The sequence below is a fragment of the Peromyscus leucopus genome, chromosome 6 (assembly GCF_004664715.2).
Source record: "Peromyscus leucopus breed LL Stock chromosome 6, UCI_PerLeu_2.1, whole genome shotgun sequence".
Lineage (NCBI taxonomy): Eukaryota > Metazoa > Chordata > Mammalia > Rodentia > Cricetidae > Peromyscus > Peromyscus leucopus.
This window is the reverse complement of record NC_051068.1, coordinates 64,080,975-64,196,151: the sequence shown is the minus strand read 5'-3', so window position 1 is coordinate 64,196,151 and position 115,177 is coordinate 64,080,975. Positions and strand designations below refer to the sequence as shown.

Here is a 115,177-nt window from a genome sequence, read left to right as displayed (position 1 = left end):
GGTAGAATTTCTAACACACACACACACACACGCGCGCACGCGCGCGTGTATGTGTGTGTGTGTGTGTTTCCAGACATATATATATATATGTATGTTTCCATATATATATATATATATATATATATATATATATATGGAAAGGTATAATTTTGTTCATTGTTTTGTTATACTTGACTTAAACTCAAGTCCTTTACATTGTTGAGCCAAGACAAGAAGATCAATGTTTATCAGATTCCAAATGTACTGACAATTTAAAATCCAGATGCAAATCAAGTTGATGGAAAGACCTCTATTGGACATCATATCCAGCAAAAATCTTGACCATGTGGGCTCAAGCAGGTGAGCTCTGCTCCTGAGTAGCCTCATTCCAGTGAGGGAGACATCAATATGCTGTTCGTTCCCTTGTATTATTTTTGTAACAACCTAAGGAGGAAAAGAGTGACAGCCAGATAGCACTGAGACAGATCTTTTTGGAGTAATGTGTTCAGTTACACGTTTCTGCCAGCTGGGGGCATTATGCTGGTAGCCTAAGCAATGTGGAAAAGAAATCCTAACTCCACAATGCTATAGGAAAGTAGATTATCCATATGTCAGTAAAGTCTGCATGCTCCTACAGACTGACAAAGTATAATGTTATGGTGATGATATCTTTTAGTATGAAAATATTTGCATGGAACAGTTTGATCAGTTAGTTAAACTATCTTTTTTAATACTCTTTGAAAATTCACGAAAAGAAGATCATTCAAATCTGTATTTTGTAGTTGAAAAACCCAAGTGAGAAAAGTTAAGGAATCTGCACTAACTTAGATACGCCGTACTAGAGCTAGAACGGTATCTGAGGATGTCTGGCTCCAAAGCTACAGACCTAGCATCTAGAAACATTTTCTCAAGCTATCCTAAAAGGAAGACTTTGAGAATGCATGCTCCCATAATTTATATCTAATGAATATGTCACACTGAAACAAACACACAAATAATAAATAAATAAATAAATAAATAAATAAATAAATAAATAAATAAATAAATTACTCCCTCTGAGAACAAGATGGAACACACATAAAACCCCTAAAGGCATATATGCATCTTTGTTCAAACCTAGAAGCCTAGTGGTGCTAATGAAGCAACATTGAGGAGGGAGATGAGAAACTGTGTCATCTTGGGTTCAGTTTTTCCTGTTACAGAATCCTGGTCCACAGGATGGCATTGCCCACATTCAGGGTAAGTCTTCTCTCCTCAGTTAAACCTTTAGGGAAACACCCTCATATACACACCCAGAGGTGTGTCTCGTCTCATAATGCAAAAACAAAAGACATATATGTGGAGAAGAGATTTGTAGGGAGGAGGGGGAGGTTGGCAGGAGTAAGAAGGAAATAAGAGAGACTGGGAAAGTAATCTGAATCCGTGTGTGCGCGTGTGCGTGCATGCGCGCATGCATGCTCGAGTGTGTGTGTGTGTGTGTGTTTATGTGATGACTTTCAGGTTTCTTCAGTAAACAGAGACAGTTAATGCAAGGCGTTAAACTCATTCTCCTTAAATACATATCTCATCACTATTGAGCCAAAATGTCCTTGCTATCCCTGGATGGTTCATCTATCCAGTAAGTTTTTTCTATAGTAAGTTTTTCAATGGCTGTTGTCATTGAGAATAATGTGCATGTTATATGTGGATCCTTTTAACACTCATTTATTATGTCGTATGTATGTGTGTGAAGGAGAGCACATACCACTGCATACATGTGGAGGTCAGAAAACTTTTAGGAGTTTCTTCTTTCCTTCTAGCCTGGGTTCTGGGGACCAACTCAGGTTTTCAGGCTTGCACAACAAATGATCTTACTCACTAAGCTGTCTTCTGGGCCCCACATGTTTACATTCATTTTATGATCTTGCTGAGCTCTCATTTTATCTATGAATATTCTGTAAAAATATTCTTATGTATTTATATCTCTATATCAAAACTTTGTCTTATTTAAATGCCTAGAAGCTCGACTATCACATAAAAGGAAATGTGCATGCTTTATATACGTTTACTACATATCACTTGGCACATGGTGCTTTCTAGAACAATTATACCATTTTGTACTGCCACCCCCAATACCAACATATATTATTACTAATTCTCACACATCTCAAGTGAGCAGGGTGTTATTCTAAATCAATGTTATTTTGAAATACATAAAGGAATCTGACAGCATGCTTCTAAAAACAGGATATTTTATTATTCTCCTTGTACTTATTTGACTATTAGTAAAGTTGAACATCTGCCTTTGTGTGGGAGTATGCATGCTCTTGAATGTGTGTGAGATAGAGCAGTTTGTGTCTTTATAAACCAGGTGATATTTTTTTCCTACTGGTCTTTATTTTTTAATTTTTGCTATTTCTTTGTATACTAATACTGTTTGTTATTTATGTTTAGTTTGAGAATACTGATTATAGATTAGACTTCTAAGAAAGACTTGGGATGGGGGATCTAAATTCATGACTTCGTTGGTTAGTGTCTCACAGAGGAGGCAATTGGAAGGTTTATGTGAAACAATCGATTTAGAGTGAGTTTGCTCCCTTGGTTATTTCAGCAGTATTTCCTACAATTTGAGAAGATGAAACAATAACAATGAAGAAGATAGACAGTTAGGATGAATATATGACCTAGGACAGCCTTGACAAAACAATGTATTTATGAAATGCTCTCAGCTCCATTAATAGCTAATATTCAGAACATGGGGTCAGCCATTTTTCTTACCCACCCTATCAAGTGGGTCAGGTATTTCCCTTTCTCAAGAACGAGGCCTGAACCAGATGACTTCTCCTCCACCTCATTCTGGGAACCAGGAACTGGTCCCTCCTGGACCAAGATAATGACATCCAGGCTACTTCCCCATAACTAAGCCCCATTGGAATAATCCGACCAAAGGTCATACTCAGAGGAGTTTGATGCCAATATATGTCCACATGCATGTCTTGTAATGTGTATTCTGTGAGGATTACCTAAGAAATATGAATTAACTATTTGTAAACTGTAAAGTCATGATAATATTTAATCATGTGCATAACCATATTTGCTAGTGGAAACAGGAGACAAAAGGTTCAAGTTGTGTTTTGAGATGTTTGATTAAAATCTCATTTATAAACTATATTACTTTGATTAATACAGAAACTCACACTGTCAAAGTGCAGAGACAGTCAGTGGCATACACAGCCATAAATGGGATATCTATATCATACCTCTTTCCAAGACTTAGGCTTTATGCTAGGATCCTATAATACTGGGAACCTCATTAATCTCTCATGTGACATAGTAAGTTATGAAGTATAAGATATACTTTTCCTCCACATCCCATTCCCATCACAAGATTTAACTAAACATAAATGGGAAACAGTTACACCTCCAAGGACTTGACTGTACAGCTATGTCCACCTGTCCTCTGATCTGCCTGTTCACAGATCCTAGTTTTGACCTTAGTCCACACAGAAGCTGGTCTCCTAAAGCACTTCCTTCCCCTTCGGTACTGACAGATGTCTCCTTACCATGAGCACAGCATGGTACCTGACTTTCTGTAGGTGAGGTTGGACCACACACTTCATGGTTCCACTAAAGAGTTCTTTCCCTGTCTACTGTGCAGCCTAGTTTTTGTGCTAATCTGGGTTTTTATCTAATATTCCTTATAACTCCACTATGATACCTAGTGTATTATTTCAGTGTCACTGTGCCCAAAATGCCTGACACACAATTTAAAGAATTTTTGCTTATGATTTCATAGTTTCACTCCATTATATCTGGAAATACATAGTAGAGAGTCCAGTCTGAGGTGGTGGGGACATGAAGAAGGAACTGTCACATGGTAGTGGCCTGGGGAGCAGAGAGCACAGCCTGGAGCAAGGGGTAGGCATAACATTCAAAGCCCAGCCCCTAGTGAGTGTTTCCCCTCTATTTGGTGGCCTTAACCTGGGAGAGTGGAGCTTAAAAATTAAGTGGTCTAAAGTCTCTTGTAATCGCCAACTTTATTCAGGGCATTGAACAATTTATATTCTGAGGGTCAAGCAAGGTCATGTGAGGCAAGTTCACTTGAGCTCATGTTGTATACAATCATAAGGGCAAGGTCACATGAGTTTAGGCTTATACAATCATGAGGGCAAGGTTGCATTAGTTTCAGCCAAATACAGTCACAAGGACAACATGTGCTTGCATACATCATCTAAATAATAATAGTAGATGATGGGTAATCCAAAGCAAAACCCATTCCTATTTACTACACGTAGGAGGGACATGAAATCACATTCCAAGAACAAACCCATATTGTGAAGGAACAGAGGTTACAAGACTCTTGTCTTGCTTACTTGAAATTTTCTTACAAGTATTCAGAAATCTCCTCATACAGCTTCATTCATGGACCATGTTCCAACATCAAGCTTCATCCAGCAGCCAACCCCCACCTCTCAATGGCTCCACAGACTATCAAAACATTGCCAACAGCTGGGGGACAAGTGGCCCAAGTGGATCTGTGGGCAGATCTGTGATTCTGAATCTTAATCAACTCAAACATGATGCTAAGTACCTTTCACCACTTTGTTTCTTCATCCCTTCTTTATTAAGAAAATACCCACTAGAGATTTTTTAATTTAAAATTCTAAGGCACTGGTCATTTAACACCTTTGCATAGTATTATTAAAAATGGAAGTTTCTAGGGGAGAATTCCACCTGCCACTGAGCCTCCTGCAAGGCCAGCTAGCTGATGAGGCCAATGACTGTGGAGAGGTTGGAATGGTGTAAATCCAGGGCCTGATTATAATTTACACTGGGCCATCTTTAATTCTCTTAATAACCATTCCTTTCCCACCTCTGTGCTTGACCTAATATCCTATGACTAACCGGTGAAACCTTCTGGAATGTATTAACAGACCACTAGCTTCAACCGCCCAATGTTTCCTGGCAGCATCTGAGGCCACAGCACAGTTTTCCTTGCTTTGCTGTAGCCTACCTGTGTGATATTTCCACAAGCCTTGATTGATGATGCTCCTTTGTTGTTGCCATACAAATTTCACGAAACTGTTTCCTCACTGGGACATGAATTTGAGGTGACCTGAATCTGTGTTCCTAGGCTGTTAAACTCTTGGTCACTAATATTTGACTGCACAATAAATTACATCTTATCCTCTTTGGAGTGAGTGTTGTGTCTTTGAATTGAAAGTTTCATAGCTTTTTAGATTTTTCTAAAATCGTTGTGACTATACATATGCTCTTATTATTTGTCGATGTCCATGCCTGCTTTATGTTCTAAGGACTAGGACAAGGTCTGTTCAGTTTGTATGTGCAGGTTCATTCCTGTACCATAAATGTATGGTATGTGGGCGATTTACCTGAGTGCTGCATGATTACAAACATCACTTGTTTGAAGCACTGTTCTCTCCCTCTCCCTCCATCTCTCCCTCCCTATCGCCCTCTCCTTTGCTTCCTGTACTATCAGCTTCTTGCCCTCTGATATTGAATAACCCATTGGTATGCTCTTTCCTGGGGAAGACTATTTGTTCTACTTACTCTCCACACTCCTTAGTTGCCTGTAATTCGTTGTTTAGGATTAAGGCCTGATGGGCTTTACTTCATCCATGTGAACTTGTCCACTGCTGCCATCCTTGTTCAACTCATGCTTAGGAGGTCCCATTGGTGAGACTTTTTAGATATAGCTTCTGACCCTCCTAGAAAACACAGCCTCACAGCAAACTCCCTGTTCCTCTCTAGTTCTCACATTCTTTCCTTCCCCTTCTTCAACAATGATCCCTGAGCCTTGGAGTACAGGAACTGTATTGTACATGTATTCATTGGGAATAGGCTTCACAACTCTGAACTTGGACTGTTTGAGGTTGCAAGGAGAAGCTCCCTTGGCGAGCGGTGAAGACTATGCTTATCTGTGGGTGTAAGAATACATATTTAGAGAGTAGTTTAGTAAAGTAGTAATTTTTGGTTCTCCTTTAAGATCAATGACATTACTAGACTTGGGTGGTTGCATAGGTTTCTATCAGGCACAATTTCCTTCTTGTTGAGCAGATATTAAATGAAATTAGAGAGCGGTTGGTTACTGTTAATCCCACCGATAGAGAATAAGACCACTACCACAATCTGAAACCAAATTTGAAGCAAGCTTTAATTAAATACCAGCCAGGTAGATGGACTCTGGCCAGGTGCATACCCAGGTTCCTGGGAAATGGCCCAGAATCAAGTTTTGCAAGGTCTTAAGAAGGGAAACCCATAATTAATTGCATTTCCCATCAGGTCCAATCAGGGACAAGCATACATCCTGACATACGTCCTGCCTGCATACTTCCTGCCTACATGTGATCAAGTACATCCAGTGCAGTTGGGTCAAACAAACTTGTTTAGGGGAGTAAAAATGTGTGGCTTGTTATCTCCCATAAAAAATAGCCTCTAGCATTTCAGAAACTATCAGTCCTTGGACAAGGGGCTTGCAGATCAGAGGCATTTGTGTTTCATGGATCTCGAGGGCATAGTAATTAAAACTTAAAGTGTAACTTTGGCTCTCATGTGACCACCAGGGTACACACGCCACTACTGCATCCTTAGGTTTCCTGTGCCATGCTGCTTGTTTTTGTGTTTCTTCAGCATCATAGCTGTGTAGAACTATTGGTTACTTCCATACTTTGGAGACTTGCAGAGAGCTTTTGAGTACCATGAAAGCTAGTCCTCAAGGAGGAAATACAGGTCAGGTCCATCTCAGGGACCTCTGGGCTCTGTTTCTGAATGATGTCTTGAACAGTAGGGACTCACCTTCTACCTCTGGTGGGCTGCCAAGGCAATAGCAGTAAGCTGTATGTTTGAGGGGTGTCTTAGACAAGCCTGACCAACAACTCAAACGAGGACTTCTCATGCCTGGCATTTAGGGTTTTTATTAGGTGGTCTTTGGCTCTTGGGGGAAATAATGTGAGCCTAGGTGAGAAAATTTATTTAAACTATATATGTGCCTGTCTGTATACTCAGATTTACATGCTATAGATTTTTTGGTAAATAGTTTAATAGTATGATTTTTTATGACTGTTTCAGACATTCTTACTGTTATTTTACCATCATACCCCCATCTCTCTTCTTCTGTTTTTATCTCCCTCCCCCATCCCTAGCCTCTCTCACATTTTCACATTTTCCCCCATCACATCACTTGTATACTACCATTCACTTCTCTATTGCTCTCCCATGCCACACCCTAGCAATAGTTCCTTTTTAAGTTTCCTGGTTTCTGCATTTACTCCAGGATATGTACTCACATCTGAGGATTTGGAGCTAGGAGTCTCAGATGAGAGAACATAGGATGTATCCGTGTCTAGGTTACCTTATTCAATATGAACTTTCCTGGTTCCATCATTTACCTGCAAAGTTCATGATTTCATTTTACTTTATATCTGAATAGCATTCCATAATAGATATGAACCACATTTTCGTTATCCATTCATCTTTTGCAGGGTATTTAGGTTGTTTCCATTTCCTTGCTATTGTGAATAGAGTGTCAGTGGACATGGTTGAGCAAATATCTGTAGAGTCAGATGTGAAGTCCTCTGGGCATATGCTCAGGAGTAGCATAACTGGGTAATATGGTAGATTATTTTTGTCCTCTTGAGAATTCTCCACATTGATTTCCATAGTAGCTACATCAGTTTGCAATGTCACCAACAGTAAGTAAGGGTTTCCTTCCCCTGACACTCCTTCCAGCATCTGTTGTCAGTTCTTTTGTTCATCTTTACCATGCTGTGGTAAGATGAAATAACTGATGTTTTTATTGCATTTCCATAATTGCTAAGGATGGTGAACATTTTTAAAGATTTCTCTTAGCTCTTTTTTCCCAGGCCCATTTTTCTAATAAATCATTAGGGTTTTATTATTGTTGTTGTTTTCTTTTCTTTTCTTTTTTCTTTTTGACTGTTTTTTTCTTTTGAGTTCCCTTTTTATTAATCTTCTGTCAGTTGTATAGATGGAAAGAATTATCTCCCCTTCTGTGGGCTTCCTCTTCACCTGATTGCTCCTTTAGCTGTGCAGAAGCTTCTTAGTTTTATGAAGTCCCACTTGTCAGTTGTTGACCTTATTCATAGGCAAATGGAATCCTATTCTAAAAGTCATTTTTTACATCTATACCACATCCCTAGATTCCTCAGGACTTTTCTTATGAAAAGATTTTAGATTTTGTCAAAAGTGTTTTCTGTATCTAATTAGATGATCACATAGTTTCTGCCTTTGAGATCATGGATTCTTTTTATCAGTTTATGTAGTGTGAACCATAGCTGCATCTTTAAGATGAAGCTTACTTGCTCAGAGTATATAGTCTTTTTATGCATTTGTGAATTCAGTTTGTAAGTCTTTTACAATTTTTTGAAAATCTATGTGTGTGAATGTTTTACCTACATGTATACATGTATACCAAGTACATGACTGGTACCTGCCAAAATCAGAAGACGGCACTGGATCTATTGGAACTGTAGTTACAGATGGTTGTGATTTCACCAGATCTGCCTGAACTGTAGTTATAGATAGTTGAGATTACACTGGATCTGCAGGAGCTGTAGTCACAGACGGTTGTGATTATACCAGATCTGCTGGAACTATAGTTACAGATGATTGAGAGTCACCATGTGGGTGCTGGGAAATGTCTTCTTCTGCAAAAGCAGTAAGAGGCCACATTAGGTAGTTGTCTTGGGGACAAACTAAAAGTCACAAAAGACTAACAAGAATAACCAGTGATAGTGTTGCCTGCTGGTCAGGCATGTCCACTCCCATCATACCTATGACCTTGAAGAACAAGGACAAGGTGATGAAAGCTTATTTAATTTAGAAGATTTAAAATTAAAGAAAAAAAACATAACTGATAAGATAGGCCTTCTAATGATTTGAGTTGAAGACCATATATAAAAGTGCATCCTTCTTAGTACCATGACATCAGAATCAAAGTCACATGTTCCTTGTGTTAACAAACAAACAAATAAATAAATGGCAGGACCTGACTAAGATGTTTAATTTACTGCTATGTCTAGGAGGTTTAAATGGTTCAAGAAACCATTCATCACATGATGTAGCAGGGGAACAAATGAGAATGAAGTATATTGACCATTCATATGAAGATGTCATAATGAAATATATTACTTTTAATATTAAAATGTTTTAAAACACAAAAACGTTGTTGATGCTGGACAGAGAATGCACCATATACTAACTTATGAAAAAAATGAATGAATACATGAAGAAAAGAATTATCTTCATCTATAGTTCAGCAATTTAAAGGCATTTAGTAGTTCTAACAATGACCTTATAATTTTGTTGGCTTTGGCTGTTAAGAAATTTTCATGAAGTAGCCGGGTGGTAGTGGCACATGCCTTTAATCCCAGCACTCAGGAGGCAGAGCCAGGTGGATCTCTGTGAGTTTGAGGCCAACCTGGGCTACAGAGTGAGTTCCAGGAAAGGGGCAAAGCTACACAGAGAAACCCTGTCTCGAAAAACCAAAAAAAAAAAAAAAAAAAATTCACGAAGTGTTTATCATATACACATATTTTTTAAATTTTTGAAAAAGGCAATGGTTGCTAAGTATTTTCTAAATCTGTTTAAATGATCAACTCATTAGTTTGGTAAAACAAATTGAAAGTGTAATTTTTACCAAACCATGAAAGATGTCTGTAAATGGTGATGTTAAGGCAGATGAGAAATCTTGCTTGCTTCCTGTCAGCACAACTTTTCAACATGAGTGAAACTGATCTAATTCTGAACTTTCACCTGTAAACAGCGCAAGTTAATGCCAGGCTTCTAAGGAAAGGATCACAGTCCAGCTTCAGGGAGGTGCTGTAGGGTACAAGAAATCCTTTGTGATCTAGCACAGTGAAAGCTACAGCCCCTTCAAACATGTCACTGAGCACATACTCAGTACACCTCAGAAACAAGACATCAGGAATGGCCCAATCCCTCTTCCAAGGTACACTACTGAGTAACTAGCCAATGCAATGGCAAAGTATCATCTGGAGAACAGCGAAACTTTAAAAATTTTTCTTATTATTGATAATGCTGTCACAGGAGCTCTTTCCACAGGCAATCTTCATCATAATATTAAAGTTGTATTTCTACCTCCAAACACAAGTTCTTCAATTCCATTAATAGATGAAGGAAATACACTAGGGTGTTGCACTCACAACCCTGTAAGGACGCTGTTTCTGCAAAGGACTGGGAAGACACTGGCACAGTTATGGAAGGATTACACCATCATATCTGCATATAGGAACTTGTTAGGGTTGAGGTGATGTCAGCAAGGAGTGTATGAGTGGCATCTGGAAGAAGAGGTTCATCCATGACTTCAAAGGATTTGCCAAGAATAAGAAGGTTGCAAAAATCAACTAAGCTGTGATTGAGACAGAAAACAACTTTGTGCTGGGTGTGAATGCAGATGACAGGGAAGAGTGTTGAAAACTGGACAGATAAGGGGTTGCTACAACTAGATCAGAAGGATGTGTAGCTAAGGAAAACAAAAGAGAAAAGAAGAAAAAGAGTAACTCCAAAGAAAAATCCACACTGAGGGCTTTGAAGGTCCTTAAAACATTTGAAAATGTTCAACTAAAGGCAGAAAGATTTTCATCAGCAGAGAGAAATGTTCTTGGGGTCTTTTATGCTTACAAAGGAATCTATGATGAAAATAGGAATAAACCATTCTGAAAAGGGACTGCTCCTCAAGATGAACCTCAGCAGATTCAGGGGGATCCAGAAGAGGGTGCTGTAGCCATGGGAAGTGACAGCTCCACACATGCTGATGTCGTCAATGACTCCCAGTGGGACAGGATGTGGAGGTGGATGACAGGGGTATTCATGATTTTGGTGCTGTTGTTTTTGTGTCTTGGTTTTTTGCAGCTTTTTGTTTGCTTGTTTCTATGGTTGGTTTTCTGTAACAGTAGTATAGCAAAGCCCAGGCTAGATGGAAACTATGTAATGCAGGTTAGCCCCAAACTCACAATCCTCCCCCCATGTACTGGGCTTATAGCATGTTCTACCAGGCCGGGCTTCCGTCACATTATTACTTTTCTTTTCTTTTCTTTTTCTTTTTTTTACTTTTTTGAGACAGGTTTTCTCTGTGTATCCTTATGTCACAACTTTTAACAAAAGAATTATAAAACTAAAGTAATTTTTAAGTTACATGGAAAATGCTCACAGAGTAAGTGTACAAAAAAGAAAATAATATAGTTGTATTTGGTCCATTTTCAGTTAAATGTCATGATAAAACAAGAAGTTAAAATGATTTAAATGTTTATAATTTAATGAAGTTACAGTAAGCAGTTAATTTATTACTAAACAAAGTTTTGTTTTGTTTTTCAGTTTAGAATGGCCAAGTGAAGGTCGTAATTGAGTCTACGGTGCTCTCAAAGTACCTGCAGTCTTCACACTCACTCGCCATTCACTGCCTCATCAAGAGTTCCTTCCAGTTCTGCATGCCCCACTCATTCTTAATTTATGATTTATATTTAGGCACATGAATATTCAACATGCTAAAAGTGCCTACAGTATTCAGAACAGTAAAGTGTTGCACAGGCTTGTAGTCTAGAAGTAAAATGTTACACCATCTAAGCTAGGTATGAAGTGTTAAATACTGCTCTATAATACTGACACAATGACCAAAATAACCTGATGACAGTTCTCAGAACATATTCCTGTCACTAATCAATGTATGGCTACAAATAGCTTTAAATTATATTTGATGATTGTTCTATTATGTGTATTCTAGATAAGACAGACTCATAAATATATAAAAGCTTCATTCAAATTTATCTTTCATTAATATTATTATAAAATATTTTTCTGTTATAATGTGATTTCAGTGATTTAGGTTACACAGATGAACATAGTCAAAACCATTTGTAAAAAAAAAAAATGATTAGTTATTCCTAAAACTTTACAATATGGGACACACACCTCACTTCTAATTTGGCTCATGATTCTAGATCTCACTCATGTCAGTGCCCAGATTTTGATAACAAGACACTCAGGAAGCCAATGTTTAAGATGACACAAATTGCATTATGAATTGAAACCATTGACATTATGCAAACAAAGCAAGCAAACCAAACATTTTGAGGTTCCAAACTTGCTGATCATTTATCATCTACATCTCAGTCAACCTGATGGATAAACTCGTCCTGGGTATCACATCAACACCATGCACATACATACACATACTCACTCCTGATGACAAGGTGATGGGACAGATGTAAAAAGCTTGAAAACCTCTGTAATGATTTCAGAACTATAGGCAGATATATTTGTGTCTTTCCACGATGTCAGAACTTGCTGAAAAAAACAATAAATTCACAATCTATGTTAGTTTCTTTAGCTGCAACTTACCACTAATGATTAACGATAATTTCATTTAATGGCTAGTCATGGTAATTACAGTTCTTTGATTCCATTCTTCATCACTACTATTAACTGATACTACCTCTCACATCAGACATTACCCTTCACACCGTGTGTGTGTGTGTGTGTGTGTGTGTGTGTGTGTGTGTGTGTGCTTTTATGGATATGTACATTACAGAGCAGTTAAAAATTGGTTGAAGAGGACTCAGAGTAAGGAGAAATAATCCTGAAGTCTGAGGTGGATAGCTGAAACCAGCACGGAGAAGTCTATAGAAGATCAGATGAGAAGACCGATGACAAACACTACATGTTTTCTCTTATTGGAGGAACCTAGCTCCAAATCTGCAGATGTGAGTGCATAGCCTGTAGTAACTAAAGAAACCAGGGAAGTAAAACAGAACCACTTCTAAGATAGAGGGACCAGGGAGAAATAGAGATGACAGAGAGAGGAATAGCAGGATATAAGTGATCTGATGGGAATAAATGGGAAAAGGGGGCTCTTTAGGGAAGGGAGAGGGAGCTAAAGACAGGAGGGAGGTGGGTAAAAGAACAATAAGGAGTCTGAGAAAGCCACGGGAATCATACCATTAACTATTTACTAAAAAAAAAACTTCATATAAATATATATATATAGTTTTTGTAAACTTTCCTAATTTGGGCTGATAGTATTCCCCCAAAAGCCAAAGACCATCTAACACAAACCCCAATACCAGACAGGAGAAGTGCTCTTTTCAGTTGTCCAGGATTGTTCAAGAGACTTCCAAAACATACAACCTATTGCTGTTGACCTTGGCTATGCCCCAGAGGTATAATGTTAAGTCCCTATTGCTGAAAACCCCATGCACTTTGGACACAGGGCCCAAATACCCCTGAGCTAGAGCTAACCTGAACACTTCCTTTGCAAGGACTACCTTACATGGTCCCAGGAAGCATCTTGCAAGCTTCCAAGAGAGAGAGGTAACCAAAAGTGCCACGTACGTATGACACCTATGAACCACATCAACAACCAGCATGGCACAATCACCCTAAGAGTACAGTAGTGTCATGCATGCTTTGGTGGTAACCAACAGCTCTCTAATTGTACTTAAGATCTTCTCAACAAGAGAGAGCCTATGTCTGGTCCTGGAAACCTACTAACTACTCGGTGCTAGTGAAGTCATGGTTATTGGAGGAGAATCTACAATTACCAATTTACTAAACAAGCATAATCACTAACAACAATCTATAAACATTTGTCCTCTACCCACAGATAAGTGTAATCTTTACCCCTCATCAAGAAAACTTCTCTTTGCAACAGAGACTACTATAGACAACCACCAATCAAAATGGAAAGGTGTGGATACCAGTACCAATAGATACATCTACAAAACACCTAAGGCTCAGAGGACATTGTGTAAAAGGGAAACAGACAATCGTAAGAGCCAAAGGATCAGGAAGTTTGCTGTATAATTGTGTCTCCTAATAATATCAGAAGCCACTCCCATAAATTCTCAACAACATGATTGTCCAAACATGAGCTGAACAAGGATGACACCAATGAACATGCCAAACTAAACAGAAAAAACCACGAGGCCTCAGCCCCACACAAAGAACTATAGAAAACTAAGCAAAGCTAGGATTGGGAGAAATGGTCTTCTCTAGGGGAGAGCACACCAATTGGATGTCCAGTACCAAATAGTCAGTCCAGAAAACATATCTACAGGTAGCATTATAGGGAGCTAACACGGCATATTTAGGAAACACACACATACACGCACACACACACACACACACACAGAGAGAGAGAGAGAGAGAGACAGAGACAGAGACAGAGACAGAGACAGAGACAGAGAGTTTGTTATAGGGAAGTCGTGAATTTGAAAGAGAGCTGGGAGGGTTATATGAGAGGGCTTGTAAAGAGGAAAGGGGAGGGAGAAATATTGTTAAATTATAATCTAAAAAAGGGAAAAGTCCTATAAACTGCAGGCACTGAGCTGTATAGGCAGAGATGTCAAAGGTATGTCCCAGAGGCAAGTCATTTCCAGGGTCAATTTTAAGTTAGCTGAATTTCATGGGCAGAACATGTATCTGAGCTGGAAACTGGAGACCTGGACAAAGCTCATAGTGAGGACCCACAAGTGACTTGTTAGTGTGTCTGCCATACTTAGGGATGCCTTCTTCTTTTGCACTCCTAGGTGAAGGGGTTACAACTGGTGTGTCTGGCATGCCAATTTGTTGATATTTCTGACAGAATTTGGTATTTGCATGTTTCACAAATAAATTATCAGTCAGCTTGTATCTCCCATATTCTAGCAGATAGTGATTTTTTTTAATTCAGGTAAAAATGCAGTCATTCATTTTTAACATTTAACTCATGATGGAGTAATCCAGGTCAATAATGTTGATTTATAAATAGATTGATTCAAGGGTAGGCACCTGAAAGCTGCTATTGCATATATCATAGAGTAGCCTGACCCGCCTCTTCCCCTTGTCCATCATCCTTTTTCACATTCTGTGTTTGGAGTTGCTGCCTGGACTTTATAGAATAGGAAAGTTGAGAAGCACTCAGTCATCACCCATCACATGACCATGTGGCAGCAGGACATGTGTCTCACATGCTGACAGCAGAACCCACTCTGGAATAAAGGGGTTTTGGTCTGGGATAATGCAGGCCTATCCAGACTTTTAACGTTTCAATAACCTCTTACAATGGAGGGTACCCAAGAGCAATGGCAGCATCCTGCCATTTGTGGGGAAGGGTGTGGTCTGTGGGCTACATTGATCAACAACTTAAAAAGAGATAACCCATTCCTGGCACTGGGATTTTTTTATTTGACAGCTTATAGTGTCTGGAAGAGGCAGTGTTCCCTGTTATTGGGTATTCATTTAAACTCCTTTTATGTATGTACATGAGTATATTTTAGGAAGGTTTTTCAATTTACATTTCCATATTTTTTTTCAAATGACTCTAACATTAGTTTTAAGCCCTCATCCCACCATGTTTCCTCCTCTACCTGGTCCTCTCATTCCCCACCCCATTTAAACCTTTAATGATACATTATTAGCCATTCTCCCTTTAGATCACCTAAATTCTATCCCTTTTCCCTTGAAATCACCTCCCACTTCAGTTAGTTGTTTCCTGCCTTCTATGGATTTTCCAGGCTAGGTACACATACAGAAATATTCAAAGTTAGCACCTACATATAAGAAGAAACATGCCTGGTTTTGATCCTAACCATTCTGACAAGTGTAAGATGGAATCTCAGAGTTTTGATTGACATTTCCCTGATGGCTAAGGATGTTGAACATTTCCTTAAGTGTTTCTCTACTATTTGAGAATCTTTTGCTGAGAATTCTTTGTTTAGATCTGTACCCCATTTTTAATGGATTGTTTGTTTTTTTATGCCTAGTTTCTTGAGTTCTTTACATATTTTGGATATCAGCCTTCTGTCAGATGTGGGATTGATGATCTTTTCCCATTCTGTAAGCTGTAGTTTTGTCCAACTGAAAGTCTCCGTTGCCTTACAGAAGCTTTTCAGTTTCATGAGGTCCCATTTATTAATTGTCAATCTTAGTATCTGTGCTATTGGTGTTCTATTCAGGAAATTGTCTCTTGTTCCAATGCAGTCAAGGCTATTCCCCACTTTCTTTTCTATCAGGTTCAGTGTAACTGGATTTGATCTTTGATCCACTTGTACTTGAGTTTTGTGCAGGGTAATAGAATGGATCTATTTGCATTCTTATACATGCCAAAATCAAGTTATGCCAGCACCATTTGTTGAAGATGCTTTATTTTCTCCATTGTAAAATTTTTGGCTTCGTTGTCAAAATTCATGTGTCCATAGGTGTGTGGATTTATAACCGGATCTTCAATTTGCCTCCATTGATCAGTATGTCTGTTTTTATGCCAATACAATGCTGTTTTTATTATTATGGGTCTGTAGCAGAGCTTGAGATCAAGGATAGTGATACCTCCAGAAGTTCTTTTATTGTACAGGATTGTTGTATGTGTCCTGGGTTTTTTGTTTGTTTTGTTTTGTTTTTTCTAAATGAAGTTGGTTGTTGTTCGTTCAAGATCTATAAAGAATTGTATTGGAATTTTGATGGAGATTGTGTTGAATCTGTAGATTGCTTTTGGTAAAATGACCATTTTTACTATGTTAATCCTACTGATTTATGAGTATGGGAGATCTTTAGATCAAAAACACAAATGAACCGGGCAGTGGTGGCACACGCATTTAATCCCAGCACTCAGGAGGCAGAGCCAGTCAGATCTCTGTGAGTTCAAGGCCAGCCTGGTCACAGAGCAAGATCTAGCACAGGCACCAAAACAACACAAAGAAACCCTGTCTTGAAAAAACCAAACACACACACACACACACACACACACACACACACACACACACACAAATTACAGCCCATGCTAGAGAGGATGTGGAAGAAGGGGAACACTCCTCCATTGCTGGTACAGCCACTTTGGAAATCAATATGGCTGTTTCTCAGAAAATTGGGAATGAGTCTACCTCAAGACCCAGTGATATCACTCTTGGGCATATATCCAAAGGATGCTCAATCATACCACAAGGATACTTGCTCAAATATGTTAATAGCAGCTTTATTTGTAATAGCTAGAACCTGGAAATAATCTAGATGACCCTCAACTGAAGAATGGTAAAGAAAATGTGGTACATTAACACAATTGAGTATTACTCAACTGTTAAAAACTATGACATTATGAAATTTGCAGGCAAATGGATGGAACTAGAAAAAAAATCAGCCTGAGTAAGGTAACCCAAACCCAGAAAGACAAACATGGTATGCACTCAATCATAAGTGGATATTAACTATAAAGTAAAGGATAATCATGCTATAACACACAGACCCAGAAAAGCTATGTAACAAGGAGGGCCCAAGTAGGGAGACACATGGATCACCCTGGGAAGGGGAAATACAAGAAATCCCCTGGGTAGACTGGGGTCAGGTGAGGATAGGAACTTGAAGGAATTAGGTGGAGGTGGGTGGAGGGGAAAAGTACTGAAGGAGATGACTGGAAAAGGGTGGGGGGTTAGGGGGTCACGTAGAAATTTGATGCAAGGGAAACTCCCATGAATCTACAAAGATGACCCCAACTAAGACTCCTAGTAATAGTGGATATGTAGCCTGAACTGACTATCTCTTGTGATGTGATTGGTGACTACCCCAACTGTTATCAGAGAGCCTTCATCCAGTAACTGATGGAAACAGATTCAGAAACCCACAGCCAAACATTAGGCCATGTTTGGGGAATCCTGCCAAAGAGAGGGAGGAAGGCTTGTAGGAGCCAGGGGGTCAAGGACATCACAAGAGAAACCACAGAAACAACTAACCTGACTCATAGGAACGCACAGAGTCTGAACCAACAACCAGAGAGCCTGCATGGGACCAACCTCAGTCCTCTACATACATGTGACAGTTGCGTAGCTTGGTCTATTTGTGGAACTCCTAACAATGGGGGCAGGGGCTGTCCCTAATGCTTTGGCTGACTCTTAGGAACCTATTCCTGATACTGGATTGCCTTGCCCAGTCTAAATACAAAGGGGGGTGCTTAGTCTTACTGAAACTTGATATTCCACGCTTTGTTGATACCCACAGGAGACCTGTCCCTTTCTGAACTGAGGAGGACTGGATTAAGGGGGTGTGGATAGGAGGGGAGGGGATGTGAAGAGAGGAGGGAGGAGAAACTGTGGTCAGGATACTAAATAAATGAATTAATAAAAAATAAATAAATAAATAAATAAATAAATAAATAAATAAATAAATAAATGAGTCATGTAACATTTGCCTCTCTGGCTCTGAGTTATCTCGATTTGGATGAATATTTGCTGTTCCATCTATTTACCTGCAACTTTTATAATTTAATTTTTCATTACATATGAATGATAATAGTATGTATAATTACAACTGGCACTTCCTCGGTGGTTTGTGTCCTAGAACCCTGGCTGGGTTGGCGGGGGAATGAAGAATGAACAGACATACAGACTCATATAGTGAACCTTGAATCAGGTAGGTTCTCTAACTTATGTAACTCAGAACCTCAGTGTGTTTATTAGGTATAGCACAATAGGAGGGTGATCACTCACCTCTGTAGGAGATCTCTGTAGCAGAGTAACCTCAGGCAGTAAGCCTCTGGGAGAATGAAGCTGCAGTTGCTGCACACACACTGATCAATCTTTCATGAACACTCATACTTGGGCTTTGCCACTCCTCTGGAGCCTGTTCCATATGGGTAATGGCTTTGCCAATTTACCATGGGCCAGTTGGCCTTGGAGTCTTTAAAAGACTATGTTCATGCCAAACTGTACATTCACTGAGGACTTCACTCATTTAGGGCTTCCTCTGCTCCCTAGACACCATATGTTCACTATCCATTCACTTATTAGTTGACAGACATCTAAGATGTTTCTATTTCCTGGTTTTTGTTAATAGAGCAGAAATGAAGATGGATTAGTAGGTATCTCTGTAGTCAGATGTGATCTCCTTTAGATATATGCTCAAGGGCGGAGTAGTTGGACTGTGTGGTAGATCTATTTCTAGCTTTTTGAAGAACCTCCACACTGATTCCCATAGTGACTGTTCCAGTTTGTACTCTGACCAATGGTGGGTAACTGTTTTAGTTTTATCCACAGCTATGCCTGCATTTGTTGTCCTTTTTAATATGTATATTAAATAAACACATTTATTTATATTTAATTTTTTTAATTTTTCAAATCAATTTATTTTATTTAATATATTTAATTTGGTATATATTTAATATATTTTAAAATTAAATGTTATATATATATATATTTTTTAATCATTCTGACTGGGTAAGATAAAATCTTAAGGTAGTTTTATTTTTCATTTCCTTGATTGCTAAAGATATTGAACTTAAAAAAAGAATTCTCAGCCATTTGTATTCCTTCTTTTGACAGCTATCTAGTCCCACACCCCAATTTTAAGTTGTTTGTTTTCATGGTGTGCTGGCTAGATTTTTGGCAACTTCACACAAGTTAGAGTCATCTGGGAAGAGGATATCTCAATTGAAAAAAATGCCTCCCACAGAATGGCCTGCAGGCAAGTCTGTGGGACATTTTTTTGATTATGATTGATGTGGAAAGACCCAACCTACTGTGGGCAGTGTCACCCCTGGGCAGGCAGTCTTGAATGGTATAACATAGCTGAACATGAACCTGGAGAGCAAGCCAGCAAGCAATATTCCTCTCTGATATCTGTGCCAGTTCCTGCATATAGCTTCCTGTTCCAGTTCCAGCTTTGGCTTCCTCCAAGGATTGACTGTAACCTGCAAAGTGAAATAAACCTTTTCCACTCCAAGTTTGTTTTGGTCAGTTTTATCACACCAATGGAAAGCAAACGTGAACATTTGGAGTTTAGTTTTTTGAGTTATTTACATATTCTAGATACCAACCCCTGTCAGATGTGTAGCTAGTAGACTGTTTCTTGTTCTATAATTCTTCACACAAATGACAGTGTCCTTTACTGTTCGTAAGTTCTTTAGTTTCATGAGGCCCCCTTTCTCAGTTGCTAGCCTTAATTCCTTCACTAATGTACTATTCAGAAAGACCTTGACTATGTCTGTAAGTTGAAGCATATTCCCTACATTGTCCTCTAACAGATTCATAGTAATTGGTCTTAATGTTGAGATCCTTGATCAATTTGGACTTCAGTCCTGGGCAGGGTGAAATACAAGGATCTAGTTTTATTCTTCTGCATGTAACTGTTCAGTTTGACCTGCACCATTTGTTCAAGAGGCCACTTTTACTCTAATAAGTGTTTTTGCTCTCTCTATCAAAAATCAGGAGTCTGTAATAGCATAGTAGGATTAATATTGTGAAAATGGATATTCTACCAAAAGCAGTTTGTAGATTTAATACAAACACTATCAATTAAAATTACAGCCTACTTCTTCATAGAAATTGCAAAAAAAAATCTCAAAAATTCATATGGAAGCACAAAATACCTAGGATTACCCAAACAATCCTGGACAAGAAGTCGTAACTTTCACTATTTTTTTAAGTTGTAGAATTAACATGTGATTTAATATTGCTAATTTTATTTTGTCCCCATTTTTCAATAATCATTTTATGAAATATATAAATGGCCAGAAGCTTACTTATTAATTCTTGAAAAGCAAGCATTTGGCTGATTGAGCAGTGGAAACACAGCAAAGGAATATATTGAATCATATTTCACAGTTAATATGATTTATATGAATTTCAGATACCCCTGTGCTTTTTCTTAGTCACTTGTTTCAAAAAGGGAACATCAGGATGCTGGTCCTTGACAATGTGCCTGCCCTTTTACAATTCTAAGGCTAGAAGAGAGCCATATTCACCTTAGTTCTGTAACAAGAGGGAGCTCTAACATAAACCTCCAAGGTCAATAATCTTTTACCTGCCAAAATAATCCAACTAGCATAGTAACAAGGGTGAAGTTGAGTGTTCAGCCAATTTTAATTCTCAAGCCAAACAAAACAAAGATGATTTACATTTCCTAAAAAGGAAGTAATGTCCAGTTGAGACCAGATACTCTTACAAAGAGATTTTGTTCGCTCCCTTAGACCAGGAACTCCATAAAGAGCAGTGGTGTGTATCTATTTAGCAATAAAGTTCCAGGAGAACCAAGATCATATGGTGCAACAAAGTCACGAAGATTTTTTTTCCTTTGAGGTTTATTGTTTAAATTTCTCAGATTCTTAATCCATTTTGAGCTAATTTCTCAAGGAAATCATTTTTATTCTTTTATATTCATCCTATGGTATTTTTTAAAAGATTACTGTTCCTTGATAAATTAACAATTCCTTTTTAGATCTAACTTTATTTTTAATTGTGTGTGTGTGCATGTGTGTGTGTGTGTGTGTGTATGTGGGTATGTAAAAGTGTGTATAGATGCCCTAGGAAGTCAGTGGTATCAAATTCCCTGTAGCTAGAGTTACAGGTGGTAGTGAGACGCCAGGGTGGGTGCTAGGAATCAAAGTTAGAGCTTCTGAAATAGCAGTGTATGCAAATTTTCTAGCTCATAGACAAATTTTTGTCACCTATTTTAACAAGTCACTGACCATAAATCTATAGTTTTATTTCCTGAATTTCAATGTTCTTCTATCAATCTTTATGTGTAAAGATATTTGGAGGGAAAAGTTCCAGTTTTGCTTGTTTTAGTGTGTGTGGTAGTGCTTTTCAAATTTTTTTGGATGCTCTTGTTTACTTGGGTTTCAACATTTTAAAATTATCTTGCCTGACTTCGTCAGTGTTCCATTGCTGTTCATTGAGACACCAGGACTGTGGCAACTCTTATAAAGGAAAACATTTAATTGGGGCTGGCTTATAGTTTCAGGATATTAGTCCATTATCATCATGGCAGGAAGCATGGTGCTAGAGAAGAATCTAAGAGCTCTACATCCCAGTCTGTAGGCAGCAGGAAGAGAGATCAGCTGGGCCTGGCTTGGGCTTCTGAAACCCCAAAGCCCACCCCCAGTGACTCACTTCCTCCTACAAGACTTCACTTTCTAATCCTTTCAAAAAGCATCACTCTCTAAGCATTTAGATATATGAACCAATGGGCGGAGCATTGTTATTCAAAACACCACAGTGCCTCTAGAGTCTATATGTTTTGATGGGAAAGGAGCTTTAAATATTATTGGAACACACTTTAAGTTGCTGCCCTCACATTTTTCTCTTCAAAAGTTCCTTTTCTCATTTTTCTTTAATGTTTTACTGAGATGGATGTGAATGTGAATATTTCTGTGTTCATTTCAACTTGAATTTCTCAATTTTTAGAAATTTTATTTTTTTTAATTGAAATAGAATTACATTATTTCCCCACTCCCTTTCTCCCCTCAGGACCCTCCCAGCTGTTTCCCTTGAACCCTTCTTACACTTTCCCCAATCTCAAACTGATAATCTCTTTGTCTTTGGTTATATGCTATATGCGTGAATATGTGCGCACACAAATCTAAATAAATAAAGCCTGCTGAGTTCATGTTTGCTGTTTTCGTGTATGTGATTTCAAGGCTGGTGACTTCTTAGGAGAGGCTGTTTCTTTCTCTCGGCAGTCCATAGTTGTCCGAAGTTCTTTGTGGGTGAGATCCCGCAAAAGTTTCCCCCTTCCACTTTAACATGTCCATTGATTCTGCTACTCTTCCTGTCTTGATTATTTCGCCATCATTGCAGGCTCTCTGGCACTCGGGCTCTGCTAACCTTTCGGCACCATCTTCTGTGATGCTCCCTGAGTCACCTGTGCAGGTGCTGTGATGCAGATCTATCTGCTGGGGCTACACACACCCCCCAGCACCACCTCATGATTCACTGCCCTCTGATTTTTGTCCAGTAGTGAGTGGATTAAATTTTATAATAAAATTTGGGAGAATTTTTAGTCTTTTTGATCCTTTTTTTTTTTTCCTGTTTCTTAATCCCCTTGTTCTGTATTCATACGTATTTGTGGACTTAGATCCCACGTTTCTGCCAAGACTTTTGTCACTGTTCTTCACCTTGCTTCTCTTTTCTGGACTTTGCAGTCTCTATTGTTTTATCCTGTTTGCAATTGTTTCTGTTAGAAGTTCAAATGTATGTTGAGCCCTCATAAAATTCATTTCAGATATTTTACTTATGAACTTTAGAATATCTGGTTATTATTTGAAAAATAATTCCTACCTTTTGATATTTTTGATGAGACATTGTTATATCCTCATTTGCCCCTTCAGCACTGTTTTCAGCAGTCATTTAAATATAATTTTGGTGGTCAGCTACACAGACCTTGTTTACCAAGCCCAGTCTTTGAATCTTCTCAAAGGAAATTACTTTTGACTGCTATTTCTGCATACCATGCATCTCAAATATCTTTGTTGGAAAGTGCCAATTTGTTTCTCTTCTTAAAAGAAGAAACACAAATGACCATTAAGTGTTTTTTAAACTGCCCTAACATCTCAGGCTGTCTTAGTTATTGTTCTATTGCTGTGAAGAGACTTCATGACCAAAGCATCTCTCTCTCTCTCTCTCTCTCTCTCTCTCTCTCTCTCTCTCTCTCTCTCTCTCTCTTAGTTTTCATTTAATTGTAATTTTTATTTTTTATTAATTTTTAAATTTATTTTACATACCAACCACAGTTTCCCATCTCTCCTTTCCTCCAATTTCCTCTTCCACCTCCTTTGTAATCACCCCGCCACGGCCCCATTTACTCCTCAGAAAAGACAAGGCCTTCTATGGGAGTCAACAAAGCATAGCATATCAAACTGAGACAGAACCAAGCTTCTCCCCACTACATCAAGGCTGAGATAGGCATCCTACCTTAAGGAATAGGTTCCAAAAAGCCAGCTCATGTGCCAGGGACTGCTAGGGACCCCACAAACAGACCAAGCTACACAATTGCCATCCACATGCAGAGGGTCTAAGTAAATTCCATGAAGGCTCCCCAGCTGTCAGTCTAGAATCCGTGAGCTCCAAAGAGCTCGGGTCTGCTGTCTTTGCGGATTTCCCTGCCATGATCTTGACCCACCCCCCTTGTTCATATAATCCATCCCTCCTCTCTTCAACTGTACTTTCCAAGCAAGGCCCAATGTTTAGCTGTGGATCTCTGCATCTGCTCCCATCAGTTACTGGATAAAAGTTCTGTGATGACAATTAGGACAGTCACTAATCTGATTATAGGAGAAGACCAGTTCAGGCACCCTCTCTATTTGCTAGGAGTCTTAGCTGTAGTCATCCTTGCGAATTCCTGGGAGTTTCCATGGCACCAGGTTTCTCCCTAACCTCATAATGGCCCCCTCTATCAAGATATCTCTTTCATTGTTCTCCCTCTGTGTCTCTTCCCTAACTGAACCATTTTGATCCCTCATGTTCCCATCCACCATACCCTCCCCACATCTGTCCCCAGTTTCCCAGGAAATCTCATCTATTTCCCCTTCCCAGGGCAATCCATATATCCCTCTTAGGGTCCTCCTTGTTACCTAGTTTATCTGGGGGCTGTGTACTATAGCCTGGTTATCTTTTGCTTTATATCTAATATCCACTTATGAATGAGTACATACCATGTTTATCATTCTGGGTTTGGGTTACCTTACTCAGGATGATTTTTTTTCTAGTTCTATCCATTTTTCTGCAAATTTCTTGATGTCATGTTTTACTGATGAGCAATACTCCATTGTGTAAATGTACCATATTTTCTTTATCCATTCTCTAGTTGAGGGGCATCTAGGTTATTTCCAGGTTCTTGCTATTATGAATAACACTGCTATGAACATAGTTGATCAATTGTCCTTGTGGTATGATTGAGCATCCTTTGGGTATATGCCCAAGAGTAGTATTGCTGGTCTTGAGGTAGATTGATTGCCAATTTTCTGAGAAACTGACATATTGATTTCCAAAGTGGCTGTACAAGTTTGCACTCCCACCAACAGTGGAGGAGTATTCCCCTCACTCCACATCCTTTTCAAAGTAAACTGTCATCAGAGTTTTTGATCTTAGCCAGTCTGACAGGTTTAAGATAGTATCTCAGAGTCATTATGATTTGCATTTCCCTGGTGGCTAAGAATGTTGAGCAATTCCTTAGATGTCTTTTGACCATTTGAGATTCTTCTGTTGAGAATTCTCTCTTTAGATCTGTCCTCCAGTTTTGATTGGATTATTTGGTATTTTGGTGTCTAGTTTCTTGTGTTCTTTATATATTTTGGAGATCAGCCTTCTGTCAGATGTGGGGTTGGTGAAGATCTTTTCTCATTCTGTAGGCTGCTATTTTGTCTTATTGATCATGTCCTTTGCCTTATAGAAGCTTTTCATTTTCAGGAGGTCCCATTTATTAATAAGTGATCTTAGTGTCTGTGCTACTGGTGTCATATTCAGGAAGCTCCTGTGCAAGGCAACTTTCACAAAATAAATTAATTGAGGACTGGCTTACAGTTTTAGAGGGTACTCCATGGTCATCATGGTAGGAAGTATTCAAGTATGGATGCTGGAGCAGTAGCTGAGAGCTTTACAACCTGATTCAGAGGCATCGGGCAGAGACTGAGAGACTGGGCCTGGCATGGGCTTTTGAAATCTAAAAGCCCACTCCTGGTGACATACCTTCTCCTACAAGGACACACTTACTCCAACAAGGGCACATCTCCTAACCCTTGTCAAACAGTCCCACCAAATGGGAACTAGGCCTTCAAATATATAAGCCTTGAGCATTCTCATGTAAACCACCACATTCCACTTGCTGGTCCCATAGACTTGCATCCATATGATAAAGCAAAATGCATTTAAAAGTCCCCATAGTCTCTGAGTCTTAAAACTGTTTCAAAGTCCAAAGATTTTTCTGAGATTCATAGCAATCTCTTAACTGTAACCCCTGTAAAAGCAAAAGCAAAAGGCAAATCACATACTTCCAACATACAAAGGCACAGAATATACATTACCATTCCAAAAGAGAGAAAAGGGAGTATAGTGAGGAAACACTGGACTAAGGTAGGAATGAAATCTAGCAGGGAAAACTCCAAATGCTGCATCTTCATGTCTGATGTCAGAGCATTCTTCAGGTCTCCCACTCCTTCCAGCTGTGTTGACCGCAACACACTCCTCTCTCTTGCTCTGGCTCCACACCCTGTTTGCAGCTGGCCTTGGCAGATATCTCATGATTCTGGCATCTCCAACATCTTGGAGTCTGCAGTGCAATCTAGGATTCACTTTTATTTACAGCTTGAAAAAAAAATGGCTTCTCTGAACCTCTATGAAGGGACTCCCCTACCACATGCCTCACCTTGATGATTTTCCTTAACCATGGAGGACAATTTGATAGCTCTTCACACTAGTATCCTTAAATCCTGGACCACATGGTCAAAGCTGCCCAAATTCTGCTGCTTTCTGGGGCTGGAACCAGGTTCCTTCCTTAAGTTACCTCTGCATAAGCTTTCTGTTTTTGTTGGTTTCCTTTGCTGTTTGAACTTTCCTTTGATTCCTTTTTACAAGTTGGGAGCTTACTTGGGTGAGATCTTGCCCTGAGAGCAGCACCACTCCCTTTATTCCATTTTTGAATCAGGCCTTTCTTTAAACTTTTTATCTTCTGGAGCACAGGACTTGGATCCAACCTCCTATTTCCTGGTGCCCATTTTCTTCTCAAACTGTATAGTTTATATTTCTCTTCACCTGATTGCTCCTTTTCATTGTAGATCTGCATAAAAATGATCACTAAGTACCACATGATACAGTCACTGCTAGGCTGTCTTTAATTTAGTCTTAGGTAGATGCTTAGGACAAGTGTGAAAAGCAGCCACATTCTTTGCCGAAGTGTCACAAGAATATTCTCTAGTCACTTCCTAATATTCTTTCCCTGTGAAACCTCTTGAGCCAGACTTCTGTAGTCCAAATTGCCCTCAGCCTTACTTTCTTCCATGCTCCTACTAATATGGCCCATTAAGCACTACTTAAAGCATTCAAATGATATTCTACTCTAAATCCCCAAATCTTCCACATGCCTCCAAAAAGCAGCATAATCAGGTCTGTCACAGCAAAACCCCACTCATGACACTAATTTTTTTTAATTGTTATTCTATTGCTGTGAAAAGACACCATGACCAAGGAAACTTTTATAAAAGAAAACATCTAATTGGGAGCTTGTTTATAGTTTTACATCATGACAGAAAGCAGACACACATGGGAGTTGAAACAATAGTTGAGATCTTTGCATCCTGATTCTAGGCAGTAGGGAGGGAGGAGAGAGAGAGAGAGAGAGAGAGAGAGAGAGAGAGAGAGAGAGAGAGAGAGAGAGAGAGAGACTGGGCTGACATGGGCTTTGGAAACCTCAAAGTCCACTTCAAGGGACACACCTTCTCTTACAAGACCATACCCACTCTAAAAAGGCCACACCTCTTAATCCTTTCCAAACAGTTCCAGTTACTGGGGACCAATCACTGAAATATATGAGCCTATGGGGCCATTTTCATTCAGACCACCACACTAGCCATCAGGGAAATGTAAATTAAAATTACTTTGCAAATTTATCTCATTCCAGTAAGAGTAGCTAGCTATCATGAAGAAAACAGACAACAAATGTTAGCAAGGATTCAGAAAAAGAGGAATCTATATTTATTAGTGGTGATATAGTAAATCAACAGAGCTACTATGGAAACTAGTATGAATGTTTCTCAAAAAATTAAAAACAGAGCTACTGCATCATCTAGCTATACCATTCCTAGGCACCTACCCCAAAGGCTCCATCTGCTGTCATAGAGATGTTTATGCATCTGTTTGTTACTGCTATATTCATAATACCAAGGAGCTGGAACAGCTTAGCTGTCCATCAACAGATGAATAGAAAATAGAAATCCAGTACATACAAACAGTACAATTTTACTCAGTGTAAGAAATGAAATCATGAAAATTGTAGGCATATAGATGAATCCAGAAAGTATTATATTAAACAAGGTAACCAAAACAATGAAAGGTAAAACTTGCATTTTGTCTTCTCCTATGTCTGTAATATATATATGTATGACTATAAATGGGTATAAATGTGCCTGAAGCACCAAAACCTGGTAGACCAAATGAGAGTGAAAAAAAGGTGGTTGGTAGAAGGAGTTAAAGGGCACATGTGATATGAAAGTGAAAGGGAGACTCTGAAGTACACCAGGTAGGAAGGGAGGGTGGAAGAGATGAGACTGAAGGAAAATCAACTAAGCAAAATTTTTCTTGAAAATGGCATATTGAAATAGTGTTTTTTTCATGTTAATTAATAATGAAAAGTAGGTACTAGAGAGGTGGCTCAGTGGCTGAGAGCACTGGCTGCTCCTCTGAAGGGACTAGGTTTGATTCTCACATGTATTTATAACTCTAGTTCCAGGGCTTCCAAGGACTGCTTCTGGTTTCTGCAGGAACCAGGTGTGCAAGTGCTGTACAGACATACATGCAAGCACCCATACACATAAAATAAATATAAATTTTAAAATTAAAGTCAGAAAATATAAAAATGACCATATTATATTATATTATATTATATTATATTATATTATATTATATTATATTATATTATATTATAGTCTCTGTATATACTGGTTCTTTTGGCTCCTCAGACTTTGTTGATTGCTTTTCGTGTGGGGGGGGTTGTCGTTGTTGTTGTTTTGAGACAGGGTTTCTCTGTGTAGCTTTGGAGCCTGACCTGGAACTCATTCTGTAGACCAGGTTGACCTCAAACTCACAGAGATCCACCGCCTGTCTCTGCTTCCTGAATGCTGGGATTAAAGGCGTGGGACACCAACACCCATCACTTTTTTTAACTTGGTAGGTTATGAGAGAGAGAGAGAGAGAGAGAGACAGAGAGAGAGAGAGAGAGAGAGAGAGAGAGAGAGAGAGAGAGAGAGAGAGAGATCATGAATTTGGAGGGTAGGGAAGGTGAATGTTGAGGATGGATCGGGGAGGATTTAGAAGAAGGGATGAGGAGTCAATATTATCATTGTATGAATGTATGAAATTCTCAAGAATCAATAAAAACATTGTATTAAAAACAATCCTCATGATGTTGTAGGATTATTAAAAACTTGCTTTTTCCCACAAAAAGGGTAACCATGATCATTGGTGGTTTGAAAATAAAGGTCCAGAAAATCACGTGGCCCTTCTTCCTAAGAAAACATGAGCAGGATTTATTCTGAAATAAATGGTTGACTGTGTGGACTTGCTTAAATCCACTTACTCAGCATATGAGATATAATGAAATAAAGCACCAGGGACAGGACTTGAAGCTACAGTATGGGGATTACAATGGATGGAAAATAAAGCAAGATTTTTTTAAAAAGACATTTAAAATACACCTGGGATGTTACTTCTGGAATATGTAAAAGATTTGGGGAACCAGAAAAAAAGAAGAAAAGAAAAGAGAAAAATACAGCAGTAAGATTCAGAGAAACTTCATTTGAGGCTCAGAATCTGTAGGTGTTTATTGCTCAGGAAAATTTGATGGTCTCGAGGAATGGGTAGGAATGAGAAGAGACTTTTTGGGGTGGTATCCTGTCTGCAGACTGGGCTCTGTGATGAGAGCCACCTCTCTAGACACCACCTTCCTAACTAGGTACACTTGTGATAATTAATCACACTCTCAAATCCAAGCAGCACTTGCCGGCTGCTTTGCTTCCCCTCTCCCCTTTCAGTACCATCTGGTGTCACTTCCTAATACATCCCTTCTCTGCTGTGGATATTGCTCTGTATAAATAAAACACTGATTGGCCAGTAGCCAGGCAGGAAGTATAGGCGGGACAAGCAAAGAAGAGAATTCTGGGAACAGGAAGGCTGAGGCAGAGAGACACTGCCAGCTGCCGCCATGACAAGCAACATGTAAAAGATACCAGTAAGCCATGCGGCAACTTATAGATTAATAGAAATGGGTTAATTTAAGATGTAAGAATTAGATAACAAGAAGCCTGCTATGGCCATATAGTTTGTAAGCAATATAAGTCTCTGTGCGTTTACTCGGTTGGGTCTGAACGGCTGTGGGACTGGTGGGTGAAAGAGATTTGTCCTGACCGTGGGCCAGGCAGGACTGGAAAACTCTAGCTATATTTCTCTTTCTAGGAGAACTCTTTAAAGCATGAGGTGGGGGTCTGTGCTTTCTTGCATCATGTTTATAGTAGGTATTTTATTACTATCAAATTATAAAATTCTACTCTTAAATACCTGAACCAGAATGAGAGGAGAAGTTGAAATTTAAGAACAAATTTTTGGGTCCTGATGTACAAGTAGCTAGATGTGTAAGTTCATTTGAAGAGAGAACAACTTGAGGAGGCTCCCTAGTGACAAGGCAAACCTAGATTAACATCCTCTACTGCAAGTGCAAGCCCTTCTAGAATCAATTCCCACAGTACCCTACATGTTGATAAGACTCACTGTGATAAAACTGACTGCACTTAGAGATTCCTTTGGGTGGTTTCTACTATAATGCACAGGATGGAAAATACATGAAACAGGCAGGTATACTTAATTCATCCTGGGCAGAATACTCTTGGCAGAAACCCCAGAGAAAAAAATCCATAGTCCTTATATAAGGACCATAAAAAATGAATTATTGGTGAAGCTCAAATAAATGCTTTTGTGGCGTGTGAGGTCTCCATAGTGGGGAATTACATGCTGCAGGTCTGGGTTGGGAAACAGGAAAAGCAATACGTTGGGATCAGACTCATGCTGCCTTCCCACTATGGTTCAGTGCACAGGAAGCATGCCAAGGAGCAGCCAGAGGCTTGTCTGGTGCCTAAGAGGGTGAGAGGGAAGAGAGGCAGACAAGTGAAGGAAGATGTTCTTTAATCACTGAGATCATGCCAATTAGATGCACTCTTTCTAGGGCCCTCTCTTTATGGGATGACATAGATCAGACCATTCTCCTACCTGCTGTGTTTTCACACGTATTTTAAATTCCCTTCATCCATTCTACATCCTCAAACCTTCTCAGAGGTAAAGGATGAGTTTATCCCTGGGTTTAGCCCTTCATAAGCAATTCTTTTTTATTTTGTTCTGTTTTCTACCCTGGTTAGGACCCTTATTCCTTATCCCGTATCCCAATCATGCCCACCTTTGTCTCCAGTCTGATTTGGGGTCTTTGAGGACTGCTCCTACAATCAAATTTCATCTTTTCTCACTTAGTCAGTTGTTTCTACATTATAGTATGTTTTTAGGGATGGGTAGAAGCAGCAAGGCCTGGCCCATACTGCCAAGATCATCATCACTTTTTAATGAAATATGCACATCAACAGTGATTCCCAGGTGGAAACACTTGGAAGTGAGAAACAATATTTAGATGAAAAGATTTTCACTCTAACAAGGAAAGTATGGGATAATATCAATTTTCATAAAAAAATGAAGAAAAACTTTTGCTTGATCAACACACAGATCCTCAATTGTATTTAAAGATGGGCATTTATGAATGTTTTCTCTCCTCCCTACTCTCAGTCTGTTGTGCCAGGCAAAGTCTACCCACAGATTTGGAAAGAGTGCTCACAAAAAAGGAATAAAAATAAAAATCTAACTACAAAGAGAAATGAGCTGGGTCTTATTTCCCTGCTTTTTTCCCCTGGACACAAGCTCTGCTCTAAAATAGAGTAGATTGAGCTCTTTATCAAACATTAATGAGCATTTTTGGCATGTGTTGGAAATAGCATCAGGCTCTAGGAATGCAGAAGTGATAATGACAAGGCTCTGTCATTCAGTTTACTAGAAGAGATAAGATATGTATCTAGGTCACTATGACCTGGGACAGCTGTAGATCTGAGTTCAGAGGACCTGGGACTCTGATGTGACTATAAAACTAGGTAAGTCCCATGGAGAGCATGGTGCTGAGCTGGATGTTCAGTCATAGGTACCAGGATACAAGCAGGGTCTTCCTCAGACTCTGGTCACAGATTGAAGGTGATCATCCCTCTCCATCCTAAACTAAATGCAGAAGAAGTCCTTGTCTAGTCTCCCATCCTGTCTCATCTCATAGGATTTGTGTGGTGTACTCACTTCTATACAAGCCAGCCTAAGCCCTCAGCCTTTTCATCCCTTGCTTACACAGAATTCCTTTTGAAATTCATCCCAGGTGTAGACAGATGAGAAATCCTGCCCTGGGAATTATGAAACACCTGGATAGATCATCCACTCCATGACTGCCCTCCAATAACAAGTAGCCCGGAGGCTTCAACTGGAGGATGTATAAAAAAGCACCTTCGGTCCCGGTCCCACAAAACCTCAGGCTCCTCCTGGGGTGACTTGTCTACTCATCTTCCTTGAAGGTAAGGCTGCTTTTGGGTGAACAGACACTTGGATGTCACTCACTCACACTTTGCTAAGGAAGTCTTGGCATTCTCTAGTGTCTCCCCAGGCAAATTAATAAACCAAGTAGGAAAGATTAGTAGCAGGGAAAAGGGAAAAGCTGGAAATCTATGCCAAGAACTCTGAAATGATCTAACATGGAACAAACCAATGGAGGCCAGAGAGCAGAAAAACAGTAGAGACTCCGTATAGGCTTAGAAAACTGAGGTCAGGAACCAAGTAGCGAAAGGACAGACATGTGGTTGTTCTTTACCCTTGATGATGGCAGACATCAGCCTTGGAAAAAGTGTCCTGTTAGTTCAGCAAGTTAAATTTTACTTCCCTTTTATAGGAGGGGGATGAGATATTAACTTGATTATTGACAAATTCTTAGAAATTCTCACCAGAGTTTACTCCCAATGAGTCCAACCCTTTAGAATCCACTGTTCTTCCTCTTGGGATAGGCTTCTCTGAGTTGTTAATGCTGGCTCCAATGATCGTAGTCTCAGCACCTGAGAAAACTGGCCTGTGCTTCCTAGTCTCTGATAACAGTATGTTCTCTTTCTTGCAGATTTGAAGCATTAGCTGAGCAATGTCACAGCAGAAGCAACAGCCTCAGGAGCTCCCAAATGCTCCCAAATATTCACCTCCCCAATGCCCAGACCCCTGTCTGACGACCTGCTCAACTTCTTGTGGGATTTCTTGTTCAGCAAGAAGCTGTTCTTCCCACTCTCGAAGGCCAGAGCTTCCGAACACTGCTGGACGCAAGAAAATCCACCACCCACAGCCCCGCTGCCTCAGAGGTGGTACCACTTATCCCTGCAAAGAGGAAGAGTGCTAAGTGACCGGGTACAGGGCTGTAGCAACCTTCTCCCCACCCAAACTATGAATTCTATCAGGAAGTCCAGGCCTTCCCCTACTTCCCCATCTCTTCCTACTTCTCCTGCCCACCCTTTCAGTTCAACAATAATAAAATTGCTCATGGTGCATGGTTGTGACTTCTGTGTCATTGAGACCCTGGTCAGAGGCACAGAGGCCCCTCAAGTGGGTTCTTCTCTCAGGGACAGGTTTCTGGGAATCTGTGTTTCAGCTCTCCGTAGCTTCATAACAATACATCCATGTTGAACATTGAGTGCTGGCCTCTGTGTTTAAAGATGGAAGTGGGAGATTTTACCTTCTGCTAGGAAATGCTATGATCCAGTAGAAGAAGTAAGTATATTACAGTTTCAATTACATGAACTAACGAAATTAATGCTTATTAAATTACTCATTTCTATGTCTCAAATGTGTTCAAAAGAATGTAAAAACAACAGGTTATATTTAGAAACACACACACACACACACACACAATGAAAAGTGAGGCCATGAATTTGAAAGAGAGTGTGGAAGGGAGGGATCTATGAAAGGGTTTAGATTTTATACTTTAGAGGGAGGAAAAAGAAGGGAGAAACATTGTAATTAAATTGTGATCTCAAAAATAAAAATAAATAAATAACAACAGAATTGAATTTAAAGAAAGAATTTAAAGAAAGAAAATGTAGAAAACATCAAGGGGAGCAGTGAGTGCCAGTGAGCACCATGTTCTAAAATTCTGATGGTGTGAATTAACTGTTGTTTGTAGTTCTTAGAGTGAAAGACAAGAAAAGGGAAGAGCCTTTTGGGGCTTGAAGAGAACAGGCTTCCTGGGGTAGGAAGTTTTCAAATGTCCTTTAAAAGTAGGCTGACTTTGGTCCTGGGGTGTGGATGGAAGCACCTTCCACAGGAAGGATCCAGCAGAAGCCATCATAAGGCAAAGGGGACCCTTGTCAACAGTGTGAGCTTCAATGTGGCTGGAGCTCCATTAAAATTAAAGACTATGTTAAACCCACCAGCTGAGTTTACTGAATTTAAGGAATAAAATTCCAACTATTAAAGTGTTGTTCTTCTGGAGAAAGTCTGGGCCCAAGCCTAGGACCTACTAGCCTGGGTTTTAAGGAAGCCTGATATACATGATAAGGTCTGGAGGCAGCCTCAGCTTCAGCTACATCTCATTTCAATACAAACTCCATGTGAAGAGTTTTCATAGATGGGCATTTCTTGAGTATCTAGCCCAATATATTTTGCTGACAATTTTAAAAAAATTAGCACATCATTTCCAATCTATAGGATGTTCATTTCTACAGTCATCCCCATGACGGTGGGACCTGATTTTACCTTTGTTGTGACCTATAGCCAAATGCACATATGTGTCATAATTACACATAATTATGCATGTGTAATTGTTACTACATACGTAATAGGAGACAATGCAAATCTTTTCTAACAAAAGATTTGTTAATATGGGAGAATAGGAGAATCGGTAGAGCATTAGACAGGCATGGGTGAAGAGCTGTGCTAAACCCATAATACTGAAAAAAAAAAGAATAAGAAGAAAGAAAGAAGAATTTCTAATGCTGATAAGCATAAAGAAGATGATTAAGACAAACTTAGAATCATTCTCAAAACAATCATGACTAGTAACTTCTTATCTATATATAAAAATAACACAATGGGATCATTTTATAATATTCTAAAGTGTACATTGTCAAACTGAGTAGCCAGGAGCTCTTGCCGCTCTTTCAAAGGACTAAGTTCTGTTCCTGGCACCCACATCAGTAACTCCAGCCCTGGGGATGTGACACCTTGTTCAGGTTCCTCCAGCATCTGCACATGCATGGCAAACACATACAACACACATGTCTACACATACATTAAAATAAAAAATAAAATTTTAAAAATAAGGAAATATGGGCTGGAGAAATGGTTCAGTGATTCAGAGCACTGGCTGTTCTGGTAGAGAACCAGATTTGATTCCGGGCATACACAGGGTGACTCATAACCAATTGGAACTGCAGTTCCAGTGAATCTGATCCCCTCTTCCAACCTCTTCCAGAATCAGGTATGCATGTAGTATATATTTAGTCACATTAAGCACCCACATACATAAAATGAATCTTTAAAATAAATAAATAAACAAAACTAATTAAAAATCAACAGTAAAAGAGTAATTGTCAGCACCCTCCATATGGACAAGTACTGGCCAGCACATGACACATGGCACTAACACACCATAACTACTTTCCTAATTTTGGACATTTACACTGTTTCCACCATTTTGATGTCGAGACAAAGAATAATGAACATTCTCATTGGTGATTATTCAATTTTATTAGAATACACATTTAGAGTTGAAATTGTAGAATTATAGAAATTTCTGACTGATTTTTGAGAGACTTTTAGGAAAATCCTATTTTAGGAAGAGGGATTTCTTCTGTTCAGTAGCAAGACCAGGTCTTTTGTTAAAGAACTGTTGTAGCCATAGTAGGAAAAAGTCATAAAAAGGAGCAATTCCTGGAAGACTTGACAAGTATCTAAATAATTGGATTGTCATAAATCTATATTTTTAAAAGCTAGATACTTCCTCATTTTGACTGAAGAAAAATAACTTCATCTGTGAACAGTAGTTTCCTATGAGTGATGATGTGTCGGTGTCTGAATGTCTTGGTTAGTAGATTTCTAAATATTGATTTTAAATAGTCAACACAATTGTAAATGGTTCTGGAAAGAATCCCCCATATTAAAAGTATCAATGCTTGGTTGATTGTGTTTATCACATGTATGAAAATTTGTTTTCCTAAAATTTATTTCTGATCCTCATTGAAGACAGACATTTACCAAATAACAATGAAACAAAGTGTGGCAGAAGCTAATTTTTTTTTTTTTTTTTTTTTTTTTTTTTTTTTTTTTTTTTTGGTTTTTTGAGACAGGGTTTCTCTGTGTAGCTTTGCGCCTTTCCTGGGACTCACTTGGTAACCCAGGCTGGCCTCGAACTCACAGAGATCCGCCTGCCTCTGCCTCCCGAGTGCTGGGATTAAAGGCGTGCGCCACCACCGCCCGGCGGCAGAAGCTAATTTTAACAAGAATGGTTTCTAAACGTTCAGCCTATTCATGTTTCCTAGACAATCCTGAGATTCCTTGCTCTGGTCACATTGTTTACACACCATCATACACACACTGTTTTGACTGCATCAAATTCATTTCAAAATACTGACATGGAAGTGAGCCAGTGGCTGGATGATCATTTTTCCTCATAAAGATTTATGCCAGCTTCATAGTTTTTTTTTAAAAAATGTGTGCATTCATAAGAAATGTCTAAATTATAAGTGTCTTTTCAGTGTGGCCATAATATGGCTTCATTTTAATGTTGAAAGTACAGGGTACTTGCTGCTGGGCAGTGGTGGCAAATGCCTTTAATTCCAGGGAGGCGGAGGCAGGTGGATTCTGTGAGTTCAAGGCCAGCCTGGTCTACAGAGTGAGTTTCAGGACAGTCAGAACTATTACACAGAGAAACCCTGTCTCATGATAGGCAGAGAGATGGATAGATGGACAGACGGACAGGCAGACAGACAGATTGATAGAAGACAGACAGATGACTTGAATAGCTCACACCATAACACAATGTTAACTATGTGAGGCAATGCATGTTAGTTAGTTTCACTTAGGCATACAATTGTATAGATGTTTTAAAAACAGGTAGTAAATAATAAAGACATATAATGGGTATTTGATGATTAGAATAAATGAATACTCAAATGCCCCATATACAAAATTTTAACAGTTCATAAGAACAACATATTGTTCTAGCATGGAAATACTTGCTCTTTTCCCGCTCTTTTCATATAACACCATTAGTTCATTTCTGAGCATATCCCAACTTTCTGACTCTGCCTTAGATTTTGATTCAGTAATTTCTTTAGAGAGCCCTGGATTTATTTTTAATTGGAAAAAAATACATTGTGTACTTGTAAATCTTTGGAGAAATTAAAAATGATAGGTCCTTAAACTAGCCAGATGATGGTAGTAATAAATAAGCTAAGTGTGGTAGTGTGTATCTATAATCCCAGTACTCAGAGGTTTGAGGCAAGAGGATTACAAGTTCAAAGCCAGTTGGTCGTGATGATGATGATGATGATAGCAAGAACATCAATATAGCAAGAACATTTCCAAGCGCTGTGCTCATGCTGCTGAAAATTCCCATAGCAGCTCTATAGAACAGAAATAATTGCTATCATTGCTTTGTGAATCAGTAACCAAAGCAAGAGGTCATGTGAAATCTTATGTTCCACAGTTAACAGGAGATGGAGCTGGGATCTGAGGCAAAATGATCTGATTGCAGACATTAGACAGCTGGTGTGTTGTGAGCAGGAACTCAACTCTGTGCTCACTCTGCCTCTTTATCCAGTCTCAAGCGTGAATGCTGGGTTGATAATCAGTTGATCTTGAGTTTAGTATTGATCCTGCTTATATTTGAACTCTTTGCATTAATATTACCTCTTTGGGTGGATGACTTCAGCTCTCATTTGTAAACATAGAAACACATAACCAAACCAAGTAAGATACTTTATTTATGACTAGCTCAGTTCATAAATCTTGGTAAGAATGAACTACATTTAAAAACTGCATTTTAAAGACATTGTTAGAATTCTTTAGTATCTAATCTTAGACATTTACTAGGGGAAAAAATCCCAAATGAAGAAAACCTTAAAAGAAATGGGCTTCCTTAATGGCATAATGAGTTCTCTAAGTGAGAACATTTCCACCAAGGTAGCAAAGCTCATTGCTAGGCATAAGAACTTAATAAGACAATGACACTTAACGTTGGCTAAAGCCTCTCCAGGGGTGAGTGGTTTTTGGAAGAGGCCTGAACTTTGTACATAGTTCAGCTACCTATGAAATTTTCTGAAGGAGTTCAGAGGAAGGTAATAGGTGGCAGCAGAAATGTCATCAGAATGTTCTAAGGGCTGGCTGGCTACATCTCTGTTCAAGGGAACACTCTGAGACTTTTCAAATATGGCAGAATTACCCAGAAAGTATTTTAAGAATTCATATACTTAAGTATGACTCCTTGGAGGTTATAATCTAGTAGGTCTTAGTTGGGGATGAGAGATCTCCATTTTGAAATGACTTCCTCCTGTGGCTCATGAGCAATCAGATGTGGAATTCCTGATCTGTTCCTGAATCAGAATGGATTCTGAAAGCACAGCTTCCCTACTCTGTGCTGTTCCTTGCTGGATTGGCCATACTGCCCTGGATCCTAGAAGCTGATACATATTCAGTTTTAAACTTTGCAATATTCTGTTTTTCCACAAGCAACAAACCCAACTCAGCAGTGTTAGGAGAGGAAAATAAATATGTTGAATACAGGTACATATATAAATAGGTGAGGATGTGGGAGGCTCTCCTTGCTTGAACCACCATGTCCTAGAATATAAATACAAGCTTGGAATGACAGGACAGAGACTACTAATGCCACAGGGAAGGAAATGGTCCTCTCAAGACCCAAGCAACATGCCTGTGGCTTTGTAATACCTTCCTTGCTCTCTTTGTTTTTGTTTGTTTGTTTGTGTTTGTTTGTTGGTTGGTTGTTTTGGTTTTTTTTTATTTTTCCTTGCTCTCTTCAGAGTATAGAGTCTGGCTCTGCTAGTTCAAGGTAACATTGCTTTTCTAACTGGAAATAAATTTTGAGGAGGGGGAAATGGGCAAATGAATTGTCTCCCTTATCTTCCTCTTAAGACCTGCTCACTGTAGGATATCTTTTGTGAGACTGGGTCTTTTGGTCCAGTATATAAGATAACAATGGTGAGCTCATGACTGAAGGGTTATAATGAGCCAGGGACTTTATCAGAATGGCAATCTTCAAAAAAGAGAGGGATGGAGGCAGTGATCTGCTCACCCAAGTGGGAGAGACTCACCTTTTTATTCCAGCAGAAGGATGAGGTTGCATGGGAATAAGAATGTAGAAATGTTTCTTGGGATCTGTGCCTGGAAGAAAAACATAAGCAGAATGAAGTCTCCTCATCCCTTCCTGTCTTAGGACTAACAAGCACCATTTGGTAGTGACATCTATTTTCTAATAGTACATTTCAGCTATTGCTTCCTCACTAAGGTCGACTCTAGGTCAGTGTAGAAGTCAGGGTCTAGAGAGTGGATCATCACATTTGTCACAAAGAAGGGACAGCACAGCTGTTCCTACGGAGATGACAGACCAGAAGCCACATAGATCCTTTTTGACCTAGGGCAGCTCCAAGCACAGAACTCTCATAATTATCTCAGTGATCAAGAGACAAACAGCAACACTCATTTGGCACTAAGGACCCAAGGAGGCAAGTGGCATCTAGTCTCTAGTCTAGGCTCATGTTTGCATTTAGATGGTCAGTGTCTGGACTAGGCTTGAGTTCCAGAGACAACCTACTATTCCTAGTGGGAATGGCAGGGGGATGTGACACCGGTGTGGAAGCCCAAATCCTGTGGAACTCAGCAGCTAGAGATGATTTAAGCCTATATTAAACACAAATTCTATAACTGTAACTATGCCTTACAGATCACCCACAGAATGTTGTACACTGTATAGTTGTGGGTGTTTTGTTTCATTGTATTGTGTTGTGTTTTTCTCACACTTTTTAAAATTCTTCTCTCATAAATAATATCCCAACTGCACTTTCCCCCCTCCCTCCACTTCTGTCACCTCCCCACCTCCCTTCTCCCCAAAATTCACTCTTCCTCCGTTTCCCTTAAAAACAAATCAGGCCTCCCAGGGATATCAATGGAATATGGCTTAACAAGTGACAATAAGACTAGGCACATACCCTCTTATCAAGGTCAAATGAGGCTGCCCACTAGGAAGAAAAGGGTCCCAAGAATAGGCAAAAGAGTCAGAGACACAGACCCCACTTCCACTGTTAGGAGTCCCACAAGATCAACAAAATACACAACTATAATGTATATTCAGAGGGCCTAGCTCAGACCCATACAGGGCCCATGATTGTCACTTCAGTCTCTGTCAGCCCCTATGAGCCCTGTTAAGTTGATTCAATAGTATAATTAATTGATTAATTATAATTATAATTGATTCAAATAGTATAATTAATTGCTATGAATAGAGCAGAGGGTGGGTACAAGGCCCAGATTGCTCTCATGGTGTCCTTGACCCCTCTGACTCCTATAATCTCTCCTCCTTCTCTTCTGTGGGTTTTCCCTGGCTCCACCTAGTGTTTGGCTGTCTCACAGTAATTTTTTAACTACCATTATATATAATTATACATAGCTACCATTATATACACACACATTATAAATATATGGACCTATGTCTTTAACCCAAGTAATAAGAGTAGAGTAATGTGACTGGATTTTAAGGCCACTTCATAAAAGCAATGATCATTAATTATGCTGAATAAATGTTGTCCCTTCTTCTACTTACGATGAGACCCATGGGCCCTGGGCTTTGAATACAGTTTATTACTATTGTGCCAAAGGGAAGCACAGTGAACCCCCCACATGTGGTTCCTGTTCTTCTAGCCTGTAGGAGGCTAGAAATTTCAAAGGCTGACCCGACCACTCAGGCTAAAGGATGATCCTTGGTTTCTGCTCTTTCATCACTTAGGGATTAGGTTGATAAGAATCTCATGCACGCAGATGCTGGCCAGGCTGGTACCCCACCCATCCATTAGAGTGAACACCCAAGCCAGATAGGAATCCATAACATTCCTGAATCCTTAGGCAGGCAAGGTGGTGAGGAAGTACATAGGCAGATAAGAGTAGAGCTGGGGATAGACCAGCTGTGGCCAGGCAGGCCTTGACCAAGCAGAGACTCTCCATTCATCCTACAACTAATCCCTTTCTCCCACAAGCTCATTAGTAAAGAGTTCTTCTCAAGCCTAGCTCTGTCTCACATCAAACCTGCAGACTGCCTGTTTACTATATACCCCAGCTTTAAGCATCCAAATGGAGACCCTGGTAATCATTCTAAAATGTAAATCTGGTAATACCCCTCCCCCCACCCTCTTGCTTGGATAGTGAGAGATGGCCAGTTATCTCTGGTCTCATTTCTAAGCATCATGATCCTATTAAATCACATGTGTAAATCAGATAAAGGTATAACAATTGCTCTGAATAGAGCAGAGGGTGGGTACAAGGCCCAGATTGTTACCTTCTATGACTCTTCCTTCCAGACAACCCAAATAGTTATGGGTTAAGAATTAATGACATGTTAGAATAGAACTCATATTTCTGAGACCTTCCCTCAGCAAATGTATTCATATTGCCACAGTACAGTAGCTTTTACATTTTCTATTTCTAAGCTCATTTTACAGATTGGCTTTTGTAAAAAGATTCAAAGCATGTGAATGACATATCAAGGACTTGGATACCAGTGTTCTGATTCCAAGGTGCGTGTTTTTCCAGCTTCTCTCCACATATAAAACTGAAGCTAACAAAACAGGCAGTGCAGGGGTGTGGCGAGAGTCGAAAGGACGGGCTGCCAGAGGAGACAGTGGTGAGACAACTTTGAGAACAGACTTCCAAAGAATACAAAGTGGAAGCCAGGAATCTACAGGGTAAAATCACAAAGCACAGCACATGAGGCGTTTCCTCCTGTCTGCACAGCCACGGTCTCGTGTCTTCTCCTTTTGCTCCTAGTATTATTAGGATCACTCTGTTTCCAGAACAGATCAAGCTCATTCCCATCTCTGTGCTATGCCCGGTTCTTCTCATCTCAATCCATAATAGCAAGTTCTCAGTCACCCCATGATGAATCCCAAGCCATTTTTTTAGAGATCATTTCTTGTGGAGGTACCACGGGTAGGAGTTTCTGTCTTTGAACACACCCAGCCCTCCCAATGCTGCAAGTCTATGTACTGCATCAGCTGCAAGACTTCACACAGCATAGAAGCTAGGGGAACACCACTCTTGGAATCAGAGCACCAGGATTTGAATCATAAGTGTGTTAGATCATACTTTTAAAATTCAGATATGTTTCATCTATATAAAGTGATTGACAATAAGAAACTCATAGTAATTATGAATTACTGAGTGAGGATGCAGGATGGATAGGAGATTGAGAATAAGCTTCATTTTTCTATATTTCCCTCACATCATCTCATTTGTACCTCTGTTGAAGAAAATCTTAATCTTTGTGTTTACAATACACTGGCCATATCGGGCCTTGATAAACGAATCACTATGCTCAAAGTGATACTTGAAAAGCTGTTATAAGACATTTTTTGCTGGGCACACACACTAAATAAATAAACATAAAGGAAAAAATTCTGTTGCCTTTTTTATTGTTGAATCAGTAAATTCAATGATAGCTTAGATCAATGTATTAGAATATTGTTTTCCAATTGTTTAAAATAACTTGCAATATTTTAGCAGGGTAGAGAAGGAGAATAATTTATTTGTCTATATCTATAAATATGGGTTATAGTAACTCACTACTCTCCTAACTGGGAGGCTTACATCCCATCAGGAATCATATAGATACACAATACTGTTCTTCAATACCACAAGGCAAGGTGCTAATAATCTTCTCTAATAAATGAGAGGAACTGAATATGAAGTTCCTCCCTCACATGGTGACTGCCCTTCAGATATTCTATACCCAAACATGCTTACACACCAGCCATTATCTCTCCCCTAACAACAAATGCATAACCATTCATCTTTCAGATAAATGTTCAGAAAGAAAATCAAATCAGAAAAAAAGTAATTATATGAGGCCACAGTGTTAGTTCTCTGGAAATTCTGATACTCATAAATGAAAACACAGACAAGAAGATTGGTCCAGTCATCTCTGAATCCCAGGGGAAGCAACACAAGAGGAACCAAACTCCTTTAGTGCTTTTGCTACTGACCAATGTCAGTGACTTCACCCTGAGAGCAGCTTCCCACACGTGCCCCAAATGCTTGCTTCTGATCTGGCCTCCAAGACACTCTCTCTTAGAAAGAGTGAGAGAAGCTGGGCAGTGGTGGCGCGTGCCTTTAATCCCAGCACTCGGGAGGCAGAGGCAGGCGGATCTCTGTGAGTTCGAGGCCAGCCTGGTCTACCAAGTGAGTTCCAGGAAAGGCGCAAAGCTACACAAAGAAACCCTGTCTCGAAAAACCAAAAAAAAAAAAAAAAAAAAAAAAAAAAAAAAAAAAAAAAAAAAAAAAAAGAAAAGAAAGAAAGAGTGAAAAAAGGGAAATCCTTGGCCTGAGCCACAACTAACTCCTCAGTTCCTTGAACATCAGGCATTGTCTGAGCACTGGGGATAAAGTCATCAACACTGAGATTTCATTCTAGTCAGCATGACAAATGATGAAAAATAAACATAAGCATGGGGATACAGAACTCTGAATATGCTATAGGGGCGTCATACCAGAGAAACAGACAACGCAAGTTCAAGATACAAAGACAAGACTAGGGACAGGCGTCACAAAAGACAAGTGGCTGTTTCTCCTGTGTGGCACAGGAAGTTATCGAGGAAGGTGATAGACAGGTTTAAGTGAGCTTGGAGACAGAGCTGGAGGCTGCAGTCCTTTACATCTCATAGCAACACTACACAGAAGAGGCAGCCTTGTCCATCTCGGGGGAGAAAGGGGCATAGTATTTTAGATCAGCCAATTTCATGATCATGTCGACCTGACAAAATGCTTCTTAAATTTTTGTTTTTACTTTGACAGCGATTAAGCCTAGTAGGGTGAATTCACTGAAGGTTGCGGGGCTGTCAGCTGGGTACTGACTGACAAGCTAGAGAAGTAACAAAGATAAGGGGAGTTTTGAAAGAGTGGGCTAAGAGAAGCAACCAGGGCTGGGGATGGCATATGGAGAGAAGGAGTCTCCTGGGCAGGGAGGAAGTCAAGCACAGTGGATACAGACACGCAAATGGAAAGAAGGGCTATGAATACGGAAAAGATGCCCCAGTCTGCGGTCGGGATTTGGGAGGCACAAACTTTGAGCTTCTCCTTCATTCAGTCTGGCTGTCGGTGTGGTGGCCTGCGCGAAGGGGAAGCAGTAACTCACGCCCTTTCCGGGAGGGTCTGACACTCTTGCTCAGTGTTCCAGGTGCTTTTGCTATCCGAATCAAATCCACTGAGTCCTCCTCACTAGTGGTCAGCAGCGCTTTTGTGATGGCTTCCAAACTTGGTGAAACCTTCCAAGTTCTCTCTTAGCTCCCTGAGCTGGCCGGGCCTCTGTGGCTTTGGATGTGCTGCCCCATTGGCTCTGCATTCTTCCAGAAAGTACAACTTCAGCCTAGTCCCCACACTTCATTCTTGTACACAACCTTGTAAACGGTGATCTTGCTTTTATGGAAATATTACCAAGGCGCGTGGAGAGAAGAGATGCCCTGGGAAGATACTCATGAGGAACTGATGGTGACCCAGAGTGACACAGGACAAAATGACAGCCACTAGCATGTGCATTGTTGTCATCACAGCCACCTGAGCAGGAAACGGCTTTCACATCATCCATGGCTCATTCTGACTTTGGAGCAGTAGATGTATAAAAGACTTCTACTCACAGGGTCTCCTCAGTTTCATTGCCTGCCTGACATTAAGAGAACAAGGTGAGTCCTCTTACTGATCTAATGGCTGTTAGAGGGATGGCTGGCTTGGCTATGGCCAAGCTGAATGGGACAATCCGGTCCAGGGTGGAGAATGAGCGAGAGCTAATGGGTAATTTCAGGGACATGAAATCATGGAGACGATTGAAAACTGCCCTTCCAGGAAGGTCAAATGTTAACTAGAGATGGGAGTGATGGGAAGTCATGGAGGAGAGGAGGCTATTTGTAGTACCAGAGAGCCACACAGGACAGAATAGAACTTAGCCAGAACCCATGACCCAGGAAAGCAAAGCAAAGGGAGATTGTAGAGCAAGGTGATGTAACAATGCACTTGGGTAGAAAGTATGGTAAATGCATAACGTAGATCATATGAGAAAAACTAACTTAAGATTTGGAAGACCAGCAGGTGCTTCAAGCATTTGAAGTGAGAGTCTTAGGAGAAGCAGAGCAATGAGAAGGCTTACCTAACTCTGGTTTACCCACTGCTGGGCTTCTTCCATGCTGGGAAACCAGGGCTTCTCTACTGTCATGACGCCGTAGCCTATGGACTCACAGGTTTAGTTGCAGAGTTTCAAGCTGTGCAGAAATGTGAATGCAAAACAGTTTGCATTCATTAGTTTATCAAAATGTCTGCATTGTTTTTTTCTCTTCAGGATAACTGAAGTTTGTCCAAGATGTCCTCCCAGCAAAAAAAGCAGAAGTGCCAGTTCTCTGCTAAGTGTCCACCCAAGTGTCCCCTTCAAGGTCCCCAGGCTCCTGCCTCATGCCTCCCTCCCAGTGCCCCTCCAGCCCCCGCCTGCTGTGTTTCCACCTGCTGTATTTCCGGCTTTGGAGGCAGGTGCTCCTTGGTGTCTCACCGGTTTCCTCGATTCTACCTTCGCCAGCCTCAGCGTCCTGACTGCCCTGAGACTGAGTCCTCGGGATGTTCCAGCTGTGGTCATAGCTCTGGAAACTGCAGCTGAACTGATGCTCTTCCTCACTCAGCCTTCCTCCCTCTCCTCCTGAGCAAGATGCATGGGTAATGGGATCCTTTAGGCCTCCCAGCGTTGGCTCTGGGTACTAGGCCAAGAAGAACTGAAGATGAAAGAAAACTGTTTTCCAACGCTTTGTCAGTGTGCAGAAATAAAGCTTGTCTCTTATGGTACCTTTAGCTTCTTGGTGTTTATTGATTTTCCTAGTGGAGCCTGCATTAGTCTGCATTAATTCCTTAACCAGACTCCACAATGAACTAGCCAAGCAGGAAAATTCCTTCCAGATAGACCCAGAGTCTGAGCTGTTGGGAGGGCTGTGCGCAGGAAAGATCTTGAGAGAAGATGGGGGGGGGGGGTTTCCAGAGCACAAACGGCCCAATATTCCTAATGCGCATGACACTGCAGCTGCAGTTCACCGCATCACTGAGCAGTCCTCCTGCACATGCTGCTCAGACTCTCAGTGGGGGAGTGTGGTGCCCAAGAAGGAGGTGGCACAGTTAAAAATTAAAAATAAAAATTCTGAGTGTAACCATGTAACTGAGTCCCATTGCAAGATCCTCCACACAGGAACCAGGATCAGTGAGGATCTGTACAGAGCCCAGTTAGAAAGACACCTGTGAGTGTCTTTCACGTGGCTGCCCACACATTGTAATCTCTTTTCCTTTTCTATTCGAGGAGATAGATGTTGTGGGGTTAGGAAAATGTTCTCAAAGCACTGTCCTTTCCAACCCAACAGTGGTTCACAGGCAACAGCGGTGCTCCACCCATTCTCTGGGACTGTTTCTGAGCCTTAACATTGAGACAAGCTGGTGTTCATAAGGTTGGTGAGAGGGATATATGTGTATATGAGAGATCCTATACATATCAACCATTATCCATATAAATTTAAGTGATAATTTTAATCATAAATGCACAAATGTAGAGAATATAAGTGTCATTGTGACCAGTAAATTATACATGTCAATTTTTCATTAACATATAATACACAATTGAGAAGATATAACTAATATGAGGAACCTAGAAAGTCACTAACATTGTCTGAGCCTAGAGCACATGACCTTTAACTTGGGCACTAATTTACAAGCAAATTTTCTGGATAATAGTCAGTTTGATGTATATTATCTAATGGATAGGGAAACTTCATTAATGTTATTTCTCTTATTTTTAATATTACCATAAGCTTGAGATACTCAATATTTTTAAATATTCAATTGTTCCTAAACAAATTTATTCACCTCTGGTGTGTCAGAGAAAAATTCTTCTTTATCAACTTTAACGTTAAAATATGTTGTTTGTATTTCTTTTAAAAACAAAAGTATTCTATTAAAAATAAAAACTTAAAATATAATTGTAAATGACTTTAGAAACCATTTTTTTCCAGAAAAATAAAATCAAACTTCTCTCAGCAAGAAAGGACATGCACTTTTAGTTCTTAATTAATTTTACCCAGGTTTTATTCTAATAATTTTAAGTACAGTATAATAGAAAACAAAAAAAATTGAAAGATGGGAAAACTAAAAATATTTTTTCTGGGTCATTTTTGTCAACTTTCAGTGTTAAATAAATGTCTGAGGATGAAAGTTGCTGTAATGAGCTAAACCTTCAACAGGCCCTAGGGACCAACAATGTTATTTAGAAAATATGAAGCAGAGCTCTGATAGGCACCAGACCACAAGAGGGCAGTAGTGAGATTACGTGATCAACAGGTGGATGAAGCTCGCCCACTTCCAAGGAAAGCAGGGTGGCATCCTGCATCTCACTTTGATTTTTGAGACTAAAAACAACACCCACAATGAATATGCAAACTAAATTGGTTTCACTTCAAGATTAAATGAGATAATGCAACCGAAAAATGTTTCTAAATTGTAAAATGTTGCATGATATAAAATATTTTAAGTAAATTTAATTTTTACTAAATGTTGTAAGCTAATGAGATAATTTAAATTTACATAGAGGACCCAATGGAATCTTCAGAGGTATGGGTCTAAGCTGTCTGTGTAGTGGGTTCAACTGAAATATAGATTCATAGATGCAGTTAAACAGGAATTTTAATGTATAAATCCTAACAATAGAGAAAACAAGAATAACTGTAAGACACGAGAAAAGGGCTAAGAGAGAATAGCCAGAAGACAGACATGGGAAGACTCATACACTATTGGAAGATGTGTCTCAGCCAGCACCAAGCAGAAATACTCTCTGGTTCAGCAAGGTCTCAGGCAGGTCTAGAGTTCTAGGCAAATAGTAAGTAAGCTTCCCAAGATCAGGGCAGGGAGAAGACACTGCATCAGTAATATTTGGGTGTAAATTCCAGGTAACAGTGGAAACACAAGAAGAGCAAGGAGGCTCAGAGAGCTCCCATGGTCAGATAGATACTTCTTCCATAGAAGTGGCCAGCAGGCTACGTTCAGGACCAGTGCAGGTAGTAGGACTGTGAAAAGGCCATCCCCGCTTGGGGGATGAAAGGAAACAGACCAATCTCATATTGACTCTGTGTCTTGGAGACTGGCCATCAGATGCTGCCTGCTTCCAATCTCTTTTTTGTACAATGTTCTTCCAGAACCCTCTATCCAGAATGCTTAACATCACTCTTATTTAAGGAAGAAATGTTTATCAGAATTCTGCTATTTATCATAGAGTATATATGTACAAATGCATTCAACACTGAGACAACATTCATTCACAACACACTATTGACACTGAGATAACATTCATCCACAACACACTATATATACTCATGCATACAATGCCACAGAGACTTTTTGAAATCTATTTGTCAGATACATCTATTAAAGGTGGACTGTTGTTTACCCTTCAGGACTCACAAGAATCACATTTTCCACCAGGAGGCAGCACAGCTAAGCATTAAACTGCAACATCAGTGACTAGTCAATAGTCACTCGAAAATTCTTTCTTGGTATCATTACCCTGAAGGGGTTCCTGACTTCCTGAAATGGAAGAGGTTCACTGGACCCAGGGAAAAACAGAACAGCTATGGTTACCCTCGAGAATCAATGTTTCCATAGCTTAGACTCTTCAGAGTGTTAGTCAGTGTTGAATTGGGAAAAGTCTATGAGGGATGACATTAGGATGGAGAGGATACATCCTAACACCAGCAGAGGGCATGGAGGATTTGAGTCAAGGCCTGAAACTCTGGCTTTGGTTCTAGTTCCCCTGGATAGATGCAGGAAATCTGCCACGCTGTACCAGGCCTCTCACAGAGCACGGGCTGATGCAAATTCACACAGTGTACACAGACTGTGCACAGCATGGAGAACTAGACACAGCCTTAAACTTGTTCTGATGCTTTTGATAACTTAACCAAGAAGTAAGAACTTGACTGGTCCAGAATAAACTCATATCTGTACCCAGGAAGAAAGGAAGAATGACCAGGACACTTGCTAAAAAGGTATTCTGCATCGTAAGTGCATTTGTCTTTCCTTTGATTGTTAAACGAAAGCTATATAAAAGCACAGTTGCCTACCCAAGCCAATCTTTCTATAATATTTATAACTAGCAACATGTAGAATACCCAGGTACCTTGGAAGAGATACAATCTCTGAGTTTAAATCCTCACCTGAAGTGTCTTCCCCAGGAAACCACACATCCCCCAAATTAAAGGCCTATGGGAAGGGTCCACGACAGACATAAGGCCAACAATGCTTCTGGACTTCCCAGATGGATAAAATTATCTCTGTGGACAAGGAAAGCCAGATTGAATTATTGGAAAGAGCCTCTGGGTCTGACAAGGAGTCAGATTCCCTCTTCACAGACATTCCCTAAGAAGGCCTTGCACTTTCAGCCACTGGAGACAGTCCACCCTTGCAGATTTATCCTTGGTTCCTCAGAAGCCATCAGACATAATATTCTATCTCAGCTGGGATGGCAGCCACGCAGATATGTTTAGTTCACTGAGCTGTATTCTCAATGTTCAGTTATTAGTGTTCAATAAAACCACAATAAACACATAACTGAACTTTTAAAATGTTGAGGAAAATTCTTAAATATAAAAACCATGGGGTAGGAGTTAGCGCTATCAGACATGTCAATATATTATAAAGTTATTATAGTTAAATAATGGGATACTGTGGCATGAACATAACAGACAGGTCAGTACAAAACATTAGGAATTTTAGGACCTAGCCCTAGCCCTACACAACACACACACACACACACACACACACACACACACACTCACACACAGGCATGCATGTACACACACCATCAAATCTGTGAAGAAAAGCTGTTATTCCATCAGTAATGTTGTCACAGTAGGTAACAATAATGAGTTTAGAACCATACTGCTAAAAAGAGACACAGAGAACCCTCCTGAACTAAGGTAAGTTTGTACAAGGTTAAAATATTAAAAATATTATTCCTTAAGAAATTCTTAGAATAATTTTCTAGTTTTAAAATAGGGATCTATTTTATGATTATGACACAAAAATTAAAAGCTATACATTTAAATGTGTTTGTATGGAAATTAGCATGCTCTATCTGACTGAAAACTAGCAGAATAAAAATTTATAGCACATACCAGAAGACATTTTATCTATGAACATAATATGAACACCATAAATTATGGTAATATTTAAAATTAGGTAAAATGTATAACAAAATATTTGCCCAAAAAGAAATAGTGTGGCTCCTCTAAAGATAAAAAAAATGGAACAGAGAGAAGCTGTGGTGGACCCAGCCTTCCTCTCTCACCCCAAAGCTGTGTGTCAACTGTTAATACCCAGAGGCACTTTCCACCTGGAAACACTGTGTTACTCTGGCCTGGGAGTAAGGAGGGTAATCTTCACACTCCTTGCACTGCAGATTCCCCATTCTCATCCCCAGCCCTGTAGCAGACCACTTGCAGGGGGCTGTCTCTTCTCACTGACTCCACTACCTAGGGGACCCCAGAGCATCAGCTTTCCCCAAGCCTGCAGACCCTTTCAGCCCCCCACCCCACTTTGAGCCATTCACTATTCTTTCATGTAGGCTGCTAATACCTAAGAAATACACTCTACATGGAACACCCCATGGCCACACCTAGCAGGGGTTCAGAAACACTCCTTAACGGGCAACCCACAGCCACCACATATTCTGAAGATCAAGAAAGGACAACAGAAACCAAAGAATGCAATACCCACCCAACAAAAACACACCCAGATATCAATACCTGCAATCACAATCATCCCAATGCTGGATGCCTAGGGACAAGCACAAAAACATCATCATTAACACCCATAACAATATGTCTGCAACAGAACCCAGCAACCTGACCACAGTAGGCCCTGAGAAATGAAAAGGAACTGGAGTACAAGACAAGGACTTCACAATAGGTATGAGCATGTTGAAGGACCTCAGAGACGACGTGAATAAATCCATCAATGATGTCTGTGAAAACACAAGCAGTGGAATTAATTGATGCAAACAGTTCAAGACATGAAGGTAGAAACAGAATCACTGAAAGAAACCCAAACTAAGGTAAAACTGGAAATGTAGATTTAGGAAGTCAAACAAAAACCTTAGCTCTATGCTTTACCAACAGAGGACAAGAGAAGGAAGAGAGAATCTCAAGTACTGAAGACACAATAGAAGAAATGGATATCTCACTCAAAAAAATATCAAATTTAAAAAATATCCAGGTACAAAAGATCCAGGAAAATAGGGACACTATGAAAAATGAAAATCTACAAATAATAGTAATAGAGGAAGGAGAAGAAGCCCAGGTCCAAGGTAAAAAAATAATTTCCCACAAAGCCATAGAAGAAAATTTTACTAACCTAAATAAGGAGGTGCCTACCAGGGTTTGAGAACCATACAAAACACCAAATAGACTATAATAGAAAAGAATTCCCCACAACATGTAATAAAGCACTAAATGAAATAATATTAAAAGCTGTGAGGGAAAAGACCAAGTAACATATAAAGACAAACCCATTAAAACAACACCTGCATTCTCAATGGAGAGTCTAAAAGCCAAAAGAGTCTGAATGGATGTTCTACAAATCTAAGAGAAGACATTTGCCAGCTCAGACTACTAAACCAGAAAAACTTTCAACCACAATAGGTGGAGAAAGAAAAACATAACATGATGCAACCATGTTAAGCAGTATCTAACCACAAATCCAGCTCTACAGAAGGTACTAAAAGAAAACTTCAACCTAGAGAGGTTAATCACACCCAAGGAAACACAAGGAACAAATAATCCCAGGCCAGCAAATCCAGAGACAAACAAACTCATATCATAACAACAAGATAAAAGGAGTCAACCATCATCATTCATTGATTTCTATCAGCATCACTGGTTTCAATTCCCCAGTAAGGAGAAAAAGACTAACATATTAGATTTGAAAACAGGATCTATCCTTCTGCTGAATCCAAGAAACATAACTTACCATTATAGATAGACATCACCTCAGACTAAAAAGATGAAAAAAGATATTCCATGCAACTATATCCAAGAATCAAGCTGGTGGGGCCATTTAAGTATCTAATAAAATAGACTTCAAATTCAAACTATTTTTTTCCTTTTTTTTAAATTTTACAATACTATTCAGTTCTACATAACAGCCATGGATTCCCTTGTTCTCCCCCTTCCTGCCCCCTCCCCTTCTCCCCAGCCCACCCCCATTCCCACCTCCTCCAGAGCAAGGCCTCCCCTGAGGACTGAGATCGACCTGATAGACTCAGTCCAGGTAGGTCCAGTCCCCTTCTCCCAGATTGAGCCAAGCATCCCTGCATAAGTCCCAGGTTTGAAACAGCCAGCTCGTGCACTGAGCCCAGGAGCTGGTACCACTACCTAGAATCAGGAGAGAGAGGACACTGCATACTCATCAAAGAAAAAAAAATCCACTAAGGATATTTCAATATTTCTAAACATCTATGCACCAAATGCAAAGGCACCCAACTTCATAAAAGAAACTACTACAGCTAAAATTGCATGTTGCCCTTCACACCATGATAGTAGGTGACTTCAGAACTCTACTTTAACCAATAGACAGACCATCTAGACAAAAACTAAACAGAGAAATGCTGGAGCTAAGTGACATCATAAATCAAATGAACCTAGCAGATATATCTAGAGCATTTCACACCCCCCACACACACACACACACCATCTTCTCAGCAGCTCACGGAACTTTCTCCAAAGTTGACCACACACTTAGACACAAAGCAAGTCTCAATATAGATACATAAAATTGAAATAATGCCCTTCATCCTACCTGACCACCATGGATTAAAGCTGGATATCAACAACAACAGAAACAACAAAAAGTTTACAACTCAGGGAAACTGAACGACTCACTACTGAATGAAAAAGGGGTCATTACAGAAATTAAGAAAGAAAGGAAAAAATTGAATTTAATGAAGATCAGAGCAAAATAGTCAAACCTATGGAATACAATAAAGGTAATTCTAATAATTGTAAGTTCATGGCATAAAATACCTATAAAAAGTGAAGATATCTCACATTAGTAACTTAGTATCATACCTGAAAGTTCTCGAACAAAAAGAAAAAATAATAACTAGATGACATATATAGTTAAAAAAATAAACTCAGGGCTAAAATCAATAAAATGTAAACATAAATAAACAATACAAAGAATTAATGAAACAAACAATTTGTTCTTGAGAAAATCAATACGATTGATAAACCCTTAACCAAATTAACTTAATTAATTAATTAGGTAATTGACAGATGAAGAATATCTAAATTAATAAAATTAGAAATGAAAAAGGAGACATAACAACAGAAACTGAGGGAATCCAGAGAATCCTAAGTACATACTTAAAAATCTGTACTCCACCAATTGGAAAACGTAAAAGAAATGGAAAGTTTTCTTGATATATACCACCTAACAAATTAAATTGAAATCAGATAAGCAGTTTAAACACATCTGTAAGCTAACCCCTAGCAAAATAAAAACAATAATAAAGGTCTTCCACCATGAGCAAAAGCCCAGGGTCAGATGGTGTCAGCACAGAATTCTCCCAGACTGTCAAAGAATTAACACCACTGCTCCTCAAATTATTTCACAAAATAGAAACAGATGGAACTTTGACCAATTCTTTTTACAATGCCACAATTATCCTGATACCTAAGTCACATAAAGACCCAACAAAGAAAGAAAATCACAATTTCCTTTTTGAAAACAGATGCAAAATTTCTCAATAAAATACTTACAAACCAAATAAAAGAACACATCTAAAAGATTGTCCACCATGATCAAATAGGCTTCATCCCAGAGATGTAGGGATGACTCAATATACTCAGATCAATTAATATAATCCACCATATAAACAGACTGAAAGACAAATGTAGCCATAAGTTTCTCAGGTCCCGCCCTGTCCCTTGGTCTGGATGAATCTCTCCCACCCGAATCTTGCAGCCACTGGTCCCAAGTAAACACACAGAGGCCTATATTTTCAGCATATGGCTATGCTTCTTGCTGGCTAACTCTTATAACTTAACTCAACCCACTTCTATTAATCTATGTATCGCCACATGTTCCATGGCTTTACCTGTGTCCCATTACATGTTGCTCCTTGGACGGCAGCTTGGCGTCTCCCCCCAACTCTCCTTTCTCCTCTCACTATCTTTCTTGGATTTTCCTGCCTGGCTCCATCCTGCCCTGCCATAGGTCAATGCAGCTTTATTTATTAGTCAATAGGAGCAACACGTATTCAAAGCATACAGGAAGATATCCCACAGCAGACAAAGCCACATGGTCATTTCATTAGATGCACAAAAGGCCTTCAATGAAATATAACACCGCTTCATGATAAAAAATCGTGAAGAGACAGCTGGGTGGTGGTGGTGGCACACACTTTAATTCCAGCACTCAGGAGGCAGAGGCAGGTGGATCTCTAAGTTCCAGGCCAGCCTAGTCTACAGAGTGAGATCTAGGACAGCCAAGGCTACACAGAAAAATCCTGTCTCAAACAATCCCCCCCAAAAAAACAAGAAAAGATAGGGGCTTGGGCTCCCATGGGAGGCCTTGCCTTCTTGTGGGGAGGAGTGGGGGTGGGTTGGGCTGGGGAGGCTAGGGGACAGGAGGAGGGAAGAGGGGGATCCTTGATTGCTGTGTAAAATGAATGGAAAATTTTTCTTCATAAAAAAAAGAAAGAAAAAATCCTGAAGATGCTAGGAATACAAGAGACATACCTCAAATAATAAATGCTATTTATAGCAAGCCTTAGCCAACATCAACCTAAATGGAGACAAACTCAAAATATTTCCACTAAAATCAGGAATGAAACATGGTTACTCAGTCTCTCTATACTTATTCAACATATATTCAATATAATACTTTAAGTCTTAGCTAGAGCAATAAGACACCTGCAGGATTATATATATATATATGTAATATATGTAATACATATGTATATATATGTATATAAAGTGTCTTTCTCTGCAGACAAAAGAAATCAGGGAAACCATACCTTTCACAATAGCCTAAAAAAATACCTTGGGATAATTCTAACCAAGCAAGTGAAAGACTTGTGTGATAAAAACTTTAAGATATTGAAGAAAGAAATTGAAGAAGATATCATAGGATGGAAAGATATCCCTTGACCATGGATCAGTAGGACTAATACAGTGAAAATTGTCATCCTACCAAAAGAATATACAGATTCAATGCAATCCCCACCAAAATTTCAACACAATTCTTCACAGAAGTTGAAAAGGACAATTTTAAACAAAAAAGCAGGGTAGCTATAACAATGCTGAATAGTGAAAAAACTGCTAGAAGTATCACCATTCCTGATCTCATATTGTACTACAGAGCTATAGCAGTAACAACAGCATGGAGCATGGTTTGGGCATAAAAACAGACATAAATCAATGGAATTGAGTTGAAAATCCAGATATAAACCCACATACCTATGGATACCCATTTGTTTGTTTGTTTGTTTTTTATAAAGAAGCCAGAAATACACAATACAGGGGAAAAAAACAGCATCTTAAAAAATGGTGCTGGTCAAGCTAGATGTCCACATTTGGAAGAAGCAAATAGATTCATATTTATCACCCTTCACAAAACTCAATTCAGAATGGATCACGGACCTCAACATAAGGCCAGATACACTGAATCTGATAGAGGAGTAAGTGGGGAATAGTCTCAAACTCATTGACACAGGAAATGACTTTCTGAACAGAACACTGATAGCAAAGGCACTTAGAAAAACAATTAATAAATGGGACCTCATGAAATTGAAAAGCTTCTGTAAGACAAAGGACATTGTCACTCTGATAAAGCAGCAGGCTATAGTACAGAATGAGAAAACATTTTTAACAATTACACACGAGCGCGCACACACACATATAAAAGAACTAAAAAATGGGCATCAAGAAAATAAATAAACCAATTAAAAATATGATATAGATCAACGTTCTGAAAAGAGGAAATATATGTGACTGAGAAACATTTAAAGAACATTCAACATTCTTAGTCTTTAGGGAAATGCAATCAAAACTACTTTGAGATTTCATCTTACGTCAAAAAGAATGGCCATGATCAATAAAACAAGGCAGGTCATGCCAGTGAGACTGTGGAGTCAGGGGACACTCATGTATTGGTGGTGGGAGTGAAAACTTGTGCAGCTACTATGGAAATCTGTGGACTTGTTCCTCACAAAGTGAGAATAGATCTATCTCAGAATTCAGCTATATCACTCTTAGGGCATATACCCGAAGGATTTTACATTCTACTGCAAAGACAATTTGCTCAACTATGTTCTTTGCTGCTCTATTTACAACAATAGCGAGAAATTGGAAACAGTCTAGACGTTTGTCAATGGATGAATAGAGAAAACATTGAAAGTCAGTAGCTCAGCACCCTCAAAACCAAGTTTTTAGCACAAAGATTTACTTGCTCCAGAGGGACAGAGGGCAGAGAACAGGAGACAAAGACTAGAGGATGAGGGAGAAGGGGAAGGAATATGGGAAGGGAGGAAGGGTATTTGTCCTGGGGGGAAGAACAAAGGACGGCCTCTGGAGAGAAAGGAGACAGGCGTGGCACACAGAGAAATGGCAGTTTATAAAGGTAAAAGGGGAAACTCTGTGTTAGGATGAGGTGTTTAATTTTAACTGGGCATGTTAATTAGATGAGCCAAAGGGGACTTTCGATTGCTGACTTCAATACTTTGATAACTGGACCATGGTAGTCAGCCTCAGGAAGAGGAAGTGGCCAAATAAGGAAACAGATATTGGTGGCTAGCTTTAGGAATGTAATCTAATGGTTTTTAGAAGGCAAAGGGAATGAGGGAGAAGGGCAAGGCGTGCCAGAGCCATGCTCACCACACTCAAATTGTCCAGAGTCCCTTCAAATGTGGGACATTTATATATAGAATATTACTCAGTTGTTAAATGAAATTATAAATTTTACAGGTAAATGATAGAGCTGGAAAAAAATCATCTCTAGTGAGGGAACCCAGCCACAAAAGACAAATATTTATTTATTTTTGTTTTATGTGCATGGGTATTTTGCCTGTATGCATGCCTGTGTGAGGCTGTCATATCCGCTGGAAATAGAGTTACAGGCAGTTGTAAGCTGCCATGTGGGTGCTGAGACTTGAACCCAGGTCCTTTGGAAGAACATCCAGTGGTGTTAACCACTGAGCCATCTCTCTGGCCGTGACAAATAATACATGTATTCACTTATATGTAGATATTAATTTTTAAGTATTTGATAAGCAAGCCATAATCCATATAAGCACAAAGGTTAGGTTTAGAGTAAGAGATTAGGGCATGGGGAAGGGAAGGATATTCTGAGGAATAGGAAATGGAGTATATAGTTATGGGTGAGTGGGAGGGAGAGAGACTAGAACAGGAGGATTAAACAGAGAAGGGGGGAAGTATAGGTAAGGAAGGGAATACAGAGAGGCACAGATTCACTCAGCCATCCTCAGAGAAGCTTTCTCCTGCAGTAGATATAGAACTCGCAACCAGACAATGTGCAGTTGTGAGAGACCTAATGGGATGTCTAAATCAAATCCCTCCCCTAAGGGCTCAGAGAACTCTGTGGAAGAGGAGGGAAAGATTTTGAAGAGCCAGTAAGAATGGAAGATACCAAGGAAACAAGCCTTCCTAAACACAACAGTACTGAACTCATAGAGTGTGGCAGTGTCTTAGTCGAGGTTTCTATTGCTGTGACAAAACATCATGACCAGAAAACAAGTTGGGGAGGAAAGGGTTTATTTGGTTTACACTTCCATATTGCTGTTCATTATAAAAGGAAGTAAGGACAGGAACTCAAGGAGGGCAGAACCCTGGAGGCGGGAGCTTAAGCAGAGGCCATGGGCAGGGCCAGGGTGGGGAGGTGCCGCTTATTGGCTTGCTTCTCATGGTTTACTTCTCATGGCTTGCTCAGGCTGCTTTCTTATAGAACCCAGGACCACCAGTCTAAGGATGGCACCACCCACCATGGGCTGGGCCATCCCTCATTTGTCAATAATTGAGAAAATGCCCTACAGGTGGATCTCATGAAGGCATTTCCTCAACTGAGGCTCTTTCCTCTCTGATCTCTAGCTTGTGTCAAGTTGATACACAAAACCAGCCAGTACAGGCAGCATGCTTGGATCTAAGCCAGAAGGGGTCCTAGTACTGAGAAGGGAAGTGGACACAAGCCCCCATCCCTAACCCAGAAGCTCTCTAAATTGATAACTGGTCACAAATGAAAAGCTAGTTTTCTCCAGTGGAGTCTCACTAAGTATACAAACCACACTTAAGGATAGGCCCCATACCCAGCAGTAAACAGTCAAAAGAAAAGGAACTCAGTGTTACTTTTGGAGGTTTTTGTGTTTCATAGTGTTTTGTCTGAGCTTTTTTAATTATGTCATTTTCTTATATATTATGGTTTCCAATTTTGTATTATTATGGGATGTGTGAGTGTGTGTGTGTCTCTGAATCTGTATGTTTCTTGTGCCTTTTCTTTGGCTCTTTTTCTTCTGTTTGTTTGTTTTGACCTATTCTTATTTTTTTTTTTTTTACTTTTAAATGCCTGTTTTTTTCTAATAAGAGAGAAAAAGAAAGGGTGTGGATTTTGGTTGGGTAGGGAGGTGAGGAGGAACTGGGAGAGGAGATACTGTGATCAGAACATAGTGTATGAAAAACTCTTTTCAATTAATAAATCTTTAAAAATTAAAATTAAAAATAAAAATAAAAACAGAATTTACTAATGGGAACTCAAATTAAACTACTTAAGAGACTGGGGTAACAGAACAAACAGAGTGAATGTAACCCAATTGTCTCCTACATTAGGTAATAAAACAGCACTTAGCTTCAAAATCTGCTACTCAAAGGATTGGGCTGAACTCTAGGAATATCAAAGTGAGTGAGAAGAGGCCCATGTCCCCAGTGTAAATTCCTCCGGTGGTTCCCATTGTCCCCAGGATACGATCTGAGCTTACTCATCCAAATCCTCAACACAACTTCTGTCTCCTGTACTTCCGTCTACCTTTCCTCCTTCCTCCTCTGACCCTGTCACACTGAGCTTTGTTGCCAAGTGCTCCTCTTCCATTTCTTATTCCAAATGCTTTTACATTTTCCAGATCTGAAATGTCTCTTGTCACACACTCCCATGTCCCATTTCCTATGACCAAGTCCCAGTAAACATGGCCTTTCCCAAGAAGTGCTTCTGACCTCCAGCCTGGTCTGCTGTATTCTATTTGGCTTTTTAAGATACAGTGTGTCTGACTAGACAACAAAATTTGTGCTTCAAACTTTTGTTTTGGGTGATTGGATGCTGTGAATCAGCTAAAGAACTGTTCTTTGGCAAAAACAGCTGAGAAGAGGCAGATACTTTGACCAGCAGTGGGCAAAGGTGAGCCAGCCCACTAGTCATAGAGTCTTGGGGACAGAATTATGATGTCATAGAGGAGCTCAGAGATTTGAGGAGAGGCAAGGGGGCCACTTGGCTCAGAAGACTTTGGCTTCTGATAGTCATGGACTCACTAGGCTGCTGAGGAAGATCCAGCATTTGTCCATCTGCTGAACCCATCCAGAAAACAACAGTTAACAGCAGAAGTCAAGAATGGAAATGGTGAACTAAGAGGAGCCTAAAGAAGAAGTGTGTGACCAGATCAGGTAATACACACAAGCCTTATCTTGTGGGTCTTCTCTCTTTCTGGCTTGTGTCTTCATTCATCACTTAATTAACGAGGTCCACATAATGTCATACACAATTTCAGTTGTTAGGATAGTAGTGAGCAAGATGAGGATATCTGTACTAATGAAACAGACAAGCAGAAAAGTCAGTGACTTATTAAATGCTAACATTAGCATTTGGTGCAGGAAGCTGTAAGAAAACTGAACCAATGAATCAAGCAAGTTCATTTAAGTGAGTGGTACTTTAAAGAACCTCGAGTTTGAATAGTATTTAGTGAGACACAAGGATAGAGACTAGAGAAGGATTCTTAAGACTGGGAAGGCATACAAAGATCCTAAAAACAGGTGAGTGAAATCTAGCAGCCCTCTGCTCTGAGCCAGCCTATGAAGCTTGACAGAACAGTGGCTGGAAGTGAGACAGGCTGGTGAGCAGAGGCCAGAAAGGGCAGCCCTACCAGGGTCTTAACAAATTTGGGTTCAGTTCAATCCTCAATGAAACAGAATAACAGAAAGATTTCAGAAAGTAGCTCTGGACAAGTGCCTTGGGTTTAAGACATTAGGCAGACTCCGGGGAGCCTGTGAGCAGCTGGCTTACGAAGAAGAGGTATGGAGTAGGGGAGAAGTTTATTCTGAGGGGAAGGCAGTGTGTGGTAGCCAAGGTTTTAGAGATAGGAGGCTTCAAAAATGGTAATACTCCTGGATAAAAGGAGGATCACCCCTCAGGAGGGGATGAAGGCAGCCAGAGACCCAGTTAGAGGATAACACACTACCAGTTGGCAAGAAGACATTGGCAACAGAGCTGGCTTGGGATAGAATCTTGTATCTAGGGTGACAAGACTGCTATGACTCCCTACGTCATAGTGGACTAGACTGACCCCTAACCTATTTGCCAGCTCTAACACTGGGGACTTGCTCTCCATACCCAACACAGGGATAATGGTAGGGGTGGGGTATATATGAAGATTAGAGCTCAGGGGCCCTGTATGGGAATGAGTTGCTGTTGTGGAAACAGCCTGTCTAGACCCAAATGAGTGGATAGATCCTAAGAAGCTGAACATCCAAGTTACATGGAGGCTCTGAATCCTTTAAGTTCATTGTTTTAAGTTAGAGAAAAGAGAGAAATGGAGTGAAAAAGGAGACAGGTAGAGACAAGAAGGCAGAGAAAATAAACAGTGGAGGAGGCTACCCTCAGAAAGAAAAGCAAGAGAAAGCAACATAGTCTTGTCTCAGGTTGGGGACCTTAAAGGACCAGATGCAGACAAAAAGGTGAAGAAACAGGTCCAGAACTTCCCACAGATGCTCACCTCAAAACTCACTGCCTAAGGCTCCATGGCTCAAGAGCAAGTACTTTGTACAGGATTACACATACACACACACACACACACACACACACACACACACACACACACACACCACACACCACACACCACACACCACACACCACACACCACACACCACACCACACACTTCCTGTAAAATAGCTTTAAGCCAAGGTGATAGAGACCCAGGCACTCCTCACCCCTTCCTGGCTGACCTAGTGTCTATTGCTATGCTGTGTGTCTTGTCATTTTCTGTTTGTTTGCTCACTGATGACCTCAATCCTCTGGCAAGTCTGGGCATTGCTAGGCAGATCTGCCGCCTCAGCCCCTTTGTGGCATCTCCTGTCTAGGAGGGAGGGACTGAATGACTTATCCCACCCTTACCCCTTAGGAATGCTGCACCAGGATCTTCCTCCTGCCACAGAAATAGAAGTTTCTTACCAAAGGACAGGGTCACAGGATTAAAGACCTAGCTCCAAAGGCCATACCCCCTTCCAAATGGAAACAGCCCCCTGACAGTTCAGCTTCAGCATTGAGGATGTGGAGGGTTGAAATCCAGCGAGTTAATACTCCCTTCCATATTTTCCTCCCTGCTGCCACTGTGCTCCAGGAGATTCAGAGTATCCCTACGATTTCCACTGTCTACATCCAACAGTATAGATCCTCCTAGGCACATGCCAGGGGCCTTCTTCCCATAGTGAAAGCTGCAAAGTGAGGATCAGAAAGTTGAGAGAGACCAGGTAGGGCTAGGCAACAGCTTGTCAGAAAAGTCACTGTCTCCACAGGGTGGAGGCAGCAGCCACACCTAGACTCATTGGGACCCAGTTCGTCAAGTGTAGACTGGAATTAGGTCCAATCCCCAGATGGAAAAGGATGAGCCTAAGAACCTGACACCCATCCCCCGGGACAGTCAAGGCCCTGTGTCTACTATGAAGTCATAAAGAGAGGTTCTCATGGCAATGTAGGCCATCTCACAGATGGCTCTAGTAACCACCTAATTCAAGACCTCTGTCCACTTCCAGGGCTTTCCAACTAAGGTAAAGATAATCTCTGGTGTGGATTTGAAGCTTCTGTCCCTGAGCTCCTACATGTTCAGTACAACAGAACAAGAAGACAGTCCAAGTATTGGGGAAAGACAAGGATTGGAACACAGATGGAAGGGTCCACTGCAGGAGACCAAAGCCTCCTTTAGAGCAGGCACCATTGGAGAAGGCCTCACCCAGCTGCAAATCCTAATGAGAAATTGTAATTAATCTCTATTTGATCCAGCTGGCAGGCACTGTCACTAACCTCACATAACTTCCTTCTTTCTTTGTATCACCATGATGAAAGAGCAAGCACACATACATACGCGCATACAGACAGACACAGACACACACACACACACACATACAGACACACACATAGACACAGACACACACACATATACAGACACACACACACACACACACACACACACGAATATTCATGTATTCAAACACACACACACACACTCGAATATTCATGTATCAATAGCTGGCTGCATTTTAAAAGCTAGTTTGTGCCAGAGGTATTCTTAAACATACCTGTGGGTGCCACAGGTTGGGAGGGCGGCTGAAACTTCACCTAGGCAATCACTGCTCCAACTCCCACACCTATCTTCCTCCGCCTGGATGACACGCCTCTGAGAGGCCTGGCACCTACCACCCATCATGGATGTGTGGTCCTGTACTAGAGACATGACAGTGGTTCTGATCAGCATTCCCTAGGAGGCATAGGAAATGTACAGGGCTCACACATAGGAAGTGACTTAAGGATCCTCCTGAGAAACTTGCTTGGCAGGAGGCGGGTCAGTTAACTGAAACAAAGAGTTGTTTGGGATTTTACTATTTACCAAAGAATAAGAACATTGCCAAAATTTTGAATGGTTGAGTTTGAGGGCCCCTCCAAGGTCTAGTTCCCTCCTCCTCACCCCCCATGCTGCTGCCTTAGAAAAGAAATAATAGCCTGGAGATGTGAATGGTGCCACCTGAGCCTGGTTCACAGAGTTAGGCTTGACACTGCTGCCTGCAATGCCTGGGGCAGTGCCTTATGGGTGTTCACTTGCTGCCACTAGACACTGGCAGTAGACGGCCTGTGTTTCAAGGAGCATGGAGTGATCCAGGACATTCAGAAAGGGAGTGATGGCTGGTGGCTCTGAAAATCCTAACATACCACATTTAGATCTGAATAGACACACGATCTGGGGGGAGATGGAATCCATTTTTAATCCATTTACAAGCTACTTAGATGTCTGGACTTCAGTCGTCTTCATATTTAAAGTGGTATATAAAAATGCTCAACTTTTACACTGGTACTTATTAGATGAGATAAAGCTTATGACGTGACTCAGTCAGCCTAAGAGTCTCTCTGCTCTTCACTAAGAGACTTAAAGCAAATTTATTACATATCTGTAACTTTACATTCTTTACCTGGAACATGGCTGCCTAGTAAGTAAGGAACAGACACATGGATACCTGCAAAGGCATGGTTGGGGACTAGCTGTGGCTTCTGAGCAGTCCAGCACTACTTACCAAGGTCTTAGTTTTCACCCTGAGGACTCAGACCAAGGAAGATCAAGGAAGGTGATGATGAAGGCAGGCCTCCAGACAGTCTTGTCATTCAACTATTCTTTTTTTCCCCTCCTAGGAACTTCAACTACAAAGAAGATGAGTGACCCATCAAAAAACAACCAGTGCTGCCCGCCAAGCCCTCCATGCTGCCCACCAAAGCCATGCTGCCCACCCAAACCATGCTGTCCGCAGAAACCTTGCTGCCCCAAGTCTCCGTGCTGCCCACCCAAATCCCCGTGCTGTCCGCCGAAACCGCCCTGTCCGTGTCCGCTGAAACCCCCGTGCTGCCCGCAGAAATGCTCGTGCTGCCCGAAAAAGTGCACATGCTGCCCGCAACCTCCGCCTTGCTGCGCTCAACCCACCTGCTGCTCTGCAGACAGTAAAGCGGAGTCGGATTCTGATGCCGCAGCTGGCCAAAATCAAGATAAGGGCTCTTCAGGGCAACAGTCCCCTCAAGGTGCTCAAAGTGCATCCTGGAACCAGAAGAAGCCCAACAAGTAGACTGTCTCTGACACCATGCCCTTCTTCAAAGGGTGTGGGATTTACTACAAGTTAGGCTAAGGAAGGCTGATTTAAAGACGCTGTTTTCACACTAACCAACAAGTCCACCCAATCATAAACGTACCTTTTCCATCCAACCATAGGCTACTATTTGCAACTGGAAATGGAAGGTAGAAAAGGCTGGAAACATTTTGCCTAGTGATCCTGACATTTAGATAGCATAGCAATAAAAGAGCAATAAAAAAGAACATTGTCTCCTTTCTTTCATTTACATATGAAGCCATCTCACCACTATAGCCTAATAGTAAACTGGGCTATATATATATATATATATATATATATATATATATATATATATATATATATATACTGGGCACATTTTATATAATATTATAAGGGCTGTAGAGACAGAAAACGCTTATCACAAGGTACAAGGCCTCCGCTGAAAACAGGGTAAGACCAACTCTCTCTGGGTTTTGGTTGGTAGGTTGTTTTTTGCTACCTTGGCTTTGAACCCAGGGCCTTATGCAAGCTAAGCAAATTCTACCACCGAACTGTAGTTCTGGCTTGTCTTCCTAAGTGAAAGTGCTGTATCCTGCAGACCCCTCCAGTCCTAGGTAAAGGGATGGTGGCTCACTTCCAAACCCCAGTTCTCTGGAATGCTTTCGTAGAACATTTGGTTCTAGACCCAACAAACCCCCATCGTGCCCTTGAGATGACTGCAGTGCCCTATCACACTTTGGCAGCATCAAAGGTAGAGAACTCAGCAAAGTGCTGGCGGCAGCAGGTGAGGCCTCTGGCGTCATGCTGGCTCTGGGGCACCACGGTCGCTCCAGAACAAGCTGCTGTACATCTCCAGGCTGTCCTCATACTTCAAAAAGGTTTAAGGCATAAAAGGGACAATTCATTTAAAGTATGAAACAGAGTCTGACACAGACCTGGTTCTTCTCACACTTCTGAGGCCAGGTCCCTACTTCACTCCAAAAGCCACTGTAGTAAAGCAGTTTTCTCTCAAACACATTTCCATTCATCTAGGAGAGCAAGTAAGACACAAAATCATCTATAACACATTCAACGTCCATCTTCAATGCCTTTGGGGTACATACAACTTCCCTAAATCATCCTCTCTGCATTTGCTTCCTCATGCCCCTCCTCTCCCAGCAGGTTTTTTGGTTTTGTTTTTTTGTTGCTTTATAATTTAATTTTTCAAAAGTTTTTCATAAAATTAATGTTGAGAAAATTATTCCTTCAAACTATGCTTCCCCATAAGCTTCTTATGTGAGGAAGCACAAACCACAATATATACTTTTGTACATATGATGTACACACGTGAAATTCCTTGGGCCTTCAAAAATCAAGCACGTTTATTGGTAACAGTGCACCCACAAGGGACATTTAGTCTGTGTAAACTGTGTAAACCTTCAAAACACAAAGTAGGACAATACACTTCAGTAATTTCCAAAGTCTTTGACAGTGTTTGGGTCAGGTGGTTCTGAGAATATGATCTGGGTTGGTGAAATCTTAAGGACAGTCTATAAAGAAAATGTAAGTATACACAAGTATCTTTGTTATGTTAAAAAAAAACAGGCAAAGAATGACATACAAATAAAAATGGAGGTTATCATGCTATGTGAAATAAGCCAGACTCAGATGAACACAAGTTCTTATACACACACAGCATGGAAACTGTAGGTGACCATTTGAATTAAAGGAGACCAGTAGGAGGGGATAGAAGGGAAAAAATTGATGGGGTGAATATGAGTAAAATTATATACATTTAAGAATATTATTTTCTATACTAACTAAAAGTATTTTTGGTGCTCCAAGGTTCCCCTATTTCAGGGTTCAACAAAAAGCCCTACATGTCCATGTAGTCCAGTTTGTTTACCATACTAGTGTGAGCACTGCTCCCGTTCACAGTTTAGGATGCAGGGTAGCCTCTTGCAGGAACGGAGACAGCAGGTTCCAGGGCTTGCCACCATACCCAGGATGATGAGGATGGGAGAAGACCTTGGTAGAGCTAGCCACAGGATCTGGCGCTGTGGAGGAACAACAGAGGAAAGCCCTTCACTGCCTATCCTGGGAGATCAGGCTGCTGGGCAATGAGGAGGAAGAGGCTGGCCACAGCTGGGAAAACTCCATTCCTCACTCCAGATATCAAGTGCCACACCCTGACACATAGAACATCCCAGCTCACACCCAACACAGCCTCCCCTCGAGGCTGAAACGATGTGCATTCCTCCATACCCAGCTTCTGCCACTTCCCACAAGTGTTCCAATATTCAAGCAAGCTATTGCATGTATCAAATGTTCATTTCCAAATAGTCATTCCTGATTAGAAAATTCATCAGCACATGTATATACCCTGGTTGATGAACATTTGGTTCCTTTCCAATGTTTGGCTGTTACAAAGCTCTTATGGATCTGGGCAATCTCTGGGCAAGCTCTTATGGACACAGGGCTCATCTCTGTAGTGGAGGCTGAAAGCCCAAATGCATATTGTGTTGTACTTTGGGGGAAACTGCCCAACTGTTTCCAGTGTGGTTGGGTACTTCATATCTTGTTAGAATTATTCTGATTGTTACACATCTTGATAATATCTCATACACTCAGATTTTTGAGTTTTTGACATGATCTGGCACGGATGTTGACTTTAATTTTCATTTTCTTCATGATAGACAACACAGAAAATCTTTCCTTTTTCTCATTTGTCTCCATCTTTGGTGAATTATACACAAATGTTTTACCCATTTTATGGCTTATCAATGAATCTGAATGTCCTTTATCAGTAAATAACTTGGATATGTTTTCCCAGGCTGCAACTTACCTTTTTCACCTTAATAAATTTTCCCCCAAATAAAGAATTCTTTATTTTGAAAAGAGTTTGAATATAATTACCACACATGGATAGACAATATCAGTCACAGAATATATGAGTTGTTAAATGAAAACTTCAGCAAAAGGCACAGAACACCTCCAGAGGTCTTCAGAACAGTACAGGCTGCTGTTAATTGGCCTTGCTTCCCCATCATTATTGCCTGGTAAGACACTATCCCTGAAGGTACAAGTATAGAGAATCAATCTCAAACAGATGAGGACATGTTACCTTCTGCCTGGCTTCCATAGTACCCAAAGATGCTATGAAGGCTGCTGAGAGAAGAAGGATATCAGTGATCTTACCCAGAATTCAACACTGCATATGACAATACCTCTCTGCCTGGCAAGATGTGCAGTAGTGTCGCATCTGTTATAAGGTAACTGACTGATCGGATTTGAAGTCTGCTCCATCGGAGGACATTTCATGCCTGCTACTATAATCCTAGTCAGAAGTCCATGGCTAAGAAGGTCATAAGCCTGGGGGCAGAACCTCCTATTGTTATTTTGATAAGTGGTCATGCTGTCAAGTTGCTTTCTAAATATTATCTTTATACCCATAGATCTGGGCTGCTCTCAACCTTGGTCAGAGAAGCTTCTTTTTTCCTTTTTTCACTAGGTAACAATACAAAGGCACATAATTGATGAACATACTGAAAAATATGAGACTGATCATCCCTGAATGTATAATTTTTTTAACTACCTTTCCCTCCCAACCAAGGCTCATCTCCAAAGAGGAGGCAGAAAGAATGTGAGAGCTGTAGCAAGTGGAGGAGTGCAATGAAATGCTGTCTTTTAGACATGGCATGACATGACTATCATCTCATCAACTCAGGAACTATGATTACCTGTTCAACTACTTAACAAGATCAAGCCAACTAAAATTCTGGCATAGGGAAGGGAGATGTTCTTTAGGCCCTACCCCTTAATGAAGTGCTATTGATAGCTATTGATAATGAGGTGCAGTTGATAGGTGCTGAGGGAGAAAGAGTCAGTCTGAGAGTGTTCCCACTGGCAGGTTTCCTGTACTCCAGAGAATGGCCCTGTACCCATGCACATAATGGTGATACCAATTGAACTTAGAAGAAGGAGGACAAAGAGGACGAGGGAGAGGGAGAGGGGGAGGAGGAGGACATGAAGTTGGGAGGGAGATACATTGAGCAGAATGGAAAGAGGAAAATGGGGGATGATTATGATTATATACCATTGTATACATGTATAAAGTTCTGAAGAATAAAGAAAAATGTAATTAAGACAGAGTTCTTAGTGTTGGTAAAGTCCAGTTAACTGTTTTCTTTTATGACTCCTGTGATATATGTAAGGAAATTTTGTCTAATTTCAGAACACAAGGATTGTCTCCCTTGCTTTCTTCTGAAAGTTAATTTTTGTACGTGGTAAAAAGTATGAAGAGTGTTGGTAAGTAGGCTAATGTTGATATCCAGTCATTCCAGCACTATTTGTGAAAGACTATCCTTTACCAAATTGCTTTGACATCTTTACCCAAAACAGCTAGTCATGCTTATTAGAGTTTCTTGGTTGTATGATTTCCCTATAGTAATACTGTTTTACTTACTCTAATGTTACAATTTTTAAAGTCATGGGAGGTAAACAAATGTGTCATTTTTCTGACTTGTTATGACTATCCCAGATTATTTGAATTTTTATATAAATATTAGAATAAACATATCAGTTGTTATAAAAAAAATAATGCTGTTGGCTTTAGACTGACTGCTATAGCACATTCTGGTCTGTCAGTTATGGCTTCCTGGTTAAGTATGAACAGAGTTCAGAAAAACTAGAAGAAAGCAATAAGGGCCAGTTAGTCATTTAACTGTTTCTCTTTACAGCATTTTTTAATTGTGGCCTATCCTAATGTGCCCAGACTCTTTGTCTATACTGTCTCTTGATTCCACTCCAGCTTGACTTTTCCCTTCCGTCTACCTTAGGCTACTTTTCTCATTGCTGTGAAAAAATATCTGAAAAAAAATTAAGGAAGGAAGAAAGATTTTATTTTTGCTTACAGTTACAGGTTGCAGTCCATCATGATGAAGAAGTCACAGCTGCAGGAACATGCAACATCTGGTTATACTGTCTTATAGACAGGAATCAGTGAAAGACTGAGTGCTAAGGCTCAGCTCTGCAGTGAGTAGCTGTTCCAGCTTTGATCTGGAAGGACCACCCCCACTGAGGCTTCGGTAACTGTCACGCCTACAAGGTGGAGCCAAGAGAGGACCCTTGAAGACCCAGGATCCAGATAGGATGGCTCTCTTGGTTCCTGGACCCTGGATGCTGGAGGTAGACAGAGCAGTGTTCTCCAGAGAGCACTGCCAGACTGCACTACACCTTTCTCAGACCCTGTTACCTATCCCTTCACTTGTAAGTTACCCCACAAAATAAACCTCCCTTTTAACTACGTGCAGTTGCCTTAATAATTTCACCAATATCCAGCACCTGATTGGCCAGTAGCCAGGCAGGAAGTATAGGCAGGACAAGGAGAGAAGAGAATTCAGAGAAGTCGGAGGCTAAGGAGAGAGACGCTGCTAGCTGCCATGATGGGAAGCAACACGTTAAGATACTGGTAAGCCACGTGGCAACTCATAGATTAATAGAAATGGGTTAATTTAAGATATAAGAAGAGCTAGCTAGAAGCCTGCCACGGCCAAATAGTTTATAAGCAATATAAGTCTCTGTGTGTTTACTTGGTTGGGTCTGAGCAGCTGCGGACTGGCGGGTGAGAGAGATTTGTCCTGACCTTGGGCCATCCAGCAAGACTCTAGCTACACAGCTCCCTTTTCTCCTTTTCAATAAGCCCATGGAATGGTACCACCAGCATTTAAGGAGGGTCTTTATCCCTCAATTAACTCAATCTAGATATGTACAGCAGTTTTTATCCTAGGTTATTCTAGAGCCTGTCAAGTTGACAGTCAAGATTACCCATCACAGGTTGCCTTTATAAGGTTGCCAACAGGTTCCATGTTCCCTAACACAATAGACATTCATTAAAATTCATTTTAAAAGATTTAGTAAGAGTATGTATATTTGATGGTACACAATGTGATCATTTAATCTTATGTGTACATTGTGAAATGATTGCCACATTCAAATTAATATCTGCATCACCACCCTTGCTGTACCTGAGATATTTAGCACTTACTCACAACTGGGCTTTGTGCTACTTGATCAACACCTTGTTTCTCCTACCCACTAGCCATAGAAATCATTGTTTGAGCACCACTTCTATAAATTTGACTTTCTTAAGCTCCACATGTATCTATTTTTTTCACAATCTGCCCCATCCCTTTCAAGCAACGGTCCAACTTCTTTTAGGACATTCCATCTATCCATCCTCCTGCAGTGTTCCTTAAGTCAGTGCCTGTTATCTTAGTTTCTCTCCATTTCCTTGACTGCCTTCACAGCTCCTTGACAACTTACCAGTTGGAATACTCTTCCAGCCTCTTCCTTCTTCTGTTAATATTCTTCTGTTGGTGATTTTGCTTTAGATAATGACTTAAAATAGCATTCACATTCAGATGCTTTATAATGTAGGTCTATATCAAAAATCTCTTTCTGAACTCAAGGTTTATACCTCTAAGTGTCATGTGATGACTGCCTGAGTGTCTAGTGGGCACCTCAAACTTGGCCTGCTCCAGAACTCACAACCGAGAGTCCCTTCACTCCATTAATGATGGTTCTATCCTATGGTCATGCAAGGCTAAAATGTTTGGATCATTGTCGACTTCTCACTTACAGCTCATCAATTCCTTCTGTCGTCAGACATCATCTGTAATTTGACTAAATTTTGTTTCTATTGATACCACCCTGTTTCTGAGACATTGATAAATTCATACTGTTGCCTCTTACAGCTCTAGCTGCTTCTATTCTTACTATGAAGATACTTTCAAAATTAAGTCAGACAGTGTCACAGTTCTATTTTTTCTGATTTTAGCCACTGGAAAGCCAAAGTTATTTCACTATTTCCACTCACTATCCACCTCCACTCACTCCCTCAGCCTTGTCTTACTCACACATGCCCAGTCACATCAGCCTTCTTGCTGGTTCCAGAAGATCTTGTCTAACATTGTTTGCTTCGCTGTCTCCTCCTCCTCCTCCTCCTCCTCCTCCTCCTCCTCCTCCTCCTCCATTTAACCTGGTGCTGACTTTCTTATCTTCAAGTTCTTGCTGTGACTATTCCATCTAAAGTCTCTCCCCATCCCCTAGACTTTATAAGCTTCACTTGCCACATTTTCCCACATAGGATGTTAACAACATGTAAAATGCTGTAAGTGCTTGGTCTATATTTATTTTACTTATTGCTGACCTGCCATAAAGGAATGAAAATTTTCATTCACTAAAGATGTTTAGTTTAGTTTAGTTTAGTTTAGTTTAGTTTAATGCTAGACTATGAGTGCCTAGAACACAGGTACAAGAATGTTATCAATCAACAGCAGTTAATAAAATTCAGTCACTAGGCAGAAGTTGGAAAAGGTATTTCCAGGAGAGAGAACGGGATTATAAATATGCAGAAGTAAAGAAAGGCAAAACAGAGACCTAGAGCTTAGCCCAGGCTTTCCCTGACTCCCAGTGCCCCTCTTGAATCTTCGTGCCATCCTTTGTGAGCCAGGGGGTCATCCCCTTAGCATTCTCGGTATAGTAGGAGGTGGTTCAGGGGTGACTTGGCCTGAGGTTCCTGGTAGAAGTGCTAGGGTGGGGTGGGAGAAGAGAGAGTTTGGAGCAAAGCAAGCAAATACTTGTCTGAGAGAGGAAGCTTGATTCACCACACCCCATGTAACCCCGACCTCTCTCCTCCTGACTGCTTCCCTCTATGCAAGCTTTCTAGTAAAACCTGAATGATAGGAAAACAACCTTTTAGCTGGCCCAGCACTTTCAATCTGCCTGCCAGGCAGCCAGTAATTCTGTCTTTTTCTGTCACAGCCCTGGGTGCCTCTCCAGGGGGAATCTATCACGTTAAACGACATCTCTGCTTCAGGAGCTGAAGCAGAGACCTGGAAGCAGAGATCCAAACTCGATCAATCCACTTGCTCCTGGTGAGATTGCTGGCAAGTGAGATCAGGTGCTGTGAAATCAGGGCTCCTCCTTTGTAATAGGAAATGGATTAAAAGAGATAGTAAATGAGAGTGGATGGGATAAACAGTCTTGGAGGATTTATTTCCTATGAATGTCTGCTAGGGACACTTTCTCAGCCCTGGGTCTGTTTCATGTAGAACCATGTAGGGTCCAGAGTACTCCCTTGGAGTGGTATTGAGTTACAACCCTCTCTGTTACTAAGCCTGTCTCTTTATCGGGCCAGAAGTTCCTGAACCAGGCTTCTTGAGGGCAAGTGTTGTATCTCCCCTTCAGCCTGGGAAGATAAGCCAGGGCCCTCTGACATGCATGGGACCTAGGGACCTATGCTCAACCTCTTGGCTGCATGACCTGGTTTGAGAAGTGTGTAAATGAGTGGGGGAGGAAGGTTAATAGGCAGGCTTGATTTGGTGCTCTGCATCAGAACGACTCATCTGGAGACCAAGAGTCTCGGATGGCTTCGTGACAAATCATCTACAAATACAGAGAACAAACAGATAGGGTCAGGAAAGGGCCAGACTGGGACACATTCACCAGAGACTCACCAGGCCCAAAGTGAGGCAAGGATGCAGCTCCTACTCCAGAAACAAGTATGATTTCTAGACCTCCTCCTTACCGTGCACACTCATACCTCTGACATGGGTCTGAGTGGCTTCTATAGCCACTCTCAGGAGTAATTTTGAGAGCAATTAACCAGTCAGGAGGCAGCTGGTGCAGGATCAGGTGCCCCCTGCACATACCCTAATTAGCAAGAAGGAAGTGATGATCTAGAACCAGGCCCCAGCCTAGTGCTGTTTTTGTCTGGCACTTGAAGACTCTTCTGGCCAAGGAGGCTGTGTAACTGGACTCTTCTCTGACCACCTTTTTCTTTCCACTGCTGTGCCCCTCACCCATTCTCTCCACTTCAGCCTATGACCACTCCCTGTCTGCTCTCTACTACACTGGACCCCTCCCACACCTGATCCCCTGTCTGTATACACACACCCTGAAACCTTAATCACTGTGGGTCTTATCTGATCTACCATCCCCATTCCCTCATTCCCTCTAGTTGATACAGCCCTTTCTATTCTTCCCTGACTAGGACTATGCATACACTCCTCATTCCATTGTCTAGATTCTTTTTCTGTATCAAATCTTAATCCCAAATCACTAGTTCCCCTCTGCCCACATAGGTCCCAAGGTCCCTCCATGTTCCATAGGAATACAAATCCGTTTTAATTTCTTTATTATCTCAATGGGAGCACACAAGGCTTCATTAGAGAAAGAAAGATGATGTGGTATTCTATGATGTACTAATTGCCACTTGGGACCCAGTAGTAGGCATGTTAGATAAATCAGAAAATGAAAAGACAAAGACTTGTTTGCTCTGATACAGTTTGTCACTTTAGAACCTCATGATATTTTGTTGGCATTGTTTTGTTTGGTTTGGCTTCTCATTATTTGTGAGACCAGCAAGAAGTTTATTATGTAGCCTGAGCCTGTCCTTGAACAGGTCCTCTTGCCTCTACCTATAAATTGCTGGGATTATGAAAAAGGCATGCTACACTATGACTGGCCAAAGCTTCATGATTTTCAAGAGAAAAAAATGAGAAAATAAACCCTGATGATCTTTAAAAATCCTGTTTCCTTAAAATTCTCTCCTTAGGCATGTAACACACTACATGAATATCAACCCACATGTGTAATGACTCCAGACAAGAAAGCAGCCAGTATCCTGGGCACCAAGCATATGCTAAGAACACACATTGTCTCACCAAATCCTCACAGGAATTTACAGAGGTGCTTGGATCCTCCTTTTACAAACACAAAGCTTCCAGAGAGTGGGGTGCCAGCCCGGGTTTTCTCTTGGTTGGACTAGGTTAAGATACAGCACCAGAGCCATAAAGGAATGTAGCTCCCTATCCTCAGGACCAACAAGGGTCTTTCCAGGACCCAACATGCCAAGGGTGTTTGGGCTGAATGAGAGCCAGACAAACTAGTACTTTCTCCAGAAAACCCAGAATTTATCATGCTATTGATAAATGCTTGACTTAAGGGCTTGGAAGATGTCTCTGAGGCATATGGTGAAACCTGACATGCTGTTCAACTCCTATCGAGGAGTCTGATGGGGAAAAGATACCTCAGACCACAGCCAGGGTGTCTGGGTTCCAGCCCTATCACAGACTCGCTGTAGACCTTGGACAGCTCTTACGTCATCCTCTTTTCAAACTTCATTCCCTATCTGTCCAGAAGAGGATGGACCTCCAACAGAGGAGATGCTGCAACACTCTAAACCATTCAAAGGAAAGTTTTTACAAATTAACTTATTCTTTGACAATCTCATATGTTCTGGTCATACGCATCCTTCCACCTTCTTTTATCCTCTTCTAACTTCTCCCGCATTCTCTAACCAAGTCTTCCGCCCCATTTCTTTCAGCTGGAAGGAAAACAGTAGCGAATCTCCTTTCCACTCAAAGCACCAGTCTCTCATTCCACCAAATCTCTTTTCTTCCACTACCAAAACACCAGCCATGCCTTTGTTCTTCTTGCTGCCATCAAGGGCAGAACTGGGAATGTCCCTCCATAGCAACTGGATTCAAACTTGATTCAAAAGAAAGGGCCAATACTAGAGGCCAAAAGTGAGGATGAGAAATTCACCAGGCCAATTTGGGACAGCTAGATGAAGGGATACAGCGCAAAGCAGGTCAGTTCATGCAGGTGCACCCAAAAGTCCAGAAAGAAAGATTCATCCTTGGGTCCATTCAGGGTCTCATCTTTCCCTCAGACTCCTCTCCTGAGGACGAGAAGGGCACAAGTGTAAACAGGGTCAGATTCAGCAGGCAGTAGAGGTAGATAAGAAGACTCCATATATATAAGGAGGCAAGCAGGACAGGTTTCAGAAGGAGGGATGATATAGGAAACAGTACCCTGAGGACCAGAGGAAAGGAGGTCAGCACCCTCAGAGATTCTCTACACTAGACAACAGTAGACAGATGCTTCATGGCCGTGCAAATGGGAATATGAGATTCTTTGGCCCAAACCATCTCCCCAAGACCATCTGCCACCATCTTCACAAGATTAGCAATTCATGAAGAGCTGTTCTCAACTGTCCTCCAGGGCAATAGATTTCCATGAATAATCCTTCTGGATCCCTTCCTACACCCCCCCCCCATAAATAACCAACAATTAAAACAGGCTTCCCTAAAGGAGAGATAAATCAGACATTTTCTGCCTCTAGAGGGGAAATGGTCAGGCTCTAAAAGGGCTGAGAGAGATCTGGGTCAAACACTCTCCATGGGTCATGGGAAAGCTCACATTCATTATACTGGGCAAGGCTAGTCAGTTTCTTGGATTTATCACAAGGATCTGAGACTTACAAAGTATAACCTACAAAGTCAGTTATACAGTGTGCTGAAAGGATTTGCCTTACACACATGCATTCACAGTTTCTAAATGGAGCAAGGGTAGAATATGGGGCCTCTAAGCATTAGAAGTCCGGGGTGTCCTCAACACCTCCCGAAACTACACGCATGCTTCTAGGCTCCATCCTCTGCCCTCCTTCCCACACCCTAGCTTTGCCTAGTGGTCAAACACTCATGCACACACACTGTCTTTTCAAAGTTCTTATTATGCTCTGAATCAGAGGGTGGGAGGCAGATCTGGCAGATACTGAGCCTCTGGGAACCCATAAGACCGGTGTGACTTCCTGAACAGTCTGCTGCCCTGGCACTGTCACAGGCTAAGGAGAGACAGATTCCTCTCCCATGTGAGGTCAGAAGTGGAGCATAAGTACACTAGTGGCCATGTGAGGGTGCTTGGCTAGTTCTGGTGGGGTCAGGGGGTGCTTCCTTTGCTGTAGAAAATAGCACAGTTCAGGCTCTATAGGGGAGCAGTATGAGATCCTGTGTGGCTCTGGAAATAGGGCAGGCCTGGGCAAACATATTCTAGAGGACAGAAGGATCTTGTAAATCCTCTATCTGTTTAAAGACTGAGAGCCAGGAACACGGGGAATTTAGCATTGTAAACAGATATGCTTAAGACTAAGATAAGATGTTCATCAGGATAACCGTGGGGAACTGGGCTACCTCTCAAAATTAATCAGAAATATGGGTTTATCTTTATATTATTTTACTATTATTTTATTAAGTCATAATAAGAGTGTTAATGAATGAACTCCATAAAATGAGCTATTAACTGAGTATTGAAGATTAAGATAAGCCACAATTCAGCCTTATCTTCCTGGCACACATATATACACACAGAGACACACACAGACAGACACACACACACACATACACAGAGAGAGAGAGAGAGAGAGAGAGAGAGAGAGAGAGAGAGAGAGATGGATTAACATTTAAATTAGAAATTACTTATATCTAGGTGTGAGATTTGCTGTCATTCATTCCTTCAGTTAGTATTGATAGTGTCTTAGTGTATGAGGAGACTTTGACAGGCTCTTGGAACAGTGGAAAGCACACCAGATGTGCTTCTGTTCTTATATAACTTGCTTTTCAGTGAGCGCCGGGACAGGGGCATGCTTAAACACCCACTCTAAAATGTTTTCTAGTCTATTTTTAGAAAATGTTCTGAAGCCAGATGTGATGGCACGTGGTTTTAATTCTAGAATTCAGGAGGCAGAGGCAGGTGTATCTCTGAGTTCAAGGCTAGCTTGGTCTACAGGACAGCCAGGGCTACACAGAGAAACCCTGTCTAGAATTCGCCCCCCCCCCTCACCCCGGGGGAAAAAAAAAAGAAAAAGAAAGAAAGACTATGTTCTGAGATGGCAATGGGTAATTTTAATTTGGTTGTGAGTTTGTATGGTGTGCATTTCCAAAACTAATTACAGAAAGCACTGATTATCATCATGAGATGCAATGCATACACTGTATCTGGTTTCAATTAATTCCTGTTTCCTTGCCTGGAGTGAACCAGAAGCTTTTAGGAGTATGGCATCCTTAGGAACTTCTATAAATATGGCTTTGAGTATGATGTGGGGGCTGAAGCCCCTGGCACACAGAGGGAGGGGCAGTGGAAGCCACCTACTCTATCTACTTTACCTTCCCCAAGACATGGTGTACGTCCTTACAGAAGGGAAATATGATGTGTGCTGACACAGATGCTGAGTCCAGATGGGCTCCTAGCCTAGGAGAATGTGCCCACCACATGCCCCGTCAGAAGTGATTCCTTACCCTGTCCTTCCATAGATCTTGGCCTGGCTATCCCCAAAACACAAAGTTCCTCATTCTATGCCCCTGGAAATGAATCCTCCAAATCTAAAAATCAGGCCAAACCCATTGAGATGGAAAGGTAAGTTTGGCTGAGGTTACAAAGTAGGATACCCTTCTCCCCTCCTGTGCCCAGGTCAGGTGATCTCAACCAGGAGTGGCTGAGCCTTCACACTCCCATGATCAGGCAGGAGCTGGAAAAAAAGGAGCCCCAGGGTGGGTTGCTGCCTAAGATATCAGGTGAGTCAGAAAGGAGCTGGAGCAAATTGACCAACTGGCGTGGTGAAACCAGTCTACCACCTCCAACCTGGGAACTAGGCTAGGCAGGAATATAAAGGGCCCTGGTCTCTGCTCAGATCGACACTCCACTGGAAGCTTCGGCCTTCTCCCCTCTGTGAGTCTGGTAAGTGTTAGTTTCTGGGACCTTAGTCATGGCTGCAGACTTCCAGTAGACCAGGACATGGCTAGGGGCGTCTACTCCAGCTGGGGATAGATATTGTTATGAGGCTAGATATTGTTATGAGGCTAGATATTGTTATGAGATTCAGCTAGACTACTTATCCTTCAAGGGGTGGGGTAGTATGCAGAGGAAAACACTCTGTAGTGCTTTCTATGTGGAGAAACCCAGGCAGGACAGGGGCCTGAAAATCCCATTACAAGTACAAGACTTGTCGTAACAAGCTCTGATTCTCGCTGACACCCCAGCCACCCCTCACTCCTCACCCCTGGCCCTGGGGCTACAGCTCACTTTCAGAAGATCAAGGCAAAAAGGAGCTCTCGGCCTGAACAGTCCAACTTGTTAATTTTTCAGAGAGAAAAAAAAAAATCTGAAACCCAGAGAGACTAAGTGAGTTGCCCAGAAATCCACAGTGTTTTGGTGGGAGTCGGGCCTGGGACGTGCTGGATGACTCTGGTCCAAGGCTGTTGCAGTGGCTTCCCAGTGCCCCTCCACAGCACAGACACTCAGCTTTCTAGAGCTCTGGGGTCCTCTGTGAGATCTTTTTTTTTCAAAGGTTTCCTTCACATTGTGACATAATCCCAGAACTCATCTTCCCAGGGCCCAGGGAAAGACTAGACAAAAGCAAGTTAATTAACAGCCAGCCCATTCTGGCAGAACCTCTTTGGAGAAAGAGCCCTCTGTTGAGCTCATGGGAGAGCTTTTCTGTGCCCTCACCATTCTCATCCTTCACTCTCTCTTGCTTTCGGGAATCACAGCTTTTGGAAGTTGGAAAATGCCCTAATCAGGAGTAAGGATGCCAAGAACCAGGGACACTATGTATATCCTGTATGTATATTCAGGGGTTCATCTATTTCCCTTGCCTTCGGCCCAACCCCTGACTCTTCTGATTTTCAGCTTGGCCTACAGAAGCTTCTGAGATGTCCCAGCAGCACACACTGCCAGTGACTGCCCCAGCTGTGGTTCAGGAATCTCTCAAGACTGTGTGTCTCCCAGCTCACACTCAGCAGGTACAAACGAAGCAGCCAACTTCACAACCTGAACAATGCCAGAAGGTATTTTCTGAGACAGAAGAGAAGGGTTCCTCCAAACAAGAGAAGGGCATGACCCCCGTGGAGGGGCTGCCTGAGCAAGAGTGTGAGCAGCAGCAGCAGCAGCAGCAGCAGCAGCAGCAGGGACCACAAGAGCAGCAGCTATCTGTGAAAAAGCCACAGCAGGAGCTGCAGGAGCAGGAACTGCATCTGGAGAAGCAGCTGCCACCACAAGAGCCACAGGAGCTGCATCTGGGACAGCATCAGCAAGAGCCACAGGAGCAAGAATTGCATGTGGGACCACAGGAACAGGGGCTGTGCCTGGGACAACAGCAGCAGCAGCAGCAGCAGCAGCAGCAGCAGCAGCAGCAGCAGCAGCAGCAAGGCACACTGAGACCACAGGAACTAAGTCTGAGACAGCACCAGAAGGAGAAGCGGCAGGATCCAGAACTCCACCTGGGTCAGCAGCATCAGGAACTGATTCCAGGAGGGAAGCAGCCGGAACCGCAGGAGCAGGAACCGCACCAGGGACAGAGGCACCAGGAGCCACAGGAGCAGGAGCTGCCCCTGGGACAGAAGCAGCAGCAGCAGCAGCAACAGGAGCCACAAGAGCAGGAGCTGCAGCTGGGGCAGCACCAGCAGCAACAGGAGGCACAGGAGCTGCATCTGAGACAGCATCAGAAACAGAAGCTCCGTGAACCAGAACTTCACCTGGGAAAGCAGCGGGGTCAGGAGCCACCACCGGAGCCAGAAAAGCACGTGGGAAAACAGCAGCACAAAGAGCCCCAGGAGCCAGAACTGCACCTGGGAAAACAGCAGCATCGGGAGTCCCAGGAGTCTGAACTGAACCTGGGACAGGACCAGAAACAGAAGCACGAGCCAGAACTGCACCTAGGAAAGCAGCAGCAGCAGCAGGAGACAGAGCATGACGGATATCAAGGAACACAAAGTCTAGGTCAGTCACTCAAGCAAGAGAAAGCCCCAAGGGAGCAGCAGCTGGACGACCCACAGCTAGAAAAGGAGAAGGAACTCTTGGACCAGAGACTAGATCAAGACCTAGTAAGGAAAGATGAGCAGCTGGAATGGAAGAATGAACAACTCCCGGAGCACCTGACAGAGCAGGAGAAGCAGACAGGGCAAGTCGTAGCAAGCACTGGCCAAGTCCAAGAGACTCGGACAATCCTACCAGTGAAAGGAGACAACTTGCTCGCTACAGGGAAACAGAGGCAGAACCAGGAAGTGCAGTGATGCCCAAACTGGAGCAACCACCCAAGTGCCCCAGAGACTCTCCAACCATCCCACATAAGGGAGGAGAACCATCCACCACACTTCTTTCAGGCCCCTGGCTGACCCACTCATCCATGAATCTGTCTGGCCCTGACCTTCTTCGTGCCTATGACAAACTGGGAAACAGGACGTTTAAGGGCCAGCATCCACCCCAAGGAGCTCAGTCCCTCCCTTAGATATCAGAGCCTCTCCCCATCCCAGAGGGGATTGTCATTAGTATAGCAACTTTGACTTCACTCCTAGTACTGTGGCTGGATCTGTGAATATGCACAATAATATAGAATAAATTCTGAAAAGCTTGTGACCCTGTACTTACTTTAGCTGTTTCTTTTCTGTCTCGCATCGCATTCAACAGCCTCTGAAAAAGCACGAAAACAATCACAGTACACAACATTACAGAATAGAGACTTTTATTCTGGCTGGTGGGGGTGGTTTATCTATCTTAATTCAATAGCATCTTGCACTAGTCACACAGCCTCCACTCTTAGCCCAGCGCAGAGCACAGCTCTATGCTTCTCACTACAGCCTAACTCCTCATGAGAGGAGAGGAACTGGAAATACGCCTAGTATGTTTGGAGGCTCCACCTGGATCCTGGTAAATAGCACCAGACTCTCCTTCCTGGCCTTTCACCTAAGGATTGTCCTCATGCTTTCTGAGAGTTCTTCGTAGCATACCTTGAGAAGACTTTAGGAAAACGACAGAACATTGGACAAAGTAGGGAGAGTAGGCAGCCACTGGATGAGTCTTAGAAGAGAAAACGACAGGGTCATTAAAAGCAGGTAAGGATTGAACTAACAGTTAAGTGTGGAATGAAAAGTGCCAAGTAGGAGAGACAAAGACTGGTCAGAAGGCACCACAGCTGTGTTGTCCCGGTCCTCCCGTGTCGTGTGTGTGTGTGTGTGTGTGTGTGTGTGTGTGTGTGTGTGTGTGTGTGTGCTGGTGGGCACAAGCTGTGTTGTCCGGTTCCGTGTCGTGTGTGTGTGTGTGTGTGTGTGTGTGTGTGTGTGTGTGGTCCCTGTCCCCCCACCCCGCCACTGTACCCTGCCTCCGTGACACTTCTGAGGCGCTTACTAGCTTACTGCCAGCATTCACGTGATGACTCCTGGCACTCCTCTCCCTGGAGCCTCTAACTCTCCTTCCCTGCCTCTAACAACTCAATTACTTGCCTTTAAAGCCATTTAGTCGTAGCATGTTGGCAGGGCGTCTCAAGCTACATAAAGCTATTTTTACTACAGGCATGAGGGTATGCCAGAGACATCCTCTTTAAAGTGTCCACAGACATTCGAACTCAATCTCAGCTGAACAGCATTCAGAAGCCTTTACAGCCCCACTCAGCCAGCCCCAGTACTCACCTCTTTAGGAATCTTCTCTTCTGAGTAATAATAACAGGATTAAATCCTTCCTGTGTATATCAATATCCCCTAAGCTCAAGATGAGGACCCTTTTCATCTGAACAATTTCAAGAGCCAAGCTGCTCTTGCCTATTCTCTATCTCCAAGTAACTTGCAATATGTCCATCGCAACATACTCTTAAAATTCCCACCGATCCAGATCAGTGCTTGTGTTAGCCCTTATCAGTGGTTCCCATCAGGTAGATCCTATCATGAGACGTCAGGCACGAGCCCTGCTAGCCATTAGCTTAAGTAAGACAATCCAAAGTACCCATCATATGTACAGTGATGTTTGAAGTCTCAAGTGGAAAACCAACAAAGGAACACAAAAATCGCCAAGTGGCATTCCACTGTGACTCACAAACAAACTGACAACCTCTCAACTAAGGAAAGCAAAGATAATGAGATAATTGAACTGTCAGAAAATACTTCAGGGTGTAGATCAATGTCCATATCAAGAACTCCATAAACAGATGAATGAAGTAAGAAAATCAAATTGGGGTCTAGACAATTAAGTTACAAAAATAATTCAGGACCTAGACAGAAAATTACTAAACAAAATAATAATGTGGAGGAAACAGTTAAAAGCATGGAAAGGAAATTTAGCAAGGAAACTGAGGTGCTTAAAAACAACCAAACAAATTTGGAAATGAAAGAATCAAGCGCTGGGAGGTGGTGTGTTTAGGAGGCCCCCTGGCAGTGGAACCTGGACCTGTCCTTGGTGCATGAGCTGGCTTTTTGGAACCTAGGGCCTATGCTGAGACACTTTGCTCAGCCTTGGTGCAGGGAGGAGGGGACTGGACCTGCCTCAACTGAATTTACCAGGCTGGGCTGACTCCCCAGAGACCTTGCCTTGGAGGAGGTGGGAATGGGGGGGGTTGGGGGGAAGTCTGAGGGGTGGGAGGAGGGAGGACAGGAGAATTCATGGCTGATATGTAAAATTAAATTAATTATAAAATAAAAATATTTATAAAAAAAGAAAGAATCAAGCAAATAAAAACCACGAGAGGTATCATCTATAGACAAGACCAAGCAGAGTAGTGAATTTCAGGGATGGAAGATAAGGTCAGGACAATAATGCATGTAGATACATATGAAGCAAAGAAGTTAGTGGATGTGAAAATAACTTTCAAGAACTCTGAAATATTTTTCAAAGGCCAAACGAGAATCTACAGGGTAGAAGAAGGAGCTAAAATGAAGTCTCAAGGCTCTGACAATTTATTCAATGAGATTATAGGCACAAATTTGTCAAAACTAGAGAAAGAAACGTTTATCTAAATGGAAGAGGCATGTAGAACCCCAAATAGACATTATTAGAGAAAAATTTCTCCATAACATATCCTAGTCAGGATGTCGAAAATAGAAAGAAACAATGATGAGAGCTGTAGACCAACTCCCATACAAGGGCAGAAATGTCAGAACGATTTCAGGTCTTTTATTATCAAGCCTACAAGTCAGGAAAGCATGGAATGAGATGATTCAAATATTGAAAGTAAATAATTGTCAACCAAGATTGCAATCTTCAGAATTATTATCTCAATATTGAAAGTGAAATAAGAATATTTCAACACAATAACAAGACGATTCAAGAAAGCATAGTCAGCATTGAAGAAAATTCTTAATTTGAGAGAAAAAAAGAAAGACAGTTTTATTCAGGAGAATGCAGAAAAGTATATATTTCATGAAAGGAACAGATGAACAGAAGAGAACCTGGAGAAAACAACCACACACAACACAGAAAGCCTTCAAACTCCTAACACCAACAGAGGGGAAGTGAAGAATTAACAATAATCTCCTCTGCCAGAAGTACAACCAACAAAAACACAGGAAACAGCAAGTCCCCCCTAACCATAATCATACAGGAAGATCAAGAAGACTCGGACTAACCAACAAGAAGCAAACAATAAGATCTAACTGTTGTCTCCAAGAAACCTACAGATATATAAAGATGGCACAGCAGCACTCATGTCTCATAAAATATATTTCAAACCAAAATTTATCAGAAAAATAAATAATAATAATAATAACAATAATACATATTAATAAATAGAACAATTTATCAAAATGGAAATTTAACTACTGCAAATATTTATGCCCCAAATCTTGAAGCTCTCAATTCCATAAAATGAAATCCGAAGAGCATAAAAGGCCATTTAAGTCCTGTCACAATAATAATGGGAGACTTAAATATCCTTATTAACCTTTAGATGGATCTTCCAACTTAAAAAACCAACCAAGAAATCTTAGAGGTAAATAATACCATAGATCAATGGATCAAGCAGAAATGTAAAGAATTCAACCAACAGACAAGTAAAGCATTCTTCCCAGCAGCACATGTAAACTTTCTCCAAAATTAATCATATTACATGCTGCAAATCCAGCTATAAGGATACCAAATGTTAAGCCGTTCCTTGTACCTACTATCACAGCAAATTAAAACTAGAGTTCAATTGCAAAAGAAGCCACAGAAACAACACAAATACTTGGAGACTGAACAATACATTTTTGAATAAAGAGTGGGTCACTGAGGAAGTAAGAATTCCAGGAAGAAGAATGAATGCAAATAATAGTACTATCTGACAGGATCTCTGGGATACAGGCAAGGCATACGTAGGAGGAAAGTGGAGAGGTTTTAAATAATAATCTAATAATGAGCCTCAATATTCTAGAAAAGCAAGAAGTCAAACCCAAATGCAGTACCAAGAAATAAAATGCAAAGCAGAAATTAATGAGAGACTAAAGGGACAATCCCTAAATATCAATCAAGAGTCAGTTCTTTGAAAAAGTTGATAAAATTGAAAACACATGTACAAGAAACATTATATGAACAGAACAGGTTATATTTAAGAATATACATGTGCATGTAATAACCATGAAAGAACAGTCCATGAACCTGAAGAAGAGCAGGAACAGGTATATAAAAGGACTGGAGGTGGGAGGGAAGGGAAAAATGCTGTAATTATATTATAATCTCCAAAATAATAATAATATTGACAAAACCTGTAGTCAAACTAACAAAGAAAAAAAATGACTCAACTTAATAAAATGACATGAAAAGGGAGTTGCTACCAGAAAATCTAATGAAAATCAGAATAAATAGATAATACTTTAAAAACTTAGAATCTCCCAAATGAGAAAAAAACATGGATAAGCTTCTAATTTAAACACACCCACAACAAGCAATGAATTGAGGTAAAAATTAAAAGTCTCCCTTCAAAGAAAAGCCCAGAACTAGATGAACTCACTGTTGTCATTTGGGTTTTGATCTTGGCCATTCTAACTTGGGTAAGATGAAATCTCTAAGTAGTTTTAATTCACATATCTTTAGTGGATAAAAATGTTGAACATTTACAAAAATGTTTCTCAGACACTCAGATTTCATCTTTTGAGAATTCACTGTTTAGATCCATGCCCCATTATTTAATCGAGTTGTTTTCTTGATTTTTGGTTTTAATTGCTTTTTTGTTTTTGTTTTTGTTTTAGTTCTTTATATATTTTGGGTATTAATGCTGTGTCAGATGTATAGCTGGTAAAGATTTTTTCCTATTTTGCAGGCTTCATCATTTAAACAATAGTGCTTATTTGTTGTACATAAGCCTTTTATTTTCCTGGGGTCTCATTTGTCAATTGTTGTTTAACTGCCTAAGCTACCGGAGTCCTAGTCACAAAGTGCTTTCCCGTGTCCTTACGTTGAAGAATATTCCTGATTTTCTTCCCTATCAGATTCGGGGTATCAGGTCTTATGTCTATGCCCTTCACGGATTGGAGCTGAGTTTTGTGTCCACTAAGAAATAGGGATTCAGTTTCATCCTTCTACCTGTAGCTATCCAATTTGGACAGCATCATTTGTTAAAGATGCTCCAACATAGATCTGTATCTCTTAGCCTGTACAAAAAACAACTCTAAATGGATCAAAACCTATAATTTAAAATCTGAAAGTTTCTCCTGCACTGAGGGACTGCAACTTCCCTAGCTTGGATCCTATACTCCACATGCAGTGTTGTGACACAGGGGCCTCTAGCTAGTTCATTCAAGTTGATCCACAGATAGACCAAATCCCACGGTTCCTGATGGAGGAGTCATGGGGATCTACCCTGGCTTCGGAGAGAAGATGGTAAGAACAGAAAATGCTCTGTAGGTAACCTCCTGGTTCATGGTGAACAACATACTAGCTGTAAACCTGTGATCATCTTGGGCTTTAGTACCTATTTAATTCTGGAACACTTACATAAGGCCAATTAACTTGTATCAGAACTGGAGCCAGGGTGCCACCTAGAGTTAAAATACTGGCAATGACAGAGAACAACCAATGTGTTGTCGAAGAGGTATGTTCTGCTGTCATTTAGTGACATCTTTTCAGATGTTATGTCCATTTGATCCAGCGGTTATCAACCTGTGGATCGAAACCCCCACATGGGTTGCATATCAGATATCCTGCATATCAGATATTTACATTAAAATTCATAACAATAGCAAGATTACAGTTACAAAGTAGTTACAAAATAATTTTATGGTTTGGGGTCGCCACAATATGAAGAACTGTATTAAAGGGTCACAGCATTAGGAAGGTGGAGAACCATTGCTCTAGGATGTAAATGAATTCTGTTGCACATTGCTGTTTTACTTCATGGGCCATGTGTATACTGGCGAAAGTGAACTGTTGAAGTCTTTTATCAGTGCTGCATTGAAGCTATTCTCTTCATTGAGTCTAGGAATTAACACATTTTGTAGTTTCATGCTTTGGTCTGAGGTATGCATTTGGAATTCCTGTTTCCTCTTGCTGAATTGGCCCTTTTATTTTTACATGATGACTTTGTCCTTTTCCCTGCTTTAATTTAAAGTCTTTTTTTAATTAGACATAAGCGTGAATATTCCTACTTGATTATGGTTCCATTTGCTTGAAATATGTTATTCAAATCCCTTGAATGTCAGTCCATGTGTGACTGGAGAGAGGTGAGTTTCTTGTGTGCGGCATGTGGTTTGGTCTTTTTTTGTTTTTTTTACCAATTCACTCACTCTGTTATTTTAACTAGTACTCTTAACTCATGTGTGATCAGGGTGCTCATCTATAGGCAAGGTCTTATTAGAGGCATTTTGCAGTTTGACTTTGTCATTTTGTTGTGATTCTTTTCTCTCCTGTTCCTCTTTTTCATCTTCTCAGGAGGGCACATGATCTGTTTTGCTTTTGATTCCTTGCTAGGATTTTCAGTTTGTCAATCACAGATTTTTTGCTTTATGTATCATGTGATGAATGCAGAGACATCTTTTGATTATGACAAGTTATTTTGAACAACGACATACAATAAGAACTAAAACTTAAAAACCAGATGGAGCTGTGAAGAAAGGGAGGACATGTACCAGTGAGACACTGCCCTTGCTCTCCGTTTGCCAGGTGTGCCCAATGTCTGATGCCCGGTTGTCTTTGAATGCTGTCACATTTATTTACACTGTGCTCCAATTGTTTTCTGCTTTAGTTGTCATACCAACCCTAAGAATGGTTTTATAATGCTGAGGCACTACAAGTCTGTTTCTGTAGTTATTCTTACCAACGGATTTCAAACCTGTGTTTTCTTCTAACTCATGAACATCTCTTTCCATTCAAAGAACTACCTTTAGCATTCCTTGAAAAGCAGGTCTGCTGGTGATGCATTCTTTCACCCTGTGTGCACCCAGAAATGCCTTTATCTCACCTTCATTTCTAGGTGAAGTGTTTACCTCAGCCATCTTCCTCCCTCAGTACTGCACACATGTCATGTCATCCTATTCAGCTTGTGAGCTCTCTGCTGGTGGGCAAGTTTGGGAACTCTGTGAGGTTGTTTGCTTCTTCCGCTGCCTCGAGAATCTTTGTCTTTAATAGAGGAAAGCTTGTGTCAAGTTCTGCAGTACTGTGAACCGAGGCCGCCTTTTACTTGGATATCTATCCTGTTTATGTTGGGGGAGTTTCCTCTTCTGTCTTGAAGTAAGATTTGTACTCCTTTGACTTCCTCAGATTCCCCTTGAACTTCGAGGGTATTTACTCTTTTGGTGCTGTTCCAAAATTTGCATAATCTCTCATCCTTCCTCTCCTATAAAAAATAATTTCCTAAACCTTTCCTTCAAACTCACCAGTCAACTTTTTTGTGCACTATATTTTGCTCTTAATGTTTTTGTTATTATGTTTCATTCTGTGTATTGTATTTTTCAGCTTAAGAGTTTTTGTTTTGTCTTTAACTTTTACATTTCTCTGCAAAGTTCCTGGAAGATTGCTCCATTGTTACTTTGTGTTCTCACCAAACCCACAGCTTCCCAGAGTTTTCTTGAGTGTAAGCAGCAGGAAATATTAGATAGAAGGATTTATTGTGGAGAATCTTGCGGAGATAAACAGATAGAAAATAAAGGATAGCCTCAAGAGGGCCTGGAACCTTTTCCAACGGCCCGACTGTCTCTGCCCCAGGGTTTTTATAGAGATGCCAAGGGGCGGAGCAAAAGACCTCCTCCCCCAGCACAGCCAAGTGCAGACCATCTCAGACACCTGCACTCAGGCCTTAGTCCTAATCATCCTCCATGTGGACCTGCTGGGTAAAGCCACGAGGAACCCAAGAACAACCTCCCACAGTTCTCTTAAATTTTTTTTTTAACTTTTTTTGAAAGAGTTGTTTTATATCCCCTTTCAGAGAGTTTGTGTACACTGGTTAGCATCTGCTCTATTCTGGTGACTGGTGTTCACAATTATGTGAAGTCACAGTTCCCTGAGGGTTCTGGGTCCTTGATGACACGCTGCATGACATGCAGTGAAGTGGTATTTATCCCAGTCTTCGACTCTGGCTTGGTTTATTCTAAGCATGCTCTCTCTGTTCTTTGAGATTGGAGTCACTTGATTGCTTCAGTACTAGATGCCATCTATTCTGCTTTATTTTGTTGTCATAGTGTCAGCTCTAGATGGAAATCCAGGTCCAGGGCAGTCTCCAATTGCAGTTGATGTTTTGTTCAACTTGAACACGGGGGTCTATGTACCCTCTATCTCTGTCTCTTCAAACCTCTCCTCTGATGCCATTGGAGAACTTGGTGCCTTGTCTATCAACACTAACTTGTGACTAGGAACCATGGGATTCCAGCCAGTCCCGGGTATACTCACCGTGTGTCACCAGCTCCAGGTTCCTGTTTTATACTTGTAGCCATCAATGCCACAATACTCTGCCATATCTGTGCCAAGAGCCTATGGAAATTAAAAAAAGAAAAAAGAAAAAAAAACACTGAATAAGACTAGGGTCCACGTTGTTATATTCTTCTTATGTCTTAGGTGGATCTATAGCCCATTTCATTTAATCCTAAAAGATATACAAAATATACTATGTAGTGGGAAATTTTGGCTGCTTTTTACTATCATTCAAAGCGAACTTTGTAATTTTGAAAGGCCTGGAAAGATGTCTACAATAGTCAACTTTTGGCTTATATGCTTTGGAGAATTCACAAGCAAATCAAAATGAAAGTATATTTTAAGCAATAACCTACCAATGAGTGGAGCGTCACACTGGTAAGGACAGAAAATCATCCAAGATGGTTAATCAATATTCCACAGTTTTCTTTGTATTTTTCCCTACCCACTAGTGCTATGATGTAGCAAGACTGATATAGAATAGCTCTACTTTAAAAACTTCCCCAGAAAGAAGGGGGGAGGCTTAAGTAACTAGGTTTTGTGTGGCAAGTCTCTAAATACACAGTGATACATATGTCTCTTAAGGATTCAGAGTGAGTAGAAACATATGATAAATGTACAGATGTGTCTATAAACAATCATTGTTGCTGTTATTGAGAATTGACCACAGGTTAGTCAGTGTCAAATGTGTACACATATCTCATCTTCCCAACATAACAGCACCGGAGGTGTAGACAGGGCAAGTTGATTGCTCAAAGTCACCTTGTTAGTCACTGTGATTTAAACTCAGCTGTGTGTGAGTCTAGACACCATGACCATAGTGGCTGCTTTGTGATCCACAAGGAGTGTCTATGGATTTCTAAATGGTCTTCTTCAGAGAGATGGCATAAAAGTGAGACTTGGAAGAATAGGAATCAGTGGACAGAGAAAGGTCTTAAAGAGAACCACTTAAATGAGATGTGAGAAACTCTGTGGATGGATGGAATAGGTAAAATATGGAAAACTGAGAGAAAGAGACAGAGAGAGACTTAAAAGACCTGAGTGTCATTATGGAGCCACTGTGTTCTTCTCTAAGGTTCAGTTGCAGTGATGGAGGAGATGATCATGAGATAAGAGGTATGTTTTACTACTAGTATGGAAAGACTGACACTTCCAGCCCTGAGTGAACTCTTACAAGATAGCAAAAAAGCCCTGAAACATACAGGAAATCTAAGGGGAACTGAGCGGGTGGGGAGATGAGAAGTTGAGAAGTTCAGTGGGGCAAGTCTGAAGCAGGGGATCTTTCAGTAAGATGCAGATTAGGAGTAGATTCCTGCTGCAAGAGGCCATTTGTCTGTCTACAGTAATCCCTTCCTCTGTATCTCACATTGGGGTACATAGTCTGACAAGACTGAATGTGTTCAGACAGAAAAAAAAATTTGAACATGAAAATTTAAGCCACTTTTCTAGAAGAAATAAGTAAACCACTGCTACATTACTGAACATTGAGTTGTTTGTTTGTTTTTTTCTTGGACAGTTTTCCCTTATTCACCTGATCAATATCCAAGGAGAAGACTGGAATCCTAGCTCTTGCCTGTTCTACCCAGTGTCTAAAGGTAGTCAGAACCACCTTTCACAAGCAAAGCCTAGACTCCATCAAAAATGACTCAGATGTCCCATATCCCCACACCCTGTTTTACTAGTCTCTTCCTGGCTCTCTGATCATGCCTGCTAGTCACCAAGCACTCTGCAATCACACTATGCCAAGGGAGCACAGCCAGGCCAGCCTTTCAGTCGTAGACCTATTCATGATACCTTCCCCTCAGTCAGTCCCAGCTCTCATACCTCAGAGTGACCTACCTCTACCCTAGTTAAACACTGCCACACTGTGGCTTCTCCGTAGCCAAAATTAATTGCCTGTAATTACTACTTGCTTGTTTTTTAATTGTATCTGTGCACGCCATCTATCTCTCCATACCTGAGCATAAGCTCTACAGATCCTACCTCTGTCCTCTGTGCCTAGAAAGTGGTCGGCGTCCTGGCATTCTGTTTGTCTATTTTGTCCTTTTGATGCTTATGGTTTTGGTGTCATATAAAAAAAATGTTGCCAAGTTGAATGTCATGAAATGTCCCCCTACATTTTCTTTCTGTGGCTTTCCACTCCCAGTCTTATACTTAAATCTCTCATCCATTTTCAGTTGATGTTTGTGTAGAATATGAGATAAAGATCCAATTTCATTCTCTTGCATATGGATATCCAGTTTTCCCAAAATTATCCTTTTTCCATTTTGTCTTTTTGAAATCATTGTTGAAAATCAGTTGATTGTGCACACATGTGCGTGTGCATGCGTGTGTGCATGTGCGTGTGCGTGTGCCTGTGTCTGTGTCTGTGTCTGTGTCTGTGCATGTTTATTTGGAGGCATTCCACATGTTCCAATGGCCTACGTGGCTGTTTTATGCCAATACCACATTTTTTATTGCTCTAGTTCGTAATACATTTTGAACCAGGAAGTGCGATGTATCCACATTTGCTCTTCACCAAGATTGTGCTAATTATTTGATGTCTTGTAATTTCATATAAATTTTAGTATTTTTAAATCTTCCTATAAAAATGCAATTGGGATTTTGATGGGGGTCACAGTAAATCTGTAGATGATATTGGATATTGTGGTGATTTTACACAATGTTGAATGTTACAGGCCATGAATATAAATTTCTTTCTGTTTATTTATATCTTATTTAATGGATTTCAATGAAATAAAAATTTCTGCACAAAAAAGGAAATGACTGAGAAAAGAAAAACTACAAAGTGGGAAAAATGTTTACAAACCATACCCGTGATAAAGAGCTGATATCCAAAATAATATAACAAACTCCCGCAAATAAATAGCAATTAAGACAGTAATAATCTATTTTAAAATTGGAGCTGGGAAGAGGGTGGGGCTGGAGATGATAGTTCACAACCAACTGTAACTCTAATACCAGGGGGCCAGATGTCCTCTTCGTCCTCTTCTGGCTTCTGCAGGCACCAGGCACACATGTGGTGCAGGCATGCACACGTGCTGGGGCTGGAACATGGCCCCCTGTTGGGATCCATGTGTCCAAGCTTATGAATGCTTGTCCAGTGGGTCTTAATGAGGCAAGGCCTGTGTAGACCGTCTCTCACTTGGCAAAGACCAGTGCCCCTCAAGACAGTGCATAATTCTGCTGGAATCATGCAGCCCGCATTCTCTCTTCTCTCTCATAATGTTGACAACTCTCTTGGCAGTTTGTAGTTTTACTTTGTCAATCATGCATGGAACAGATGTGATCATTCTGGGGAACCCCATTTATTCCCCCCATATCTTCCCCCTAAAGTCCTTTGGTACCTGATGCTTCTCAGGTTTCTTATCTGGAAATACTAGCTGTCACCCCAGACCCTAGAAACTTTTCTGAATCAGTGCTGACATGATTGGAGGCAATACAAGTTAGTGGGCACATATAAGGAAGCAACACAGGGGACTGCTGTGGAATATTAATTTAAGATGTGTTACATTCGTTTGTGCTGTGGAATATTTGTTGAATGATGCAAAGATGTGTTACATTTGCTTGATTAAATAAAATTCACCTGGGGCCAGGAGGCTGAGTCAGCAACTAGCTGACAGGAAGTGGTAAGGAAGAACCATGTGCAGCTAGGGTTCTTAAGTGGGGGCTGAGCAGAAGGACATGCAATTTGGGGGGAGTCATGAGCTAGGAGAGAAGGTTAGCTACTTGCTATTCAGCCTCTCTGAACGAGCAGAATTTCGCCTTAGCCATTGAATCCTGAGTTCTATAGAAGGATAGAGATCTAGAAAAAGTTCCCTTTAGCAGCCATGATAGAGCCAGTGCCCGAGGGAACAGAATTCCTGCCTGGCTATGGCCAGTGCGGCTAAACTGCTCCTGGTAGCTGCGGAGCTGCAATGGCCGATTAGGACAGCAGTTGCTGAAGGGGCAGCTACTGAATTTAATGAAAAACAACATTAAAGGTTGAGGTGAAATTCTGCTGGCTAAGAGACACTGAATAGCAAGTAGCTAACTGCTGTAGGATGTCTTTCTGTACGCTGTGAGTATATGAGTTGCTTCCACTGGCTAATAAATAAAACAGCTTTGGCCTATGGCAAGGTAGCTTAGAGACAGGCAGAACATCCCAGCAGAGACACAGAGAGAAGGGTGGAGTCAAGGAAGGTGCCAGCCCACTGTCCAAGGAGCAACATGTAATGGGACACAGGTAAAGCCACAGAACACGTGACGAAACATAGATCAATAGAAATAATTAATTGAATTAAGTTATAAGAGCTAGCTAACAAAAAATTGAGCCATAGGCCACACAATTTTTGATTAATATTAAGCCTCTGAGTGATTATTTTATAAGTGGCTGCGGGACTGCATGTGGGTGGGAGATATTTGTCCAGACCGGAGGGTTGGACAGGACCAGAGAAACTTCTGGCTACAGCTAAGGTTCTCTCCTAGCATATGACTCCCCCCAAATACCATGTCCTTCTGCTCAGGCCCCCACTTAAGAACCCTAGCTGCACATGGTTCTTCCTTACCACTTCCTGTCAGCTAGTTGCTGACTCAGCCTCCTGACCCCAGGTGAATTTTATTTAATCAAACAAATGCAACACATCTTTGCATCATTCAACAAATATTCCACAGCACAAACAAATGTAACACATCTTAAATTAATATTCCACAACAGGGTATTTTAATTACATTTCCTAATTCTGGGAAAAATATTAGTGCCTTATCAAATTTCACACTTTATAGAGAGGCTTAGGGGTTCAGGACCCTTTCGTAGGACAAGGGAACAATTGGAAGATTCAAGCTAACAATATGAAAGTAGTTTACGGCATATCATCCAATTTCTGTAAATGTTCTTTGTTAAGTTTCTAATGATATTGTTAAGAATGTGTGCCTATGTTTATCACCTTTTAACTTGGTAAAACATGTTTGTTTTTTAAATATAAATAAAGGTGGCTCGAGCTATTTGGGGCCAGCCACTTGTGTGAAACCATCTGGTGGTGGGACAATTTTTTCTTTGCGCCAATGTCCCTTCCCCATCTCAGGACCTAAACCTGACTATGGCGTGACCATGGCAGCAGCCCCCTTGTTCAATTACATCTTCATGAGCTTTCTGTTTTCCTTGGTTTCCTTTACTGCCTAAGCTTGGCTGTCCTGCAACTTTGTTTGTAGACCAGATTGGCCTCAAACTCAGTGGTCTGGAATACTGGGTGTGGCTTCAACATAATATATGAAACCTCAGAATCTGCCTCCACAGGGATACACTTTCTCCAACAAAGTCATACCTACTCCAACAAAACCACACCTCCCAGTAATGCCATTCCCTATGAGCTTATGGGGGACAATTACATTCAAACTACAACAACATTTTTTTTAATTTAAAAATGAACAAAGCACATTAATAGACATTTCTCCAAGGAAGCCATACAAATAGCCAACATGTATATGTAAAGGTTATTAGATCATTAGAGAAATCAAATCAAAACCACAATAGAGGGCTGGCTATATTCCCCAGTGGGTATAGGCATTTGCTGCCAAACCTGACTACCTACTTAAGTTTGATTCCCAAGACACACACAGTGGGAGGGCTTCTCTCCAGGTTCCCCAAGCCCCGCAGTCCCACAATCCACTTATAAAATAATCACTCAGACGCTTATATCACTTATAAACTGTATGGCCGTGGCAGGCTTCTTGCTAACTGCTCTTTTATCTTAAATTAACCCATTTCTATAAATCTATACCTTGCCACGTGGCTGGTGGCTTACCAGAGTCTCTACATGCTGCTTGTCCTGGCGGTGGCTGCAGTCTCTCTCCTCCTTCTTCCTGTTTCCCCAATTCTCCTCTCTCTTTGTCCCGCCTATACTTCCTGCCTGGTCATTGGCCATCAGCGTTTTATTTATATAGAGTGATATCCACAGCACTTCCCTTTCTTCTTTTTTTTAAAAAGGAAGGTTTTAACTTTAACATGGTAGAATTACATATAACAAAACAATTACCGAGCAAGAATTATAGTTACAATATTAAAGAAGATGTCCTATCTATCTTATATTTGTGAGTTTAAGGTTTTATAGCTAACTTATCTTTTATCATAACTGAGGAAATTACGACTATCTAGTCTTCAACCACATCAAAGACCTGAGAAGGAACATAATGGTACCTGAGAAATGGTAGATGGATGTAAGCAACTTTCGGGAATCTTGCAAGAGTAGACCAAGACAGCTGGCAGCCTGGACAGTCACCTAATGTTTCTCAGCATTGTTGGTGCATTCAAATTGGCTACAGGCCTAGAGCATCTGACAGACCATTTTTAGAAGCAGGAATTTTAAGAGACCATCTTACCCTGTCTTGGCAGAGTACAGTGGTCACTTTCCTTGTGTCCCGCTTGTCCAGAAAGGACAGCATTGCATTTGTACTGTCAGCCATCAAGGCAAGGGCAGTTCTTTGCCCAGTAGGCCATTTTGTGCCAAAAAGACAAACTTCCAAATGGAAATGTCTTAGAAGCCCAACATTCTCTCGGGATCAAATTGGTGCAGCCAGGAGCAATTGTGTCTCACGTCAACAGAATTCTAAGTTATTTAAATGCCATATTCTCCAGGTCTATGAAGTGTTTGAAGATTACCTATCTATCTGAAATATATCTATGTATACCTAGAAGACTTAACTAACATGGCTACAGATATGATTATCATAGATGACTAATTATTAATCTATTTTTTAATTATCCATTACAATTTTAAATGAGTTATATAAACACAATACCTCAAACAAGAATAGAAACATATATATATATACAGTATAACAAAATCAACCTCAAGTCTGTATCAATGAACCAAAATCTATACCAATGTAAAACATTTTAAACATAAACTAAAATCTATACCAATGTAAAACATTTTAAACAAGTTGTTCTTTAAAAGTAGGTTCATTAATCTACCCTTTTATCTTATCATCTCCATATCCTTCTATATATCATATCCCCTTTTCTTTTTCAGAAAGAGATCACATTTATAATCAACCTGTTTTAAATAAAAATATTGGTTTTTCTCTGTCCCACACCAGAGGGCTCTTCTGATTTGGGACAAAAGAATCCCTTAACCATTTTTTTTTTTAAAGCAATATGTCTGGGTTTAGAGGGGGAGTGAGCCAATTCCTCCTCTAAAGCCAGTTTGGTATATTTGGGAATTTGGGCGTATCTCTTACTACTTCCTGCTGGAGGGGGGCGCTGTATCTTATGGGGACGCAAAGAAAATTTTAGACCTATGGGGTAGTCCGTGAGGCTGTATTGTGTGAACCAGTTGCCTTGAAACCGATCTGGATGTTGGATCATCTGGGCCATGGTGTCATCGGAGTCCTTTTAGGGGGTCTTGGCTGGTGAAACCTGATGTATCTTAATCTGGAACAAGTCCACAGCCTCTGGCTTTCTGTGGAAACAAAAGCAGAACCTCTTTTCCAAAGTAACATATCCTTATATCCAAATTTTGAAGTCAAGGTACCTTTAAAATATACATTTTGGCATAACTCAACAGCTTTTGTAATCAAATGTTTTTGTTTAGTTATGAATATCAAAGAGAACATAATCCAGATTCTCTGTGTGGTAGCCATCTTTATGTGGCTTATGTTTTATATTACCTTGAGCCTTGAGCCTATTGCTTTAAACTGCACCATTGTAAGCCTGAACGCTGTGGCTGCTGGCTCCGCCCACTTCAGCTTCCCAACATGGCAGTGGTACGTTTTCCGCCAGCTCTGGGAGTCATCAAGTCTCAGAAATAGTGGGTCTAAGCTTTTATCAAAGCAGCATGTAGCCCAGAAACCTCTTTTTTTTTTTTTTTTTTTAAATACTAGTAAAGACTAAATCTACCACACAGCTTAATTTGCCGCTGGCAGATGCCTCATTTCCGCCATACTGCCGGTCAAACGCACCCGCCAGGAGCCCGCCAGTGTCCAAACTTCCTTTTTGTCGCATCTAGCTGACCGTATGAGACAAGAAGCAGGAACCTGGTTTTGGCTCTGTTTAGAATTGGTTATTAAATATTCTCAGGTTTAAGGTGGAAACTCGAGCTGTTGGGCGCCATTTGTTGCTGGAGGGCTTCTCTCCAGGTTCCCCAAGCCCCGCAGTCCCACAATCCACTTATAAAATAATCACTCAGACGCTTATATCACTTATAAACTGTATGGCCGTGGCAGGCTTCTTGCTAACTGCTCTTTTATCTTAAATTAACCCATTTCTATAAATCTATACCTTGCCACGTGGCTGGTGGCTTACCAGAGTCTCTACATGCTGCTTGTCCTGGCGATGGCTGCAGTCTCTCTCCTCCTTCTTCCTGTTTCCCCAATTCTCCTCTCTCTTTGTCCCGCCTATACTTCCTGCCTGGTCATTGGCCATCAGCGTTTTATTTATATAGAGTGATATCCACAGCACGAGCTATTTGGGGCCAGCCACTTGTGTGAAACCATCTGGTGGTGGGACAATTTTTTCTTTGCGCCAATGTCCCTTCCCCATCTCAGGACCTAAACCTGACTATGGCGTGTCCATGGCAGCAGCCCCCTTGTTCAATTACATCTTCATGAGCTTTCTGTTTTCCTTGGTTTCCTTTACTGCCTAAGCTTGGCTGTCCTGCAACTTTGTTTGTAGACCAGATTGGCCTCAAACTCAGTGGTCTGGAATACTGGGTGTGGCTTCAACATAATATATGAAACCTCAGAATCTGCCTCCACAGGGATACACTTTCTCCAACAAAGTCATACCTACTCCAACAAAACCACACCTCCCAGTAATGCCATTCCCTATGAGCTTATGGGGGACAATTACATTCAAACTACAACAACATTTTTTTTAATTTAAAAATGAACAAAGCACATTAATAGACATTTCTCCAAGGAAGCCATACAAATAGCCAACATGTATATGTAAAGGTTATTAGATCATTAGAGAAATCAAATCAAAACCACAATAGAGGGCTGGCTATATTCCCCAGTGGGTATAGGCATTTGCTGCCAAACCTGACTACCTACTTAAGTTTGATTCCCAAGACACACACAGTGGAAGAAAAGAACTGACTCCTGCAGTTTGCTATCTGATCTCCATATCTGTGCTGTGGAATGTGAGCAAGCACCATTTAAATAAATAAATATATAGATAAATAAATAAATATCTGGGCATTGTAGCACATGCCTTTAATCCCACTGCTAGGGAAGCAGAGGCAGGTGGATTTCTGAATTCCAGGTCAACCTGGTCTACAAAGTAAGTTGAGGACAGCCCAAGATTCACAGAGAAACCCTATCTCATAAACCCCCGAAATTGAAAAATAAATAAAATTAAAAAACCCACAATGGATTTTTACCTCATATCTGTTAGTATCTTAGGATTTTTATTGTTGTGAAGAGGCACCATGACCATGGCAACTCTTACAAAGGAAAGTATTTAATTGGGGCCAGCTTACAGTTCAGAGGTTTAGTCCATTATTATGGCGAGAAGCATGGTGGTGTGCAGGCAGACATGGTACTGGGGAGATAGTTGAGAGATTACATTCAGATTGGCAAGCAGCTGAAAGAGAAAGTACCACTGGGCTTGAGTTGAGCTTCTGAAACCTCAAAGTCCACCCCCTAACGACACACTTCCTCCACCAAGGCCATACCTACTCCCACATACCTACCCCAATAACTCTCTGCCAAAGAATTCACTGTTATCTCACTAAAAGCATTCACTTAATCTTTTACCTGTTCTAGATTCTGACTTGTAAGGGGAAAGCTCTGTTTTATTTATCTCCAAATTCAATGTCTGAAATAGGAGGTACTTGCTCAATACTGAGTGAATGTCTTTTGGGGCACACCTGAGTGAGGTCTGCTTCCAAACTATGCATTTCCCATGGTTCTGAAGTGGATATGCCTTGTAGATAGCCACACTGTGTTGTTGTTATCTAAAGTCAAAGGCAGTGTAGACCCATTGGCTGCAAAATCAAGTGCCATACAACAGAAGGAGGAGCCCAGGGAGACAAACCTGAGTCATGAAAATACCATTCTGTTTATAACATTACTCAAAGAGAAACATAGACACCAGTATGCACAAACTAGAGAAAAACCTTTACACAAGTACTCTTCTTAGTGTGTATGAAAGAAGTGTGTGTCTGTGTGTGTGTGTGTGTCTCTGTGTGTGTGTCCCCAACCACACACCTCTTTTGTCTTTTGGAATGGAGTAAATAAGCTGTTGCTCCCATAACCATCTCTCTCAGGAAGCCTCCCACAGCCTTCTATTGACAGTATTCATTCAGCAAGTATTTATTGTGCTATATCCCATATCAGAGCTTACTGGTAGACAGCCCTAGACAATTGATGGGTTGCTTTCATATTTAAAACACTATTCCTCTTCCTCAAAGCAAACACTTCTATAATGATTTCCCTTATTATGCATGACTTCATTTCTTGGAACAAGTACTGGGATCATATTCAATGGGGTCAGCTCTCTGCCTATCTTGGGAATGACACCTGTGTTTATGTCCTCAAGGGATTGATAATATTTAGGATAATAAATTCTATACATGTGTGCCTTAAGAAATGAGAACATTCTAGGATTCTAATAGAACTAGGAAGGAATATGGTAATGAAGAAAGTGTCTATCATTAGACATATTTCTTTTAGATGACAAAATATTTGGGATGAAGTTGATATTTAAAGTTTCTATTTAAATGTATGTTTTTTTCTCTAGTCTTTAAGAAGCATAATATTGGAAACTAATCATATATGATGAAGATGGCTCACCTCATTCAAGCACTGTCCTCTTCGTATGGGCCTAAGCTTCATTTCCAAACACAGAAATCTATTTCCTAAGGTAGCTTTGACCTCCTTAGGAAAGGAGTACTTCTATCCTCTCTTTGTCATTGCTGCTCTCCCATGTTCCATCCCCAGGGACTCCAGTAACAGCCCATCCATGCTCTAAGATTTTTCAGCTTGCTTCCCTCCCACCTGAACTACAGTCAAACTACGTCTCCCATGCCTTCTATTGTAAGGAGAGGCTTATTATTGACCTCATGATGACCTAGGTCATCCCTACACCCAATTTCACTACTTCTTAGCCTGCAGTGGTAGTTTCAGAAGGTGGAATAATCTGTAGGTGCATTCTTGGCCACTCCAGGACATCTAACCCATCTTATCACTGTTCTTATCACACAAGTAGTTCTTTTAAGTTATTCCCCTCAGACAGATGTATTCCTCTCTCCATAACCAGATTCTCACTGGAAATGCAGGAGTCAGACCTCGATTGATTACTCATTGATTAAGAGTACCTGCTGCTCTTCCAAAGAACCTGATTCCAAAGGAACAGACCTCTGCTCCTAACACCCACTGTTAACTCCAACTGCAGCAGATCTGACTCCCTCTTCCAAAATCCATGACATTCACTCACACAGATGCACACACATACACATAAATTAAATAATGAAAATAAAGCTTCAAAAAGATATTCACATAAACTTTGGTATTCACATAAATGTTGAGCTTTTTTATTTGCTTTCATATTCTTCATGTAGACACCATGAGTAAAACACTTGAATAAGAAATTTTACCTTGCTTCCATTTTCAGTGATACCCAACCCTGCGCTTAGATAATGATAGGTGTTCAACAATGCCTAAGTTGCATTAAGTGTATGCTTTCATTTAGTATCTGCCAAAGAACACTGCACAGAGAAAGCCCCTTATATAATAATGGGACGTGTGTGTGTGTGTGTGTGTGTGTGTGTGTATGTGTGTGTGTGTGTGTGTGTGTGTGTGCACGCACATGTGCATATGAGAGCATGTTATACAGGACATAGAGAGATCCACCCTCACGGAAGCTTGACGTGACTCAGAATTCCAGACACAATGTCTGATCTCCCTACCTGGAAGCAAACATGATACCTGCTTGTCTGAGTTTCACACACCCACATGCCAGTATTGTCCTTGTTGAGGGTGTGTATGGAAAGGAGGTGGAGGCAGGAAGGAAGTCACCACTGCTTCCTTCTGTTTATCCACAACCTCACTACTGAAAATAAAAGGAATTTATCAGAGACCAGGAGCCAAGTACAATGAGACTTAAAGCTCCCAAGATACAGACTTTAGCTCCTTTCTGTTGTTTTTCGTTGAATTGCTGTGTTCACTTTGTGGGATTGCTTGGTTCATGCCTATGGAAAACCAAGTCTGGATTTCTATCACCTGAAGTGGAATTATACTTCAAATTGTGTATTTATGTAATTTCTCTTTAGTTTCTTAAGAACCAAGAAGTGAACTTACATTTTCACATTAAAAAGATGTTATCATAAGCAGCTATATATTTCATTCTGTTCATTCATCAGAACAACTTTGCTATGCTCCATATTTCATTTACATTATAATGCTGAAGCCTGCACAACATCCTCAAGAGTCTTTGTGAAAATACTTGCCAAAAGGCCATGGATGAAAGCATTATTTCCTCAGTGTGGCCCACCAGGGTATGAGCTAAAGTTGGGCAAGCATCTCCTACTTAGTGAGGTCGAGAAGGATGTCCCTCGTGGGGCATAAAGGGCATGTTTATGGTCCTGGAAAACATTTTTTATTGTAAGAACAATGGCAAACAGCCTTTTTTGGGAATGACAGCATTAACTTTTCATGGATGATACTCACTTAGACAATTTAGTCACCCTTTGGAAGCACTCTGTTCACTTTTTTATTTTACTGTGTTTCATTTGTTTTAACTCCCTTTTTTTTCTAAATTTCTCACTAGCTATAAAGTCTGAGGAATAGGGGAGAATGGCTCCAAGCATCTGCTGTCCTTTAAGTGATTATATTCTTCCTTAAAATCTGATAGCAAGGGAGGGCCTAGAGAGACGGCTCAGTGGTTAAGAGCACTTTCTTCTCTTACAGAGGATCTACGTCCAATTCCTAGCACCCATTTATAGTCTCTCAACAATCTATAGTTCTAGTTCTAGGGCATCTTACACCTTCTTCTGGCCTCTACAGGTACCAGGCACATATGTGGTATATAGACACACATATAGGCAAGCACTCATAGATAAAAAAATAAAATAAAATAAATAAAAAGAAAAACCTACAGAGGGATATTTTTGCTAATACTAATAGTAAAGTTTTGTAATCATATTTCTTGTCAGGTATAGGTACAGTGGCTCGATCTTGGAAGTTCATGGCTTGGGATATGGAGGCAGGAGGGTTGATTCAAATTCAGTTCTACCTAGAAATAGACACAGATTGAAGGAAAGAAAGACAGGCAAAAATTACTCCCCTAGAAGCCTTCCCATCCCTTTTAGACCTAGGTAGAGATTCTGCCGAGAGCCTGACCCTTGATGTCCAGTGCAGTCTCGTTCCCCTTCCCTTTATTCCAGGCTCGACCTTTAAGATAGAGATCCACCTTGTCTATTTTCTTTAGTTGACTGTAGCTTTTTGTTGTTGCTGTTTTGTTTTGTTTTTTATTGCCTCTTCACTGATCCAAACAGAATAGAAAACCAAGTGAGGAGATGATTTCTATCTGCTCTTTACATATGATATAATTTCTTTACTCTTTACTAGAGCTGAATCCATCAAAGGGATTCATAATTCTCCTGGAGCTCTTTTAGGAAATAGAGACTTCCAGCTCAAAACTCTCCTTCATATCAGGAAATATGCAGCAGCTATTCTGTAGAACATCCTAGACACCTATAGATCTTAGAGATCTGAGCTTACTTCTAGATATGACTCTTTCCAGACCAGCAGATGCATTTCTTCATACCCATTTGAACTCTGTAGAATACTGCTTTGGAATGTTTTTCAAATAATGTTGAATAGTGTCTTATAAATATGTCATGAGATAAATGACTGGCAAATCTAAAGCTGGGGTGAAGAGTAGATCTAGAAGAGGACCTGTGTTCCCCATCTGCCTGTTACTCACATTTCTCACCCTATGCACACACTAGGCTTGAACATACAGATGCCTTCACTCTCCAGCTTTGGTCTTCTTTAATGTAGTAAGGTATTTTACCTTTCTATAGCTGATAGATGGTCCTTAAGAGAGACATGGGAGTGAAACAACACAGTGTGACAGTTGTTTTGACTTGATGACACATGGTCTGTGCCTTCAGTGGCAGGAGCTTATGCCAAAGGCCCAATGGCCACTCTTGGAAACTTTGATTTCATCAAATGCATTCTTTGGGTTTTCTGCCCCTGTCTGTATCCATTTAGAACAATGGGCTATCCCTTAGAAATGCTGTGTCTGCTTTGTAAGGAAAGAGACCAGCCATAACAGATGGGAAACCAACCACAGCAGCCAAGCAGAAAAAACATATAAAGAATAGCTCCACCCACCACTCCAGTTAAACCATTCTTCAGACTTCTCATCTGGGGACCAGTGATGGGAACTGGCTTCTCACAGATTCCCTGTACAAAGACTGTATGAGTCAAAACCCCTCAATGGAAAAAATGAAGAAAAGAAAGCATCAAGCTGTCCACCAGGAACTGTTTCAGCTCCTTTTGTATGGGACATAACACATGAACCAGAGCATGTGGGATGACTAGAGAAGCAGGTAGGGCTCCTTCATGTTGGAATTCCAACTTTGTCCTGTAGGTGACGGGAATGGGAGTCCTTTTGGAGATCCTATGGAGGAGAGTAACATTGGTCCATTTTTATTTATAAGTGCTTATTTTGATCTAATTTCAGTTTCATGGACAATTTTAATAGTACAAATATTCCTAGATAGCTTATACCCAGTTATATTCTTCTTAAATGTGTTTACTCTTCCTTTCTACCAATTGCTCCCTACTTAGAGTGTAGTTTCATGTAGACAAACCCATCACAAGCTGAAAACATGATAAATAAAAATGATTTTGATGCAACTAAGCCACACACTTATAGCTTAACTAGTCTATATTAAAATTACTCAGAATAGATATTAGTCTACAGTTGGGAAGAATCATACAACACAAAATTCATTTTATAATTTGGTACTGAATACTTCTCATAAGTTACTGAATATTATATAGAAGTGAAAAGCAGAATGCTTGTATATAGACTCAAAACATAAGTTTTACTGAATATGTATCATTTTTATACTGTTGTGACGTAAAAAATAATTATAAGCCCAATCATAAATCTATAACATGTCTTTACAGAGGGAGATGGGAAGAGAGAGAGAGATTATATGTAGTAGAGAGGACAGAGTGAAAGAGATTTGAAATAGCATCTCTCCATATGTTGAGACTAGAGCTCACAGCAGGTATACCTTATCTCTCTAGGTGACAGAGCAATAGATCTTGACAAGTAGAAGTAGTCAGAGGTGATGCCTAGGGTCTGGCTGGGACTGATGAGTAGGTAGTTAAGCAGTAAGTAAATATTTTATTCCTGTAAACAGAGGGTGGAAAAAAAAGAGGAGGAACAGAAATTTAAGTTTTGAACATATTGAAACCAAGATGGCTGTAGATTTACAGACAGAGAAGCTTTTTAAACAACATATTAAATTTTAATAAACAAATGATAATTCTAAATTATGGGGTTCAAAGTATGCATATACAGACTGAAAACATCACATTGTGCTCAAGATGTACCATGATGTCTGGACATATCACAGATCCAAAATACAGGGAAAAGTCCAGGTCAGTACAAAGCAGTACTAGAATCACTGGAGTGAATGGAGTTCTTCAGTGGGAACGGGGGCCTCAAGCACATCCTGAGGACTCAACCTTTCAGGGACTTTATTCCATGTCTCAGAACCACAGAGTATAATTAAACTTTAGTTTCTGGTTATCGAAATATTCCAGTCTACCTCTATTATAAAGATAAAGCCACAGGGTCTGCACATGGAAAAGTCAGGCATCCAACTGTGTACTCTTGTAGGCAAATTGCTCATTTCCTGAGAAGAGAGACTTCCTAAGAGTCAGGAAGAGGACAGATGCATGGAGGGGTTAATCCCCTCTGATCTGAGGAGTGGATAAGGCTGGGAGACCTGGTTCCATCCCGGTGAGGTCATGGGGCAGGCCACAGCATGTCTCCCAGGAAAGAAGGCAGGCCATAGCTGTACTTTGTATCCTAGAGTCTGGGACAGGGAAGAGTCAGGTGTGGGTGTCATAACAGGCCTGCTCCTGCCACCTGGGAAAGGTCTGGCATCCAGGTGGGGAGGGCAGGAGGAGGAGACTTTCCGGCTGAGATTGTGACATCAACCCAAGTCCTAATTTGTTTGTTTGTTTGTTTTAGCTTGCTTTGGCATTGTCAGGTATCTAGAGAGCGCAAGGCCTCTCTGATATTTAAATAAAATATGACTTCAAGCAAGCCACTTCCTTTATCTTATTCACCTTTTCCATATTTAGTCCTAGCAAGACATGTCCCACACTAACATATACAGATTTGTGAGTTTCACCAAATATAATTTTCAGTGCAATGAATAATGACATTTTTGTTGTCAATTAAAAGCAAAGATCTTTTATAAATATCATAGTTCACAAAATAAAGGTAATTCTTAAAAAATAGTAAAGATAGAATAATATCAAAATATAAACAACCAACCAACTAAAGACTTTCCAAAAACGTAAAAGTCACCATCCTTGTATCAATGGCTCTGAAACAGTGGTTCTCAACCTGTGGGTTGTGACCCGTTTGGCAAATTTCTATCTCCAAAAATATTTACATTACAATTCATAACAGTAGCAAAATTACAGTTATGAAGTGGGAACAAAAATAATGTTGTGGTTGGGGTGGGGTCACCACAGCATGAAGAACTGTATTAAAGGGTCACGGCATTTAGGAATGTTGAGAACGGCAGCTCTAAAAGATACAATCGTCTCTCCTTCTGTGGTAGGAATGGTCTAAATTGCTGATGGGGAGTTGGGGTAATCTATTTGACTGTTGGACTCCTTCCAGCTTTGGCACGATTTGTGCTCAGACACTCCGCCCCTGACCTTGCTGGCTGCCTGGAGGATGGGTGCCTTGCCTGGCCCAGAGCTCCCTTGGCCAAGATTGCCTTTTCTTCTCCCCTTCCCTAGAGCTCAGCACAAAGCAGGTACCCAAAGGGGAAATTTTCCTCCTTCCGTTCCCCACTTCCCTTCTCTGTCACTGTTCTGCTTCTTAGGTGTCCTGACCCGCCACACACATGGGCATGGACAGAAGTTTGGTCGCTGTGTCCCTCCTCCAGGACTAATCCACATCCTCTAATTTTGTCACTTGGGATCATGAGTCCCATTAACTCTCTTCCTGGCCTTTCTTCTAGCATGTCCGTCCTCCAGCACTCTGTGTTCTTAGTTCAGTTGTTCTTAGACCGGCTTCCCTTCCCTCTTCTGTTACTGCTGCCCAGGGGAAGGGTCCGACGACCTCTCCTCCCCAACCACTCTGTATGCCTCCCTTTCTCACCCTCCCCTGTCCTGGTTCATAGTGTGTACTCCTCACTAGTGCCCAGAGTGCTTCAATTTTGTCTCTTCTTTGGCTTCTGGCTCCCTATGGGAAAAGCATACCATATCCACATGGTGAAGATCCTCAGGGTTAATCATGTTCCACAGCAGACAAAATCCTGAGCCTCAGAGAGAAGCCAATTATCCAAAAGCACACAGTAATTATTGGGCAAGCTAAGAGCATACGAGGATCTTCCTAACACACACCTTGCCCTTTATCCCTCCTTATGTGAACCAAACCTTCTTTAGAAATGTGGCATTTACTAGTCACCACTGCACTGTTTAGAGCCAGGGCCCAGGATCCTATCCTGAAATGAAGGCCTCCTGGCTAGTCTGGAGTTCCAGACTTCTCATGGAGTTTGGCCCACAAGCTTTTCCCTGGTCATCACCACTGACTACCCACTACTGTACACTAGTTGCTTTTGTTCCTGAGACACAAAGAACCTTCCTACATGTGGATATTTTCTCAACCCATATCCCCTTTGCTGGAATGCCTGAACTTGTTTCATAGAAATTGATTTACTTCCAGTTCTGAATGAAAATCTTTTTCGGGCACTAGGATACTAACAGGAAGTCATCCGTAAGAAATCTGCAGTCTAGGGGTTCCCCATCTTCTCTGGTGCTTTGTTGTCAACACCAGCCATATCCCAAGGCCTTTCCCTCTGGGCTCTGTGACACACTGGCTTTTACATGTCATTGCTCAGGTCCTGATTCATAGTGTCAATCTCTGAGCTCCAGATCTCCATTGCATTGGACCAGACACATGTTCCTGAGACCAGAAACCCAGTCCCCAGCCGAACAGCCCTTGGAATAGCCTGACTCTCTACACTTGCTGGCTGAATAGACCTTGTTAAGCTCAGACCTGACCCCTCTTGGCCCAACTAGGTTTGGGTACATTTTTGAGCTAGATGTGCTATTGGTGCTTGAGACTAGAACCAAGCACATTGGTATCTGTTTGCCGGTCATAGGCACCGTTGGCTATAGGGGCTTCTTTCCACGTCCTCCCCCTAATACATACAGCTCTCCACCTCAAATCATCCTGCTTATATTCATGAAACTGAAATCATCATGATAAGAGCTCCAAGGAAAGTCTGTGCAGGGAATATTATCATCAATTACCACATAGAGTCTTGGGAATATGGGAAGGGTGCAGAATTGGGATCCATAACCTGCTAGTAGATGTGGATCTATGGTAAGCAGGGTGTATATGTAAGTGCTTTGGAAATTGGTAGAGGATACCACCTTCAACCCTATCAACTTTTAGAGTGCTGGTCTATGTTCCCATAAGCACATGGATACAGGATGTGTATATGGATGTGTGTGTGTGTGTGTAAGCAAGATGGAGAATTGAAGAAAGTGACAGAAAAGGAAACTGATGAAGGTCAGTGGGATGTATCATCCAGAGACTAGAATAAGCGTTGGTTATATTAGTGACTTCTAGATTACATTCTCCTTTGGTCCTCTGGCAGCAGAGGCAATATTGCATCACACATTTTTGAGGTTGCCAACCTCACCACAAAACATCTATTCTGGATGGTTAGGCACATGCAAGAAAAGCTTTACCAGATTTAGCACCCCAAATATATCAATTGAAGGTTGTTCACAATTTACTCAGCTATGTAGACATCATACTAAAGACCAATGAGTTTCATCTACTCAGCTAATTTAAGATGACAGTAAAAATAAATATGTAAAGGACAAGTAGGAAACAAGAGTAAAGCATTAAGTCTTCCACCACCTCATCCCACTGATAGAGCTCTAGTTCCCAAAGGCAGACCTAACTAGCAGAGCTCTTCCTGCTTTGTTGACTTAGAAAAAGCAAGGGCCTGGCCACCTTCTTCCCCTGTGTTCTAAGCACAGGTACAGTGATCCATGGGCAGCTCATCCTGATGAGTAACTGCCTCTGCCAGCAAACCTACCCATATAGCCTTTATTTGCTATTTTTTCAGATCCTGGGATAAAACTTCTTCCATTTAGGTACAGTTATTTCTAGGTGAATGCTACCAGGCTGAAGGAATATACCTCTTAAGAAAGCCTGGATTCCTTTGAGTCTCTCTTAATTCCTTGTCCCCACACAAGCTATGGTCCAAATTGACCAGGACTGTAGTTTAAGAGAGACACATTGGAGTCTTCAAATGCTGTAGTATATCTTCCAAAGATCTTAAGAAAATCTAAAGTGTTCAGGGAAGCCATAGCTACACTCAATGTTGACATTAAGAATGTACCATCCTCAGAATGAGGGTGGCTTGTCTACTTCCATTTATTTCTTTCAATTCACAATTCTGTTTATTCACAATGCATTTTAATTGACAAATGATAACTTTATATTTATAGTGTGCATTGTGATGCTTTGATGTATGTATTATGCAGCATCTTATTTGAGCTATTTAATATGTACTTAGAGTTGGTGAGAAACCACGGGTGTGGATGAGCGTCTTTCTGCACTAGCCCCAACACTGGTACCAAACTGGAATTTAGTCCCTCATGCTAAAGTTTCATGTTTTAAAAACACAACACAACTGTTGATTATTTATCTTTCCTTCTAGAAAACAGGAAAGAGACGTGGGAGGGGGAGAGAGAAGAACTTATAGGCAAAGAAAGAGAGAAAGGGGAAGAGAATGGAGAGAGAGGAAAGAAGAGGGAAGAGGAAGAAGGAGAAGGGGGAGGAAGAAGAGGAAGAGGGGAAGGAGAAATAGGAGTGAAGAAGGGAGGGGAGAGAAGGAGAGGAGAGGAGAGGAGAGGAGGGGGGGGGGGGGGGAGGGGGGGGGGGAGGGGAGGGGGGGGGGGGAGGGGAGGGAGGGAGGAGAGGAGAGGAGAGGAGAGGAGAGTTGAGTTCCCAAAGCTGATAAGTTTCAACTTCATAAGAAAGGGGATTTTGAAACAACCACTCTGTTTCTGTTGTTCTGTTTCTGCTTTCCTCAGTCCTTCTCTCTCTGTGTCTATGTCTCAACTCGTTAGAATAGTCAATATATTTTATAGAATGAGAGTGATGTGTTACTCAATTCTAGGACTGCAAAAAAAATACTGCTAAAAATCTTTAAATTTGTTTTGATTTTCTCCTTTCACACAGATCTTTTTTCCCTTTTTTATTTGTGTGTGTGTGTGTGTGTGTGTGTGTGTGTGTGTGTGTGTGTGTGTGTGTTCATTGTTATAGGGAATGCTCAGTCAAGAACTCAGGATGTCCTGTGTGTAACAGCCATGTCATGTCCAGGAGCCAGCCTTCCATAGCTTGCATCCTCATCCTCCAGATCTTTGCTGCCCCCTCTTCTGTGTTGTGCCCTTAGACACACATGAACTCAGATCAACTAGAGCTTCCCACACAGACTGTTTTTTTTTTTATTTCCATGTAATCAGAACACCTAAAAATCTAGCCTCATTAGTTGGTTGAACATTGTCGTTTAATGTTGCCACCATGAGTATAGTAGTCTTGTTATTCCTCCTATCTCTTAATTCAATATCTGAAGACACCGAGTGGCAAATGCCACTAGCTGCCTTCAATTTCCTTCAGCTACCTATTTGGTATTTCTTGAGCCCATCTTGCTCTGATATTTAAAGCTCAATTTCATGAAACACCTAACAATTGAACACACATCTGCCCCAACATTTTATGTAGGCTCTTCATTTTAATCCCTGTTCCTGACATGCAGGGTGGTGTTGTTTGTTCATGAGGATAAGGAAGCAGAAGCTTAAAAACATTAAGTGCTCAGTCACTCAAGCAGCAAAAGGCAGTTCCCCAGCTGGAGTACCACTCCATCCTTCACTGAATAGGACAACATTGAAGTCTGTGCCCAGTACCATCCCCCTCTGTCCCAGGCTCCCCAACAGGAGTGTGAAGGAAACCAGGGCTGCTGCCTTCAGAGCCTAGACTCCACCACCCAGCCAGCCCAGTCTTCCATGAGCTCATGCTAAGTCAATGCTCCCTACTTCCCCCACCTCTCCACCAGTGCTCATGATAATCACTTCTGAGAACCCTGCAGTCTGAGTAACTTATACATATGCAGAGAAGCAGAGAGATAAGCATCGTCTACTGTAACCACCCAGTTTATCTTAATGGGACCTAATGGTTTTCCCAATAGCAGGCAGGACAGAGGACTGCAGTCCCTAATTTATTGCTTAGATGACATGAAGAAGAATAAAATCACTTTGTCTTCCTGCCAGTTCAGTCTGAAAGCTACTCGGAGCACGGAGCAAATCAAAGACTTAATTTTTCTGAATTTAATGAGACCCTAAGAGAACCAGTCATCTCCTCTGCCATTTCTCTGACAACAAAGCTATCTATCTGCATAGACTCCTAGAGCTACCTCAACCCCTCTGCTGCCGCCGAACAGAACTTCCCAGAACACTCCCCTCACAGCCCTCACAGCCCCCGCACCCAGCACTGTCCTGAATGCCTGCTTGGGACCATCCCAGATGCCAAGGTTCTAAGTCAAAAGTCACAAGTGGATTTGGAAATCCAAGGCCAACCCTTGTAAAGCGATGGGGAGGTGGAGCAAGGGCGACGGTGAAGTCATTGTCATCCCCAAGTCCTGCCATACCAAGAGGGAGGCTGCCAGCCCTAGGGGGTGAGTAAAACCTGAAATTTGAGGAAGGGCAGATGGGTCCTATTGTGACTAGAGACTAATTAGTATACCCCAATCCTAGGCCACCTCATGGCCCCGGGCAGAGATGTGATATGTATAAAAGGTGGGCCAGCTGAGAGCGTCCCAAACAGCTCTGCGTCTCTACTACACTCCAGTCTCTGGTGAACTCTGGTAAGTCCATTGAGGTAGGGCCCTCACAGCTGCCTGGCTCTGCATATATTCCAACTCCTGGGAGTAGAGGAGGGAGCTCTGGGTGGTCAGAAAGGGAGGCTTTCTCTGGGCACCTGCCTCTTTCCTACCATTTTAAACCAATCAACCTTGTGCCTACAATCATCTGGCTGGAGATCTGGGGAGACTGAGCTGAAACCAGAAGAGGGCTGTACAAGAAAAACAGTGTCCCAAAGACCTGCTGGCATGGTGCGGGCATTGTGCCTCCCCAGGTCTTAAGAAGGAATACGAAGGAGAGGGCGACCAGCTCTAGGCTCACTGGCAGAGTTATCCTTCAGGGAGAAAATCGGGGTCCAGGGAAGAAGTGAAGCAGGCTGCCTCGGGACAGAGGAGGGGAAGCCCGGAAATACAGGACAGCAGGGACAGGACAGTGAAGCTTTAAGAAGGTCCCTGTTCTGGGGACCAAGAGACCCCCCCCTACCCTCCCATGCTGAATGGCTGTGCAACTGAGCCCCCCTGCTTTTCTGAGTAGCTTTCTTCAAAAGCAGTCAAGAGGCTGAAGCTAGATGGTTTTGCAGTATCTACCTCTGGGTCTCTCTGTTCTGAAAATTCCTTTAGAGAATGGTTAAGATGTTTATCTTGAATTCTTATACATGTGCTAGAGCTGCTGTGGATGGGTGGATTCTAATACACACATCCACTCATGTTAGCAAGCTTGGATGTATTTTTACTTGCTGATTTAGACAGCAACTCCAGAAGAGGTTGGTACAGAAAAGCACATTGATGAAAACCAAAGGGTGTAGTAGTTTAGGCAGGATTCAGATCCTAGAACATTCTGCCTTCGTATCCACAGTTTTCTTTATAACACAGATAGCTGTTTAGTTGTCTATGTTTCTCCTTTCTTTCTCTTTCTTGATGTCTTTCTCCTTCTTCCCTTTTTAATTTTTTTTTACATTTTTCTTCTTCCATCCTCTTTCTCTTTCCTTCCCCATCCCTTCTTCCCTCCTTCAGCCATTCCTTGTTTATTTTTTTTCAGAAAGAGCTAAAACAGCTTACAGACATTTAGTTAAACATGTAAGCAAGTATGGATGTACACACACACACACACACACACACACACACACACACACACACCTTAAATACACGAAACAACCAGGTCAGGGTCAAAACAGCAGCATGTGAATGTCAAGGAGAGTCACCTGGCTCCAGGATCTATGGCTCAACCTGTCTCTTTCTTTGTGCTTGTTTCTAGTTGGAAATCCAGAATGTCTCAGCAGAAGCAGAAGCAGTGTGCTCCCCCACAGCAGTGTGCACCCCCACAGCAGTGCGCACCCCCACAGCAGTGCTGCCCCCCACCCCAGCAGTGCGCCCCCCCACAGCAGTGCTGCCCCCCACCCCAGCAGTGCGCTCCCCCGCAGCAATGCTGCCCCCAACCCCAGCAGACCAAGCAGCCTTGCCAGCCTCCTCCCAAGTGCCAACAGAAGTGTCCGCCACCCCAGCAGTGCCAGAAGTCCAAGCAGAAGTGAGCTCTCAGCTTGCAGCCAGAGGAGAATTCCCAGGACAGAAGGTGACATCTTTTCCTTCTTGGCTTCTTGGTCAGCATCTGGTATTCCTTCCCGCATCAGCCATTCCTGGGCTCGCCGCCGCTGCTTCTGGATGCAGTCATATTTCACACTTGGAAAGAAGCTTCTAGGCTGCGGCTTCCTCGATCTCAGCCCTTTCTTAATTAGCAGTTGCAGTTTGCATCTCTGACAAAGATCTGCTTCTAAACTGTCTAATCATCTTCGCTGACATGTATCTACATCACCCTGCTGGAAATCCAGGCGGCACACCCAGACGCCCTTTCCCATCACCCTTCCCAAACAATTAAAAGAGAATTCCTCTGGCACCAAATGTCTCTGATGATTCTATTGTTGAAAACATTGCATTCCTGAGGATTTGTATCCCTCTCCCACCCCAAACTTCCTGTGCATTGAAGGGAGAGGGCATGGAGATGGGTACTGCTTAAATACCAGGACATTTTCAAAGGTCCTGTTGGGGTAAGGCTTTAGAGGTAGGGACTTCTTCATTGAGAGCACATGTGCATCTGTGCTCACTTCTGTACCCATGCATGTGCACACACACACACACACACACACACACACACACACACACATACACACGGACACGGACACCATACAGAAACTATAGAGCATAGTGTACAACAGAGAATGTGTGTGAGGTAAATATACCTTCCTTGGTAAGAGAACTCAGCAGAAAAAAGAACTGCACAGTATTGAAAAAGTATGGAAAGAAATAAATTCTAACTCAGAGCACAGTCCAGGGCCTGATGGGTCCAAGGAAATTAAAAACAGTCTCAAAAATTCTCCCATAAGTTCAAGAGGCCAGTTTCTTCAAGCTAGCCAAGTGTGCAGTTAAGAGGTAGTCTACGCAAACAGTGTGTGCCCACCACATATGTACCCAGCTGTCACACATGTACCCATCTTTTTTCCTGTTTGGGAATTCTTTTAGGCCGTTTCTCTGGTTGGTAAATAATTCAGGTAAATAATTCATAATTACATAATGTATGTAAACTTCTAGCCGGGCAGTGGTGGCACACGACTTTAATCCCAGTACTCAGGAGGCAGAAGCAGGTGGATCTCTGTGAGTTCCAGGCCAGCCTGGGCTACAGAGTGAGTTCCAGGAGAGGTACAAAGCTACACAGAGAAACCCTGTCTTGAAAAATGAAAAAATAAAAATAAAAAATAAACTATAATGTAAACTTCTTATCTCTACTGTTTTAATTATCTGCCTCCATTTAGTTCTTTTTTAAAAAGACTTATGTGATGAAAGAGAGATGAATCAGCAGGTAAGAACAATGGATACTCTTGCAAAAGACCTGGGTTCGGTTCCCAGCATCTATGTGGTTCTCACCACTGTCTGCATCTCCAGTTCCATGGCATCAGACACACTCTTCTGCCCTTTGTGGGCACGGCACCCATATGATACTGACACACATGCAGGCAAAATGTCCATACGCAGAAAATAAAAATAAATAAATCTTTGGATTTATTATCCAAAGATTTTAAATTTTATGTATCAGGGTATGTGTACAAGAGTGAAGGTATCTGGACCCAGAGTTATAAGCAATTGTAAGCCACCCAACCTGTATGGGTGCTGGGAATTGAATTCAGGGCTTCTGCAAGACCAGCAAGGGTTATTAACAGCTGCTGAGTCATCTTTCCAGATCCAAACCCCATTTCTTTCCATCAGACTTCTGTTTTACAAAAACGGTCTGCAATTTTGGGCATTTAAACCTCCTGTTTTATACCCACATTCCTTGTAATGATTCTGGGTTCCAAGAGAAAGCCACTGAGAATCCACAGAAATATCCAAAAAAAGAAAATGATACAAATTTAAAAGCTTAGATTATCCCCAACATATATTATAAACTCTGGAGACTGCAAGGTTAGCTTAAGACCAAAGCTTCTAGTTTCCTTGGATGGATAAGCAATTTTTCTCCATCATGCATTCAGCCCACCTATGCATCAGGTATTAACATCTTCCCATTTGCTCATCTATCTACCTGTCTATCATTATTCATATATCAATACACCTTGAAGTATTTCCTTCTCATTTTCTCAGAATGTGATGGACATGATACAAATGCAAAAATGTGGTGCAGGATTCCAGACCTCTTGGTTTAACAACTCCCATAAAAGTTGAGACACCAATATAACAAGGGCAGTTAGACAAAGCCAAATCTGATCAAGGGGTGGCCTGAGTTGTGTATAGCCTCACTCATGGCCCTGGTGTATCAGAGAAGACACAATGAGAACAACCCAGTCTTCTGAGTGAAGGGAGGAGAACCTGGCCGTGCTATAGTTACAGCCCTTATCACAGGGACCTCAGAAGATCTCTGTGCAGGGGTAAAAAGGGACTGAGATGGAGACAGGAGTAGGAGAGTTTGGTCAGGAAGGGAGGAGGGATCTCTTGAACCGCATTTTGCACTAGCTAACCATGTCAGTGCCAGATGCTCCCATGAAAACCAGTCTTCCTATCCCTGAATTCCAGAATGAGGTAGTAAGAAATCATGGCCACTTATGCTTGCTGAAGATCGCAGAAATCTAGGTGGAGGGTACCAGTTCTGTGATCTGTATCTCATAACCCTTACCCTAGAACATTGCATTCAGTAGAAACTCGTCTACCATATAAAAAAAACATCACCAGTAAGGTATGTAAACCCTGACTGACTTCTAGATGATGCAAATAGCCCCCACTCAGATGTCTGACTCAGGAGTCACCAGGTGTCTCCATGTCATGTCTCCTCTCTCTAACCCTTTATGTTATCTTCCCAGAATTTCTTTCAAGTAGGCTCTGTTCCCTCTTTTTTAAAACCCCCCTTACTCAATAACTTAACATTAAGACTTACTTTAGTTTTCATGGGCTCCACTTAGCTTTCTCTTTCATTTATTTTTATAATTTTCATATGTCTACAGGTGCATGTGTGTTTCTATGTGTATGTGCATGCTACTCATTGTCATCTAGTATATGTTCAGAGGCAGGGGGTTGGTGTCTGCAAACACCATGGCCAGCAGA

The 115,177-nt window shown here is 41.2% G+C and overlaps 3 protein-coding genes and 2 long non-coding RNA genes across 6 annotated transcripts; 4 read left to right on the top strand and 1 right to left on the bottom strand.

Annotated features, from left to right (window-relative positions):
* Window positions 1-6,349: 6,349 nt before the first annotated feature.
* LOC119088177 lies at window positions 6,350-63,571 on the bottom strand. Of its 2 annotated transcripts, none has more exons than XR_005091774.1 (4): window positions 63,462-63,571; window positions 38,894-38,963; window positions 12,197-12,303; window positions 6,350-8,645 (listed from the first exon to the last, which is right to left on the bottom strand). It is a non-coding gene; the product is annotated as an uncharacterized LOC119088177 (long non-coding RNA). The 2 variants fall into 2 exon arrangements; XR_005091773.1 differs by lacking the exon at window positions 63,462-63,571 and adding an exon at window positions 44,983-45,444.
* On the top strand, window positions 31,673-33,110 carry Lce6a (late cornified envelope 6A). Its single transcript, XM_028857323.2, has 3 exons — window positions 31,673-31,739; window positions 31,912-32,104; window positions 32,695-33,110. The coding sequence occupies exon 3, from the start codon at window positions 32,716-32,718 to the stop codon at window positions 32,962-32,964; it is 249 nt and encodes an 82-aa protein (XP_028713156.1). The 5' UTR covers window positions 31,673-31,739; window positions 31,912-32,104; window positions 32,695-32,715; the 3' UTR covers window positions 32,965-33,110.
* Window positions 59,380-64,249, top strand: LOC114683154 (sperm mitochondria associated cysteine rich protein). Its single transcript, XM_028857326.2, has 2 exons — window positions 59,380-59,569; window positions 63,577-64,249. The coding sequence occupies exons 1-2, from the start codon at window positions 59,428-59,430 to the stop codon at window positions 63,999-64,001; spliced, it is 567 nt and encodes a 188-aa protein (XP_028713159.1). The 5' UTR covers window positions 59,380-59,427; the 3' UTR covers window positions 64,002-64,249.
* A 13,217-nt stretch (window positions 64,250-77,466) lies between these two features.
* Ivl (involucrin) lies at window positions 77,467-80,247 on the top strand. Its single transcript, XM_037206710.1, has 2 exons — window positions 77,467-77,564; window positions 78,516-80,247. Exon 2 carries the CDS (start codon window positions 78,539-78,541, stop codon window positions 79,895-79,897), a length of 1,359 nt encoding a protein of 452 aa, XP_037062605.1. The 5' UTR covers window positions 77,467-77,564; window positions 78,516-78,538; the 3' UTR covers window positions 79,898-80,247.
* Window positions 80,248-110,329: 30,082 nt separating this feature from the next.
* LOC114683130 lies at window positions 110,330-112,487 on the top strand. The gene is made up of 3 exons (XR_005091902.1): window positions 110,330-110,413; window positions 110,493-110,602; window positions 111,852-112,487. It is a non-coding gene; the product is annotated as an uncharacterized LOC114683130 (long non-coding RNA).
* Window positions 112,488-115,177: the final 2,690 nt, after the last annotated feature.

Bases quoted from the DNA above. Each gene is read 5' to 3' on its own strand.
- Lce6a (XM_028857323.2), top strand. From the start codon at position 32,716: ATGTCACAGCAGAAGCAACAGCCTCAGGAGCTCCCAAATGCTCCCAAA.
- Ivl (XM_037206710.1), top strand. From the start codon at position 78,539: ATGTCCCAGCAGCACACACTGCCAGTGACTGCCCCAGCTGTGGTTCAG.